Below are 144,179 nucleotides of genomic sequence, written 5' to 3'. Positions count from 1 at the left end.
TAGAATGTGCTTTCTTGTTTGTGTAGTCTGCTGTTGTGATATGGTATTTACAAATCCTCACCCAAAAGGACATTTGCCCGTTGTGTTAGTTGCCTATTTAAGAGGAAATGCAAATTGGTCACACAAAGATGGCCAGTAGACCCGGAAGTTAAAGAGAGACTATTAGAAAAGGCTGACAAATACAAGATTACAAATACAAAATATGACCTCAAACAGGTTGACACAGTGTAGCTCCTACTGGACACTTGATCTGCATGCAAGTGTGGTGTTGTGATGTGGAGACCACTCGCAACAGAGGAAGGCATTATGAAATCTTTTTTGAGAGTATAGGGTTAGGATGGCAGCACCCCTGGGTGTGTCCAGAATTTCAACAGACCTTCAATAACAGGAAACATGTAGGGTGTCCTCTGAAAGTCTGCAAGGTTTCAATGTGCCTTACCTAGTAAATGATGGAAACCATCAAAAAAAAACATCAGCTAGGTGCTTTGGTCACTCTACAATATGGAGCACAAATATATTTGGTGTTTCTGAACTGTATTCACACCATCATTGAAGTTCCAGGTCAGTGACAGTCTACTGCTTGTCTTGAGAAAGGTGCAACAATTTTGAAAAAACTGACATGGATACATCTGACAAGGTGTTAGGCTTCACCTTTTGCCTATAATGTACAAATGTATGCCAGTGAAATGCCATTCATTATTCTGCTTTGAAAAACATGAATTCAGTCGTTTCAAGATGTGAGTGGAACCATCAGAAGCAGGTTGCCTGAAATCAACAGTTGGTACTTCAAATGATGTTGCCACAGTGTGTTATGTGTATTGGTACCATCTCTCAGTCTCCTCTTTAACATCTACAATCTTAAGTTAATAGTTTTTCATAAAACAGTTGTTAAACAGTAAAACAGAGCAGTGCTAAATAAAATATTATAAGGGCCCATAAATTGGCAGAGTGTGGAAATATTAATTTGGCCTGTTGTAGAATGTAAATTTTACACATGTCCAAAGAAGACAAAACAAATCAAAAAGATAAAATGTGATGAGTACACATTGCAAATCAATCCATTCCTTAAATCTCCTTCATCACGCTTCAGCATACACCAACTTGACACTACCCTTCATTATAGACTGTTTTATGCTGCTGTTTATCTATGATTTATCATTTCTGGTTTCACATTCAAAGGAATAGCTTTTCCATCTTTGTAGGGCTTTTACAACTCAGTCATGCTGTGTTTCAGAGCCGTTATGCTCTAACATTAAAAGGTGTGTGGCAAATTACAGCATATAAAGTCAGTATCAGCTATAAGATTGACAGGGTGTTTTGAGTGTATGTCAACAATATAAGCCCTTGTGGTGTACCTGGAATAACTATGAAGATGAGCAAGTTAGCACCAGTGGGACATACTTAAAATGATCTCTCACTTGGTCTTTGTAACTGGATATTCAGGTTCATTCTGGTATCTAAGACAAAAAAATTCAGACATGAGTGTCAGCAGGCTTTGCGCCCTAGGAACCACGTTACCCAAACTATTCTATAACATTTTAGTAATTACCGCTCTGATGCTGATCTTTCTGATCATAAAATAGTAATTGATGAGAAGAATTTAAATAATTAATTGCCGAATCAGGGTACTTAAGGGTACCTCTAGAGTGCCACTGGCACAATTTGGCTCAAAAACTTATCAGCACATTGTCATCTCAGAACATGCTTAAGTTTCGAGTTTGATATATTTCCGTCCAGCCGTTTTAGCTGTAGACTGTCCTCAAGAAACTGTTGCACACAGAGACACACACATATAGCCATCAAGATATCAATGTTTTCAGTATCAGGGGACCCTAAAACTTCAAGATCCATCAAAAACCTGAGATAGAAATTTTTGATGATCCTAAAGCTTTCACTACTCAATAGATGATAGGTTATGGTGGTGGAGGCTGCAAAGTAAAAAGGAATTGAATGATGTTTTGTTTATATACTGAATTTTTGTAAACCAGTTGATTGTAACTTGGGAGAATCCTACAAAGTTAAGAACACAATTATAAGGAGAAACTGCAAATTAATCAGTGTAATGATAATGTTTAATTTTTCATGGCTTATTCTTTCTTCTGCACTTTGGACATATCAGTATTCGAGTTTATGGATATTTATTTACAAATCTACTTGATTTCAAATATGTCCCTCAGTTAGAGAACTTTGTATTTAATTTTTCTTTTAATATACAGTATATTATGTTGTTTTTATATGCCTTTGTAATTATATGCAATTGTAATGTTTTGGTTTCCATTGCAGCAGGGTGGTGACATAAACTGTACATTTTCAATTCATTTTTGTCTAGCAGTCTTCACAGGTGTCGAGCACTTGTACAAACTATAATGTTAAATTGCTAAACCTTACATTATCATGAAAGAAACACATACTAAATGCACATTGGATGCTAGCCACAATACTTGGGTTCTCAGCTTCTAGCAGGAGGTGAAATAATGGTATTATGAATTACTGAAAATGTCCTGAAAGGCCCAACACTCAGTGCCCGTCATATGAAGTTTAATAAGCTACGTGAGAATAAAAAGTCATGGCTGCATACATTTTTACAACCCTTAAGTCAATTTCTGGTTGAAGTCCCAAAATCCAGGGCTGTACAGTTGCTTTCTTCTGTTCTTGCTGGAATAGCTCAAGAGTTAAGGGGTTACAGGGCATTGTTTGTAGTCAATAGTCACCAAATCTGTTTGTTTTTTTTTTCTTTTAGATTCAGGTCTACATTTTCCTGAGACCTCTCAAACTTGACACTGACTTTGTTTTTGCTGATCCATTCTGTTGGTACTTTTTAATTTATGATTAGACTCGTTGTCTTACTAAAAAGTCAACTGAGTCTCCAGTAGCATTTATTTCACGGACTGGAACTGTCATGATCACAGTTTCTCCTTGGTCACATTTTGAATAGTGTTAAAAAGTAAATATGTTCTCCCACTGCACCATTTTATTTTTGTTATAGGAACTGCCCGTAGTTTAGGACATGTTCACAAGTTCCCGGGCAGAGTCTCCTGGAAGTTGCGCTGATTTAGATCAACAGTGCAACAACTGTAAGCTGGCTGCATGGAGCGATCATAGTCCAAGTTTCTGGATACAGCCTGATACCTCCTGTAGTGCTTTAGTTTGAGTAGTGATAAGATTTTCTGCCCCACGACTGAGATTTAACATTTTGGCTTAGTTTTTATTCAGTACTTTTGTTTCCTGGCATTCTTGCTATGATTCTTTACTTATAAGTTTTGTCTCACATCCTGGGCTTTATTTCCTAAATGTTGTCATTCTAGCTTTGCCCTTGGCTAGGAATTTTATACAATCCATCTTCTATTCTAAATGACTGCTCTTCTATGCATTCAGTACAGGAACTGCTTTTCCTCCCAAGTTTGTTTGCACTCTCAAGGCTTTTTCTCATTGTTCACAAGCCTTCCATCTGTTACTGCCAAAAACTACTGCTGTCACCATGATATTTTACTGTATGTGCGCCGTTAACAGAACAAAACCAGAAAGTCCACCTTGACCATAAAACCATTTCATCTTATGTAAGCAAATTATGTGACCCATCATATAAAATTTTCTTGCAACATGTCTACAAAGACTGCAAATAAATCTTTCAAAAGTCAACTGTTTTTTTTTTTTTTTGGTTTTTTTTTTTTAAGAGATATTTCTGCTGTTCCTTGCGGTGACCTGAATTCAACATTATCTATTTGAGGAAAACAACCTGGTAAGGTGTTGCTAAAATGTTTAACATTGAGGGCCACAACAATCAAATGTATACTTAACAATACCTATTAATGTACCTTTGCAAGACTATGCATTATTATTTCAAACAGATTCGACTGTACAACATTTTGAAACTTCAGAATCTTCCATTAAAAAGCACTGGTGAATCTGCAATCTTGCTTCTTTTAAAATGAGAGAAATATTCTCTGTGACTTCAACTATGAATTAGTTTACCATCTCAAATTTACCTTACCCTAATTTTGTATATTTTTCTCTTCCGACAACTGCTCAGGTGGGCAATTAATATATACAAAAAGTAGCATCTCTGGAAATGAATGGAAGAGGATGGCAACTCTGTAAGCATATAAAAGACTGAATTGACAGAACAAATATTATCTTCAGAATATTATTGTAAAGAACTGACATTATCAATGTGCAGTTAATGCTGTTTGAATGAAGTAATTATAGGAGAAAGGTTAAGCTCCCCTAAGTGACACAAAGACACCTCAGTTTACAAAGGGTACTGGAGTTGGTATGCAGGCAGATGATTGGTGTAGCTGGGACCGCACTGTGCTATGCAGTTTCAAGGGCCCACAAAAACACAGATTGTGCCATAGATAGCAATGGCAGGATAATATTACAGTTTGCGCATGCTCAAGTAGTTACTTAGTGATATACAACAGACTGCACTGATAGTTACAATTTATCCGTGCCCGATGAGCCACTTTTGCTTCCATGATATCTTCAGACTGGAATTAAAATCTTTAAGAGAAGTGTCACCTCTGGTATTCATGTTATACAAAAAATCAGTTACCTTGCAATTTCTTAGTTACATTTAAAATGTTAATTATAAAATTTAAATTAATATTAATAACTAGATGGGGAGCTTATTTCAGTTAGTTTTCTTCTTTCACAGGGTACTTTTCATTTTATGCTATTATTGGCCATTTTGTATTCATAGTTATTTTTCATTAGCTAATTATTGCATACTGCTCTGTTGGGTATGTTTTTAAAAAAAAAAAAAAGAGATCAATTAACAATTAGTCACAGACCCTCCACCACCAACACATCAATCAATGTCATTTTTATATTAATTGATCTGGAATCTGTTGTGTATGAAAGCTGTTGAGCAGCCACAAGCTAATTTAAGCTACATGTGTACTACAAGGTATTGTAAAGAAGTGTTAAAAAGCATCTATTTAATGTAGTCTACTAACACATTTAATTGCATTCTAACAGTGCTGTTATTATGTGACTCACTGTTACAATAATATTTAATGAACAAAAATGTGATAACTGACTCTTGGATGAAGTAACTAAAAAATGTGAAATGCTCATACATTCATATCAGTTACCTTAGTTGCTGGACACACCTGAATGTTATTCCAGTTATGTCTAACTTGTTTAACTTGTGGTCTTCAACTTTACTGATATCAATAACAATGGCTCCACGTTTTTAAAAGGAAATTACTCAATTCCAGAACTGAGTCTGGGCAAATACTGCCATAGACTGCTTTTCCATTACAAGTGAGAAATAACAGATGGCACACACCAATGCAGATAATTATGTATCCTACTTAAAACAAAAAATCGTAAGCAGTGCTGACTCAATGATCCACCATCCTGAGCTCTGTTCATTCTCAGTGTGCTCATTTCCTTGTGTCTGCATTGAGTTTTTGGTCATATTATTTTGAACACTAAAGGTTTATTCTATTTTATTAATTTCTCATTTAGAAGCTATTTGACTTTTACCGATGTTATCATTATTTTAATGACGTCACATTGCCATCATAAAGTTTTCCCAAATGGTTGTTGGTTACCGTGGCCATTGCAAGTTAAGAAATTGTTGACATGGTGACCCATGAGGTCACCGTGTCATCACTCTAAAAGATGGGGACACATTAAAACAATAATTTAAACTTTGGCTTTTCCAAAATTAAAACATGAATTTTAGAGCGTTATATTCAAAAAGGACTTTGGTTTTGGCTTCATGCTGTTTGACATTTTCATGTCTCCTTCATATTTGCCCTCTGATGACTTGTTTTGCCATGGAATCACACCACAATCTATCCCAAGCCATACATTTGCACTGTGGTAACTGCTGGTGGCCATCAGAAGCTCTTTATAAGCTGTAAGCAATGGGAAAACTGTCAGCTGATCTCCCTCGATCAGCTCCCATGTTTATTTGCACAGCACCTCTGCTATACTACAAGACACAAATCTTTAGATGTTTCCCTTAAAAAATCTTGTAATCTATTCTTTTAATAAAAGAAACATTTTCAGTCCTTTACACTTGTTACATGGTTAATTTCCATTTCTTTTTGGCATTTTATTGAAACTTATTTTAAAATGAGTTCAATGAGAACATGGGGACACAGTTGAAAACCTTTTAAGGGTTAATTTCACACAAACACTAGGCAGTTTTTCTTTACACAGAAAACTACTGCCTCATTGAAAAAGTTAACAAGTAATGTGATAGACAATAGGACTTTGGGGACATTCAAAGCTAGGCTTGTTTTTTGGAGAAATTGATTGGATATGACTTGCAAGCTCATTGAGCTGAATGGCGTGTTCTCATCTAAGTTTTCTAATGTTCTTACAACATTCTCAAAGACGTGTGTATTGGCGGAGGATGAGTGTGCGTGTGAAAGTTAAGGCCCTGTGATTGCCATGCTTTCAAGGGATGATTTCTGTCTTTCACCTAATACTGTTGGAACAAACCCCCATTTGACAAAATATAATAAGTAATTAGTCCTAAGAATGTTATTTTAGGCCAGTTAGGTAATCTTATTTATTGTTGTGTTTTTTTTGTCAACCAAATGGGTACTGTTGTGATAGAAGCCCGAGGTTCCAATTATACCTTGCAGCCTTAGTCCCATCATGCCTACATCTATACTGCTTCCCAAAATGTGATCCTTCTAAATCACAGCCTAATACAGGAGAAGGTTCTGAAAGCTAGAGTTTCTGGCCTGTCCAGTGAGTATCATAGTCCCATTTGTGCTACAAGTGAGAATATTAAAGTGGTTTATGCATGTTTCAGATTATCTTTGAACAAATGCCGGATGGCTGGTCAACAATTAGAAAGTGAGGAGAGCATAGCACATGCAAGTTTCTAGCAATGTCTCTCCACAAGGTTGTTGTGTTAGGTTACTTGATTGTTAGTGGAATTTTGAAGTTAGATCACAGTTTGGAGTGGATGTATCTCCTAAAGGATAAATTGAAGGAAAAAAAAAACATTAAACAGCTACACCACAATGAAGGTCTGGCTACTTAATGAAGTTCTTCTGTACTCTGTGGCTTAAGACAACCTCCTCTTGCTCACTGAAATTAAGTCCTCCTTGTTAAAGGCCATCTTTCTATTTGTGATCCTCTCCCATGCTGGTATAAATTGCTAAGAGATTCCCCAGCAGGGTTCTCTTCATGGGTGCTGGTTTACCAGCAATAAGAACAGAACTTTAGGTACAGTCAACAACATTACCTGTAGAAATTCTCTATGATGCTTCAGTGTCCATATTCTGCACCCATTATGAACCATCTACAATATATATTCAATACAAAAGAATGAAGCTGGTAAATAATTTGTGAGCTGGCTGGGTGGCTGACTATCAGACAGATGTGTAGTTTTAAAGTGCTGACTCACCAGTGCAGCAGATTTGAGAAACAGGTGCAGCCAATGAGGGTCTGTAGAACTGAGGTAGCTAGCAGCAGTGTCATTGAAGGGGGCTGATCAAAAGGGACAAATGGTTTGCACTGGGTGGGCTGGCTGGACAGTCAGCTATGTTAGCAGTAATGTCAACTGACTTTTTAAGGAAAAGTCAATACTAGCAAGCAACAGGTTTGGCAGGTCAAATGCAAGACAACACATGGACAGCACTGGCAGGCAAGTAAATGAAGTAAACTTAAAGTCCTACTCTCCAGCACACTACTTTTATTTACTCCATGTGTCTCTGATTCTTTGTGTGATGAAAAATTTTCTAACAATTCTATGAAGTCTGCCTTTAACAAGTTACTAACCCTCTCCCCATGTTCTTGAATTATGTATTTTAAACTAACAGTTGGATTCCACTGTACTAATTCCTGTCATAGTTTTAAACACTTCAATCACTTCTCCTCATATTCTCCATATGCTTAAACTGAACCCCTTCAATGTTTCCTCATAACTTGTACCTCAGTTCTAGAATCCGCTTAGCAACTCTTCATTGGACTTTCTTTAGTGCTGCTACATCTTTTTTGTAATGCAAAAGTTAAGGCTAAGGGTTAGTGTGAACACCAGCACGAGCTCAGGACGGTTTTAGGACATAATATCAATACACTTTTAGGATGAATGTGAAGGTTAAGGGTTGGTGTGAATGGTATCCACATTCTCCATTATATAAACTGTACACCTAATGTGACATAAGTTCAGTTCAGTGCATATGTATCTTAACATTTTAGTATTGTATTTTTTTCAAACTACATATATAGCCTTCTGCCATAGCCTCGCCATTCGATTTTTGCTTTTCTATTCACATTTATAAAAGTTTAATCCACCCTAAAACTGCACTGGCATCATGGTGTTGCAGTTCTGCAAATAAATGCTTCTCAACAAAGTGGATTTAGTGCTGTACAAAGGGTATTCTGACACAGAAAGGTACTAAAGGTTTAAAATAAGCTTCTTGGACATGAGTGTGTATATTCTACCACAGAGGACAAAGCTGAAAAAGGAAAATTAACAACAGCACTTTGGTGAAGTGAAGTACAAGTGCAGTACAAGTAAAAGCAGTCAAAAATCCAGTCAGTTACTTCACAAAAAAAAGGAGTTCTGAAGTTTGGCTGAGAGGATTGTTTTTCACTCCCTGCGTCGAGAACAAGACTCAGGTTGGCATCTGGGAAGGTGAGGGGTTTTCTGACCAAGTGTGTCAGTAGTGTTTGGCATACTCCATTGCACTTGGTTTCCTGGCAATTTAAAGTTGAGCCCTTGCAGCTGAACTTTGATGAACTTCTCTTGCCACTGACCTCAGTGAGACTTTCTTAGTATGGAAGGAAGCAATGCTACGTGTTGTCTGTTCCCTGGCAGAGCAGCATCTCTTCAGTTTTACAGGGCCCTAAATCAGAAATTACTGCTTTAAAAATGGTCTTCTTTTTGGTTTCAACTGTACTCATCTCCTACAGCTGAAAATAATAGTCACATCTCAGTGCAATGTGTTACCCAAACTCTCATTGTTTTGCTCTCTCAGCAGGTTTTTTTTTCTTATTTTTTTTTTTCCAGACAACTTTATTGGTCATTCAGAATCTGTTTTATATGGCCAGTTTTTAAAATTTAATCATTGAACTCAGTGTGTTTTTGTTAATAGTCCTAGTGCCATTTTTTTTGCAGCAACTTTACCAGTAATTCTGTTGTTAACTGGATAGGGGGAAGCAGGGCACACCCACAAAACTTGGGCTAATTTAGGGTCGTAAATAAACATAACAAACACTTGTGGTCTGGTAGGAAAACTCAGATAAAAACCTGCAGACACAGGAAAAGCATGCAGTGTTCTCAAAGTTCTGGACCAGGCCAGTCTCCTAGGACTCCGAGGCAGCAGTCTTAAAACAAAGAACCATCATAGCATTAGGATTTGCTTTAGCATCATGACAGCATTACAAAATGTAATTTTTCAGAATGATCAATGAACATCCAGGTGTTACAGAAGGGAAATTTTCCATGTTATCTTTAGGAAAAGCTAAAATATGTCATCAGTCACCAAAAAGTTTTGTCTAGCAGACTGAACTAGAACTATTTAATATAATTATTATTATATTATTATTATTATTATAACTAATATTACAGTACTGATATTGTGGAAATATCAATGTAGGAAATGCACTAAAAGTATTATGTTCATATGAGATTCAAGTGCTGCTTTTTACAATAAAAAATCTAGTATATTGTATCAGATTCATATTTATGTTCTTTCGGTTCTGACATTGTGTCTTGGCAGCATGCAGTCTGGAGTAGTTTGCATTTAATATGATATTTTACTTTCATCAAGGCATGGTGAACTCAGAGCTGAAGTGTTCTTAACCAACCCTGGTAACTATAAAAAGATTGGGGTCATCTGCCAGCGACAGTCAATCTTAAATCAGTGAAACTGTGCCAGACAGGTTAGAAAAGAAAGGAGTTATTTAAATTGTTATATTTTGCTTTTGCTTGATTTCTCAATGTTGTCATTCTAGCCCTTAAAGAAATTTGTTTTATTTTGATTTTGTATAATGCCTTTTTTCCAAATCGGCAGTTCCCACCCTGCAAAAAATAAAATAGAAAAAGAAAGCACCTTCAGAGACAATTGTTTAAAAACTTTAAACAAACCTTTTATCAGCATTTCAATATGACCTGCCTAGCATGTTATTGAGTGGCTTGTGTCTTACATAATAAATTGTCTACAGCAGGTTCAAAATATGATAAGACTGCCCCTGCTTTTGTGCTGTATGATACAGACATCCATAATCCTGTGATCAATAATAATGTACCTACAATTTTAAAACTATATACATACAAGTCTAAAAGGTTTGTTTTTGAGGCATTTCAGTCCATTCTGTTGATGCTCTAAAATGAAATCAACTTGAAGTAACAAATATTACTTACAAATATCATAGTATAATTACTTATAAAAAACTTTAAAACTTCTGATTTACCAAGCCTTTTACCTCCATGGCCTCAGATTCTGTACTTACAATGGTGCTTAGTAAGTTTGGAATTATCTGTTGGCAGATATGAGAAAAACCTATTTGTCTAGCATTTATAACATGGAATGAAGATGCATTATTTGAGACAAAGTTATTGGGGTGCTACTCAATACAAGTTTTGTTCTCTTTGACAACATATGAACCATGTGAATTCAACCCCACCTTCAGACCCCCCCATTTTTTTTTTTAGAATGTCTGAGCAAATAATACAGGTAGGTGTACCCATGAGTGTGTGCTTTGGTAAAACACCAGTGATCAATGATCAGTCCCAAGAGGCAATAAATAAAGGCTACTCAACACACGGCCCCCTAAAGTATTTTATGTGGCTCCCAGGTAGTGAGAAATGCATTTAAGTCTATGAAATCATTTTCAGAATTTGAATCCTTGCTCAAAACAAGCACATTCAGTTTTTTCTCAAAAGAATGTGAACTGATGTTTTACATGTCTTTTCAATTCAAGCAATGTTTCTTTCTGTATCACAACACAAATTAGACAAAATGTTTAGAGAGCTGCTGGTGAAAATGACAAGAAAATGGTGAAACACAACATTTCAGAGCATAGGACATTTAACACATTGTGGGAAGAAAATTTTGCATTCACTGAAATAAACAATAAACCACTATGTCTGCTTTGTCAGAGAAATATACTGGTACCAAAACGTGCAAATACCCAGCATCAGCATGAAAACTGTCAAACTGATTTTAGAAAATTATATCCCCCTCAGAGCAATTTAAGAAAAGATACAGTGCAGTCACTAGACAGCCTAAATGGCCAGCAAATTATACTGCAATGCAAAATAAGAGTGATTCCATCACAGAAGCATCAAAATAGCATGGAATGTTGTAAAGTGCCACAGGCCTTTTAAAAAAGGTGAGCTTATTAGGAAATGTTTCTTGGAATGCAGTGAAGCTCTTTTCATTGATTTAAGAAACAAAGACGATACCACTGGTCAGATATCAAAATTGCAACTATCAGATTCTATACTAGCCCAAACAGTAGAAACAATTTCCAATAATAAAGACCTAAGTGACCCTGAACATTTTAGTCTGGCCATCGACAAGTTCACTGATATATCAGACATGGCGCAGGTCATGGTGTGGATGAGCATTTTTCCACTTAAAGGCCAAACAAAAGGAGAGGATATTTGTTTGGTTCTGTTGGCCTTTTTTTTAAGGGACCAGGAAATAAAACAACTGAATAAGCTGATGTCAGTTACCACTGACAGTGCTCCATCAAAGGTTGGGAAGGAGAACGTTTTTTGCATATCACAGTATTCTCCATCAAGAACGGTTATGAGGCAAACTGAAAAAAGGAAATCTGAATGTGATAGTGGAAAAGGTAGTTAGAATTGTAAATTATATCCTAGGACAATCACCAAAGCACCGAAAGTTTCTGTCTGTAGTAGAATTTGAAATGCACAATCACAATATCCTGCTACACGCCAAAGTTCGATGGTTAAGCCGAGGAAGCTTTTTATTAAGGTTTATTGATTTTGCTCCCTATAATTCAACAGTTTATTCAGCAGTGGGAGCACACTGATCTGGCTTATGTCAATGACGAAAAATTCATACTGGATGTTGCTTTCCTCACTGACATCACAGGGCATTTTAATGCACTAAATCTGAAGTTACAGGGAAAAGCAGTTCTCCCTGTTCTTGTTAGCAATGTTTTGGTTTTTCAGGAAAAGGTACTTCTCTGTCAAGAACAGCTTCAAGAAGGCCATTTTACTTATTTTCCATTCCCAAATGCTTGAGCAGATCAGCTGCATACTGCTTTCCACCCAGCAGAGTTCACAGATTATCTTGTAGAACTTTCAAGTGAATTTAACAGTCATTTTAATGACCTAAAATCACTCATCCCAATGATTTGTCCAGTTGAAAATCCCATTAGTATTGAAATAAAATCATCTTCGGAGCTCACAGAGATGTTTGGTGTTTCAAAAGACAGATTTGAAAATGAGCTTATTGATTTGCAGAATAACTGCATTTAACAACAGAAAGTATAAAGAGAAATCAATTGTAAACCTTTGGATACTTTCAGTCGGAGAGTATGGTGCCGTCCTAATCTGCACACCCAAAAAAAAAAAAAATTGAGCAGTTTTGCGCATGGTAATCTCCATTGCTGAAAATGTACTTTCACAAGTGCAAATGGCTGAATTCCCTCACTGACAAGCATGTCACAGACTGTCAGTTTCCTAAGAAAAGTCAACAAAATGCAAACCCCGTCTTCACATTAGACAAGTTTACAGTATGTGTTTTGTATTTTGTACTGCATATAGTATTAAATATATTTTAATGTACATATGAGTTATCATTGAAAGTAACTGCAAAGCATATTTTTCACAAAAAAAACAGACACTGTGTACAGTATATAATTTTTTATTTTACTTTTATTTAACATGTAGTTTTTGGATTTACAGTTGTATAAAGAAATTGTTTAAGGCAGATAACAGGGAATGGCAATAAGCATCCTGATTGTATTAGTTTGTATTTATGGTGGGGCATGACAATCAAATGTAAATTACATATTTTCCTTATATGAAGGCATTTAAAGGAGCAAAAGTAGACTGGATAATAAAATGTTAATAGATTTAAATTACAGTAAAGTTTCAAATAGCTTTCATAATATTTTAAGATACAATTTTACTCCTATTTTCAGATGTTATTTAATAAAATTGTTATCTAGTGATATGTTATGATTATAACATGAGAAGTCTTGTGTTAACTCAACTTTAAATAAAGTACAAATTGCTACATTCATTATTCTTTTGAATTTTGGATTGTTTATTAAACTTAAGCACAAATGCAAAGAAAATGTGTTAGGTAGATTTGCTAGTTTTAAAACATTGTAACTTAAATTTTTAGTAAACAACTATTGGCAAAAATGTCAGAAAATGTTAACTTGTTTTGCATTGCGGCCCTTCAGTCAGCATTTGGCCCCTTAGGTACATGAAGTTGAGCAGCACTGCTGTAAACAAATACAATATACACTTCCCAAATAATAACTGCTAACAAGATTGTGCCAAGTTTTCCATCTGATCTGTTCCACCTGTTGGTAAAATTATGATACACATTTTTGTTTGCAAGTCATATTATGCAGCTTTAATAAAGGATGTCCAAATAGAAATAAACACAACCAAATGTAATATGAATAGTTGCAGAGAGCAGACGACACTATTAGAAACAGAAGTGGACAGGATATGAAGAAATTACTAATGTACAGTAAGTCTCATCAAAGCATTGGGGCATCCAATGTTTACTTTTGCCTTCATTTATTGAATATTTCCATAAATTATAAGGCTAAATTGGTTGTAATAATTTGTATTGCAATACTAAAGCAGCATACAACAACCTTATTAAAGAAATATTTTGTTTATGTTCATATATATCCATCCATCCATCCATTTTCCAACCCGCTGAATCCAAACACAGGGTCACGGGGGTCTGCTGGAGCCAATCCCAGCCAACACAGGGCACAAGGCAGGAAACAATCCTGGGCAGGGTGCCAACCCACCGCAGGACACACACAAACACACCCACACACCAAGCACACACTAGGGCCAATTTAGAATCGCCAATCCACCTAACCTGCATGTCTTTGGACTGTGGGAGGAAACCCACGCAGACACGGGGAGAACATGCAAACTCCACGCAGGGAGGACCCGGGAAGCGAACCCGGGTCCCCAGGTCTCCCAACTGCGAGGCAGCAGCGCTACCCACTGCGCCACCGTGCCGCCCGTTCATATATATATATAAATACATTATATTTCATTTTTAATAATTTCAATATTTCTAAAAATCCTATTTTTGCTTTGTCAATCTAGGATATTGACTGTTTGCTTTATCTGGGGTTAAAATGAATTTAAATGATTTTAGCACAAGGCTGCAACATAACAAAATGTGAAAAAAGTGAGGGGGTATGAGTACTTTCTAAATCCATTGTATATATATGTGTATATACACTACCAAGCAAAAGTTATACAACACCACTATTTTTCCAGTTTTTATTGAAATTTAAGCAGTTCTTGTGTACTGAAGAACCTAAAATGGTACAAAGGTAAGTGGTAAATTTTCAGAGGTTAAAAAAAAGTATAGGTTACCAAAACTGAAAGCTAATGTCATTTTTAATTTTATACAAAAGACCTTTTCAGGGAAAAATAATGGGTTAATAACTTAAAGCTTTCCTGCAGCAATAAAAGTTAATTAAGCCCCGAAAGTTGAAGCAAACAATTCCTACAGGTGCCCCTACTTTTATCGATTACATAAATACCCTTTGGCTGTATAAAAGCAGTGTGGGAACACACCGAGGGTGCATATTCTACAATTAACTGGAAATGACTGGGTGAACTACAGCAGGGCCATCAAGAGTGTGATAGAGGTGGTAGAACATTCCTCTTGAGGGCTGTGGATCAGGAGTGAACAACAGAGTGCGAGTGCTGCAGGGACATCGGCCTGGGCAAGGTTGTGTGATGTCGGAATCCCCGAAAGTCCCAATAACCCTATCACTGATAATGTGTCCAAGTGTATCAGAAGGTGTAGATTTTAACAAATGCATAGTGTGTATATACAGTAATATAGTGGTACCAGCTCAGCTAATTGACTTTCACTTACTGGCAGCTGCTGTTATTCACAAGAATTAAGGGTAAAGTTAAAGCAGGACTTAAGTGAGTCTAACTAGACTCGCAGCATGACATTCCCTCTTATATGACTCTGTATATAAACTATATGCAAGTTTGCTTTTGTTGCACATGTTGCTTGTTCTTTTCTTTCATGCAAGTTTTCCCCTTTTTCTGTAACTGTTGTCTGTGCATATACTGGTCTGTATTAACTCATGTCTCTCCTAGTTCTAATCTCTTTCGGCCTGAAAAGACATTTCCTGAGTCACACTGCTACAAAAACATTCAATAGACTATCTGAGCCAATGGTGTTTGAAGCCAGTGCCAGTCTCTGATTGGTTGATATCAGTTATCTCCTTCCAGTTGGCCATTACTGTTAAATATGTTTGCTTTTGTCTGCACAGTCATTTTTATTGTGGGTTATCTGGCCCAGATAGCATCCTGTACCTGCATAATTTTCAAAAAGCTGAGAAATATCCAGTTTTATAGTCTGGCACCTGCCCATCCACAAAGGTACATGTTATCACAACTTCACTGTACTGAGTCTTTTGCTGGAAAATATATTTTGACTGAACATAATTTTAAAGATCAACTTCCTAAGGCAATCAACAATTGTTTTCTGTCAATACCAATTACAGTATAGACAGTGAGATGCTAGCCATCTACTTTCAGCTTTACGTGAATACATTTTTTTTTCTTTTAAAAAGAGATGATGATCAAAAACTATGTCAATAAACATCAGAGGTACGTATGTTCTATTATCTAAATTGACAAATATAAAATCCATATTACTAACCGAGAATGCTAAACCGGATGGACGCAGGGACATCCGGCCATGGGCCGTAGCCGCAAAAAGACGTACTGTGCAGGCGTACTAACCGAGAATGCTAAACCGGATGGACGCAGGGACATCCGGCCATGGGCCGTAGCCGCAAAAAGACGTACTGCGCAGGCGCACCAAGAAATGAGGCGCCGCGAGAGGCGGACAAGACCACAGAAAAAAGGAGTGAGCACAGAAAAAAGGAGTCAAACGCAGGCGACGCACACAGTGCCGCACGAGCAAAACACAAACCCCCCCCCCCCCACACACACACTCACACAAGCAATGGACGGGACACACACAAAGAGGACGATTCAACAAGCCCCTGGCACACAAAAAAAAAAAGCCCGCAAACCAACCCGAACCCCCCCCAAACACACACACACACAAGCAACGGACAGGACACACACAAAGAGGAGGATTTAATCCCATTGCACACGAAACGGGACGCACACAAAGAGGAGGATTCAACAAGCCACAAGCACACAAAAAAAAAAGAAGCCGCGAGCACCACACGAAGCCCATTGGACACGAAACGGGATAGTCTACGGACATAGCACACGAAACGTACACAAAAACGACGATTCAGACCCACGACCACAGTAACATAATAAACAAATGACACACAAAGCCCCATTTCTAAATGAACCGTCCGTATTAAACATACATCATCTCAACACATTCACAATATGCAGCATAGGTAGATCTCATTACAATGAGGCACCATTAACCGTTCAACCGCAGAAAAGGCTCCATATTAACAGTGAGTGCGATCCTCCTTATTACTTATCCATATTTCTCACGCTCAAGAACAAACAAGTCATGAATTCACGATCACAGGTACAAAACGATACCGCTCGGATAACGGGACCAAACACAATTCACACTATGCAGCATAGGTGGATCTCATTACAATAAGGCACTATTAACCGTTCAACCGCAGAAAAGGCTCCATATTAACAGTGAGTGCAATACTCCTTATTACTTATCCATATTTCTAGAAGAAAAAATGTCTCGGCTCCAAAAACGCAAAGCTCAACTAAAGCTTCTAACTAACGATGTACCTAAAAGTAAAAACTTTATGAACTGCATTAGATCCTACAATAGTTCATTTGCTTTTGCATCTACCGGAGTAAATATCAGGCCACCAAAAGGCAATGGCCCATACTGCTTTCACATATGTGCACAAATACTGCATCGCATTGGAACAGTGCACCCTGAAACAAATCAACAACGCAAATATGCACAAATCTACATCCTAGATCCACATTACGCAAACTATCAATCAAAGTGCTGCATCACAACAGGCACGGATTCAAAACGAAACACCTCCCGTCTCAGACATACGTTAACGGCAAGGAAGGCTACAACGGGCTTCTCACACAGCACAGGCAAATCGATTACAGCTCCAAAACAACACGTCCCAAATACTACACATGCAACAACGCGCCTCTCAAACGGCACAAGCAAAACATACACCAGGAAAATTCATTCGGATTAATGAATGTCATTTGCAATCATTGTCATTCAGTTCACTTCCCTGAAGAAACAACTGGCAATACAAGTAATACATTTACACGTTGTTGTCAAAAGGGTCAAATTAGACTGCCTCCTTTACATTCATATCCTGAATATCTACAAAAGCTTCTAACTAACGATGTACCTGAAAGTGAAATCTTTATCAACTGCATCAGATCCTACAAATCGGTATCCACTATAAACATTAACGGTGGCACTGCACGTGACATCCGTCTTGCAAAAATGTTAATTATTGATGAATGTACAATGGCATCCAGTCACTTACTCAACACCATTCATAAACTTCTACAAACGTTTATGAATAATGATATTCGCTTTGGAGGAAAGGTACTTTTATTAGGAGGAGATTTTAGACAGTGCTTAGCTATTCTTCCACATGCCATGCGCTCAGCTATTGTTCAGTGCACCTTAAAATACGCAGACAATTGGCATTGCTTTCAAAAGATACAGTTAGTAAAAAAGATACGATGTCCAGAACCAGATCATAACAATTGCTTATTACAACTGGGAGATGGTACACTCACCAATACAGATGGACTTCACCCACATATTATTACAATTCCTCAAGCCTTTATCTGCGACGACTTAGTTACAGACAGATTTGGAACAGCAATCTCATTAGACCAAATGCCCCTTTTAACACAACGCACTATATTATGTCCAAAAAATATTAATGTGGAAAACATAAATACCCAAGTCATTCCATTACTTCCTGGAGAGACACAACTCTTTCTAAGCTCTGACAAAGTTGACTCTGATCACAACAATAACCATCTTCATTGACATTACAAGTTCTGACCTGGAATTACCTTTTACACTTAAACGGCGTGTACAAAGAAATTTTCCAATAAACCTTTACACTGTGCCACACACTTTATTGTTTGCTTTCTATTTGCATCATCTACACCTTCACACTATTCTATATCTCATTCATACATCACGCTCTTTGTCATTCCCAACACCAGGGGTTGGCGAGCGAAGCGAGCAGGGGGCGGAGCCCCCTAGTAAATATCTAATCCACCTGACTGGCTAGCCATTTGCGAATGCAGTGGCTCTACAGAACATGAAATGAAAAATACAAAGTTAGTAATATTGTTTAAAAACATATATTTGGATTGAAAAATGGAGCAGGTGATGTCAAAGTCAAAAACATGTAAAGACACAACATATGAGTAATGGGTTTCCGAGCAAAGGTTGTAGTTATTCACAAAGATTAAAAAGGTGTACAAACTTCAGAAGAAATGAAAAACGAGTTTAAGAATGCCAAAACATTTTGAGAAGAATAAAGAGAATGCTTAATAATAAGGCTAACTGAACTTAAAAAAGTCACAAATCAAAGCTGAGGAACATGGTAAAAGTAAAAGCAGGCCTTGCTGGGTTTGATTCCGTTTAGCCAGATGAAGAAGGATTGAAAATAAATGGTGGAAAAGTAAAAATACAGTACTTTGCAGAATCAACATTAACCCCACTTAAACGTTTCAGATGATTTTACAGATGTTTTCTGCATATTGTAAAATTTTAACCTATGCTGTATGTAGCAATATTTTCTCAGTCAGCATAGTCATATCAAAGATGTGTGTCACTTTTTTTTTTTCTTATTATTATTATTATCTTTTTCTAATGGTATTCTGTACTCCCCAGGCTCCTTTAGATATGTATGCTGGGATGAGGTCAGTTGTTGCTATACTGGTCTAAGCCATGCAGCTACTTCTGATCAGCAGATGCGTTTATCAAAGCCTATACTGCAAGTCTGTTCAAGTCTGGAGATTCAGACATGTTACAGTTAAATTCTAGTACTGTGGTGCTTAGGGAGTATCCTTTGAGACTAACAGATCGCTCTTCTAAGCATTCTGTTGTCTGGTATAGCAATCAGCACAGAATAATATTCATTAGTGTTCTGTCAATGTTCATTGACATACTACAGCAGTGAAACTTCTGCATTAACACATTATTAAGCAGTTCATCGGATATACCGCATGTTAACTCACCTTAGGCTTTGTTCATATTTGGATTTCAAAAAGGTTAAGAAATACATTTGCCACAATGCACATATAGTAGAATGCATTGAAAAGTGTACAGTGGACTGGTGCTGTCCAACCTACATTAAGAAAGCAGTGAAAACCTCTTTCACCCATGTTAGAAATATGGTGTGAACATCAAAATGTTTAAGGAAGTGTAGACTCTGTACACACTGACGTGTTTCATTTTTCAGAAATAGCCCTCCAATGCACAGAAAGCCATTCCCGGGGCTGGACAACCATGTTTTGCTTAAGGCAAAGAATCATCATGGATGTTGAAGGTAGATTCACATCTGGGAATTGACCAGCAAGGGTGTTCATTACACAAGCAAAAGCAGAAATTAGCATACACAAAAACTGACACTTTGACCATCTTAATTATTGTAAAGTTCCAGTCTTAAAGTTCTGTACATGGCTACTGTGCTGTGGATACATTCTACACCTTACTTTTTCCTACTTTTGTTCCCAAAGGCTATCAGTATACTGTAAGATGCAGTTGTTATGACTGTTTTCAAATAGACAACCCCACCAAACAAGGAAAAACAGACGTTTTTCCTGAAAATGACAGTTCAAAAATTAACAGGAAGTGACCAGAAAGCTTCCCAAAAAGATAGCTAAAAGAATTCCCCCCCCCACCCCCCCCCCCCCCCACACACACACATCCATCCATTATCCAACCCGCTATATCCTAACTACAGGGGTCACGGGGGTCTGCTGGAGCCAATCCCAGTCGACATAGGACGCAAGGCAGGGAACAAATCCTGGGCAGGGCGCCAGACCACCACACACACAAATCAAGCTCCTAAAACTTAATATCTGTGTTGTCTGCAAAATGAAAAAAAAAAATCAAGTAGCAAAACAAAGAAAAAGAAATAAGAATAGCAAACATATTATTTTTATGCAATACTTGGGTGTTGTTTGGTGCACACTGCCATCTCTTATGGCCACATTTGTGACATCATAGAGTATGTAGTGTTATGTGGATAAGATGACTCTAACCGTTGTGGCAACTGAAAACAATATGATGGTACCAATGAAAATCCAAGATGTAATTGCATTAAAATTAAAATTATTAATTTCGGCAAAAAAAAAACAACACAATACCCAGTCCTGGAAAATCACTGCCCCCTTTCAACCCTTAATTGGACTAAACAAATCTGGTAATTATGGTTGTTTTAGACATGTAAAAAAAAAAGTAAACAACTCTTGTAAAGCATTTGATTTAACTGACATTAACAGACCAGAGTGGCTGGATAATGCTTTAGTGTGCCAATAGGTAATTCCTGGATAATAATTCTCAAATCCTCTGCCAGGACGGCAATGAATATGCCTTTTCGAAGTTTTTAGACAGTTTAGAAAGAAACACAGAAGTATGTCCAGTTAAGCAGAATTCTAAATTTGTTTTGGCAGTAATTTTATTTAAAGAGCAAATCATAATTATCTGTCTTTTAACAGTGAAAAGTGAAAACTATTATATCAGAGCATGGAAAAAAATCAAGGTGTGAAATGGTGCAGCCATTTCTGTATAAATTGTCAGAAAAGAAGTGGTCAAGTGATGTCACTGGTATAGTATTGTGCTGGTTGAAGAGCTCAAAAACTCAATGTTGAGGTTCGGGTGTTTTGGCTAGCTAAGCATGGCTTAGCCCAAGTTACTGCATTAATTCTTGGGATTTGAGTTCTTTTCCTCAGCTCATTACTAGACCAGTAAAGGTTTCAGTAATTCTGAAAAGTTAAGTAAGCTGCTCCTGAATTGATAATTAGGTAAAGTGCAGTCATGTGCCTTTTTCTAAATATAATGCTATTTAGGTGTCATTTTGGTTGTATTACAGTATTAGTATTCTTTGTGTAGTTAACAATATAATAATAATAGCTTTATTGCAGAAAGATTACCTTCAGTGACAAAGCCAATCCACCAAACAAATAACTGTTAGTGCATGTGACAGCCACACCGCACCCCATGCACTTCCTAGCTAGCTTTAGCAAGTTAGCACAAAGCTTTAATTAGCACATCCTTGAAACTCTCACCCTTCATGTGAGACTGAGACTGCTAGAAAGTGCACTGCAAATTAAATTGTAAAAAAAATCTGGAGAATGTCTGGAATGCCCAGAAATGGGATCTCAATATTATTTGATAATGAAACATGCACCAGATCACTTGTAGCTCTTTGTAGCCAATATGCCTGCGAAGTGAACTTTAACTGTTTTCTACACTCAGCGATTTTAAACAGACAAAATTTCCTTGCAGAGTGAACTGCCTGTTAAGAGTTTTCCTTTCAAAACTGAAGGTTGAAGCAAAACTCAATCTGAAGTGCCTGAAGCACTAAAGAACCCACAACACTCATGTTAAACAATTTAAATGACTCGTTAATCATTCATTAAAAGAGACAATGATATTGACTAGAAAGCAATGGGGATAGAGACCTGATATTGTGACTGTGTTATAGGCTTGCAATACAGACATTAATGTGTATCTTTTAAATAATATTTAAAAAGTAAGTTATGGGGAAGTATTACAGTCATAGGGTACTGTAATTAACCAAATATTCGCTGGTCTACCCTTACAAATACTAAACCACAAAAGCATTCTAGACGTAATCAGTGATTGTTTTTAAACACAACATGTTAAAACAGCAATGACAGGGAAAGACTTTCTAGATTTTCTATTTTGTAATTATCAGGATAGAATTCAGGGGATAGATGTTATTGAACCATTAGGATTCAATAGCCCTTATGTAATAAATTTTACGGTGTTTTGGCAGAGCGTACAATCAAAAACCTCAGAAGGGTAAATTTTGAGCAGATGCAACACAATTTAAATAAGATAAGTATGGAGTAGGCATAGTAAGAAATTATCTAGGGATAAACAGGGAGCAAAATAAAAAGGAGCTGCAAAGGAAGAAGTAGCTGTATAAAGGCGTATAAGACAAATAACTCCAGTGCTAACCATTGGGTGTGTAAGAGTAATGATTATAAAAGATATTAGGAAAGCTAAAAGGCAATTGAAGAGAAATACTACAGAAAAGGCAAAAGATGACCTAAAAAATTATTTCAGAGTAAAAGTAGTAAATAGTCAGGAGTAGATAAAGTATATCAAGAACACTAAGGGAAAATTCAACTGTACAGATGGTAAACTAGTGCATGCTGTAAATGTGCATTTTTCTGGAGTGTACACTTGCAAAGAAATAGATAACCGTCCAGAAGTAACTGGGAATATGAAGAAGGTGCTGAATGAGTTGGGAATTGCAGACTTAGAAGTACTGCTTACATAAAAAGGCAGAAATCAAAAATCATGTAAATCACCAGGACCAGATAGCATCTATGCTTGAGTGTTTAAGGAGTTCAGTATGTGAATTTATAAACTACTAACACCTGTTTTTTAAAAATCATTGCACAGGGTATAGATGGGTGCAAAACTCAAACTGATATTATTTCGAAGTAATATTTAGGTGGATGGAATTGACAATCTTTCTTGAGCTGAATGGTCTGCTCTCATTAAAAGTGTTCTAATGTTCCAACTTATATCTAAAACTGCCATCCTACAACTAGATCGATAGCTAGAACTTTATTTGTCCCCAGGAGGAAATATGGCTTTTTACAGAGGCACTTTAAATAAATACATAAATAGATAGTATGTATGCATGTGTATATATATTTAATTATCTATGGTCTGAACACACAACACAATGATTAAAAAGGAAGAAAATTTAAAAATAAAGAAAACTTCTGACTTGACGATCAGGGTCACAGTGAGATATTACGCAGGTGTGTAATTCATTGGCTGAAAGTACTCGGTGTTAGTGTGTCAGAGAGAGGATGTGCAACATTGTTCATAATGGCACGCAGTTTTGCTTTAATTTTCTCCTGCGCTACTATCACCAGGATGTCCAGAGTGTGTCCTATAACTAAGCCTGCCCTTTTACATAGTTTCTTGATTCGGTGAGCCTCTCTTGAAGTGATGCTACCTGTCTAGCACACCACAACACAAAAAAATCATACTGGTCATTGCAGAGTTGTAGAAGATGTAAAAGATGCCACTACCCATATTAAAGGAATGCAGTCTCCTAAGAAAAATGAGCCTACTCTGCCCTTTCTTATATAGTTCATTTGTATTACAAGACCAGTCCAACCTGTCATTAATATGGACCCCCAAGTACTTGTTGGAGTGCACCACCTCTACATCCACTCCCAGAAAATTAATCTAACATTGTGGTGTTGCGACCATGCAAACAGACAATATTCAGTTTGTTAGCCGTCCTGCCAGTGATGATATTAGTGGACATACTGACATATGGCCATTTAAGTATACAGCAGGTTGGATGATGGATGGATGGATTGAAACATTACCTAAGGTTTGTGCATAGTGAGTTTTTTGCTAACTAGTACAGTGGATGACTATTTGACCACAAGACTTATGCATCATAAAGCAAACTCACATATACTGGGACAATTTTAACTTGCTAGATAGCTTAATGTTCGGCATATAGGAGGAAAACAAGAATACCTGGAGAAAATTCCACACAGACAGTCCATGGGCCAGGCTCTGAATCCAGGACTCTGGAGTTGTCTGGTAGCAGCATTAACTGCTATGCCTACCAAACAGGAAAACCTTACCTTCTATACTGAAAGTCACTGCTATGTTTTGTTTGGGTTTTCTTCCTCATCTGAAGCACTTAGATAAGACAGGCAAGATGATTACTTTTTCTAAACAAATACTGTGAGTAGCTTTGATGCATAGATTTTTAAGAGAATTAAAAAGGTTAGGGCCATTGCTGGCTGCCCTGGGCATTTTGACTACAGAAAAATACATGTGTTCAAATGCATAGCCACAAATGCTGCAGACCAGACTCTTAACAGTTTTGCAAGATAGGCACTAGACTGTGAAGTGTATTACGTTCTCAATTGTCCTCAAATTCCAAGGCATTCTCTTGGCAGTAGTTGCTTCGAACCATCACAATCTATGAGTGTTGAGTGCTTAAGCACATGAACTTCAAACTAAATAACCCATCCTAAACCAGTACGAAAACATGAACATACCACCTATGTAGGAGTCTTTCTGACAAAATAAGTAAATAACAATGAAATTACATGTGAGCATACAATAAATAAATGTTTTATAACATTTTTTGCTGCTTATTTCTTTATGTACTTATTTAATTATTTATTTGTCTCTGTGATACCACATGTAGCATATAATATGCAGTGTAATGAAAACTCATATTCACCCATCTAAGCTAAGAGGGGAGGCCTTACCAAGTAATCGTTTTTTGATTGGTGAATTAACATTGCTCAAAGTTGTAACTGTGCATGTTGGTAACAAATGAGTGCAAGAAAAATCTGCCCAGAAGTATTGCATGAAGAAGTTCTGAAATCATCATCAGGAGTCTGCATCTTAAGTATCTGCTGTAAATTCGGTTCTTGATGGCCAAAGATGTACATGCATTCTATTAACAAATTATTAATTAAAACACAACACTCCCTGGAGCCCGCTCTCTCAACTGTGATAGGGGAAAATGAGTTTTCACTTCATGGCATACTGTATTTCTTGTTGCAGGCAGTGTCACTGAAATAAACAGATTAATAAAGAAATAAGCAACAAAAAATGTCATGATACATTTAATTATTCATGCTTAGGTATCATTGTATTTAATGTATTGTCACATTTCTTATTACATTTATTTATTTGCATATTGTGCTCTGTTGGGGGTGTCTCAGAGTCACAAACCCTAGAAACAACATAAACAACTGTCTTAGATTCAAGTTTGTATTTTTTTCAGCAGTTACTTTCTCACAGGCTCCCTCTGCCAATACAACACTATTTTTCTTTCACACCTTCAAAAAAAATAGTTGTTCTTCTCTCCCAACTCCAACTCACTTGGGTGACATAGAGCGACTGCTTTTATGCCAGACATGGGAATACTTGTGGTGCAAGAGAACTGCACCTATGAAACACTTCTTGGTCAGGTGGAACAGACATGAAACAAGGCAGTCATCACCTGATAGCCTGCTCAGGAGCCCAACCGGTCTGTCCTCCTAAATTACATGGTTCCCACGAACTGCTGTGGGAGCCCAAACCGAAGGCATGCGAGAGGAGCACTGCCATCTAGCACACTGGGGGACTATTTATCCCTGCGTGGCAGCCTATCAATGTATATCCACTATTCCTGCTTTGCACCTGAGACATGGACCAGCATCAATCCTGGCCAGGATACCCATCCATCCCATGTATCCCACCATAATGCTGGCTTCTAGGCTGGGTAAGACAAAACCTTCTATTCCAGCAGAGGGACCACTCCATCTGTGTCAGTCAAAATATGTATTTAACTAAATTTTACCCAAAATATTCCTCCATAACCACCAAGAAGGAAAAGGTAACACTGGTATCTATTAAATATGGGGGGGGGTTGGTTATTGTAAAAATTGGTTAATATTGGTCACTGCAGCCTTGCAATAATTGGTTATAATCCTGGTCTTGTCACTGTCCTGTAGAGTTTGATTGTTCTTCCTAATGTTATTCACATTTTTTCCAGTTTTCCTTTAAAATTTCACATGCATGTTCGGTTAATTGGCAACTCTAATTCAAGTAACTGGATATGCCATCTGAAGGACAGGTGATGTATTGCCTACCCTGTCTTCATAATTCTCCGAAGCCATCAGTGATGTTGATATCCTGTTAAAACTGTGAATTATATACTCAAGAACAGGTACAAATTAAGGGGAAACCAGGGCTTCTCGAAATCAACAACAAACTATTGACTTATATACCTGAATTTGAAAACCTTGACTTATTAAAAAGTGTCTCTGAGTGGGATACTGGGTCAACTTAAAGCTCCAGGGAGTAAAGTGCCCTCTCTTATTTGTTAAATACGAATTCTTACCTTCTTGTATCCAATGCTCAAAGGATACGCTTATTTTCTGTGACTTTAAAATTAATTAGCCAGAATCAAATATGGTTGGATGCTGCTTGGAGTTTGCGTGTGTTAATCGGTATCTCTGTATTGTGCAATATGAGTTTGTATACATATGAGAATGCAACCTATAATAATTTGGAGTCCTGAGCAGGACCAATGCCAAACGTTACTGGCATAGACACTAGGGATAAACGGTGATTATAATACATCAACAGTTATATACACACTGGGTTAAACCAAGCGTAGGGAACGGTGTTTGTCTTTCAGAGATAAATATTGTAAAAAAAAAAATAGGAAAGGCAAGGAAAAATAACACTGGCAGTTTGTATGAAAAAAGACAATTCTTCCAAAAGCGGCCTATACTTACAAGTTATTGTGAGCAATACCGTTAGCAGTCTCTTGACTGTAGTTTCACTGAGTTTTCACTTTACAGGTCGAGTTCAGCAGGAGTTGGCACCTACTAAACAGTTGTAATGGATAACAGATAAGCGTTAGTCTAAATAAGATAATACACACGTGCCGCTGCCCACAGAACAACAATCTCAAAATTCACTTTCAAGCGCTTTCCAGAATTTCGTCTACCTCGATGAACGCGAGCCAATCGCTTCAAAGTATTTATGAGTCAGAAAGCCTGCATACCTTTCTCTCTTCACTGCCAATTATTGGTCAACGTCAGTCGTTCGGGAACTGGGATTGGCCAATTGAGACGCCACTCAGAAATAGAAGGCCTGGCGGGCGAGGGCGGTATTTCCGCTGTCAAAATAGCGATTTAACTAGCAACCGCAGAAACACGGAGTTTGCATCTGTGTCACTTATCTCAATTGAGAGCTGATATATATATATATATATATTTTTTTTTTTAACAAAGCGCATTTGTACCAGAAAGTTGCAACTCTTTGCCGCGGAAGTTACTGTGTTTTCCTGATACATTTTCTGAATTATAAAAGACATTATCGCCCGTAACAGAGTAAGTAGATAACTTTTAAAATTAAAACTGATACACGGTTTAGCAACTTTCCGAGTTTTGCGTTGCTTCGCTGCCTTTTCGGTGCTTTCCCTACCGTTATCCGCTTTGCTAGTGTCAGTGGAACTGTTAGTCTGCCCTAGTAAGTCGGGAGTGAACTTTACCTGTGGTAGTGTACAGTGTATTATTAGATAAAATCAACGCATCGGGTTTATGTTTAGTGTGGAGCAAGCAAACACCGTTGCGTGTGTCGTGAGACGGTTCATTTCGGACCGCGACAGTTTGAGGCATGTAGGTGTGCTGGAAACCCCGGTAGTGACTAGTGACAGGTCCATGTGTACTGTTAAAGAAACCAGATTATTGTACAGCAATATGTGTGCCATAAGATCGCCATGGGGCAGGGGGAGATTTTTGGGTCTGTGACAGTTTGCGCTGTGGAGCAGGCGGTCGGATTCCGCAGTTAGTCCGACTGTTCGTGCTGCACACCCACGGAGCTCTAATGTTTAGGAGATCCTAGCAGGTCTCCTCAGAAACGCGCCGAGGGACCAGGTGGGGGTGCTTGTGGTGAGAAGTTGCTCTTTAGTGTGAAAGTGTTGTCGCGGTCAGCTGAACAACTCTCAGTTCAGCGTAGCGGAACAACTATATAAAACCGTATGATGCGGCTTCTCGGTATTTTGTTGCCTTTCTTGTGTCAGTCGCTACGCCCCCCAACCCCGTACCATACTAAAGGAAAACGTTCCCTAGCCGCAATACACGTTTCTTTAGAGCAAAATCTTAGCGCAGCAACACTTGTTTTTGTGTCTTTATTTTAAGCGTTAGAAGGAGTCAAAAATGATACCCTGGGAGGCGCTCTTTGAAAGTTCAAATTAGAGAAGGCTGTACAAATGTGCAAAAGCGCACATCGGAAATACCACACTCCCTTCAGAGGCAGGTTGTGACAGATTTGGTATGTCTTGCTAAACAAGAAGCTTTTCATTGGTTTTGAACTTTTTTAAAGAAAAGTTGCTTCAGACAAAAGAGATTTTTATTTCTTAACATGATTATGTATGAATTTAATCTCCCAAATAAAAATCTGTCATGACGACGAGCTCGTTTGTAATCTACACAGTTAAACCAAGTGTGATTTGTGGTTGCAGTTTTTAAAAGTAACACAATATTTTTCACACGTTTTATAACATTTATAATATGTAATTGTTTAGATTTTGATCGCCATCACAAAACCCTAATTGCAGCATAAGGCATAATGTTGAAAGAAGAGCCAACAGTTTAATATATTTCAACAGTAAAAGTGAAAATCTGTATTTATTGAACGATTAGTGTAATCGTAACAACGTAAGTAACAGTCATTTAGTCAATCAATTGGCTAACTAAAAAGATTACAGTAAGGAGCCCGAGTTGCCTCGAAGCTTGCATATTGTAATCATTTTAGTTAGCCAATAAAAGGTGTCATTTTGCTTGACTTCTCAACACATTCATAATGGCTAACACGGTACAACACCGTAGTGTTACTCAATGAAAAAAAATCTGACAGCAATGTTTAGCGGTGTGAGAGTAAAATTAATTTATAATGTTAATTTCACATACGATCTGCATTGTTCACTTTTTGTTAGTTTTCTATAACATTTTTGCTTGACACAGATGTATTGCTGCAGGCAACACATCGTTTTTTCAAAAGTTTTTTTTATTTTCTCTTACTGTCAGTTTTTCAGATACGGTAAAAAATCTATCTTGGACATTAGTGTGTTTGGTTTCTCAGCTTTAGAACGTTTCATTACCTCATTCTTCCTGTGTGACTGTCATTGCAACATGACTGACATCTGTTGCTCACAGTGGATGTCCTAATTGATCTTTGTTGAGACTTTTAAACAAACTTTTATGCCGGAGGAGACGGTTCTTCTAAATTTAGAGACGGTGGAGAAAAAAACGGCATTTAATTTCTTCTGAAAAGATGCAGAAGTTTGAATGCTGCTTTGTGGCAATATCTTTTTTTTTTTTTTTTTTTTTTTTAACTATTTCAGTGCATAATTACAAAGAGTGTATTAATAACAATTTTTTTTTTACTAATACAGAAGTTAGATTAAAAAACTTCTCAAACAGTAACAGATTTTATTATTATAATGAATTGTCACCATGTGTTTACATGTTTTTTTTCTTTAACACAATATTATACCTAAAAGACCACGTTCATGATGACTTTTTAAAATGCCCTTTTCAAAACAGGCATTATGTTTACATGCAGGTTCAGGAAGTTCAGACATGTTGCATCTCAACTGAAACAGCCTGTAACTTTTTCCACCATTTGAATTTGCTTTAGAAACTTAACAGATTTTTGGGTCAATTGATAAAAAAGATTACTAATTTGTGTTTGTTTTAATGCCACATTTTTGCACTGGGGTGACTAGTAAATTTAGTATTTTTTTTAGGTGGTCATCTCAGTTTTTTAAAGAAAAAAATAGCCATTTCAGAAAAAAATAATTTTCCAAAAATAGGTGAAAGTTGCAGTAGAGGTGTTAAAGAAACATACCTGTTCCTTTTCTCATTATGAACTGCATATTGTTAATAGTATTATTAAACCCTAATAACTAAATTCCTTTAAAGTAAACAAAGGCAGCATTGCACATTAATGCAGTGTTTAGAGCTGTTGGCTCACATCTTCAGAAATCTCAGTTCTGTGTGGAGTTTGAAGTTTGTTTTTTTCTTCAGGTACCCTGGGTTTCCTTGCAACTCTCAAAGATGTGTGGGTTATGGTAATGGTCAGCTCTCAATTAGTATAAGTAAGTGATTGTGTGTGTGTGTGCACACGTGTGCGTGTGATGTGTCCTGTTGCCTCATCCAGGACCAGTACTTATATTTAATCTAATTCTTCTGGATAAGCTATAGCCACTACAGTCATGAACTGAATTAGGTAGGTTTGAAAAAGATGAAGGAATACTTACAGAAAGTTAATTCAGCCAATGTTACCAGATTTTGTTATAATTTTAAAGTCCTGTTTGGTCTGTACATATTTGGATAGTGTTTTAATTTTGTTAAATAGATTAACTTCAAAATTTGTTTTATTTCAGTGGGACTCACTGGTAAATGAGCAGTAATAGCTTAAAAGCATTAAATGGATGTTCCAAATAAAGGATTAACTGTACAATAGTTACAGCGTCACACTGAGATGGATTAGAGATGGACCTATACCAGAAGAAATGCTAATTACAGTATATATACTAGATTGCTCTTCTAAGCATTGTAAACTAGCATGAAGTTTTTTTTTATGGTAATGCAATATACATTCTTCAAATTGCTGATTTATTTAACACTTGTAATTTCTGCTTCATCGTTTTATAAGTCAAATGTGGCATTTAAAGGTTGTTTTTCATTTCATTCATTTAATTTTTGTTTTGTCTGGTATTAGCAATTCTCCCCATTAGAGGATTCATCCGATTCTTGCCATATTACTGACATTTGTGTAAGCTGGTTACTGCATTTTGAAGAGCTGCATGGCAGCCTACATGGGAGGACAGTGGATTTTGTAAATGGTTGAATGGCAGACACATTAACATGGCTTGCTTAGGCACAGGAAACTTTAATGTACACAAACTTACAAATATGGAGGTTAATTAGCTGAATCATCAATGTTTGCTGTTTGTGTGGTAATTGCAGAGCCGTAAGATATCAGACCTGTTGTCTGTGTCATATCTAACTATTTACTCTGGTTTACAGATAAAATTGGGCACTCTGTTGGATTAGAATTACATGCTTTTATAATGCCGCTGACAGATAACAAGACTTACTGTAATATCTGTAAGTTTTCATCCATTTTACATCCTCCTTTATCTAGTTCAGTATTGGGAGGAGATGAAGCCAATGTTTATGGAAAACTATTGGCTTTTCAATCTTGTATTTAAAAACAATATCTGATTTTATTATATATTTGTATATGTGTGATTGTATAGCATATGCCTAGATATATACAAATATAATACTTTAATAAATCATTGATAGTTTTCTGTAATTACAAAGTAACAAAATTTTAAAAGCATTTTTAATGATGTATATGCCTCGGATCTTATAATAAACTGGCTTGTTTTAGTTAGCATCAGCATGACAGAAAATTTCACAGATTCCTTCCAAGATTTTGGGATTTCCCTTGTGACAAATGGCTGTCAAAGTTGTGGCAGCCAGGAATGTGTGCATCACCACAGATGTTGCTTTAAGGGTGAAACTAGTGTCTTATTCTCTGGCAGGGAGGTCTGTCACGTGTTATTTCCAACTATATAAAACATGAATCTCTTTACTGCTTGTCATCTGCACGTTTATCATATAATCCATCACAAGACTGTACACTTTGTTATTCTCTTGGCAAATGCTAACTGTGCAGCACATTAAGTCTTAATATTCTAATAATGGCTAAAAACAAATTTCCTCCTTTCCATTAATTGCCTTTAGTGCATTTAATTTTTGACACTGTCTTTTGGTATTCTGTTCTATCAAATTTAGTTTTTTGTTGTAAAACACAACAAATGTTATTTTTTCTTTGCCGTTTTTATGTTTCAATTGGTGCATAATGTTTAAATGGTAATCACAGTAAATGCACTATTTAAAGTAAACTGTGATATTGCTCTTGGTATAAATTTGTGTAAGTCACGTATGCTTTACAACACATTGGCTCCTTTTGTAAAGAAAATAGTGTAGTATTAAGCCTTTTTTGGCATATTTATTTCTTATTATGCAGCTACTGAAATACCAAAGCAAATTTGGTAGACAGTTTTACAATTGTTAGCAGTTCTACAGTTTTTAACAATTAGCTGTCAGAATGTAAAGCAGTGTGTAATATTTCTTTGGTCTAACTACTTTTCAAATTTGTTTCCTTTACAGTAATTCTTGATTTAAAGTTGTTAGGGCTGTGTCATGAGTAATCAAGCTACTTGAGTATCCCCATTTTGAAGAGTCCTCAACCATTATTTATATCCTTGATTAATTGGTAATGGGACAGAAGGCAAAGAAAGCATGAATAAGTGTGTTAACTAAAAGCGTCATTGGTTTGGAGGGTTGTCACTTTAGTGCAGTTATTTACTGACACGTGTAAGTGGCCTGGATTACCGTCACAGCACAAAGAAAAGTTTGCAGACAGGTTAGGAAAGCTGACTCAGTTTCTTTTAGCAAATTATCTAAAATACATTTAGTAACAGAAATGTCTTGATAAAAATATATACCTGTGGTATGTTCAGACTTATGGTTTGTCCAGGACATTAAAAATATCAGAAAGCTGTCTATTATGTTGAACATATGTCAAAGATTTGATAGTAATTGTTTGTTTGCCTTTTAGCAAACATATTTTAATCTTACAAAAATTATACAGGGAGGAGGTGTATGCATTCAGCTTGATAGAGCTTTAGCTAGGTCCTTGCCATCCTTGCTCAAAAAGGAAAATTAACCGATAAAACACATATTATAGAGTTGCATCACATTCTAATTTGTGTAGCATGTTATAGTATAGCAATGATGCATATGCCCTCTCAGACACACTAACATTCAGCCAACAAGTTATTCGGCAGAAGTGTGCCAAGAAATGCTATTAGAACTCCTTTATACCAATAAATCTTTTCAACTTTAGGCAAGTCAGAATTTTTTTTTTTTAATTGTTTTTTTTCTTTTTAGCGATTCTGTTATGTATTTGAAAGGAGGTTGGTTTGTTTGTCCTTCAGCATGGGAAAGGCACTATATAAATAAAATGAATTGTAATAATGCAGTATTGATGTATTTATTTATTTAGCATCTGTGAAAACTTCCACTTGGGACCAGTAGAACTTTATCTATCATATTCCTTAAATATAAAATATAAAAAGATAAAATATAAATATTGTAATTACTTCTGTATTAGTGACTTTAGTTTTAGCTTCATTTTCGATTTATGAGATAGCATTCTAATCCTCTTCTGCATCGCTAGTATCTTTTTTGCCATGTCTTTAATAGTAATTGTGATGTGACTTAAGTAACAATTGTATTATACTACTGTATTCTTTTCATCAGATACGCCTTATATCAATCTTCATTTGTACATCATGTTACCTTTGTTTATTAGACATTTTGCTGTTGGTGTGTTTCACTTTTTCCTTCTTAAGACTGTTTCTTGGCATAAAACACAATTTTGAATTTTACTGCTTTGATATAACATCACATAGGACAACATTTCAGAGTGGTATTTTGTTGTTCAGTGAAATTAGAGAATTGGAACTTCAGTACGTTGAGAGAAATTTTAAAACTTATGCTAGGCACTATGTATGTGTAATGTAGGTGTGGGATATCAATCTCTTAGATCATGAATGTAGCAGAAGAGGTTATGTTGCAACCTAATGTAGTATCGGTATACTGAAAAGTAGAGTGACCAAGACAGTTGTGTCAATCTATAATAATAAATATCAACCACACTTATTTTTTTATCAAAGAGATACTAAAAGATTAATATGTCGCTTACCTGTATAGTATGTGGTACATTTGTACTTTATTCATTCCAGTGCACAGTACAGTAACAGTAAATTTTTATTTGCATATTTCGCTAACATACAACACAGTGCTACTGCCTGATGCCATAATTACATGTGGACCGTATCTGTATGTATTCATCCTGGAAGATGTAGATCTTCTTTAATGCTATGTAACCTATATGTGATTGCTCAGGTGTTTATCTAGGTGAAAAAAGAAATTAATGTGTCTTTCATTTCTTAATCATAGTCTGTGATACCTTTCTGTGAAAGTTTTGGTAGATTTTTACTATAGGAAAACTTACAGGAAATGCTGAAATTTAGGAAACCGAAAAAAACAGAGAGAGACACTAATAAAGTACTATCAGGGCAGAGGTTGCTTAAGGTGTTAAATTCTGTCATTGATACTGGACTAGACTTTATTCTTTTATTCTAATTACAGTATTGGTATCCAAATATTGGTAGGTAGATGTTGGAAAATATGAACTGGCACAAGTCAAACAGGACTTCTGGATGTTACCATCAGACCACAAATGTTAAAATGGATTTCTATACATGTCCCCAGTTTCAGCTTTAAAAATGTTATTCCACTTCAAGAACTTCTCAAAACTTTATTGAATGACTGTTTTATATTTTCTAAGCTCTGCAGCAATATATGTGATTCTACCTACAAAATAGAACTCTTGTTCTTCTTGGTATTTGTCTCATACAGATTTTTCATACTTCTAGTACTTCACGCTATGAAACATTTTGTGTTAAATTCTGGTCCTGCTTCACTAGCATTTAATGCAGGCAAAGGTGCAAGCAAGAATTTTGTTTGTAAATCAGAAACTGATATTGGCAGAATGCAGAAATTCGCTGTAATTTTGTTTATACAATTGTTTATACAATTTTTGGCGATTTTCAGTTTGAAGTAGAACTTGTCCTGGAGAAAAGCTTGAGTCTGAGTAAAAGTGCATCTCCATATGCCTTAATACTTTTTTGCACGTTTCCATTGCAAGTTTATGTAGGTTTATTTAAAATTTTATGCTTAGTCGTGCTCAATATTGTTGTGTTGCATTTGTGATAGTCAACAGGCAAACCACTATGCCTTCATAATTCTTTCAGCTTCCCATTTAGTAGCTCTTGGAAGATGACTTGCTGTATGAGTTGTATTTCTACCAGCTGCTAAATAACCAATAATATGTGTTTTTTAAGAATGAGTCTTAATCATGCTCCCAACAGATATGTGTAGCGCTGAAATAAACAGAAGTAACCAGGTTACAAAATCTAAAATTAGTGACATGTTTATATCACATACTGTTCAGGTAATTGTATCTATTTTTACCAAGCATTGTTTTTTTTATAAATACATTGACGTTTTCAGGAAGGCAAAGTGAATATGTCATTTATAGTAGCAGTTTCTTCATAGATAATATGTGTTCTCAAGAAGCTTTTAGCTTACACCATGCCATTGTGGCATGAGTAGCTTTGCAGCTGTTATAGTAGCTGATTCTGCATGTCCCATTAATTACCTTGACCACTGTCATAAACGGGGGTAGGGTGCCTTATAACTGCATATAATTTCATCTTATTAAAAAGTATTGTCTGACTGTTTCAGATTACTGGAGGATAAACCTAGTTAGTTACATTCGTTTTATAAGACAGAACTTTTGCCCAGGAAGAAAACTAAATATATATTCTGCATATTTGTTCCTAATATTTACTTCTTTCAGTTTACTTCTTTCGTAACAAAACAGTCTTTTTAAAAAGACAAAAAAGGTGTCATTTTTAAAGGATAGTACAATTTTTACGTTTTTCTTTAATAGTCATTTGAGGCAGTTCTTCACTTACCTTAGCTGCAGAGTGCTGGTTGCTAAGTTGAGCCATTTGTGCTGTAGATAACAAAAAGTAAATATTACCTAATAAAGATATTTATAGTTCATAGTAATTGATTAATTCTAATTCAGTTTTATTGAATACAGTACAAAAATTGTTTTCATTAGTTTCTGTCACATTTTTAGAATTGGCATTTATATTAATGTGATAGTTTGTCAAATGATATTATTACAATGTATTATTAAAGGCTAGATTGGAGACCTGTGTACGGTATATTATCATGGCTTATAAATTTCAGGCGAGCAAAAATTTTTTCCCATTCTTTTTAAGTGTTTCATATTAAAATATTCAAATTTAATGCATTTAAGGTTAAACATGCCAGAGCCTATTCTAGCAAGATTTGGCAAAAGGTAGGTGCTCTGCAATTGGTTTACATTCACTTATTAAATAATCTCACTAAGTTCATGCTAGAAAAAATTTTGAGGAAGGATAAAAGACTGCTGTAGAGACTGGATTTTCTGGTATGCTGTCAAGAGTATAGGCAGTTAAATACACACACAACCAATAATGGTGCCAGTATTCAAACACTGTAGTCACTATTTGGGAATTTTATGTGCTTATTACATGCAGTGCAAGAAGTCAGAGAGAAGATACATAGTTTGTCAAAAGAGAATAGTCAGAATATTCCCATGAAGCCCTGTTCACATCAAACCTAAGGTTTCATTTTAATAATAATAATAATAATAATAATGCATTTTATTTATAGGGGCACTTTACATTAGCAGTAAATCTCAAAGTGCAACATAAGTTTAAACAAAGGCAAGGCAAGATAAAAACAGAGATAAAACAACAATAATTATAGCATTCTTGTTAATAAGCTTTCCTAAATAGAAAAGTCTTTAGCTGTTTTTTAAAACAGCCCACAATCTGCTGTGTTCTTAGGCTCTCTGGTAGGGCATTCCAGAGCCGTGGAACAGCTACTGCAAAGGCGCGGTCTCCCATTGTATGAAGTTTGGTCACGGGGGGCGAAGGTGGTAGATATTTGTAAAACGGATGTTTCTTGTAGTGGATTGTAATAAAAGGAGTTCTTTAAGATATTGTGGAGCATTTCCATGGATACGCTGGTGAGTAAACAAACAGTTTGTATTCGATATGGAGATGGATAGGGAGCCAATGAAGTGAGCGAAGGATTTGTGAAATGTGTTCATATTTCCGCACCCTCATCAGGATTCTTGCAGCACTATTTTGAATTTGTTGTAGCTTTTGAAGGTTCTTTTTGGGTATCCCGATGAGGAGTGCATTACATTAGTCCAGTCTGGATGAGACAAAGGCATGAACCAGCTTTTCAGCATCACAGAGGGAGAGGTAGGGACAGAGTTAGGCTATGTTTCAGAGATGAAGGAATGCAATTTTACAAAGGTGATGGATATGTATATCAAATGACACCCAGATTTGTAACAGAAGGGGAGAGGATAATGGTATGGTCAGAAAAGGAAATACAATTTACAGAGCAACGAAGTTGATTGGGGGTGCAACTTATAAGAGCTTCAGTTTTGGTGCTGTTCAGCTTGAGGAAGTTCTTGGACATCCAGGCCTCAATCACATCCAAGCAAGAGGAAAAAGTTGATGGAGGTGTAAGAGAAGTCGAATCCAGTCTCACATAGAGCTGCGTATCATTGGCATAGCAATGGAATGAAACTCCATGCTTGCGGATGATGTGACCCAGGGGTAGTATATAAATATTAAAGAGGGTCGGCCCAAGGACTGATCCTTGTGGGACCCCACAGGTGATAGTGTGGGTATGAGATTTAGCATCCCCCAAGGCCACATACTCAGTCCTGTCTGTAAGATAGGACTCGAACCACTCCAAAGCAATGCCAGAAAGTCCAATTGTATAGTGAAGATGATGGAGAATATTATGGTCTACCGTATCAAATGCAGCTGTAAGGTCCAGGAAGATCAGGAGTGATGGAGAGCCATGGTCAGCAGCCATCAGGAGGTCATTGGTGACTCTGACCAGGGCTGTCTCTGTGCTGTGAGAAGTTCAGAAACCAGACTGAAATTTTTCAAACAGATTGAATTTTTTGAGGTGATCCTGAAGGTGAACCAAAACAACCTTTTCCAAAACCTTAGACAAAAATGGAAGGTTGGAGATTGGACGATAGTTTGCTATCACTTCAGGATCCAAAGAGGATTTTTGCGGTTTTCAAGGCCAGTGGAACTAAGCCGTTCTGGAGAGAGTGATTAATGATATCGGCAATAAGAGGGCTTATATCTGATACATTAGCTTCTACCAGAGGAGTAGGAAAAGTGCCCAATGAACACGTTGAAGGTCTCATCCTCTGTATGATGTCCTCAACTTCTTTAACTGTGGTACAGAGGAATTGGGGATGGCAGCCCATTGGCTTTGATGTAGAAACATCCAGCGATGGAGGGTTGGAGACCGACTATGATTTTGTGATCTCTGTAAAGCCTTCACTTTTCCCCAAATACACTTTTGATTGAAAAGGGAAAGTTGGAGGGGTCCAGGCTGGGGTGGATTTAGAGAAAAGCTAACATTTACTTCCGGTACCAAAAATCTTGAAATACTGGTACCGTACCACTTTAAAATTTTGTGCTTTTTGGTTCTTTGCCACAGCTTATCCAGAACTGGTATACAGCACAGCCCTAGTGTAGTATCTATAATGCCAAACATTTTAATACAACAGTTCATCCAGTTCAGTTGTGAATCATCTAAGTCTTAAGCATATTGCAAAACCTGTCAACCGCAACACAGAAGAAAATACACAAATTATTGGTAACTAAGTTTACAATCCCAACTTGAAAGTGTGATTCAGTCCAAGCAAAAAAAAAAAAAAAAAAATATATATATATATATATATATATATATATATATATATATATATATATATATATATATATATATATATATATACATACAGGTACTTGTCGACTTACGACCGCGATTTAGTTCCGACTGACTGGTTGTAAGTCGATTTGGACGTAAGTCGGCCTATGTTAATTTAAGGTAAGAATATTAGACTGGGTAATAATATTGTAATCATCTTAAAGTAATATTTTATCAACATTTTCTTACTTTCTAAGACAAACACAGCATACTACAGTACAATTTGTTTAATATGTGGAAAATGTACAAAACAAGAAATACTGTACTGTACATTTAATTCCTGGCACCACTGGTGCTTGGCTGCGGATTGTCGATATCGCCTTCATCAGATCAGGCGAGGCTGCGGACGGGGTGATGGGAGGAGTTGCTCTTTTCATAAACATAGTGAGCTTCGTCTGAATTGTTTGTTTTTTTTTTTCTCTTCATAAATTTCGCAATAAGGACGAAATGTGTTGCGTGCCATCCGTTCAATCCTCGCAAATCGTTCAATATTTGGGTCCATTTTTTCAAAATGAGTGAGGAGTTTATTCAGTAGATAAATCTTCTGACAATCCCTTTGTGGTGAACATTCTTTGTGGCACCTCCTCCTCTTCGTCTTACTCCAATTCTCTTGTTTCTTCTTCCGCCACTCTTTCTTCTTCCAATTCTATCAGCTCTTCATTCATAAGTTCACCTGATTCCCGGTCTAGCAACTCCTCGACATCTTCCATTTCACATTCCAATGAAAGGTCTTTTGACAGTTTCACTATTTCTTCACGAATCTCATCAAGTTCTTGTTCACTGTTAAATCCAGCAAAAGTATTTACATAACGCTTAACACACTTCTTCCATACGCCATTCATACACTGTGAGTCGACATTTCTTGCGGGGAGGGCTTCTGTTTTCTCTGATCTGAGTTCACCTCTGTTATAGCGCGTCTTTATTTGAAAAGAGCAGTGTCAGATCTGGGCGAGCGTGAACGCTAACTTTGACAAGCACTATAAATTTACAATGGTTGTTACAGACGTAAATCAAATGTATGTTTTTATTGTATAATATTAACAATAACAGCAGCTCTCTACTCAAAGCGGTAAACCCGAGAAGCTGCTAGCATCGAACCCAGAAGCTCTTGATTGGGAGTCAGCAGTTGTGTGTGGGAACTGTTAACATTTGAATGTGATGATTGTATATAAAACTTGCGCACGAACGAGACTGGGATAACTGTGGATGTGAGTGGTGTGTGTGACTGAGAATGACTGGTGTGAAGCCTGAAGTCCAAATATCAAATAAACACTTTCACAAGTACAAGTATAACAGAACAAGTGCGCTTTTATTCAAGAAGAAAAAAGAAAGCAGGTTGCGGTAAGCAGTTGATGCGACTGCTTGCGTAGTGCAATCCTAAGAACTGCCCAATCAAGAGCTTCTGGGTTTGATGCTGGCAGCTTCTCAAGTTTGCCGTTTTGAGTAGAAAGCTGCTATTAGTGTTAATATTATAGGGTTATATGTTAGGGTTATATTATTATCGAAAATTGCCAAAACAACAAGACATAAACACACGTGGGGCAACACTGCTGCGTATATTTTTACTGCTGCATAGCGAGACTTGAGAGTGCGGGAAACTGGCGCTGCCAACAGCTGGCGGGGGAAACAGTCAAACGCGTCGTAAAGTCGAACAGTCGTAACTTGCATAGGTCGTATGTCGACGAGTACCTGTGTGTATGTATATATATATATATATATATATATATATATATATATATATATATATATATATATATATATATATATATATATATGTGTATATATATATGTGTATATATGTATATATATATATATATATATATATATATATATATATATGTGTATATATATATATATATATATAAATTAATAAAATTTATAAATGCTTCTCCATTTAATTTTGCAAGTATACACTCATGCATCATCGCTTCTTTCAAGTGATCGGGATTTTACTCAATAAGCCCAGCATGCTTCTGCAGGAATATGTACAAGATTGTTTATGAATTTTGTGTCATGCAGTTCATAATAAAAATAAGTTCCTAAACTACATGGATCATATACAAAGCAACTTATTGTTGTTCCAATAAAATGGCAGTTTATACATGATTTTTTTTTTTTTTTTTTTTATATTTAATAAAATACTTTGGTTTAGGTACGTGATAAATTTGCATTTTATCAATTTTGTAAATTTAACTCATTTTACAGATAATATATCTAAACCCAAGAAGAAATGTAGACCATATAATATTGAATATTTCCAATATTGCTTTAGTCATCTACAAATGAAACATTACCAATGTGTCTGATTTGCCAAAATGTTTTTTTCAAATGAATCTATGAAGCCTTCAAGACCAGCTCATGTTGAGAACAACGATTTATCATATTTTGAGGCACTCAAACAAGTTGTTGATGGGTTGTATGCCTCTTGCAACATTTCCTTACTTATTGCTAAATCGAGAAAACTGCATAGTATTGGTGAAGAACTAATCCTACCAGATGTTAGTTAGGTCATATGCACTATACTAGTATCTGAAGCCAGCGTCTGATATTGTGAAGAAAATTCCTTTGAGCAATAACAGTGTAATGGAGAATTGATGAAATGGCCCAGGATGTTGAACACTCATTATGTACTTATTTAAAAACAACCCAGTGTTCCATACAACTTGATGAGTCTACTTAACCAGGAAATGAAGCCTTAGTTTTAGCATATGTATGATATTTAAAAGACAATAAAACTTGCCCAGAATTATTATTTGGTTAAAAAAAAAAAAATACTGATACTAAAGGAGAACTGATATTTCATGCATTGGAAGAGTTTTTTTTTTTTATTATTTTTTTTTTTTTTTTTAAGAAAAAGAAGTCCCACTGAATAATATCTTGTCAGTCAGTTGCTACCAATGGTGCTCCAGCAATGGTAGGGCGCCATCACGACTTTATTGTATAATTTAGAAAAGATGGTGGCACATGTATTTGCTGTACATTGTTTGATTCATCGCCAACATTTAGTTGCCAAAAACCTGAGTGATTGCCTACATAAGTAATTTCATTATGCAATTACAGCAGTCAATAAAATCTGAAGTCATTCTTTGAATGATAGATTGTTTGGACAACTTATTGTATTGAAAAAGATGAAAAATTCGATCGATTGCTGATCCTTCCTGAAGTTTGTTGGTTATCAAAGGGTGCCTGTTTGAATAGATTTTATAAGTTCTTTGAGGGAGAAGAGAGGATTCTTTATAAGCCAACCTGATTAATTTCAGAAATTAGACAGCTTATTTAACTGATTTGTTTAACACATTTAATGAAACAAATCTACAAGCAAATCTTAGGACGAGAGTAATTCTTCCTGTTTCCAAATCCACTATTGTAAGCACTTTGGAGATTCTCCATTGTAATTTCAACCAACAATTTGAAGATATTCTTAAAATTAACATACCTGACTGGGTTTTGGGCCCATTTTCATGTATAAACACAGAAGAATGTTTACAATTACCAGAGGAAGTGATAGAAGTAACAACAATTGAGGAATTGAAATTCAGGGTGTAGAAAGTAGTTTTCCAGGGAGGCGCTGAATTATTTATTTATTTATTTTTTTAAAAGGGGATGGTAAACCAGAGAAGTTTAGGAACCCATGAGCTAGAGGAAGATTTGCAAAGCAGGGGGCTTAAAGATATTCGTAATTAACTAACACTGTTCTGAATCCCACAAATCTGTCACATCTGTATTATTGTTGTAGCAATTGTCAGGAAAATGTGTTCACAAAAGTGCAAAAATGAAGTCATAGAAATTTTCTTAGATGCTATGGAAAAGTTTTAGAATTTTGCCAATATAAAGAGTGGGAATCCTGTGTTGAGCTGAGGAGCAGAAACAGTCAGAATGCTTGAGGGGTACAGAGGGTACTGTTAGAGGTGGAAAGACAATTGAGCCAGGCTTAGTGTGTCTCAGTGCGCACCATCGGAACGTGGTTGGGATAGGAGCCACTTTAATAACATATTTGCCGGTTGCACAATCGTGCCAAGCATGCGTGTTGGGTGAATGGGGTATGACAGGTGTGAGACAGAGCACTGGAGAAAGAAAGGGAAGGAAATGATTCTGTCCAATTTTACCCTCTGATTTTAACTATTTATTGCATTTATCTGTTGATTTTCTTTAAAAACAGTGCAGTATAGATAAGTTAAAGATTATTTATTGAAGACAATTTTTTTTGCACTGTACTGTTGGTTTTTAATAAAAACGCTATGCACTTTTGCAGTTAGCTGTTGTAGTGTGCCCTCATTCACTCTAGTTCGCTTGGTTGACTGTCAGTGTACCAGGGCATTACACTCTCCTAAGCCATATCAACCCCCACCCCACCAAGCACAGCATGCTTTAAAGAGAAAACAAGATTTCAGGATAGCTATATGCTGAATCTTTTTAATGAGGTCAGGATAAGTTTCTCAGTTTGGAATTTCAGCATAGACAAAACGATCTACATCATCGGCATTTAATAATTTTTTTGTACAAAGTTACAAAGTAAGTAAAGTTCTGCATTGGACTCCTGTCTGTAAAGTCGTGCTATTTTCCTCTCACAGTTCCAAAAGTAAATGGGGTTACCAAGGTGATACCCCAGCTTTTGTCTAGGTTTTTGTACAAGGGCTAGACAGAACGTTTTTGACTCCTGGGGTAAATTTAGGTTTTTAAATAAGCAGACAGATAAATATATATACACTAACAAAGTAACCAATAAATGCATGTGCGGTAAACTCCGTTTTTGAAATTCTCAAGATTCTTTATTTGTCACATGCATAGTTATACAGGACAACACGCAGTGAAATGCATCCTGATCCGCTTATCAAAAACTGTGCAAAGTTAGAAGAGTATCAGTTAGATTAACAAAAAGTCATAGATCGAAAGATAACAGTAGAGTAGAACATAATAAATAAGTAAAATTATGTGAATAAAGTAGAATTAAGTGTTAAGGTGCAATAGTGTAGTAATTATTGTGCAAAACCAAAGCTAGACTGGTGCATAGTTAAATGAGGCAGTTTGTTTGTTTGCGCTACTGCGATCTTTACTTTTTTATGTTTTCTAATTTTCCTACTTTCATATCCTTTAACTTTCTCCACATGTGTATAGCGCCAAGGTTTTTTTTTTGTTTGTTTTTTTTTTTTTTTGAGCCTTTCTAATTTCCCTGGTTTCATAGTCTCTAACCAGCTCTGCATGTGTTTAGCGCCAACGTTTGTAAACATCTCTATGAAGTTTTACTTTGTCATTTTACTCACTGTCATTTAATTAAGAGCCGGATTGGACGTGCTTTTTTTTCCAATTCCACTTGTTCCGGGCTGATAATTTCTTTCCTTATTTTCTGAATTTGCACCTCGATTATTCTTTTTTGCTCTTTTTTCTGTCCAACGCATTTGAGTCTCTTTTCTCATCGCTTTTCTTTCTTCTTCGTTTAATCGACGTTTCATTTCTACCCTATTCATTTCATTTCTACCGTATTGACCTTATACACTTTATATGCACTGAGAGCCCTGGAGCTGTGTGCGCTGCATGACTGCCTTTACACTACTGATTTGGTTTTTTTTTTGTTTTTGATATTGCTTGTAAGTAGGGTGTGTCTTGCAAGACTCTCGTTCTATGTTCCCGTGAGACGCACCGTGGCAGGTCTCTTTCGTCTCACGGGTCTTTAAATTATCTTCCGAGAAAGATCACATATCGTAGACTATCAGGACAGGGGGACAGGATTTCTTTTTGTAATAGATAGATGGGTTGTAGACTCCTTCCTCCTCCATCCTCCTCATTTAATACATTCTGATATCACACACAGTGAGAACTCCTCTGATGCTCCTGTATTGGCACCTTCTATAATACTGCATGAAAGCAATAGTGATATTGTAATAAATCAGTGAGCAAACAAACTAAAGAGAGAGTGTACTTTAGTGAGACTGAGATGCTGGAGTGGGAAGTATGGACACATGAAGAAGTGTCAGAACTCTTTGATTCAGGACAAAATATGGCAAGTCCAATACAGTAATGTGTTTAGCATCTATAACAGATTTTGGTGAGCTTGCTGTTTTTACATTTATTAGCATTGATTGTGTTTCAGATGCTGCCTGGCTGCTTTGTCTGCTTTCAGGCACATTAGTATGCTTTTAATCTTTTCTCTCTCTGTGTTTCTCTCGGAATGTTGAAATGATCGTCATTTTCCAACTGTCTGCATCTAGAAGCCCATTGGTGCTTTTTGTGTTGTTTTAGTACTTTAGTTTACATTTATATAGTAATTTCAAATGTACACTTTTATGTTCAAGTGACTGAATGAGACTGTTGAGAATGAAATGCTCTGCATTTTTTTTCATGCTTGTGATGCACTCCTCTTCATATCACACTTTAGAACAATATTGATGAGAAAGAGATGTTTCTGCTATGTGGCAGGGGCATCGCTATTTAAGAAAAGCATGTTGAGTGAGTGAGAGTGAGAACAAGAAAGGGATCCTGATAGCAAACAAGGGAATACATGATGCTCATTTGAAACCTCACTCCTAACGTTTAAGCATAAAATATGGAAGAAATTGAGGAGTCTTCCTGTCATGCTATCAGATAATTTAGATGGTCAAAATTGGTCTATTACTTCACAGTGGTAAATAGAATATGCCAAAAATAACCTGAATATTAAATCTGCCAATTTTTTACCTGTTGTTGTTTGACATTAAGTTCAGAAGTCTGTGTAAACGTTTACTCGTTTCTTATTCTTTGTACAAAACTTTTACCAAATTTCTTAGATTGATTATTGACAGTCACTTGGCATTACACTCAATGGAAAAAGAAAGCTTTGGGATTAATATATTGTTATACACTGCATAAAATCCAGCTGATCATCTCACACCAGTAACTAAAGTGATAGTATCTGATAATGCCATTAATATGGTTCACAGTACATTTAGTATAAAAACTACATTATTTATTTGCTTTTTTCAGATGTTTAAACATGTATGCCAACTTTAATTGCAGTGGGAAAATTAACTTTCAGTTTTTCGGCCCAAAGTATCAAAATGCTGCATGTCTTAATACTATGATAGAGAAGTTTTGTGTTTTGAGAGTTTATGCAGTGAAGATCTGGTACATTGATAAAATATTACATTAGACTTCAGGGCTTTTTTAGTTGATCCCAAAATGTGCTTTTCAATATTCATTAACAATATGGGTTTATGTATATGTACTACTTGATACAATACACTTTGAACAGAGAAGTGTTTTTACCTTATTGTATCTGCTAATTATTATCAACAGCATCAATGAGCCTTATACAGACTGTGTCTAAACCTTTACCGAGGAGAAGTGTAGCCAAACTGTCATTTATTTGTAAATTTTTTTGCTTGCAACTACTCTGCAAGCAGCAATATTGATCTGCAATTCAAGCAGCATAAAGTTGAGAGGGGGTATGTACAAAATACAAAAAGTGTCAGCATTAATAGGTGGTGCTTACAAAATATGGGCTGGGTTGCATTAAGTCTCTCCCCAGGGAAATGCATACAGTTTTCAAAATCCATGTTATATTGATCGATTGTTTTTTTTTTTTTGTTTTTTTTTTAATACTGTTTCTCATAATAAAAGTCAAAGTGATTTGAAACAGAAACTACTTAATGCATTACAATTCTTGTTCTATTTTAATTTTATTTTAATTTCAAAGTATACTAACCTGTATATAACAGGTTATTGTGGCTTGAAATTCATTTTTGACAGAGGTGGAATTTCCCACAATGTAATTACAAATAAGTGGTATTCTGTGACCTTAAGGGGAATTTCATTGTGGGCTTTATAAAGAATGATCATCAACTACCAGATTTATCTTTCCATATACAAAATTTAGTCAGTTATTAAATAAATCCGGCCTTAATACTAACAAAATTCTCATGTCATTTTTCTAATCCACTTAATCCAGACCTGGGTGGGGGGCCTATCTTAGCTAGTAAAGGATGCAAGGGCAGGAATAAACCATGGACGAGGTGCCAGTCCATCGCATGGTGAACACACTTACATGCACTTTGTAAGATTAATCAGGTAGTCCATGACGATCATACCTTATTTTATAAAAACCCAAACTGTACCAACTCCTTGTCAAACTTTTTTAACCTTTTGTAAAATAAACAGCATAATTTAGCACATGGCCGTATCAAATATACTGGGTACATGATCATTATAGTATTGTTATCAGATATAATTCTCAATAAAAAAAAAAAAAACTGTCATTTCAAGCAAAAATAATGGCCATAATATATTTCCAGATAAGCACACTTTAATGAAATATTATAATGCTAGTTGTTAGTGTAATTTATATAAACTGAAACTCACTCATTGAATAAAAGTAGGATTTTGGTCTTTAAGATCATAGCCAGGTTTGATGTGCTACAGACCATTTTTTTTAGAATCAACATCAGCACGTCTGCCTCGAAAGCAAAGTGTTTTTCGAGACATGATTTCTGCTCATGAACCACAAATGGCAAAGCAAATCTGGGAGAAGCACCAACTACTTTGTACTTCACAACAGTGCCCCCACTCATCTTAAACAGCAAAATGTGTAACTTCAACGCTGAGTTTGTTTCCTTATAGTATACTCAATCATAATTCAAGGTATTGTGGTATTTTATAACATTCTTATCTGAAGCCATATAGAAAAATATCAGTTTCAATTGCATTAATATTATAAAGTTAACTGATGAAATAAAAATACTCTGCAAACAGGATGCTTTTGATATCCTCGCTCCATAATGTGGTGGTTGTGAAAATTTACAACACGCAAACAACTCAACCAAAAAGAAAAAAAGAGTTGGACAGCAGAGTCGGCACTAGAACTAATTTAGCAAGCAAGTAATAGATTATAAAGAGGAACAGGTGCGTGATCACAATACATATAAATTCCACATTATGTTAGATTCACAACAGATATGCCTGAGAGTGCTCAAGTACCAAACGAAAGCAAACAAAACTTCATCCTGCAGGATCGCACTGTAACGAGACGGGCAGGTTGTATCGATCAAACACATATAAGGTGGCACCAATACTTTTTGCTTTTCATTTGCTTTTTTATAATTTGTTGCAGGTAAATTTGTAAAGTTATTGGCTTTATTGTGTGAGTTTGTAACAGGCACAACCAGTACCAGTACTTTCTTGCTTTGCAATTTGATTTACCTTCCTGTCCGTATTTTTGATATTGGACGAAGCTTAACTGTAGACATTGTGATACAGAGGAGATTGTTGTGGTGAGAAATATATTCTGGGTTCACACTGGCATGGTACTGATTGCTGATGTTTCTTGGGAAAACTATGGATTCTGAGATGCTACACCTGCTGTGTCCTCCAGAACTGGCTCTGTGTTACCATCATCTTTTCCCCCATCTGAAAGGCTAGCCATTGCGTGATGTGTAATTTCAGGAATGAAGATGTCAAGTCAAGTATACCCTTGTTTGCCCTAGCAAGATGGAACAATTTGAGTGGCAAAGAAGTGTTTGCGCAGATTACAACAGTTATATTAGAATTCACACATTTTATATTAAAACTAAAACTTGTTTGGTTCTACTAGTGTTTCTGTTTAACAGATCAGGCTCAAAACTTTTTTATCCTAAGTTGTTTTTAAGGATTACATTTTAATAAATTTATTTTTTTTTTTTTTTAGCTCGTTTGTATAAAACTTGAAATATTTGTGTTTGTATATTTTCTTTCTGTATTACAGTTGCATCAAGTCTTGGTATTTTTGTTCAGTTAACTGAAGTGTTAGATTGTATTGTTCACTGTTAGATTCAGTAGTAACTCCTTACACAAGCATTTCTTTCACAGTGTCTCCATGTAGAATTAAATACCACAGGTGTAAATTTGTATTTGTATTCAAGACTGCATTAGTCTTTTCTCTTGCTATTTGGGTACATCTCTCTTCTCTTTGCTAACTACATTTTCATTTGCAGCTTTCTTTTCATCATTCTATATTTCCATTGTATGCTGGCTTTTTATTTATTGCCATTCATTTAAAATGAACATGCGTAGAACATAGGACTGGGCGATATGGCCACAATTGTTATTTTTTGATATATTTTAATATTGCTGATTATTATATTAATTTCCTGATGTTCAATTTTAAGTATTAGTTTTAAACTAGAAGAAAGGAAAATGCTTATTATATTGTAATATACATTTCAATTCTGATAGTTGATTATTTTGTATATTGGTGAACATAAATCAAATAACAAATACAAATTTAAACATTTAAAAAGTTACAGCATATTAGCTTCTTCAAATAACAAGGCTATTTTTTATTTACAAGTTTTTTACCTAGAAATTCTGGTCTGTCAATTGCGTCTATCTTTGGAAGCTCTTTGGCAGAATACTATGTTGTCAGCTGCTCTGAACACATCTGAGATGGCAGTAAAGATACAGTACACATGCACCATTTGCCCAGCAGAGTCATTTTTGGATAGGTTGATTTGTGGATAATTTTCTAGAATGGAAGAAATAGATTTAAAAAAATAGTTTACATGAGTAACAAAAATGCTTTTGCACAATAATGATGTTTCATTACAATGCTGTCCAAGACAATACACAGAGAATTAAAACAATCCAGCAAGGCTTGTGTTTTATTTTAAGAAAGTGAAACTAATAAAAAAATGAATGCATGTGATATTCATTTGCTTACATATTTAGCTTACTTAGCTTTATTTAACGTAACATTTCCTGTAGAGAGCATGAATGCAATGTGGTGAAACACACTAGTAGGGTGCCAAAAAATATATATTTTTTAATGTTGTACTTTCTCAACACTCCACTCTTCTGTCTGCCTCATTGTGCTAGAATTTCAAAATGTAAATTGGTTTGCCTTGTAATTATTAAATATACTAGAGCACTATACTCCTGCTCTGTTGCTAGATAGTTAGTAGACAGTCATATACAATATTTAAGTCCTTCACTTCCTTAGCCGCAGGTGTTTGTTTGCCAAACACCAAAACTGACAAAAATTACTGTCTGCTACCTGTGGCTGTATACATATGTGCATGTGGACTGAAGCAGAGATCAGCATTCTCATAAAACCTTACTTCGTTCTTTGCAGCGAGGATTTAGGGGCTTGGTGTGGGGGCACTAGGTTTTTAAACATATAAATTAATACAAATGCCCTGGAGAATCCAAGAGGGAATGACTTCCTCTCCTTGTATTGATCTTTAAAGTATGGTAAGGCAGGAAGGTGCATGGTTGTGTGGCAGAGCAGGGAGGCTGCTGTGCTGTGCGGTTAGCTGTGATGAGGGTAAGAAGTTATTCTGCTCTTTGCTTTGGTATCATTTTGGTATAGGTATTGAGGTCTGATAGCTGGTGTCGAGAACCAAAGTAAACATTTTAGTGCTCCTCCAACACTTTGACATTTAGAGGCTTATATTCTGCTAGACATCCTGTGGATCTTGCAGAACCCAAATTAATACTTCAAGGAGAAAGGTGTAATTTTGGTTCTGTAGTTGCCGGTGCAGTTTATTGCTCTAGACTGAAAAGAGACTCGGGGGGGGGGGGGGGGGGGGGACACCTACCTCATTATTATTGTTTTTGGGGAGTTTAAACTATTTAGTAATTATCTATATTGTGTTATTGCCCAGTTCTAGTAGAACCTGTATTAGCTTCATCTGCCCTTGCATTATAGCTCGTTTATTTATAGCTTTAATCTTTCTTCAGCAGTGGCAGGGCCTGGCCATTGAGGTTGATTCTCATCCAACATATCCAAAAAAGACTGATAGTTCCTTCTTTGGACATCTGTCTTTTGTAGACTTCATTTATATTTAAATGTGGTTTTCTTCAGATTTTACAATATGTTACTTTTTTTTTTGTTCATTGCCAAAGAAAGCACAGGCAATGCCAATAGTGATTACTACCTGGTTCTTCTCTATTTTGACTGTTTTACTTTCAAATGGTACACCACCTCATACTCTGGTGTGCTCCACATTGATTGACTGCCAAAATGTGTTGACCTTGCAGTAGTTTGATTTTGCAGTATTAAATTTTATGTAATCTGTCATACCCTTAGATATCTAGTCGTATAATATGATAATCCTGAAAGTAATGAGATCTAACAAGTACAGTTGTTAAATGTGACATGCTACCCACATGTAGTGTGACATTAGCCTTATGGATTTTCTTTCACCTTGACATTTAAATAACTGTGCATGGCACTATTTTATGGATCATTGTATTCTAGACCTACTAGAATATTTTGTTAAATTCATTATTCATCCTGTGTGTGAGCAGAAAACAATTGTTTGAAATGTAATGAGTACTATAATACTCCGTCCCCTGATTTGTTTGAGTGGCTATCTTAATAAATATTTTGCTGTATTCAGAGTTGGGCTTTCACAAAAAGATAAACTTTTAAGTATTTGGTTTTATAATCTGCAAGATATGTCAAAAAGAGATGTAACCTGATTTTATTCACTTTTATGTTTATTTGAAAGTGTATACATTTTAGGAACAAAACAAAGACTTGGTCAAGTATTAGATTTCCAATCTCTTGTAAAGTTTATGGCATACTGGTCATTCTGCTGTACTGCACTAAGGCATATTTGCCTGTCTACATGAAATAAGAATCAAGACTGTGCAGCCGGGATATTGCAGCATTCTTTACAATTGTGATTGAAAGTTTGTGAACCCTTTAGAATTTTCTATATTTCTGCATAAATACGACCTAAAACAACATCAGATTTTCACTCAAGTCCTAAAAGTAGATAAAGATAAACCAGTTAAACAAATGAGACAAAAATATTATACTTGGTCATTTATTTATTAAGGAAAATGATCGAATATTACATTTTTGTGAGTGGCAAAAGTATGTGAACCTTTGCTTTCAGTATCTGGTGTGACCCCCCCCTTTGCAGCAATAACTGCAACTAAACGTTTCCGGTAACTGTTGATCACTCCTGCACACTGGCTTGGAGGAATTTTAGCCCATTCCTCCGTACAGAACAGCTTCAACTCTGGGATGTTGGTGGGTTTCCTCACATTAACTGCTTGCTTCAGGTCCTTCCACAATATTTCGATTGGGTTAAGGTCAGGACTTTGACTTGGCCATTCCAAAACATTAACTTTATTCTTCTTTAACCATTCTTTGGTAGAACGACTTGTGTGCTTGGGGTCGTTGTCTTGCTGCATGACCCACCTTCTCTTGAGATTCAGTTCATGGACAGATGTCCTGACATTTTCCTTTTGAATTCTGAATTATATATCAGAGAATTCTTTGTTTCATCAATGAAGGCAAGCCGTCCTGGCCCAGATGCAGCAAAACAAGCCCAAACCATGATACTACCACCACCATATTTCACAGATGGGATAAGGTTCTTATGCTGGAATTCAGTGTTTTCCTTTCTCTAAACACAACGCTTTTCATTTAAACCAAAAAGTTCTATTTTGGTCTCATCTGTCCACAAAACATTCTTCCAATAGCCTTCTGGTTTGTCCACATGATCTTGAGCAAACTGCAGACGAGCAGCAATGGTTTTTTTTGGAGAGCAGTGGCTTTCTCCTTGCAACCCTGTCATGTACACCATTGTTGTTCAGTGTTCTCCTGATGGTGGACTCATGAACATGAACATTAGCCAATGTGAGAGAGGCCTTCAGTTGTTTAGAAGTTACCCTGGGGTCCTTTGTGACCTCGCCGACTATTACACGCCTTGCTCTTGGAGTGATCTTTGTTGGTCGACCACTCCTGGGGAGGGTAACAATGGTCTTGAATTTCCTCCATTTGTACACAATCTGTCTGACTGTGGATTGGTGGAGTCCAAACTCTTTTGAGATGGTTTTGTAACCTTTTCCAGCCTGATGAGCATCAACAACTTTTTCTGAGGTCCTCAGAAATCTCCTTTGTTCGTGCCATGATACACTTCCACAAACGTGTTGTGAAGAGCAGACTTTGATAGATCCCTGTTCTTTAAATAACACAAGGTACCCACTCACACCTGATTGTCATCCCATTGATTGAAAGCACCTGACTTGCTTTTTAACTTCAAACTAACTGCTAATCCTAGAGGTTCACATACTTTTGCCACTCACAAATATGTAATATTCGATCATTTTCCTTAATAAATAAATGACCAAGTATAATATTTTTGTCTCATTTGTTGAACTGGTTTCTCTTTATCTACTTTTAGGACTTGAGTGAAAATCTGATGTTTTAGGTCATATTTATGCAGAAATATAGAAAATTCTAAACAGTTCACAAACTTTCAAGCATAACATATGTCGCTGTTAGGTTCAATCACTTAACATGCAAATCCTTTTTTTTAAGTGACCAAAGAGTAAAAGTCCCTGGGTGTGACCCAGGACAAGGTATCATAATAACTTGTGGTTTTTACTTTGGTGATTCTGTAGCATGACAGCTGGTCTATGCACCCTTATTATGTTACCCTTGGCATGAGGCATCCTGCCATTGTTAAACTGACATATACAGCAGCCTGTGTCCATGTTGGCCCTCTGACAGTCTAAAGCATAACCATATTATTAATACATTACAGGGGCCTCTGATGTACCCAGGGACCCAGTCTGGACTCAACAGTCAACCTAACATGCATCTTTTTTTTGATGTGTGTATTTAAAATAGATTGACATTGTTTCTCATCATAAGGCCCTAGTTTTTGGAATACAGTAATCCCTCACTTATCGTGGGAGATAGGTTCCAAGGCCGACCGCGATAACTGAATTTCCGAGAAGTAGGGACACCATATTTTTTTAATTATTTAACGTGTATTTGGACGTTTTTAAACCCTCCCTGTATTGTTTACAACCCACCCTTTACTCTATTAATAACAGGGACAACTGCTAAGCAATATGAAATCGGTAGATAAGTTTACACTTACTGTATAGCGAAGTACACGTAGCAGCTTGTAGGCGGTCATGACGTCGTCGACCTTGTTGCAAAGATTCCTAAGTAGCAGCTTGTAGGCGGTCATGACGTCGTCGACCTTGTTGCAAAGATTCCTAAAGCAGATTCCATCCAGACTACTGCCTTATCACATCCACTTGCAACACATTTTGCGCCCTGGTTAAAGGACACTGCGGCCATAGATCTTATATGCTTTTCCTCCTTTTTAAATAAAAATAATCGTGGACTCATTGATGCTGTCATGGGGTCCTGCAGCGGTGTAGCTGTTCCCTTCCTTCAACATATCCAAAACTTTTACCTTTTCTGCAATCATTTGCATCTTCTGTTGGCGCTTGGACACGGCCCCTGAAGCAGTAGCACGTTAATGCTGAATGAGTGAGATGAGACTTCCTGGTTAATGCATCACTCCGTCGCTGAGCCAATCAGCAGCACACAGGAACTTAACTGCGTGCTTTGATTGGGTAGCTTCTCAGCCATCTGCCAATAGCATCTCTTGTATGAAATCAACTGGGCAAACCAACTGAGGAAGCAAGTACCAGAAGTAAAAAGACCCATTGTCCGCAGAAACCCGCGAAGCAGCGAAAAATCCGCGTTATATATTTAGATATGCTTACATATAAAATCCTCGAAGTCGTGAATCCGCGAAAAGTGAACCGCGAAGTAGCGAGGGATTACTGTATATACCAGCATTTCCCAAACTATGGGTCGCGAGCGAATATTGAGTGGGCCCTGAAACATAAGACGATATTCCGACCGATCGGGCTAACAGCCGGACGTCTTTTGTTTTTGTGACATTCTTTATCGCCTTGTGTTGTGTTCGTTAGCGTACGCCCTTATAATCTTTTTAAAAACAATTATCAACGTTTGAATATAATAATGGAAAAGTGGTTGAAACGGATAGCAAAAACTACATCGCCGCCGCCGGTTGATTGTGATGAAAAGACAGAAGATGTTCTTATAAATGACAAAAGTGGCACTGAGGCTGACTTCCAAGCTCCCTCAACGAGTTCGCATGAATCGAAACGACGGAAAGTTGTAAGAAAATATGACCCTGAATATCTAAAACTAGGATTCACTTGGAATCATGATACGATAGATCCGCGTCCTCAATGTGTGATTTGCTACGAAATATTAGTGAACGAAAGTATGCGCCCAAGTAAGTTGACGCGTCATATAGAAACGAAGCATTCCCATTTTACGAATAAGCCAGTAGATTTTTTTCAAAGAAAATTGTTGGATATGAAATCTTCAAAAAATATTGTTTCGATTAAAGATGCTGTTGGAGCGATGTTTGGAGAAAAAGAAGTAAAGGAAATCGAGCACATACCACTGTCCAATAATACTGTTGCACGACGAATCGACGAAATGGCTGAATGGGCAGAGGACGAATTAATCCGGAGGGTAGTTTGTAGTAAATATTATACGCTACAAGTAGTAGATGAGTCTACTGACGTGCAAGGCCTATCTCAACTACTTGTTTTTGTGCGTTATATATGGCAAAACGACGCGCATGAAGATATCTTGTTCTGCAAGCCAATTAGTCGTGGAACGGCCGAGGAAATTTTCAATGTAATTGATTCCTATATAGAAGAGAAAGGTTTACAGTGGAAGAACTGTTTCGGTATATGCACTGACGGTGCGCGGGCTATGTGCGGGAAAAATAGCAGTGTCGTTACAAGAGTTCTTAAACAAAGCCCCTGTGCTTTGTGGACACACTGTAGCCTTCACAGAGAAGCACTGGTTTCAAAAGCATTACCTAATGATTTCAAAACAGTACTAAATACAGCTGTGAAAATTGTAAATTATATTAAAACAAAACCCTTACAAGCACGTTTATTTCAAAAGCTGTGTGAAGAAATGGGTAGTCTTCATACATCTCTTCTTCTGCATACGGAGGTACGTTGGTTATCCAGGGGGAAAGTACTGACACGATTAGTGGATTTACGCAATGAAGTTACAATTTACTTGGAAGGAAAAACTGAATATATTGAATCTCTACTGGACAAAGAATTCATTCTCAAGCTCACATACTTGGCGGATATTTTTTCGAAATTAAAAGAACTCAATTTGTATTTGCAAGGTTCAAACGAATCAGACATTTTTGCAGTCCACGATAGAATTCGGGCGTTTATGAAAAAGCTTATGTTGTGGAGAAGTTGTATTGAGGATGGCAAGTATGATTGTTTTGAAACTCTTGAAACTTTTATTATAGAAAACCAAGTGCAGCCAAAGACGAACGTACTATCTGCAATTTCCATTCATTTATCATTGTTAAAAAATAACTTTGATGCCTATTTCGGGGAAGAGATGAAAAAGCTCGACTCGTTGAATTGGATTTGTAACCCATTTCAAGACCGCCTACCAAGTTGTATGTTAACAAAAGCAAGTGAAGAACTCTGATTTATCAGAAGATACGTCACTGAAAAATAGTTTCAATCGCAAGCAGTTAACGAAATTCTGGCTCTCAGTTGCTGGGAACTATCCTTGCCTGTTGGATGAAGCTATAAAAGTCCTCCTCCCCTTCAGTACCTCATATCTATGTGAGGCCGGATTTTCGGCTATGATCAGCATTAAAACTAAATACCGAAATAAATTGGACGTATCAAACTCACTGCGATTAAAAGTAACTAAAATTGAAGTTGATGCTAAAGCTGTAATGACAAAAAATAGGAAACAAATACACCCTTCTCATTGAAATAACAGTCCTTGTAGGTATTTAAGTAATAAAAAATTGTAACTTAAAGTTGTTTTTTTTTTCTTATTTGAAAAGTCCTTCATTCATATTGGTGACGCTTAAATTTCCATAGTGACTGTTTGTGAACTAAAGTACAATATATGTTGTCTGTGATGATAACAAATTAATGTCAAATGAAAAAGATACTTTAAACAAAATAAACAGCCCGAACAAATAAGACACCATTAAGTAGTTCCGCGACTCGCTACTAGGGAATCTGAGCGTTACCAATATTTTATGCCCCCTTTTTAAGACGGCTAAGAGGTGGGTCCCGAATTTGGCAGTTTTTGTTAGGTGGGTCGGAGCCCAGTCAACTTTGGGAACCACTGGTATATACTGTTTATAGTTGAGGTCAGTAAATGAAAATTAGTGGCCAAAGTGGTAACAGTGGGGGGAGTTGCCTATGTGGGTTGAGTGGGTGAAATAACAATAAAATTTATTTTTTTAAAATACCTTCCTTTTATAATTCTTGTGAATTGAATATTAATAAATGCATTTTAATGTGTGGTATGTTTTTTTTCCAGTCTTCTTTGTAATTACTGTATTGTCTTATTCACCCACAGACCTAAGTATCTTTTGCTACTATAGTAGCCATGATAATTTGCATAATGCTGTTATACAGTACTATACTGTAGGTGATTTGAATATGACTGATTGATACATGATAAGCATTCTGAAAAGACACACTCTTGTTTCAGTTTCTTATTTTTCTTAGTAATATTAAGTAGGTTTTTTTTACTGTCTAAACTATTCATTTCTGTATCTGTAGTTTATTAAGAAGCTCAATCGTTACTCTTTGTTTTTTGTCACTCTCCATGTTTTGGGTGATATTAATTATCATAGTAAATACTTGATTTAGAAGAATACTGCAATATTTTGCAATATTCAGTAAATAATGCTTTAGATACACTAGAAAAATGATTTTAACTGAAGTCCAATACAAGAGAATGTGCAGAGAATGAAAAGGTTTCACTAAGGATTTAATTGTATTTAAACAACTAAAATAGAAATATCACAGCACTGCTGTTTTCTTTCTCATTTCTTTACAGTATTTAACTTGATGTTTCCTATAAATGGACTGTTGGCGTTGTATTGAAATGTGATTTATGAAGTGCCACTTTATATCTCTGTATAATATATGTAATAACACGAATGTATACTGTATATGTGTTTGTGTGTATATAATGTACACTTACAAATACATATACAAGTACAGGTATATGTGTGTTGCCACTTGTACTCCTAATCTCTCAGTTGATCTGCATGAAGTGGCACAAGAATGAAGATGACAAGCCTGGTCTGCACTATTGCCTGGTTTCATCCAAAGGTCCATAGTCTCAATCTGTAACACAAGCACTGTGCATGATGGTGCATGGGGGAGTAGCTTGTACCCCTGCTGTGCTCTCTTAAACTCACACTTCAACACAAGAAACAGTAAGGTTCTTTCCTGTTCGCTCTCTTATCTAGTTAAACACGACATATTTTTGCTTTGTCTTGTTCACCACATGTATCTTTTTATGTAGTTATTATGTGGCTGTGGTTTCATGCTCTGATTCCTGCAGTAGGACTCCGCTTTTGCCAAAAAAAAAATCTGTCTTTAGTTGAAGAAGAATAGAATTAGAATATGAAGTAGAATATGATGATGACAAACTTCTCGAATTTTTATATATCCCTTATATATATTTCTCTTCTGGTTCGTCCTGCTTCCACTTCAAAATCGGTCCCGCCCACACGCAGCTGACACAGCATTTCTCAATTCCTATTCGTCCTCTTCCATGTCATGCACTATACTGGCCTGCTGAGCGTAATACATCCAACAAGTACTCGAGGTGCTGCCACGACGGTAAAGTAGCTTTACCACCTTTGCGTGAGCCACCTGTGTCTTTACAACAGCTTCTTACACTGCAAACATCAGAAGCTAAAAATTATTATGAACACATTTGAGAATACAACTCTTCTCTGGCGTTTACTTCCATGGGTGCACAGATAACTCAACCTTCTGGCCATGGATCATACTGTTTTAAAATACACGGTCAAATTTATCACCAAATCTCTCCACTATACGCTAACACTTCTACCTCTCCAGGATATGGACAGTTGTATGTTTTTGACACAGCGCAAGCTACTGAAGTATGCTTATAAAATAAAGCAATCTGTGTATGCAGCGAAAATGTACTTCTCTAGCTAGATTCCATGCTCAGAACCATTTACCCCTTTCGCTAAATCATACAAACACATGCATGAAATCGCTCAGTCCAATCCAATAGCATCTGTACGAATGGTTTTCAAGGAAAACCCTAGGCAGGATTTACGACGATATAATGCCCCAACATGTCACATCAATGTTGCAGCGATTTTCGTCGGAGAAGATGGCGAACAGCCGTCCGAAAGGGACATTTGCATCTATCCCATAGGCAACTCCTGTAAACAGATTTCCACGCTCAATGTGAATTGCGATCCTATGGTTTACCCGCTTTTACTCCCTTACGGAAACATTGGCTGGCACAAAGATTTACATGTTCCCGATAAAAGAACTGCCAAGCGAATCAGGCTTACTCAATGCCAATTTTACACGTACAAATTAGCAATGAGGAATACATTCAGTATTTTGTACTCCAGTGGCAAACTATTCCAACAGTATGTCGTAGATGTGTATGTTTAAACCAGGGGTTCTCAACGTCAGTCCTGGGGATCCCCTGTGGCTGCGTGTTTTTGTTTCAACCCGCTTCAGTTTCTAATTGGAATCTGGGGCTAGTTAAGTGAACTGTTATTGCCCAGATTCTGTGTTTTGGGAACAATATGGAATTTAGAAAACTAAGTTTGGTAAAAAAAAAAAAAAAATGTATATATATTAAAATGTACTAAGCAGTTATATGGGAATAGTGTATTTTTTTTTTCTTTTTAACAATATTTTCATCTTGATGTTCAAATTGTTTAATCCATTGTTTTCTAATTAGTTGGTCTAACGCTAAAGTAGTTGCAGCCTTTCATGATTCAGTGTCCTTTTCCAGGTTGTCTGTTCTGCTAATTTTTAATTGTCATTAATAAGATACAGCAAAGGGGGAAAACTACACAGAGAAAAGGCAAAATTATAAAGAAAGCAACAAAAGTGAGTTAAGCATTTAAATCTATAGCAAAAATGGAAATATTTCTAAATGTCTTATGATAAATGTAAAAATCATGCCTCTGTGCTTTCTTAATATAGAATAAGACGAGAAAAAACAGCTAATTGAGATCAGTGTTAGCAGTTGCTCACCGATTATGAATCTGGTTGCAGCAAAAACCTGAAGCGACAGTGGGCCCCCAGGACCGACATTGAGAACCACTGGAGGGCGCTCGTCTCAACTATCTCAGATTACATCAACAAGATCTGCGCGTGGAACAATACAAAGGACTTTCAGACGCACTGCAAGCAGACGCTGAAAATAACAACGTTTGTGTAGGCAAAATGATCATATTACCATCCACATTTCCAGGAAGTCCAAGACACATGCAACAAAACTATCAGGATGCTATGGCCATAGTACGTAAATTCGGAAAGCCTGATTTATTTATCACTTTCACATGTTATCCTGCTTGGCTGGAAATTCTACATGCACACTTCGTCTTTCAAGAAGTATTTATTTCTTCTTGATTTCTGAATTTCTTTCTCACCATTGCTACGGCGGGCGTCGGCTAGTATAATATATTTAAAAGGGTATTTGCTCTGTCCTTCAAACTTTGAAACCCTATGCGTATTCGCAAATATTTGGTTTGCAATTTATTAACTGGTTTTGTGCTGGTTTATTTAACATAGTTTGGACCTTGCTTTACACTTGTAGTTTAGTATTCTGGAGCGGTAAATGTTGTAGATTATTTTGAGTTTTCTCAGTTATTTGAAGAAAAAAATGTCAGCTGAGAAAATATTTCTGCCTAATTCTGTAATGAAATTATATATGTGCAGAGCTTATTAAGAAATATCCATGTTTTTAAGAAGCTCTGTAGATACAGTGCTTAATCTCTGAATTTGTAATACCTTTCGGATGGTACTGATTTACAGGTAATTTATTTGCTTTGAAATAGCTGTGATGTGTTAAAATGGCCACGAGGTGGCAGCTGCAGCTTTGGCAGCAGTTCTGTTGTGATGGCTTGAAGTCCGTGTGTGTCCTTTATTTGAATGTTTACTTATTTGTATATTACTATGATATGGTTTTGACGGCTATACTACAGTATACACATTAGATTAGGAGTTTGATAAGGTGAAAGATTAAGCATGAGAAATTGAAAGTATATTTACTATTTAATGGACATATCAAAACACTTTTGAGTGGGATTTAAAATGGGGTTTTGAATATTAGAATGAATAAAGGGCTAATTTTGTTTAAACTTTTTTATATGTTCCATATTTGGTGAAAAGGAATGGTGATGATTTATGCATATTGCCATTTCAACTAAAAGATTAAGAGCTGTATTCAAACCTCTATAGATGGGGAAGAAGAAAAAGGTTTACTGTATGAAGTACTTTTTTACTATGTGGTGTTTAAAGATATTTGATGAGGAACAAAAATGGGGAAACAAGTGTACTTTATATAGTATGTGTTGAAAGAAATTGTTGCATGGCATTATGACAAAGAGCAGTATTTTTAATTATGTATACCTATATAAGGATATTTTTATTTGATTTACTTTAGAAGAAGTTGTTTTATTATTAATTTGAAGATTGTTTTTTCAAGCTAAGAGTTTAAAATTACCTGCGTGGAATTGTAAAGAAGGCACACACCCACAATTGTGATATTTTCTCAGTGCCCTTCTTTCATTTTTGTATCTTCCTCAGCTGATTCTTGAATAAGGTAAATAAATATTCAAAATTCAGAATGTTTTCTTGTTCTAGGTCAGGTTTCAAATGACAGGATGCATCCTGGACTGAGCTAAAGTTTGAAGGTGTTACACTTTAAGAGGATTATCTGTATTATAAAGAAACACAATAACCAAAATAAAACTCCTATACTGTTTGCCAAAAACTGCCTTATATCCATCAGTACACAGAAAGTAAATAAAGAGATCACTTTTTAATTTTTTCTGTGATCTACATAGAAGGTGTAGCTATGGTATCCTTCATTTATTGATATAGACAAATGTGTTTGTTATAGGGTTGGAAATTGCCAGGGATGGCATAATATGATAGGATCATGATACTTTAGTTACAATATGGTAATATTTCAGTGTATTTTTTTGCATTTTATTCCAAAGTGGCAATCATGAAAATTTTAATCCTAAAGATGGGACAGAAACCATATTTGGTACATTCTTCAGAGTCTCTTTGTGCAGAGGAGATTCAGCCCTCATGTTCCAAACCACAAGGAGTGGTTGCAGGGAAATGATAAGGGTGGGTTTACTGTGTGTGGTGTGTTTTTTTTTTTTTTTTTTTTTTTTTGTGGACAATACTGTTTCTTTTCTGCAATTGTGCTAAAAATATGCAATATGTGACTTAAAAAAAATTGCTGTAGTCCTCCATGATGATATGCATAACTGCTTTGTTGCAGAATATCAGTGTTACATGGCTGATGAAAAAGTGCAGGGAAATGCTGACATGTGAAGGAGGTCATATTGTTTTAAAGGCTTATGTGATTAGTGATGAGTGGAAATATTTCACCAGAGGTGAGGGAAGTAAAGATAATGGCTATTTTACTAACAACAATGGGTTCTTGTTATTCTGGGATTGTATAGGTCAACAGTTTTAAGGAAATTAACAGAACCACCTTGGACATTTACAAAGTAATTGGTCTAATGGTTCCCAAAGTCTAGCTTTTACTTATTTATTGAACTATTGCAGTGGCCAGTTACACAGATTAACATTTTTCGCAACACATCACTTTAGTAATTTACTGTTTATGATCTTTTTTTCTTTCCATGCAAATTAATGTTTTGCGTGTTTGTTTCAGATTGTTTGCCGTGTTTCAGCTGTTAGAACTCACATCTTTATATTCTTTTGTTTTGACTATTCTTTTGGTAAATTTTTCATTTTTCTGCTGAAAAAATGACCAAAGATGAAAATAAAGAAAGGCTTGCTAACCTGTGAAAGGAATCTAAAGCGGTAGCCCTAAGGACATGTTTGCAAGAACTTGCTTTGCTTAACCAAAATGAGCCCCTACCCTAACTAAGGTCTGCATTTGCAGTAGTTGTAATAAAGATATTTTCCATGTTATTCCAAAAGATAAGAAAAAGCTGTTGGCATAACTCTATCCTTCCTGCTGTTATTTTGTAATGATTGCTAAAAGATTAGTAATTAGCAAGCGTATGTTAGACAAAATTTGGGTGTACGATGTTTGGTTCTTGGCAGTGATTGCACAGCAGTGACACACCAGCCATATCTAACTGCCTGAGACAACTGCAGGAATGCATCTGTCAGAAGCACAAAGGCAGAACATAGAGAAACTGGCAATGAAACTTATCGTGTGAATATATGTACTGCATGTAAGTATGTTGGTTATTCTCTTATACCTGTGTCTTTTTTGACTGCACAAAAAAGTGTAGGTGGTCAGATGCCTCCCTGGATTGATACAGTTTTGTTCCTGTGATGAGTGGGAGTCCATGTGCATGGAAGGTATGAATTGGCCCTAGTGTTTTTATAGTATCAGTAGTACTGAGTGAATGTATGTACTGTACTCCTGTTTGAATAAGAGTGGGCCAATTACTTTGGAAGCCATAATACAATGTGAGAAAAATATGAGTAACAAGTACTGTAAAAATACAAGGTGACAATGGAAAAAAAATGGGTTCCATCTGGGCACCCCAGTTGATGTCCTGATGAAAATAAATAAGAGTAACTGTGGCAATATGCATATTGTGATGCTCCTGAGGTCACAATGAGAATTTAGTTTAGGTGGGAGCTGCAACCTTCTCTAAAGAAGATCTTTGAATGAATGATAATTTTTGGTTTTGGAGCTGATTATATATCCTGACGACCAGGAGAGGCAAGGCTTGTGACAATGGTACCAGAAGCAATGTCAGTCATTCTCTGGTGGCTGCTCTTACATTCTAGAGGAAATAGAAACTGCATTAGTCCTGGTGCATCACTTTTTTCCTTCCCCCGTAAAACAATGCAAACTTTTACCCGTGAGATACTCCCCATGCTCATATATCTGTCACTACATATAAAAATGGCACACGATGGCAACAATGTAGCCGCTCATGAACACATGTCAAGAAGAAAAATGGCAGAAGTAATGTTTAGAAGTGCTTTGTTTTCGAGGCAGTAGAATTTCAGTGTGCGATTTCAGGAACTGTACTTAAAGAAATACACACAGGGTTTTGCTATTGTCACTTTTATCACATTCTGTTGTTAGTTCATAAATAGATTGGTTCATGCATTGAAAGAACAGTGATGTGACTGACCACTTGTGAGTTGTAATTGTTTACAAATTTGTGACACTACAAATTAATGTGTCCTACATACTCCTAACAAAGGAAAGATGGCTTCACATTCATTCCTTGATTACAAATGAACATTCATTCATTTTTACCTGGCAATACAATTCAGGGTAGTGGAAACCTCGCATACCATCTACAACTATGCATATAAGACTGTGGGATGTGGGAGGAAACTGCGCACTGGCAGTGCTAACAACTATTGTAGCAAATAAAAATCAAGGAAAGTTTAAATTGAAGTGGCTGTTTGCCTTGTCAGCACTGGCAATGAAATGAGTAGCCCTATTTGTGAATACCGAAATAAAATGAATTCAGTGTTTCAATGCTTCGAAGCACAAAACTCCTATCCCTTTTAAAAAATAAATGTTCATTATTAACAAACTCATTATAGGTGAGGCAGTCAAAACTTTATTACTGAATATGAATATTCAGACTGTAATTTTTTGTCATTTGTTTGTTTCTGGAAGCAAACTAGTGTTCATGAGTATAACCCCTAAAATGTGACGACCATAGTAAAAACACACACTGTATACATTGAAATTGTTAGGATTAATAAAGTACAAGTAATGTCAGTCCAGTTAATTTTCTGATTCTGGATTTGTACATCGACTAAGCAGTACCAAATTTTGATCACCCATACAAGATACTCTGAAAACTGAATAAAAACTGTTTTACAAGGGTCCTGTAATAATGGATTAATGTAAAACTAACAAGATTGATTTCACACAAGAACAACAACATTTATTTATATAGCACATTTTCATACAGACAATGTAGCTCAAAGTGCTTTACATGACGAAGAAAGAGAAAAAAGACAAAATAAATTATAATTAGGGAACACTGATTAATTAACATAGCATAAAAGTAAGGTCCGATGGTCAGGGAGGACAGAAAAAACAAAACAAAAAAAAAAAACTCCAGACAACTGGAGAAAAAAAATAAAATCTGCAGGGGTTCCAGGCCACGAGACCGCCCAGCCCCCTCTAGGCGTTCTACCTAACATAAGTGACCTCAATCAGTCCTCATTGTATTCAGGGTCCTCATGAAAGAATTTGATGATGATGGTCATGTGTTAATCCATAAATGTAAGGACATCACAGTGCTTTGATTAGGTGGTGGTGGCGCAGATCGCCACCACAGAAAACCGGAAAAAGAACAGAAGATTTAAAGTTTGGATAAATTTAAAAAAGGAGGAACAAATTTGGACAACTAAAGAACCAGGGGCCGCATGTATAACACCTTGTGTAGAATTCATAAAAATTCTCTCAGAATTTTGCCTTTTTGAATATGCAAATCAATATAAATAGCCTAGCCCCTTCCATTTAGTGTTTTGTTAAAAGACAATGGCAGAAGCACATGTAAAACAGAATTTCAGTAAAGGCAAAATGGAGCTCCTGCTCAGTGAAGTGGAGACAAGGAAGAACGTACTGTTTGGAGGCTTAAGCAGTGGTATAAACAACAAAAGGGAATTGGTGGAGTAGCACTGCGTGGCAGAGGCACTCAAAAGTTCAAAAAGTTGCGCAGTGCCTGAAATAAAAAAGTAGAGGTCAGGTATCAAAGTCGATGTGTAAAGATGAGTTGCAGCCCACCATCTGAGTGTTAATATTACTGGAGGAGGTAGTGGAATTCCAGGGCTCACATCATTTGAGCAGCGAACTGCTGCAATTATTGGCAAAACACTTGCATACCTCGCCACAACATTGATGAGATGCATTTTTGCATCACAGGTAATTTTCACATTGATAGAGTGGAAATGCTTTATTTACATAAGCAAATTCATTCTTTGAAGGTGCCTTTATAGCAATGTGCATGCAGTTGATCATTCGGATTACATTTGGAAAACCAGACGTGCTGCAAATTGCGCTTTGTTTGCCAGTTCAACTACAGTGTGAGGAAATCTTAGATATCTGGATGACAAGCAGATAATACCATCCCATACAGCTGGCATTGCGGGACTCTGATCGGTCAGCCTGTTCACATTGCAAAGCTCCTGTGGGTAAAAACCCAAGGGTGGACAGAACTTGCAAAGGAGCAGGTAGAGCTCAATTCTTCAAAGTCTGCCTTTTTAAAGCCAGTGCCAGCTCAGCACACAGCTTCAAGAGGATGGCTAAATTGACTTAGAAGCCAGTCATCATCATGGGATAAAAAATTGGTATGATCACTAAATACACTCTCTTCTAATTCTTCCATTTGCAAAGTCTTCTGACAATGCTAAAGCAGCCATGGTAGCTGCAATAGTTTGGCCATTCCGTGCACCATTATATTGTTACAGATTGATTACAAACAAGTACTTTAAATTTGTAAATGGTATGCAGTTAAGTGTATTTGATAAAGCTTGTGTCATGGATGCAAATTAAAAAACAAAAAAAAAAAAGGAAACCACACAGAAATAGTGATGCTGAGTGCTGCCTGTTTACAAAACAATCCATACACATGGTCTGAGGCTGCTTTGAAAATGTGTGTGTCATTATGCCAAGTTTAGTTTTTATACATCCCAATGTGAATGTGGAAATGGGCGTACTCCTGTCGCCAATGGGTGATGCAAGGAATATTATGAATGCAGGAAACCGTATAACTTGGCTACTGACCTGGCCCCAACTGTGCCCATTTTGCGGTGTCTGTGTATAGGAGAGCGGTAGCTCCTGCTACAATAAATAAGCGTGCTGTTCTTGTTTCAAGTTGAATAAAGCTGGTTTTACTAAAGTATTGAGACTCTGCCTTGTGTTTTGGGGTGCAAGACAGTGACTCACGCGTCACAATATACTTGTCAAGTTGTCGCAGACAGTTTCCCAAAATGTCTCAAGTCATCCAAGCTCGCTGGTTTGCTTTATACTCGCAGGGAAGGAATGTAATGCACTTAAAACACCGAGGATTGGTCGACTTGCCAGTGACGAGAGGAATAACTTTGTGGCTGCCAGTTGAATTGTAGCAATGTAGAGCTGTCAACCTTTATTTAATTTTTTTTTTCCTCCTCGGCACGGATCACCTTTGAGTGCTAAAGTGCAATGTGGCAGCAGTTGGTAGAAGATTCCAGTCTCATCGGCATTGTAGATGTCTTCAGGCTCATAAGCTGAAATGATTTTCCTGATTTCACCTGCACGCCATTCGTTTGCTTCTTCCATTGGAACTATGGATTCTTCTCCACAGATTGCTTTGGCTGCAATTCCAAAATGATCCCGAAAGTGAATTAGCCCACCCCAGCTGGCAGTATAATCTTGACAGTGACTTTGCTTTTTCTTGAACGAGTGGCCCATTGATAGGAATGTTTCTTGAATGAGCATCACTGAACCACATAAAAACTTCTTTTTCAACGTCATCAAATGCAGCAGTTCGCATACGTTTGCGCTGAGGTTCATAGATATTTCTTCTAATCTTGCTCTGACTTTCACAAATGTTGATAGTGTCAATGGCGAAATTATGAGTTCAATGCCAAGGTCTTTTTTTCTTTTTGTCAGTGTTGACAGCCACAAAAATGTCTTTTTTTTTTTAATGTAAACTACTGTTGTTTTTTCGTGTCTGCCATTTCTATAGGAGAGTGACAATGAGTTAAATTTCAATGGATGTTTTTCAAATGTTGACAAACAATAAGCAAAATGTATCACTGAAAAATAACAGAAAACAAACAGCAAAAAAAAAACAGTATGGAGAAAGTTTGAAGAAAGAAACATTTACAATGTTCGGGAATTGTTGTGCACAACTGAGCTGCGATCACAGGACTAACTGCTCTGTGAATGATTCATTCAGGCATTTCAAGGTCTTTTGGGCACTTCATTGAAATGAAAGTAACTGCCGAATGTATTTTGTAGTAGCAAGATTTTGGGACCATAAATACTTTGTTGTAATGAAACGTTTGTTGAAAAGACGTTGGCAGAAAAACCAACTTTAAAAAGTTGGTTCGAGTGAAAGTATCCTGAATTATCTTGGAATTCATTATAATAAATGAATTTTTATTTTTAGTATTGATTTCAAACAGTTACTGCAGAGTAAATGTCAAAGACTAAATTTAGAATGCGCACATAATAAATCGGGTAGTTTATATTTAGATTTTTGTATAAACCCAAACCCTGGAATTTCCCCCAAGATATTGACCACCCCCTAGTTTGTTGTTATACTGCAAGAAATCCCATAGCTATTGGACTTTAACCCCTTATGCACTAAGGGTTTTTTGGTAGTATTGTGCCTAAATTACATATCCAGAAATTAACGACTGATTTATTGCAATAAAGGAGCTGCAAATGGCCGAAGAGCAGCAAGTACAACACTCAAAATTTTTAAAAGAAAATATTTATATTTGTGACACCTTTGTTTACACCAATATCAACCAAATAAAATACAAAGACAAAATTGGTGCTTTCAGGATTTCTCTCCAAAAAGCTGGATTTTACAGTGCATAACAAAGACATTTTATGATTCATAACCCTAGAATCAATTTTCTTTTGTGCTCCAATCTGTCAGCTATCATTGTGTCAAGTTTAGATATGGTGTCCCCCTGTTTGGAAAAATAGTGTCCCTTTAGGAAACATTTTGTCTCGTTCACTTAAAAATCTCTCTGAACAAGTTGCAGTTAGATTTTTGTAAACAATTTATATCACTATGACACAACAAGTAAGTAATTGTAACTATTGTAACAATTGTAAATCATCCAAACCTGTACTTTCAGAATTATTTTTCATGCCAGACAATGGAACAATTTCTGTTTACCACTAGACACAGAGGAAACTTACATTTTTTTTATACTAGATTGGGGTTTTTGTGCAATTCATCCATCTTCTCCTGCCTTCTGTTGCAGTTGCCCTATATGTTCAGTGTTTTATGTTTATTTCTTGTTGTTGTTTTTTTTTTTTTCCTTTTCCTTGCATTTCACGTCCTGAATAAACCAAGTCCCTGCAAAGATCACGGCATCAGCAGCAAAGTGAAAATCAGTGAATCTTTCTTCACCAACAGATTCCCCACAGCCACTACCCGACACCCAGTCCATGCAAGCATTGAAGAGAGTAGAAGCAAGAACACACTCCTGATGAACATCAGAATCAACTGGGGAAAAATGCAGAGGTTCTGCACAGCACTCGCATTACCAATGTAGAGATCGGCCATGATATCCAGCAACCTTGGTGGGGATCCCGCAAAGTCTCAGGATGTCCCACAGGGCAACTCAATCAACTAAGTCAGTGCAGTGAGGCAAATGTTCTAAAGGAAAATTTAATTAAGTGTATAAGCAATGTGATTGTTTGGTTTACACCCTTAACATAGGTTTACTAGAGTAAAGGCCAAGCCTTTAACAATGCTTACAACTAATAGAAAAATAACTAGATTTTAAGTGCAGTTCCCACCAACTAACTAACTTGCTGATTTATGCCTGTATTTAAAATTTAAGTATAACTTAAAACCACAAAGCTGACACTTTTTGGGATTTAAAATAACATGATAATTCCTATAATGCAGAAGATATGATTGGTTTATTAAATTTGAAATCTTAAAAAGTAAATAGAGAATTATTGTGCATGCTAATTAGGGCTGAGGTGATGGTTGATAATACTGTCCATCAGAAATTGGCTGCCACATCGTGGATAAAAATAAAAATCAATGATTGGCTCCAAACGTTTGCAGAAATTTCCTCAAAGTGCTGCCGTCCTCTCAGGAGGTATGAAAGGTTCCTATGTATATTCCTAGTTCATAGTAGCGCAAATAATGGAGGGCAGCATTTTTTTTTTTTTTTCTCTCCGGAGTTGATGGAGAAGCAGTGGAGCTCAAGATTAATATAGTGGGAGTTGGCCAAATTTACTTTCACACAGAAGCCAGGTTCTTGAGGGCACTGTGGACCACTAGCTCTGCAGCACAGCTCAGCCAGTACACCTGATTAAACCTGACTTTTCTCTTTCCTAATGAGTCATTATATTTTGCTTGTAAGCATATGTAAAAGGGCTCAGAAAAGTAGTTACTTGTCCTAATGTAGATTCTTCATTGGTTGAAGAGCATGCTTCATAGTAAGAAAGACAACATATTTTGGAAAAATAAACTAGTAATTTATTAACATGTTAAATGGAACAAAATGTCCAAAGTAAATATATATACAGTGCATCCGGAAAGTATTCACAGCGCATCACTTTTTCCACATTTTGTTATGTTACAGCCTTATTCCAAAATGGATTAAATTCCTTTTTTTTCCTCAGAATTCTACACACAACACCCCATAATGGCAACGTGAAAAAAAGTTTACTTGAGCTTTTTGCAAATTTATTAATAATAAAAAAAATTGAGAAATCACATGTACATAAGTGTGCATTGTATGTGTGTGTGTGTGTGTGTATATATGTGTGTGTGTGTAATATATAAATAATATATACATTGTGGCAGACAACCAGGGATCTTGCCCCACTGGGACACCTGGATCAAGGAAGCCCTAGGAGAAGGGCAATATCTCCTCTGGACGCAAGAGGGCAGCCCCCCTGATTTTCCATCAAGGGCCACAGATATGGAGCTTGGAAGCTCAACCCTGTGGGGTCTGTGGCCCAACCAAGGGGCTGCCTTAATGGTTCCTGAGCCCTAGAGGACAGCACTTCCGCCAAACCAGGAAGTGCTGCCGGAAGACCATCATCAAGCACCTGGAGCACATCCGGGGCATGATAAAAGGGGCCGCCTCACTCCATTTGAGGAGTCTGGAGGAGGAAGGCGGAGGTGACCGAGGAGAGGTAAAAGGACTGAGTAACTGTGTGAGTTGGCGGAACCACTGTAAATAGTTCTGTTTTGGACTGTTTTGTGCACATCAGTGCTGTTTACATTTTTACAACTTTGCAGCCTGTGGTCTTTAACTGTGATGTCCCAACCTTGTAATTCATTTATAAAAATCCCCTGACAGTGAAATAGTTATATCGTACATTAATGTAACCTTAAATAACTGTAGCTTGAACACAGTCACAGCACTCACTTGATACTGCTACTTGTGAAGTGTGTCACACCCAGTAACCCAGTCATGGTCCATGTTCTGCTGTATTGAGCGGCTTGGCGGGTGCAATAATTTTTCATTGTGGGCAAAAAATTTACATCACCCTGTCAGTGCTAGTTACCAATGTGCTGTATAATTACAAATTTATATGTAAAAAATATTTATGCATTACAGAATGCATTTAAAATGTCTTTATTGAAGTGGCATGTTTATTTAAACTAATGAAGTATAAACTATTTGTTAATTAATTCATGAGACTGTACAGAAATGCTGTATGTTGCCTGTGAACTGAAGTATGAAAAAAAAAAAAATACACTGGGGACTTCACTATCTACCTTTATTAAATGGCATATCGCATGCAGCAGATTATTCAAAAAAAGAATATAAAAGCAAATTTAAAATCGCTACAGATCACAGCTCTGTATTGGCATTACAGCTGAAGAGAAACAGAGTTTAGGCTATTCCTGTGCATTGTTCATTTACTGTCTGCTCTTCTTCATGTACTCAAATATAGTTTCACGCTGCAGATGTAAGAATTTGGATCCCACACACCCAATTTATTGTCCACTTATTGTGTGCTTTAACTAACTTCTGCAGTTGGCCTTAGGAAATGTCACTGTTTTTCTAAGATAAGTCTCACTGTCGGCCTCAAGAGGTGCCCAATAAAGACTGGCATTTTTTTTTTAGGGGAATTGCTGACTTTGTAATCTGTCCAAGCCACACCTGGTGTCGACCTTTTCTTTTCTAGAGTGTCTTGCTATTTAGCTGTATGTTTTCTGCTACTCCAGCATGTGTGGTTCTCTGTGGTTCAGCATGTTTAGTGGATGAAAGGAAAGAAGGAAAATGAGTGTTGTGGACTGTACAAACAGAGAAGAGGCTTGTCAAATCTTAGAGCAATTACAGATGGCATGGCAGTTTGATGTTTTCTTTTTCATTCCAGCTACTAAAATGCAGCAAGATTACAGTACTTCCACATTCACAATAAATGTTTTGTAACCACAAGAAAAACATCTGAGGGTATCGTAATTAGTCGCCCAGTGTGATTGCTAGTTCTGCAATTTGACACCCTCAGAAGCAATGAGATTCTGCCCTTGCAGTCATTAAATCTGCTATTCTGTATGACTAGAAGTTGTCTTAAGTTCTGTAGTATCATGCCAGATTAGGCTATGCAGGGAACTTTGATTTCTTCACACATTTCTTTCCAGCTGTACTCATCTTAAGAATATACCACAAAGTCTAGAATGAAAGAAAAGCCAACCTGGCATTTTTCAAGGCTGAGATTTAGTTGAAGTCCCATGAATTTCCTGTGTTGGTGTAGATATGAACAAAAACAAAAAATTACCACTATATCACACAAAATTTCCTAGCATCCTGGTGTATATAGTATATTGATCCATCCTCTTCCGCTTATCCGAGGTCGGGTCGCGAGGGCAGCGGCTTGAGCAGAGATGCCCAGACTTCCCTCTCCCCGGCCACTTCTTCTAGCTCTCCCGGGATAATCCCAAGGCGTTCCCAGGCCAGCCGAGAGACGTAGTCCCTCCAGCGTGTCCTGGGTCTTCCCCGGGGCCTCCTCCCGGTTGAACGTGCCCGGAACACCTCACCAGGGAGGCGTCCAGGAGGCATCCTGATCAGATGCCCGAGCCACCTCATCTGACTCCTCTCTACTCTGAGCCCCTCCCGGATGACTGAGCTTCTCACCCTATCTTTAAGGGAAAGAAGCCCAGACACCCTGCGGAGGAAACTCATTTCAGCCGCTTGTATTCGCGATCTCGTTCTTTCGGTCACTACCCATAGCTCATGACCATAGGTGAGGGTAGGAACATAGATCGACTGGTAAATTGAGAGCTTCGCCTTGCGGCTCAGCTCCTTTTACACCACGACAGACCGATGCAGAGCCCGCAATACTGCGGACGCCGTACCAATCTCACGCTCCATTCTTCCCTCACTCGTGAACAAGATCCCAAGATACTTGAACTCCTCCACTTGGGGCAGGATCTCGCTACCAACCCTGAGAGGCCACTCCACCCTTTTCCGGCTGAGGACCATGGTCTCGGATTTGGAGGTGCTGATTCCCATCCCAGCCGCTTCACACTCTGCTGCGAACTGATCCAGAGAGAGCTGAAGATCACGGCCTGATGAAGCAAGCAGGACAACATCGTCTGCAAAAAGCAGTGACCCAATCCTGAGTCCACCAAACCGGACCACCTCAACGCCCTGGCTGCGCCTAGAAATTCTGTCCATAAGTTATGAACAGAATCGGTGACAAAGGGCAGCCCTGGCGGAGTCCAACTCTCACTGGAAACGGGTTCGACTTACTGCCGGCAATGCGGACCAAGCTCTGGCACCGATCGTACAGGGACCGAACAGCCCTTATCAGGGGGTCCGGTACCCCATACTCTCGGAGTACCCCCCACAGGATTCCCCGAGGGACACGGTCGAATGCCTTTTCCAAGTCCACAAAACACATGTAGACTGGTTGGGCAAACTCCCATGCACCTTCCAGGATTCTGCTAAGGGTGTAGAGCTGGTCCACTGTTCCGCGTCCAGGACGAAAACCACACTGTTCCTCCTGAATCCGAGGTTCAACTATCCGACGGACCCTCCTCTCCAGGCCCCCCGAATAGACTTTTCCAGGGAGGCTGAGGAGTGTGATCCCTCTGTAGTTGGAACACACCATCCGGTCCCCTTTCTTAAAGAGGGGGACCACCACCCCGGTCTGCCAATCCAGAGGCACTGTCCCTGATGTCCATGCGATGTTGCAGTGGTGTGTCAACCATGACAGTCCTACAACATCCAGAGCCTTGAGGAACTCCGGGCGTATCTCATCCACCCCTGGGGCCCTGCCACCAAGGAGTTTTTTGACCACCTCATGTGACCTCAGTCCCAGAGATGGGGGAGCCCACCTCCGAGTCCCCAAGCTCTGCTTCCTCATTAGAAGGCACGTTAGTGGGATTGAGGAGGTCTTCGAAGTACTCCCCCCACCAACCCACAACATCCCGAGTCGAGGTCGGCAGCATACCAACACCGCCATATACAGTGTTGACACTGCACTGCTTCCCCCTCCTGAGACGCCGGATGGTGGACCAGAATCTCCTCAAAGCCGTCCGAAAGTCGTTCTCCATGGCCTCCCCAAACTCCTTCCACGCCCGAGTTTTTGCCTCCGCAACCACCAAAGCTGCATTCCGCTTGGCCTGCCGGTACCGATCAGCTGCCTCCAGAGTCTCACAGGACAAAAGGGTCCTGTAGGACTCCTTCTTCAGCTTGACGGCATCTCTCACCACCGGTGTCCACCAACAGGTTTGGGGATTGCCGCCACTACAGGCACCGACCACCTTACGGCCACAGCTCCGGTCAGCTGCCTCAACAATAGAGGCACGGAACATGGCCCATTCGGACTCAGTGTCCCCCAACTCACTCGGGATGTGGTCGAAGTTCTGCCGGAGGTGGGAGTTGAAGCTACTTCTGACAGGGGGCTCTGCCAGACTTTCCCAGCAGACCCTCACAACACGTTTGGGCCCACCAGGCCTGACCGGCATCCTCCCCCACCATCGAAGCCAACTCACCACCAGGTGGTGATCAGTTGACAGCTCCACCCCTCTCTTCACCCGAGTGTCCAAGACATGTGGCCGCAAGTCCGACGACACTACCACAAAGTCGATTATTGAGCTGAGGCCTTGGGTATCCTGGTGCCAAGTGCAAATATGAACACACCTATGCTTGAACATGGTGTTCGTTATGGACAATCCATGATGAGCACAGAAGTCCAATAACAAAACTCCGCTTGGGTTCAGATCGGGGGGGCCATTCCTCCCAATCACGCCCTTCCAGGTCTCACGGTCATTGCCCACGTGAGCATTGAAGTCTCCCAGCAGAACGAGGGAGTCCCCAGAAGATATGCCCTCTAGCACCCCCTCCAGGGACTCCAAAAAGGGTGGGTACTCCGAACTGCTGTTCGGTGCATACACACAAACAACAGTTAGGACCCGTCCCCCCACCCAAAGGCGGAGGGAGGCTACCCTCTCGTCTACCGGGGTAAACCCCAATGAACAGGCTCCAAGTCGGGGGGCAATAAGTATACCCACACCCGCTCTGCGCCTCTCACCGGGGGCAACTCCAGAGTGGTAGAGAGTCCAGCCCCTCTCAAGGAGATTGGTTCCAGAGTCCAAGCTGTGCGTCGAGGTGAGTCCAACTATATCTAGCCGGAACCTCTCAACCTCGCGCACTAGCTCAGGCTCCTTCCCCTTCAGAGAGATGATATTCCACGTCCCAAGAGCCAGCTTCTGTAGCCAAGGATCGGACCGCCAAGGTCCCCACCTTCGGCCATCACCCAACTCACACTGCACCCGACCTCCTTGACCCCTCTCATAGGTGGTGAGCCCATGGGATGGGGGACCCACGTTGCCTCTTCGGGCATGGGTGCAGGCCCGGCTACCAGGCGCTCACCATCGAGCCCCATCTCCAGGCCTGGCTCCAGAGGGGGGCCCCGGTGACCCGCGTCCGGGCAAGGTAAAACGCCGTCAAAATTTTCATTCATCATAGAAGGTTTGAACCGCTCTTTGTCTCATCCCTCACCTAGGACCAGTTTGCCTTGGGTGGCCCTACCAGGGGCATAAAGCCCCGGACAACAGAGCTCCTAGGATCATTGGGACACGCAAACCCCTCCACCACGATAAGGTGGTGGTTAAAGGAGGGGATTTTTTATTAAAGTGAACAAGTCAAAAGAGACTTGAGACACAATCTTTGTTATTTCTTGGGAATGTAACATTATTTAATAAGGTAAACTGCTTAGAAACTGTAGAAGTAATGGACTTTTTGAATATGGGAGCTGCTCTCTAAGCAAGATGATAGGAAAACTGTTGAGCTCTGTTACTACAGAAATGTAGCAGTGAGTTCCCTGCTTTGCATTATCTTTTTATCCCTCCCGTCAGGGTATGGATGCACCCTACTTGCAGGGTAACATATGTGATGATTTGAAGAGAACATCTGGTGGAAATGAAGGACTTTATAAATTTCCAAAACAACAAATAAGCAGCTGCATATGTGCTTGATTACTTGATACTTCATATTTGAAGCTGCTGTTTTTAAATTTCCTAATCAAGGGCTTTCAACATTATCAACCCACGAATTGTGAAGTTACCCTGAAATGTGTGAAAGAGGTAACCCTAGCAGATTTTCATGATGATTATCCTAGGAATTTCTTTGGTCCCGTGTGTGAAAAGGGCTGTTGAGAGAGTGCATTGGCATAATAGGGGAGAAAAGAATCTGAGAATGCCACCACAACAGATAGACATGGAAAGAATTGACACCAATAGATTTTGTTTTTCAATTGTGTACTCATTTAGTGCTTTGTGTTTGCCTTTTTATTTTTCTTTCCCAGTGGTTTTGCCTAATCGGTGACACATTGAGAACCCTGGACTCTTGGATATTAGTCCAGATTGGGGCAATGCCTCTGGGATAATCACCTGTTACGTTGCTTAGAAATCATATGAGCACAAAGAATATTTGTATAATTTATAATGCTCTTTTTCCTCTTCAAGTTGCACAGTTTATTAGTATCTGCATGTCTACATTCTTTAAATAGCAGTATGCTCTGCATGCAACATGCTTACTAACAGAATAATCATTTACAGCTGTTGGGAAGAGCAGGTGCACCAAATGAAGTGACCATTCACTGTACATCATATTTAGTGTTTCATCAGGTGTAACAGAATACAATTTGAAATATCAAGCATGTGAAGCTGCCTCCACTTTAATTCAGAAGGGAGAAACCCAAGATTCAGTTGTAGCCAGTTTTGTCAGCTACCACAAGGCTGTCATCCACTGTCCCGTTTCTACAGTGGTTGACATTACATGCAAAATATTTATTAAAAATACATTTATACATCAACACATAATAGTTTTAGTAACACAAACACTGTAAAGCCTAATGAAAATTGCAAGGTTTACTGCAAATAAAACATTCATTTGTTTGTGCAATCTTCATTTTTAGAAGTCTTTTTATATGTAATGTTTGTTTTGTTTTGGATTAAATATGTCCTAATATCTCATCCAAAGCCTGAAGAATAGCAACATTTAGTTGTTTACTCCACAGAAATCCATATCTAACTAAAATATCTCTGCTTTTTGTCTCATAGTAGAATCTTTGTTACTTAGTCAAATATTTTGTATATACAGCATTTGATGTCATTGACCAAGACAAACAGGATTTCTTAGTTGTTGTTTTCATTGCTGTGCGTATATTTAAAGTAGTGATTTATTTAAAACATAGTTAACCCATTTTCTGAGAGATCCTTCAAACTTCATCATACTTTAGAAATGATCAATTTTGGCTGCATCTACCTCTTAAATAATAATTTTGTTGACTCTTCTAAAACAGTTTTTTGCTCAACATGGGATGGGCATCTTCAGCTGAATAAAAATGTTTCAGTTTTTCCCTATCTCAATGAAGGTAGGGCATAATTATAAAAACACCTTGATGATAGCATAGCATGTTTAAATAACAAACAGCAGTGTTGTGTGAAAACAAGATTTGTTTTCCTTAATATTTACAAAGCTGTATATTTGCCAGAGTTTTTATATACTGTAAACAAATCAGGTTGATGTAAGGTAAGAGTATCTGTTCTGTTGAGTTGCCATGCTCTTTTTTGAAGTTTGCATTGATTTCCCTCTCTTATTTCTGATGTTTATTATTTTGATTAATGACTCTCAACTTGTGAATAGATGAACCCTTCGAAAGAATGGTGTCTAATTTGGGGAATTTTTTGTTTGTGTGTTTTGCCCATTTCTGCCATAAGATGTAGTTCCTTGTGCCTCTTTAGTTCAGAAAATGAAAATAGTGGGCTGATGGATGTTCCACGGCTGTTTTTCGGAATGTATATTTTAGAAATCCCCAACCTCATATATAGTGCTCATGGTCAAGAATTTTCTGCAGACAAAACACAGTATTATATACCTCACTAATTAAAACTAACTAAATTTTGCAATTGTTCATTGACCATTTATGCTCTACAGATGAAAGTAATGTTATCCTGGAAAATATGAATAACATTGGAATAGACTCACTTGAACACAATAACTTAGTTGCCTTATTTTTATTTAGAATTTATCTGTAAGAGAGCTGGCGCAGCTAAAACATAACGAGAAAATGTACCAAGAGCATGACAGAGTTACCAGAACCCTTCAATACAGGAAATAATTTTGTAGACCTGTAGACTTTTTAGTTCTGTGCACTACTTGTGTTCTCTTCACTATTTCATGCTAAAGTTAGCTTTTAGGTGGATTGTAGCTAAACCATACTATTCTTCTCTCTCCCTGAAGGTCTTTTCATACTGTTTTATATTTAAACATCCTGCTTATGATCTATGTCAAAATTTATAATTAAATGATCCAGAGTTGCGTTTTGTGTTTGGGTTTTTCTAATTATTATATATCTCAACACAAAGTACAAATGTAAATAGTTATGGAAGATGTAAATAGTTATGGAAGATTATATATAAAAATAAAACAATGTACGTAAAAATATTATTTTTGGGTGGAGCACTCCTTTAATCTGTTTGATATAGTAAGCATTACTTTGTCTTTGCAGCTTTAACCTTGTTTGGCTGTCATAAGGTTGAAATACAAGGTAGTTAAGAGATGCATTGCTCTGCCATTATTTGCTTTCTTCTTCCATTTTTATGGCTGTAGTCTTTAATCCTGTTGATTTCAGTTCAGTTCTCAGCATGCCTAAGGAAAATTTATCTTTATATGGCTGCAGATAAAGTTTGTTTGTGAAAATAAATAAGCTTAATTATTCAAAATGTTGAGTTTCAAAGAGGAACAAATTCCTCAATCATTGCCAAGTACTGGCATTATCTATGAGCAACAAAAAATAAAAACTAATTCTACCACTTTATACAATACACAACAAGAAGCTGCACGGATTTCTTTGTTCATTACTCTGTAGCTGGAGACTGTTAGCCCTTACTTGAAAGTAAAACAAACTTGAGACGTAGATATTTGTGAACCAAAGTTTCAAGACTTACTGTACTGGAAATTGAGCTATAATAAATATTTAAAGAGCAGTAGATAAAAGAGACTGATAGAAATTTGTAAGCTTTAGAATTGTAGTTTGCTTCTGAAAATATTCACAATTTACAGTTATCAAAACTACATGAAAAATTGTATTCTTTTTTTTTTTTTGCAGGATGGTCTTTCATTGAGGTATAAAAATATTTTGTTTAATTTCCTCCTAGCTTGTGTATTGTCATGTTTATATAGTTTCCTATTTTTGTGTACTTATGTTGAAATTTACAAAAACTTAAAGAAAATTCTAAAGACAGCAAATTAAAAGAAAATTTTAATTAGTTGGGAGCATATGATAGGTGAGCCCAGACTGTCATTAAAATAATGTACAATGCAGTACATATGGTACTATTAAAACATTACTGGCAATGTCTTTACTCATCTGTTTAACAATACAAAATATAAAGATAAAATACCTTGTTTTAAAAATACAAATTAGATGAAAAATCAGAAGAGTATAGCATACATTTTTGAGAATAGGATTTCTAAAAACAAACTGTAGAGCAGGGCTACTTTTGCTTTCCTTGCATAGTAAACTTGCTTGCTTTTTGTGTGCAACAGTTTAGCTACGGGGCCATGTAAAGCAAGTGCTGTGTACTTTTTTTTTGTTTTTTTTTTTATAAATTGTGCTTACAGTAAGTGGTAGTTATGGCACATGAAGGCCTTGTGTGAGATGCATATATTGAGACACACCTACAGTGTTCCAGTATTTAATAGTGCTAAAATTTCATCACCTGATTTTTCTATAAATGATGTCTGAAGTATACTGTGTGACTTGAATTTATTATATATCCATTTCAAGCCTATGTCTTTTGGAGACCTTTTAGACTATTGTCACACCATGTGTGTTCATTTTGATTTCTGGATTTTTGCAAAATAGAGGTAATCAAGATAAAGTATACCTACCATAATATGTCTGTTAAGGGCATTATTGAATTTTTACTACTCACACTTAATGTTTTGTTAAATTCATGAGAAAGCTAGTGAGATAGGCAGGCCATTTGAAAGCTTTTATATGACATACAGTACATCCCTGAGCCCTTAGTACCTGCAAAACATTTGGCTTCCATTTATTTAGGACAAAGTGGGGGGAGTGTTGGCAGAACTGCATTTAAAGGATGAGGTTCAGTGTTGGGAAATGCACTGTGAAAAGGTACATTAATTAAAATTCTAGTACGTCCTCAAAGCCAAAACAGCTGCAAAATAACAGCAAAAACAAGAAATTATACAAATCCACAGTCAATCTCTGAGTGGATGGAGATTAATACAGCATTTAACTGAGAGGCTCTCAAGTGCTCTGGTTGTTATCCTTCCCAGATGTTGTCACAGACTACAGAAGTTTGGAGGATGGACAGTTACAGTGGACTGCAATTCGGACGTCCAGAGGGTTGAGCAGGTCACCAGTTGTGGACCTCCAAAGAGTTCGGGGATCAGCAGTTGTGGGATTCTCAATTGACAGGGTGGTAGTACTTTTTTGACTTTGGTTTGTTGTAGAAAAACAATATTAAGTGTTTGACTAGGGAAAATGGAGAACTTTCTTGTTTTTTTCCTCCTGGCAGAGAGCAAGATATACATTTCTCACAGACTGGTAAAGCATAAATATATTCGTAAGCAGTTTATATGATTGCAAAATTTATTGAATACATAGACTGCAATGACTACTTGCATGTCTACCTGCAGCATCTGTCCATGTTTACCATTTTCTGCGTACTGCAATGAAATAATTGGAAAAGTTAAATTCTATAAGTCTACTGTAGTCTACACAACATTTTGCTAATCTTTCAAAAATGCATAAAATATTTCTGTACCAATTTCTGGCATGGCTTTCATGAACTCTAAATTTTGCCATCATATTAGCATAGCATGTTTCACTAACAGCAAGATCTGACTTGTTAGTAAGACAGCCTCCTTGTTTTTTACATGTATAAAAACCAAACTCCCCCCTGACTCTTGAAGCTATATTCACATAACTTAATTGATTTCCTGTTATAATGTGTTATAAAATAATCCTGTAAAATAAATCGACTAAGTGGCATGACTTGCCAGTTGTAACCATCACAATGTGTCATGCCAGCTAATGCATTTTATATGTCATGCCCCTGCTGTTCATTTTCCCAACTTACTGCTATGACTCATTTTCATGCAGTCTTAATTAAATTACTATCTAGTCTATCAAAAAGTTGTCAAAAAAATGAAAAACTGTACAAAAATGCCATCCAAAAGCAAATAATCATTAGAGTTTATACAGTGGGGCGAAAAAGCATTTAGTCAGCCACCAATTGTGCAAGTTCTCCCACTTAAAAAGATGAGAGAGGCCTGTAATTTTCATCATAGGTATACCTCAACTATGAGAGACAAAATGAGAAAAAAAAATCCAGAAAATCACATTGTCTGATTTTAAAGAATTTATTTGCAAATTATGGTGGAAAATAAGTATTTGGTCACCTACAAACAAGCAAGATTTCTGGATCTCACAGACCCGTAACTTCTTCTGTAAGAGGCTTCCCAGTCCTCCACTCGTTACCTGTATTAATGACACCTGTTTGAACTCATTATCAATATAAAAGACACCTGTCCACAACCTCAAACAGTCACACTCCAAACTCCACTATGGCCAAGACCAAACAGCTGTCAAAGGACACCAGAAACAAAATTGTAGACCTGCACCAGGCTGGGAAGACTGAATCTGCAATAGGTAAGCAGCTTGGTGTGAAGAAATCAACTGTGGGAGCAATTATTAGAAAATGGAAGACATACAAGACCACTGATAATCTCCCTCGAGCTGGGGCTCCACGCAAGATCTCAGCCCATGAGGTCAAAATGATCACAAGAACGGTGAGCAAAAATCCCAGAACCACACGGGGGGGACCTAGTGAATGACCTGCAGAGAGCTGGGACCAAAGTAACAAAGGCTACCATCAGTAACACACTACGCCGCCAGGGACTCAAATCCTGCAGTGCCAGACGTGTACATGTGCCAGTACATGTGCAGGCCCGTCTGAAGTTTGCTAGAGAGCATTTGGATGGTCCAGAAGAGGATTGGGAGAATGTCATATGGTCAGATGAAACCAAAAAAGAACTTTTTGGTAAAAACTACTCATCGTGAATTGCATCCAAAGAACACCATACCTACTGTAAAGCATGGGAGTGGAAACATCATGCTTTGGGGCTGTTTTTCTGTAAAGAGACCAGGACGACTGATCTGTGTAAAGGAAAGAATGAATGGTGCCATGTATCGTTAGATTTTGAGTGAAAACCTCCTTCCATCAGCAAGGGCATTGAAGATGAAACGTGGCTGGGTCTTTCAGCATGACAATGATACCAAACACACTGCCCGGGTAACGAAGGAGTGGCTTCGTAAGAAGCATTTCAAGGTCCTGGAGTGGCCTAGCCAGTCTCCAGATCTCAACCCCATAGAAAATCTTTGGAGGGAGTTGAAAGTCCGTGTTGCCCAGTGACAGCCCCAAAACATCACTGGGCCAAAATACCAGCAACAGTGTGTGAAAACCTTGTGAAGACTTACAGAAAACGTTTGACCTCTGTCATTGCCAACAAAGGGTATATAACAAAGTATTGAGATGAACTTTTGTTATTGACCAAATACTTTTTTTCCACCATAATTTGCAAATAAATTCTTCAAAAATCAGACAATGTGATTTTCTGGATTTTTTTTCTCATTTTGTCTCTCATATTTGAGGTATACCTATGATGAAAATTACAGGCCTCTCTCATCTTTTTAAGTGGGAGAACTTGCACAATTGGTGGCTGACTAAATACTTTTTTGCCCCACTGTATGTTACAATTAACATCATTGCAAAGTTAAACAAAACATGTACATATGCACCATATATTTTATGTGGATTTCCTTTTGTTTTTATAGTCAATCTGCCTGTTGATTGGAGAATTGGTACGTCAGAGTACACTCTGCACAGATGGTGCCCTGAATCTACAGCTTTGGGTCAGAAGGTCTAAGCCCTGTGCCTCCCTGTATTTCTAATAAATTATTATATTTTTGTGTTTTCTAGGTACAGTAGCTCTTCAGGTACCTCAGCTTCCACCAATATATTAAAGATGCACATTTCAGGTTAATTGTTGACTCAATTTGGTCTGAAATTCTTTCACTGCTCTGAAAAATGTTTTTGTGAATATGCTTTGTAATGTACTGCTCTCCCATCCAGGGTTTATTTCTTCTTTGTGCTTTATAATGCTGCAAGGGTCTCTCGTTAATCTAATGATGAAAAGAGCCAGTTCAGAAAATTGCTGATTAGACGATACCTGCTTTTCCGTTCAGAACATTGAAGTCAGGGCTGTTTTTCAAAGAGATTTTTCAGATTTCTAAAATTGTTGTTGTTTGGTCTTCTAGAAATGACTTGTGAATTTTCATGTATAGTTGAATTAATATCCTAGGTTATTTTAATTCAGCACTCCTCTTGTGTTCTTTTTTGTATTTTTTTTTTCTAACTGTATATCATTTTAAGAGGCTTTGTTAATGTAATTAGTTTTATCTTTGTGCTTATGAAGTGGGCAGATTTTTATGGTACACTTCTGCAGTGAGTAACAGCTCAAGGCACTTTTTCCAAGTACAGAAAAATAGTTTTATTTTTTTAACAGCTGGAACAGTGGCAGGTTAAATGACATGCTTAATGTCATGATATTTGTCATTGCCAGAGGTTTAACATTCCACTTTATTATTTAAAGACCAGTGGTTTAAACCTCAAATATACCTGATCTACAACTAAATGTTGTGAAGTTACTTGACTTATCCTCCATGACCTAGATCAAAACTAAACATGAACCAGCCTTTGTACTTCAAAGAAGAGAACTGTGTAGCATTTCTGATGAATCACTTGGGACAAAGAAACCAGCATATTTTCTCCCATTCTGCTGTTATTCAAGTCACACTTTGAGGTCATAAGGCAAAGACTGCTTTTGGCAAGAGAAGTGTGTCTGGCTTCATTATTTTTTGCATTTGGAGTTTGATCAGTGCATGTTCAGAAGCCTGAATAGGTAATGTCTTTATTACATTTAGTTTGTGTTTTAAATTTCCTGTGAACATTACCAATGGCTGAATAATTGTACTATGTATATTTCGGTATTCTTTTAAAAAAATGTTTTCATATAAATTATTTTTGTAAAGGCCCTTTTGTGATCCAATGGTTGGAAAAAAGTCATGACTATAAGTAGTTCTGTCCTTTGGGAACTGCCTAGGAATTTCTAGTTTTAATATTTTAATGTGCTGTTTTCAACAGACTATTTGTACGTTTTCACATGTTCCTGGTATTAGCAAGCTTGCTATCCATCATCACAGCTGAGTCAGGCCTCTTGTTTTATGGTATTAATCACAGTAAATGTTAGTATTAGAAAAAGGTAACCTCTCAAAACAGACCTAAGTAAGGTATTTATTATGATTATTTGGTATGCAGATTGTGTAAATTGTCAGGTGTTTTTAGTGTTCAATGTGCAATTGGAATAGATGTTTTTGGTCTTAGATTTACCATGCTTTTTTTTTTTTTTTTTTTTTAAACTACAACCAGAAAAAAGTGAGACAGCCAAGTTATTCTAATTTCACATCCACCTAATTCTGGGGGGGTTTTTTTTGTTTTTTTTTCCCTCACTAAAACCAGGAACTGGAGAAAGCGTTAGCACTATTTTACATTGGACATGATGCTTGTTGATGCATATTGTTTTCAGTCCAGACTGGAGTAAGAGTATATACTGGAGTGAAGTTTTAAGTATACTTGCGAATGTGTATTGTTCTAAACAAAACCATTTCAGGCAATTTCAGCACGTTTGAAAACCACAATGACTCCAACGCCTTGAGTACAGTCTTGCAATTTCATGCCAAAATACGTTATCATCCATGGTGCCACCATCACTTTTTCGAAAGAGTGGATTCAGTGTAGGAATCTAGTGTGCTAGCAAGTTTTATAGCTGCTTCCACAAACATTCTGTTGGATAAAAAAAAAAAAGTATGTATAGAAATAAAAATGAAAATCTGGTCCTACCTGTTTTTTGTTGGAAACTTAAAAGAATCCTCATGTCTTGACAATACGTAGAGTAGGAACTAGACCCATGCTAGTAATGGCTACCCTGAACTCAAGAATAACAAATGCTTAGGAAGACTCAGTAAAACCTATATGTCTAATTATACTGGCTCGAGTAGAAATGCTGGCTTGATCACTGTCTGCCAAGGGTAGCTGTGTCATGGTAAAAGTGTATTTTACAAGTTGGTATTTTTCAAGTTAATGGCCATAAATTTGTAACTTCCTGGTATTATGTAAATCTAAATGTAAAGATGTTTGAAACTTTTACATGGAAATAGCTATAAAATACTCTTGACCATGTCTGTCAGTTGATTTTTATCGTAGTGATTATAGTTAAGACACATACTGTACAAATACCTGACATATATATATCAAATACATTAATGCAGCACAATTTTATTCCGTTTAATGCTTTGCCCCCTCCACCACCGTAACTTATCGTCTGTGGGGAAGGAGTGAAAGCTTTAGATTCGTCAAAAATTTCGATCTCCAGTTTTCGATGACTATCAGCTTTTTAGGGTCCCCTGATACCGAAAGCATTGATATCTTGATGATGAGTGTCTGTGTGTCACAGTTTCTTGAGGATGATTTAGAGCTAAAACAGGTGGATGGAAAAATATCAAACTTGAAACTTAAGCCTATTATGAAATGACGATGTGCTAATTAGTTTTTGAGCCAAATTGTACAAGAGAAAGGGGCACTGTACAGGAACCCTCAAATACCATAATTCTGCAATTAATTATGAATTCTTCTTGTCAGTAACTATCGTAATAACCTATTTTATAATCAGAAAGATCAGCATCACAGCAGTAAATAATTACTGAAAATGTCATAGAATACTTTGGGTAACTTGGTGCCTAGGGTACAAAGCCTATGTATGCTCACGTCCAAAACTTTTTGTAATGGTATCATGCTGCATAACTTCATCGCACTACTAGAGCTGCAATTTCAAGTTCTTTTTTGAACTCAGTGCTGTACAGTATATAAATTTGTAATCACTGTTTATACAATGAGGAGGGCACGGTGGCAAAATGTATCTGGCTTTTGATAAAAGAAGTGACAGTTACTTAAGCAACAACGCCTTTAAGATTTCCAAGCTTTATTTTAGTAATACTAGTTCCAGAGTATGTTATGGCACTGGCTTCAGAAATTCTGTTACTCAAGACAAATAGGGATAGCAGGATATGATTGAATTTATTTATTTTACAATGCATAGGAATATCAGTCAGAATGGGGAACATAAGATATCTGGCATTTGTTAACCCTTCATACTGTGGCTATACTTTGCAGCATAGATCTCTTTCATTAAAGAATGAATGCTGTTTGAAGGTTCTGTATTGACAGAGTAACTTAATGTTTTTTGTAGGTTGTATTTGCTTTCTCTTTGAAGTTAGTTGACCTAATGTAATTTTGTTTAGTTGTACTATTTACCTCTAAAATATTGTTACTCTTCTAAATTGTTCCGCCTCTCTCTCGTATGGTACAGAAACCCCAAAAGACAGAAGGACTTGTTATATTAGGAGACTTCACATTTGCCCTCTATTTGTGTTTCACGGTATTGTTTTGGGACACATGTTGTTTAACATTTTTTTCCCTTTAGGTTGACTAATTAATCGCCATGGAATCAGCATCCACTGCTATGTCAACAAAACACAGTGCCTGTTCTTAGTACAGATACGAAAGGTGATTAATCTCCTTTAGTAGTGGAAATTGCTCGTGCAGTATATTGTTCATAAAGTTCCTGACATTTTGTACCTTTAGAGTAACCTCCATATTTGAACTATTGCCTGGCCTTTTGAGTATTTAATCAATATACCAGTGCCCATGGGAGAAGTTATGAAGGCCGACTTTTGTACGCATCATATTTACGTGTGTGTGTTTCTACAGTCTAGTAGTAAAACGAGTAAATGACTGGCACAATAAGAGTTCTTTTTAAATGATTCGTACTAATTTTAATAATATAAAAATGAATCAGATTGGGCCTGAAGGAAATGTTGTATGTGTTAGTGTTCCCTGTGGTGGAATGGTTTCCTGCCCAGGTTAACTTCCTGTATTATGTTTTAATGCTGTCATGATCTGTATTAATTAATGCTGAATAGATCTACAAAATATTTTTAAAAATTGCCATTTTGACTAGCAAGTTAACAGATCCAATTCAGTACTTTTAAAATTGTAGTGCTTGTATGGTCCACAATATATTTTTCTTCAGGTTGCTAGTCCATTGGAACAAATGCCAAAAGTTAATCACAAATTTTTATTTGAACTATGCCATATTGTGCTAGTTTTATTAAAAAAAAAACATCCAGAATTGGTTAATACAACAGAATAGGTTTGCATTGGTTTGTTGTTGCACTGTAATGCTACTTAAAATTATTATAAACAGAACGGTGAACCACTCCACTGTATCTCAGTGCTTAACAGATAGTTTGTAATATTTATATTGTTTGTCATCTCAGTGCTTAACAGATAGTTTGTAATATTTATATTGTTTGTCATTAATGACTTGGAGTGTTTGGTTTTAAAATTGACTCTGAAATAAGTCAAAGAGCTGTCTTTTTTTTTCTTCTAGAAGAATTTCACTTTTCTTCTTAACCTGTATTGAATATGCTAATTGTCATGTAATACAGAAGTTCAGAAAAGACCATGGGGAAGGCTAACACAGTAGAGTAGATTGGAAATTAGACAAAATGATTGGAACCATCAAAGTTAAAAAGTCATATTGGGAAATGGAACATGAACTACAGATCAGTCAGAAAAATACAGAATCACTTCACTCTGCTCACATGCTCAGATCCTTGTTGAACAGTATATAGTACAGGGCAATGTGTAAGTACAATATTTTTAACGATCAATCATATCTTTAGATGTAAGAACTAAAGTATACATGTATAGTTAAGGTGCTTAACAGTGCAGGCTTTTCATTGTGATATTCATTATTTTATGAACAAGTAATTTTTTCAGACATTGATGTTCATAAAACTGTTTTTTGAAATGCTATACTTGCAGATACATTGTGCTCGGTTTACATGATAATTCAGTACAATGTTTATATTATTTATATGTTGCCAAGTTTTATTGCAGGGAATATAATATTAGAATTAAGATGTTTGAACATGGATGGAATATTCTTACAGTCTATTACAAATGAAGCTACAGTATTTTCCTAGCTTTAAATGCCAGGTTTAGTGCTTTTAGTGTTTCTAGTCCCTTTGGTAATGGTAAAGAAGTTTATGACATGACCAAAAGAAATGTGGTCACTGGTTATATAGCTTGTTTTTGTGCAAGGAATTTATTTTACCAGTTATATAGAATATCTCCTAACAAGGGGAAGGGTGGAAACTAACAGTTTTTAAGACCACATACTACCTGACAAAGAAAAATTATTGTAAATTCTGATTAAGATCTTGTTTTATTTCAGTGAAATTAAGTGCAGCAGGTTCACTGTTTTCACAAGTAATAAATCAACTGGATCTTGTCTAGCTAGCAGCACAGTTAAGGCAATTTTCTGTTTTAGTTAATTGTGGTTGTTTCTGCTTTTAATGATGAAATAATGAAAATCTCAAGTGACTTTTTATTTTGTTTTTCTTTATAAATTAGTCACTGGTGAACTGATGAAACCAATAAAAAAAAACACTGGCTGTATTGCTCACATCTGTCCAGCTTCTTACCTAATACCAACATTTTTTGTTGTTTTTTTGTGTTTACAGCACAAAGACAAGTAAGCAGGGACTGAAGTAAAAAAAAAAAAACTGAAATTGTGCTCTGGAAGCAGAGCTGAAAATCAAGTATATACAGTGAAACTGAACTGCATTAAGCACAGTTCTCTTTAAAGGCTTTTCTGAAATAATAAAATAAAGATGATTTGGTAATGGTAAATAATAGTAAACAATGGTAATTCTAGCAGTTTTATGGTTTTTCTTGTGTCATCGCACTCTTTACATTTGGAGCAATTCAGTAAAACAGAAGAACATCTTTAAGTTGTTTTTTGAATCTTGTGTTAACTTAGGATATGGTAACAACATAAACATTAAAATAATTTACATATGTCAAACTTATTGAAAGCTATTAAATGTGATATTACTGCATTTTTGTATAAAGTTAAAACTGTAAAACTGCCGGATCTTCTAAATTTAGTTAGGGAGTTGTGATTTAACGTTTGAACAAAGACATTATTGTACATAGATTGTGTGCTGACAGTAGGCATGCAAGTATAGTATGTCTGAGTTTTCTCCATTAAAAGTATTCTACTGATCTCTTGTAAACTATTTTCAGTCGTTATAATATTGGTGGTGTATATATTCTTTATTTTGCAACTTTGACTGGGAACCATCTGCAAACTTTCTGATCCTACCTTCTCCATTTCATAATTAGGGGGAGCGGGAGTCCGTTCCTGCAATATTAAGTGCAAATAAGGCCATGGCACTTATTTTAGAATTGATAAACCTTACGTTTTAAGCTGTTGGAATGCAAGAAGAAATGTATACCTTGAGAGGACGTAATTTTAGCCATCTATTTTTACCCTTTTCTCCATCTTTAGTGGCCTCTAGTGCATAATTTATTAAAGCCTATAGCATTCTCAAGCTTGTTTAATTCAGTTCAGGATTGTAGGGGAGCCAGAACTGATTGCAAAAGAACTAGGTTTACCAGGTCATTACTGCTTCATGTACAGAGTACAATGAAATTATTACTTTCATATGCTGATGAACATGTAAAATGTAGAGAATCGCAAGTGAATGTCTTGGAGAGTGTGTCTAGATGGGAGTGCTAGCTCCTCACATAGACCAGATTCATTTCTGGGAATTTCAGTTTCTAAAGGTTGTCTGCCTATAAATTTGCTTATTCTGCGACAGTGGCAACAAAATAAGTAAAATACTACACATTAATCACAATACAAATAATTAATGTATACTTTGTATTTCATCCTACAGATCCACAGTCTCTTTCAGGAGACCCAGACAACAGAGATGAATGTAGCAGTCAGATATGGTACTGTTCATCATTCTTTAAATGATGTAAGAGTGAGCAGGAGTTTGGTGGTAGATTGTTATGGAAAGCACCAATTGAAAGGTCCCAGGGTTGAGCAGCTGTGGTACTCTAGCATGTCCAGGGTCCAGCTGTTGTGTGATCAGCATGTCAGGGTGTGGATACACGTTTGGTAGCACAATATTGTTGAATAATTTGGTAGAATAATATTGTTTTAATATAGAAAACCAACTCAAGAAATGCTTTCTCATGGGTTTAGACAGAACAAGAAAGAACACAAAGGCAAGCAATGCATAACAAAAAGGAAATATTGGCACTGTGACATGGTTATAATAATAGTAATAATAATCCTAAATAAAAATAATAAACAGGATCTTTACAGTATACGAGTTCAAATCTTGCTAAAAATACAGACCACAGTGACCCACAAAATATCATTCATCTTCACTGCTGCTTACAGTGACGGTAACAACGTACCTCAAAATTCTGCTTCAGGACCTGATTTCCCAGTCAATTCTCATTCCCATTAGAGGGTAGTCAAGTGTAAAATCCTTTTTGTTTGACAAAGTCTGTTTCAGGCTTTAGCAACAGAAAAATGAACCACATTGGATTCAGAAGAAATTCAGACTCCTTCACTTTTTTCTCTCTATTGTGTTGAAGACTGAATTTTAAATGTATAAATTTGCCATTTTTGCCCATCAATCTATACTCAATAACCAAGAATTACATTGTGAAAACATGTTTTCAGAAAGAAATGAGAGAACTGATATCTCTCTCATTTATTTAGGTATTCAAAAACTTTTGCTGTGGCACTGTATATTGTGGTTAGGTGCATCCTACTTGTTTTAATTATTGTGTCTAGATAATGTATCTAGAACTTGACTGGAAATTGAGTGGTTTTGGGACATGTCTCTTACTGTCCTTGAGTGACCCATCCCATAGAATGTTGTGGAGTGACATGAAGATGACAGTTTACAAATGCTTCCCATTCAATGTAATGGATCTTGAGAGGATCTGCCAGAAAGAATGGAATTAATTGCCCAAATCCAGGTGTGCAAAGCTTGTAGAGACTTACCCAACATGACTCAAAGCTTTTAATTTTTTCAGCTAAGTAGAGAATTTAGGATCTAAGTACTTGTATGAATGCGAGATTTGAGTTTTTAAAAAAATCTATGAAAAACATGTTTTCATTTTGTCATTATGGGTTATTGAGTAAAGGTTGATAGATACATTTATATTTTTGCCCATTTAAAATTAAATGGGCAACACAGTCTAGTGTCAAAAAAGAAATGGGGTCTGAATACTTTCTGAATCCACTGAGTGTCACGTTACCTGCATTGGTAAGCAATGTTTGAGATGTGCAAGTTAGTGTGCGATTTGGAAAGTTAGAAAACTACTGGTGGCTTCTCCAGCAGAACTCAAGTAGGCTCACTGTCTTCTAAAAAGATGCATTATCTCTTATTATTATAAAGTATTTTTTTTTTCTTAAAAATATGTCATGGTCTAATAGAGTACTATGTAAGTATTTATGTTTTTATACTTTTTCCAGAAAGGGAATCTGTAAGAATTATAATGCTTTTGATACTTAATGTGTGAAATTAAACTCGGCTAAAAGTAAAGGCTGTAGTTCTCCAACTTCATAAATGTAGGTGTTTACAGTGCTTCAAATTAATATAATCTAGAATAATACACAAATGAGGTAATGAGTGTAAGAAAGAAAATTTCACCTTGTAGCCAAAACACCTCAAGAGCATTCTTGATAGATTGCCTTCAGTGGCAATATGCCTGTACAGTAGCTGGTGCTTTACTGTATTGGGATTAATAAAGTATCTATCTATCTATCTATCTATCTATCTATCTATCTATCTATCTATCTATCTATCTATCTATTGTATTAGCCATCAGTGTTCATGGCTTCTGCTTCTTGCCATCGTTGTGATTCTGAAAGTGCAACTTAAGTAAAACCATGTAATTCATTTTCATGAAAGACGAGGAGAAAAGCATCCTTTCTGACATCAGCATAAAAAGTAAATTAAAGTGTAAAATACGAGGCCTGCCGAGCTGCCTTGTTGGTGCTGCCTCATACATTGCTTTCATTTTGATGACTTAACTTAAGGGGGAGGGGAGAAGTGCCGACAAACTAACTCCACCCTGTGCAGGAGCTCAAGTGGCAGGAGGATAAAGAAAGCACTATCTGTAGTTGATTACTTGTGGAGCAGCTTGCCTCACAGCTACATCAGGGAATTTGGACTACAGAATACTTATTGCACTGTTGTTTTCTCATTTACTTCATTGGAAGGTCAAGATTTAGTTAATTTTTCTACCAGGTTTACTTCCACTTATTTCGTGACTTCTTTCAGCAATGGGCTCAGAAACGGAGGAATCGAAAGAAGGTATGTGTACCATATAATATTACAAAGTAGCAGCTGGTAATCTACTCTTTAAGGAAAAAAACATTCATTTTCATTTGAAAAATGGCATATCATTTATAGATTTTCTGACAGCTGTACAGAGGACCTACATTTTAGTTCTCATTCTTTGAAACTTTAAAACTAATCTAGCTCTGTAGATATTTTTTAGAAGTGAATCAGCTTGATTATTAGTAAAACAATGTGTTATTAAACTATGGATATGTGAGGGGAAAAAAATCAAAGAATAGGTCTGAAACGCTCATTTAGGCCAGTAAACAAAAATAATTTGTGAGAAAGTAATGCTTTAAGAATCCATTTCTCTGAGCTTGGGCTTCTTTTAGAAATATGATTTTTACACTCAAATATAATACTTTTAAAGTCACATTTTTGTTTTTATGCACAACATGTAGTTTTTAATTTGTAAAAAGGCACATTTGAATGCATGTGCATTTGTATTTCTTTGCATATCTACTGTCTGTCTATCAATAGTTTGTGATGTACAGTACATGCACATTAGAACAGTTATGTACAGTATTTTTCATTAAAAAATCCACAGCACACTCGCACACACACCCCTGCTGCTCATTCATACTGGGTCAGAATTACCCAGTATAACATGTACAATATGAGGAAGGTAATTGAATTCAACTTCTTGGAACTGTAAGGTAGTAATGCCAGCCACAAGGATGGGACATCCCCTCAGTAAGCAGCAGCCCTTGCAGATTCATATGATTTCACGAGTACTTAACTTCTTTCCAACCTTCACACTGGTTCAGACTCGCAATATACAGTTCTTGGTGGGAACATTAGTTCTAAGGCTCCTACTCTCTGGACTTGTCTCTCCTAATTTCTGTTGCAACTGAAGATTCCGCTTTTTTTCTCTACAATATATGACTAGTTCCTCTTATTTGCTGAGGTTCAGTGATTTAAATACAGAAGGACTGTCAGAGTTTAACTTTTGTTTCAAGTGATTTCACAGTGCATTGTGCTCTATTCTTGATATCTGGTTTTCAAGTGTCTTTAATCTGCATATTTTGCTTTATGTTTTTTCATATATAATTTTACTCTGGGCACAAATTTCAGTAAAATACTCAATTGCAGTTTTGTTTCTTTTTTTAAAGCTCCTCATCATGGTCTGTGTTGTAAGATATTTTATTGATCCCAAGAGGAAACTGCAATGTTCCAGCTGCCAAAACGCAAAAACCACAGAGAATACTCTAAAGTTGAAATTGTAACATGAATAAATACATGAATTCAACTAAATACTATGTCTTATTAAACTGAATGTCTTAAATGGCAGACGAGTACACTGTAGTCAGATTATTTTGAATCCTTTAATGTTTGGCAAAAATAATGAAAAAAATGACCTCCAATAGCACCTGGAATCAAATGATTCAATTAGCCTTTTGCTAAGGGTGCTCTACAGGTTGATAATGTTGTTAGACAAAGAGTGAGAAGCATTGGTTATGATAGCTATCAGTTTAGCCAACATCCTTGTCTCTGCTGTTCCCTTTAGAGATTCCAGGGTTGCCCCCAAGAATAGAGCCTACCTTTCTGATTAACTTAAGAATAATTCTGGTGGCATCTTGTTACTATGTCAATCCCAATATATTGCTATGTTAAAGAGCACACTTGAAACCACAAAGTGATAAAAATGTAATTGTCTTAACCAATATATATAGCAATAAGACTTAATAAAAATGATAATGTAGGTCCATACCAAAATGTATAATCAAAAGTCTGTGCAGTATAGAGAATTAATCGGACCTTTATCCAGTTCCAAGGATCAACAGTTACTGTTGTGAACTTCTAATCCTAAAACGAGACAACATTCTGTTGTAAGGCACAAATAATGAAGTGGATTAACAAGGAAGAATTTGGGGGCAACTTAACACTACCAGTCAGCCCAACTACAGGTCTCCCAGCATAACAGTAAACTGTACATTCCACAAGATGCACATGCTATAGTGGAGTTTAATCTTTGTGTCTTGGATTCATTGTTTAATCTGCTGTAGTGTAATGTTAAAGTGAGGAAAGTGTTTTTCTTTTTAGTAGTAGTCTTTAAAAAATATTGGGTTGGATCTCTCCTTATTGGTTTTAACTACTTAGCATATTTTATTTCAGGTTTAAATACTATGAGTATTGCTTTCTCTGAGAAGTCCTGGCAAGTGGGTCACAGATGTTAAAACAATAACAAAATAAAATAAGCAAGGTTGTGGTAAATGGGGCAGAGTACAGTTCTTGCATAATAAAATTCATATATAAAGGTATTTCTTGTCTGCTTGAAAGCATTTGTATTAAATGAGCATCTAAAATACATAGTGCAACCATGAGCATCACTTTAAACCAAGTTGCTGTTTAAAAATATAAGGTAAATTTTGACAAGAATCAAAATTCAAGCATTTAAACAAACTTCTTTTTCCATTTGCTACTCCTTCACAGCTTTAAATGTTAAGTCATCTGCTTATGCTGAAATGTACATACCAGTTAGCATACTTTTTTTTTTTTTTTTTTTTTAGTAGTAGTTATTCTCCCCCACACATAAATTTTAAATATTTTTCAGCAACTATCCACTGACTTGGAATTTATTCTGTTCCAAATTGTGATGCCTGCAGTGCATATGCATGCATTGATCCAAACCTTTATGGATCTGTTTCATAAATTGCTCCATTATACCACATTATCTCCAAGTCTTTAGATTTCTTAGTAAATTGTAGTTTCTTCCCACATGTATACAAGGCAAAAAATGCCAAAATGGAAGATTCTGAGCATAAGCTTAGTGACTCAAATCAATTCTGAATGCTTTTTTATTTCTTGTTTGATTCACTGAATAATAAGAGGACAGCACTATATAAATGTAATGAATTATTATTATTATTATAATGAACTGTCACTGAATAATAACGAGGACATACACTAACTGTCAAAAGTTTTAGAACACCTATGTTTTTCTAGTTTTTCTTCAAATTTAATCAGTTGAAATGCAGTGAATGACTTAAAATGGTGAAAAGGTAAGCAATACACTGTCGGAGGTTTAAATTTCAAGTTTAAGTTAGCAAAAACGGAAAAAAGGAAGTAATCAGAATATTACAAATGGGCCTTCTTCAGGGAACAACTAATAGGTTATAACCTATAGATGTTCTGCAGCAATTAAAGTAAATTAGGCCTTGCAAGTTGGAGCAAACAGTTTACACAGGTGGCCCAGCATCTGTTGATCACTTAAAAACCCTCTGCCTGTCTTAAAGCAGGGTTGGAATAAACTGTGTTACAACACCCTCTGAAGTACTACTTGGACAATATTGCATATGGCAAGAAAGGGGCAATGAGACAAGCCTTAGAAGTGTAGGCCTTTCATTTAGAGAAACTGCAAAAACAAATCAAAATGTCAGTGAATATAGTGTCCCCTACACAATTCAAAGGTGATTAGAAAGTGAAAGAAAGACATCTGGCAGACCCAAAGTCACAACCCAATCAGAAGGCAAGTTTCTGAGGGGTTACTAAGATAAAAGAAGCTGACATTCCAAAACTCTGTAGTTAGTGTAGTTCAACTTTACAATGTTTACAGTTCTTTAAAGTTTTCACATCTGCATCAGGAATTATATTTACAGTGAAGTGTTTGTAGGGACCCTGATACCTTACAGATACTTGTGACTGAAACTATATTGCATGCTGAACTAGTAGTTACCGAAATGATGACCTGCATAAAGCTCAGTGGTAAACTTGATTACTTCCAGCTAGTGGCTAATTTGGAGATAAAAGAACCCATATAAAAGTTCACACATTACCAGTCTTATACCAATGGCTCTTGACATTTCCTAAACAATTTTACATTCTGTTTGCTTAAGGCACACTAAGTTTGTGAAAATGCAGTTGAATTAAATGTTTTCCTAAAATAAGCTAAACTTAAATCTTTACATTTTATCGTATTTTTATACTTCGGTACACTAACTTACTTTGGCATAATAAGTCATTTCAGCAAGCTGTTTGATCAGTATTGGCCTGGTATGGGTCAGTAAGTAATTTTTTATGTAGAAATGTTAATTTGAAATCTTTACTTCTACTTAAAAAATAAACTGGAATATTTTTAAGTAGATACTGATTAAAAAAAATCATATTTTTATATATACTGTATTAGCTTTGAGGGTGTCTTAGAAGCTAACGTTTGAGGATTGCCTATTTTGATTACAACCAAGAGCATACTTTAAGAATTTTTGTTTTTGAGTGTCTTAGGCTTCTTTTATTTCAGTCCTTAGACTATACATTTATTAACAACTTAAACTAAATTTCATTCATAGTATAACTGTTAAAATGCTAAATCAGTTGCATCTATTCATTGTGAAATCGGTTTTGGTCCAGTTCAGGACTTCAGGAGCCAAAGTTGGTCACAGCAGCTTCAGACTCAAAGCAGGACCCAAAACTGGATGGGCATCAGCTCACCATGAGGGGCATAAAAGAAGTATGTATATGTTAGTATGTAGTGAAGCTGCAGTTTCTGGGGTTTAGGTGAATATAAAAGGTGTGGAGGGAGCATGCAAGCTTTAAGAACAATGCTTGTGACTCATGACATAGGTGCTATCAGGAAGCAGCAGTACTCACTGCACCACTATGCCACACAGGATTAATTCAGTGCCCTTGTATTGTTCTGCTGCCATCATTTTGCTAAGAACATTCATAGCTGGCTTTGAAACATTAATTGAAACAGAACTGAAAATGGAAGTGTTGATAGATTGTTTTAAAATAGTGGACGTTTTACAAAGGATGCAGATGAAAATATCTATTTGCTAATCCTGTTTTGCACATTTAGTCATTACTGTAAACCAGTGTATTTAACAAGGTATAAGTGAACAGCCTTTTGACATCAGCGAGTGCAGTATTGTGTGTAAAAACAGATAAAGATGTTTCTGATACATACTGTATATTGCTAAAAGAAAAAAAGAAAAACGCCTGGGAGGATGTGCATTAAAAGACATGAAATAATCTCTTTTGAGCAAAGCCAACAGCTGCTGTTGTCCAGGGGGATTGTTGAGCCAACAGTTAATGCATATCAAGTCATGCCTTCTGTATGTTCTGTTATGTAACTGATAATATGTAGACAGCAGTGGTATTGGACGCCTGTTAATATCTCACCCCACCCTTTTCCTTAAGGCTATTTGTCAAGTAAAGTTGATCTGAAAATGTTTTTTTGCACATACTGTTTACCTCAGTGCTTTGTTTATTCTTATTTATCAGTTCATTGAGCCATCAGACAGAATAATTGCTGTCTGAATTCAATTGATTGGTTGAGTTTGTGTTGGATTCCCCTCATCAGCACTAATGTTTTTCTGTTTTCATTTTGACAAAGTATGCGAATCTCTGTTCCCCTTTGCCTTGTGCAGCAGGGTGGTGATTGCAGAAGGTGTTTACTCATGTAACACATTAGAAGATTTATTGGAAACTTGTTTTACAAACACATCACAAAACAATGTGTGCGTGTGTGTGTTTGTTTTTTACTTGTTTTAAAGTTGCATTTTCCATTTTGATGTTTATATAGTTATTTACACATTACTGTTGTCAACTCAGCTGACAGAAATGCCTCAGGCAGCCAACTGGTGTCAATGATGTATATTCATCTGCAGTAACCTCATTGTTATCCGGTTAGTTCAATTTTTCAAACAGCATCACTTACACTTAAAGCGTTTTTACTGTTACCTTCATCAATAAATTAGAAGACATCTTTAAATAATATTAAGTATCATAAAATTTATGCGCAAAAATTTAGAAATTATTCATACACGTTTATTGTTTGTTTATTTTTACAAATCTAATATGTGAACATTACAATATGTGATGCATTCCCCCTTATTATTTTGTCTGTGTATAATCACAAGGTGGCCACTGATATAAGTGGCACCCATTTTATGCTGATGATTAATTAGTTGAGAGAAAATTAATGTGATTATTGTATTATTGTTTTTAAGCTTTTGCAGAGTAAATTAATTAACACACAAATGATGATATGAAATAAGATATAATTGATTTGGTGTTCATTTACATAATATATAGAGTGTTTGTAAGCAAAGATCATGAACAAGCATTCTTTATGGAATGCCTTACTATGATAAACGTAACATCCATGTTAAATTTTGAGGATGAGCAGGTTCAAGTAGCTTGCTTAGGTTCACCTAGTGCACTACAGGGGCAGGTAGTCTACTTAAGAAGGTTAGGGTTTAAATTCCAAGTTAACCAATTATACATATTATATAGAGCAATTATATTGAAACAAAATATCTTTGCCTTTATTAAGCAAGCCTAATATGTACGTACCATTAGTGTATATTTGAAAGCTAAATGACAAATCACATATGCAAGGACATCAGTGAAAATTAAGGGGAAGTGCATTTAAGACTGAAGACAGGAATCTGGAAAAAACTGAGTCAGGTAGTTAATGCAGAAACCTTGACAACCTTAAAGTATCTAGATGAAATGAGCTTGATGGAATAAATAGTCTGCTATCGTTTATCATATTCCTTATGTTTTTAGTTTTGGTCAGTCATAGCAACTGAGACCATCCCATTGTTGGGCAAGAATACTTGGGGGAAAATATTTTGTATTTAAAAACAGTGACTATAGAGTAGAAATTCAAGATACAAAAAGTGGAAACCAATGGACCACAATACTACCACATTATTAGTCTTAAATAAACAAAATTTGCAAAAAAAAACTGCATTTGTAACTATTTTATACTTTTTTTATATATATATAGCTATCAGCACTGACCCTCATAATGATTGATTAATGGATAAATTACTTTCCTTTCTAGTACAAATGTAGTCCTTTTTGTTGTTCACAAAACATCAATACATTGGAAGTCTCATTCAGGCAAGGACAGTATTTGTTGAACAGAAATGATTTCTTGGGTGCCATACTCTTGAATTAAGGCATTAGCCAACTTGTGCTTGTCACTTGTTCGGCCATCATTTCATACAGTCTCTTTCAAGGTGGACATAATTATCATTTTGCAAAAATGATTTTACAGATACAGTAGAATCCTGATTAGTGAAAGTCCAGTTTAACTGTAGGCTATCTTCATCATACTAGCTTTTATTTAAAGTTTAATTGCTTTCCCCCAATTGGAAAGTTGTTTTTGCGATTCCTTACCAATGCGAGAAAGTGCATTCAGTTTTTCTTTCATCAACACTGTTAACACTTATTCTTTTTGTTGCTATCGTGTTAACCCAAACCACAGAAAATGAAATAAATAAAAACACAAGTAAAAACAAAACCATACAGCAGATAAAGAACTGAGGTAAGGTGGACAATGCTAGCGATAATTTTCAACTGAATACAGTAGCAGAGTGACTGATTGGTGGTGGTGTAGAGAAGGAGTGGGGCTAGTTAGTGAGTCATTTACATGAATGCATAATTCATTCCCCTCCCATTCACTGATTTACATGCTACAGTGCACCAGCACATTCACTCTGATCCAGTGTATCAGGCAGTTATCACTTAGTGTACAAGGACTAGATGTAGTCCCTTTATCCCTGCTCTTCTTGGTTTTTTTTCTTTTGTTTTTTTTTTTTAATGTAACGTCATTAATGTAAACTTAGCTAGTCAAGCTTATGCTGGTAAATATATTGTACTATTTGCAGAAAACCACTCATAAATCATTTATTTTCATAATCCCTTCCATATATTTTTTTTTCTATAGTTTTTTTCCCATGATGGAGAATCTGCTCCAGAATAATCGAAAATCCAGATCATTGGGGTCCGAATTAATAGGGTTCTAATACAGTATATACAAAATACTACAATACCACAGGGAGGATCCTCAGACTCTCACAAAGAGTCAGAATTTTAATTGTCATTGTCCTATTGTGCATTACATCCTTGCATGTCAAGTAAATTTTATTTATATAGTACATTTAAAATAGCAGTTAACCAAAATGCTGTACAGTTTCTATAAATACTCCAATAAACATATAAAATTAAATAGATAAAACAAATGACCTTACTCTTTTATGCTAGTTTAAAAGGCCAAGGACAACAGATGGGTTTTCTACCTAGATTTAAATGTGACCAAAGCTGGTGCAGACCTACTGTAATACAAAGGGGTAAGCTGTTCAAAGTTTATGAGCAACTACTGTAACGGCACAGTCCCCAACACCTCGCCACAACTAGCAACAAATGATCAGAGGATCTAAATGGTGAATAAGGGTGTAAAAGGTCATTAAAATAAGAGGGGGCTAAACCATTCAGAGACTTTAAAACAAACACATTTTTAAAATCAGTCTTGTAGTGAACAGAAAGCCAGTGAAGAGAAGTTGACATATGTGTTGTGATTATGTTTTCGTGTGCCTATTAGGAGCCTGGTGCAGCATTCTGGATTACTTGTAGACAGGCTTGGGGTGACTGGTTGACTCCAGTGTATGACATGTTGCAGTAGTCAATGCAACAAGAGACAAAGGCATGAAGGTTTTTCAAAATCAGCTGAAGATGGAAAAGGCTTGACTAATACCCTGAGCAGATAGAAATTTGTTTGTTGAATTTGAGAACACTATTGGAAATCACACTAGGGTTGTTTGCAATAGGTTCACAGTAGGTTGTCGGAGAACCAAGGTTACTTTCAGGAACACAGTTAAGGTTAGAAAGTCCAAAACACACAATCTTGGTTCTGGTTTTTTTCGTTCAGATTGAGAAAGTTCATTGACATTGCAAGAGTGTGTCGGATCTTTGGATCAACATTAGTAAGCCAAAGTTTTAGAAACGTGTTGTAATTTGTGGAAGGTTTTAAGATTTTGTACTGTGAATTAAGGGCCTAAGTGCTATATGAAAGATACGCTTCATGTGCCATAACTGGGTTGATCTTGCTTTAGTGAAGTTTTAGAAATTGGCAAAAATACAGCATTTAACTTAAGCTGTTTTGAAGTAAAAGGTGGTTTAGGGTTTAACAAGGTATTCAGTGGGCTAGTAATGTAACTTTAGAATTTTTAATGAGAATGCATGATCCATTTGGGATAATGCCAAAGAGGGAAATGAGTGGGTGGTGGTTTACCAAATGAAAGCAATTTTAAGCATGAACATCCATAAACTGAAGCACAGAGACTAGTTCATGGATAAAGCCATCAAATGTGGCTAAGTCAAAGTACTGTATGGTAGTATCTCTCTGTTGGGTGTAAAGCAATTCTGGATAGATATTAGTATGTTAGACCATGGAGAGGTATGTTTGCTGTAGAATATATATTGTATTAATCCATTTCTAACAAAGTTTGAAGAGGAACCTTTTCTTTTGAAGCTGGCTTTCCACTCCTTGCCTGTGTGTGTGAGGTAAGGATGTTCATCCCAACCTTTTTTTTTTTTTTTTTTTTTTTTTAGGATTTTAGTTTGAAATTATTCCATTAGCTACAGGGCTCTTTTTGTAGAAGTATGTCCATAGTAGCTGTAGTGGTAGTTTAAGAAAATTAAGGCTCAAATTGACTAGATTAAGCTAGTTTAGAAATCAGATGCACGTTTACAAAAATGGTCTGACCCTCATAATCATATCAAGGACAAAGCCTATGTCTTTGGATCATGTGAACATATATATATAACAAAAGTAAAATATAATGAAATTGTGACACTGTTTTTGTACAATACATTGAAACAGTTGCACACTAAGATCTATACATTGGTTAAAAGAAAAGATTTTTGGTAGTTGTAGTGGCTGTTTTTAAAATAAGGTGAATCATCTTGCCATGAATATAGCTGCAAATAAACTGGTGCTTCAGATGTAGAAATTACAAATAAATGAGACGTGAAAAAGACAAATTATATAAAAAGTAATAATCCCACTTGTTAATAAACATGCAGATGTTTTATTTTTTGTAACATACAAATGAGGAACTTTGTGTTGAGCCATTTTCCTCCTGTTGTTAAAAATAACATTGAAAAGGAGAAGCAACAACTGGAGTTTTGGATTACTTTTTCTAAGACTGGCATTGTACAGTGCCCAGTGTACCATGGAGCACAAAATAAGTCTGCTTCTGTAGTCATTTTAAAAAAACACATTTAACAAGAGCCTAATACTCGCCGTCCACCCCTAGGGTAGTCAGACTTAAACTTATAAACCTGAGGTGAACTTTGAAGCAGGGCTGTCAAACTCTGATCCAAGAGAGGTGCAGTGCCTGCAGATGTTCATTCCAGCCACTTTCTTAATTAGTAATCAAATACAGCTGTCAATGGGACATATTTCTTTTGCCTTAATTATTCTTGATTTTCTTTTAAAGATTTAAACCCTTAATTATTACTTTTTTCTTAGCTAGAAGCAAAACAGTGAGATAGAAGGTGAGGCAACAGATGATCAGCAAACTTGCCATTCTAATACTCAGTTGCTGAAGGGGTCACTATTTTCACCCCAACCAGTTTCTAAACTGTATACCAATTCTTGCTCTTAATGAATCACTTTATTTCTGTGTCTTATTGATTCTTTCATTCTGCCATTCCTGCCATTTCCAGCACTGTTGCTTTTCTTTTCCTGAAAGAACAATCTAAATGTGAAAAGATTAATATTTCTCAGACGTTCACATTTTTTCTTTTTAAATATTTTACTGAGATATTGTACAGTGAGTTGATACATGTAGCCAAGTTAACTGGTAATCTGTTGGCTCACTTTGTATCTCATTGCTTGGCAGCTGGTTAAGAAAAAAAGAAATAAAGGTTTTGAATTTTAATTAACATTAGTTTATTTTTGGCATGGCAATTATGGTGGGTCCACGCATTTTAAATTTACATGTATTAATTTAGCAGATACTGTTCTCTGAAGCAACTTAAGAATGAGATTAACTTAAATGAGTCAGTATCATTTAGGGGTCTGTTTTTGAAATAAGACAAGTGATTAAAGTACGAGGTGAGACACAAAAATAACTGGACCGGGCTTGGGGTTTTTCTGGAAAACCGCCTGGAGGTCAGCTGAATGTGAATCCTAGAATTATATCTCCTCCTACCCACCCTCTCAAACCACCGACCAGTTAGGTATATCCCGTGAATAGCCCAGTCAGTATTTGCACAATAAGCGCTATACGAGTTGCCGCTATAGAGCGGTTAGGAGCATGCACTGATACAGCGCATTGCTGCACCCACCACATGACAAATCAACTCATTCAGTTTAAGCATTGCATGTATGTGTTTAGTGTAACTTGTGAAATGAGGATTCTTAAAGGATAAGTTCAGTATTTTGTTTTTAAGCTTTTATTTTCTGGTGATGCTCTGTGCCCCATAGCTTCCACTAGAAAATGCCAGGAATGACGACAAACTTGAATTCATTTGAGATGCTCAAAGTCCAATATGTGGATGGTGGAATATTTGATTGTAAATAGTACACAATGCGACCACTACATATTAATTCACTAAACAAGTAAACTTCCACAGTTGTTGTTTAGTCACTTATAGAGCTTCCAGTTTTTTGACCAAAGATATTAACCAATGTGTAGCATGTTAATCACCATTTTATGCAAAAAAATACAACTCAAAAATCCTATTGAAGCTTTGCTGTTTGCTGGAAACTTCAAATATACATGGCTTCCACAACAAGAAGCTTGGGTGCCCTTGAGTCCTGATTTCACATAAACAGGGCCCTCTGTAAAAATAAAAAATAAAAAAGTTATAACTGTCTTGTGTTAAATGAATTAATACAAAGGCCTTAGCTGAACAAATGATCGCATCACTTTAGCATGAAATTTGTAGTACAGGCACTTCTGAGACTGAGAGGACAAGATCTTTTAAGTGTCACATAAAATAAGAGACTGTATTGAGTTTTTACAACATAGGAGTACATCTGTTTGTACTTGTATGTAAAACGGAGTATCGGCACACAGAGAAGACTGTGCAAGGACTCTAAGATATTCGAAATCCAGCAGAGATTTTGTTTTATTTATCTTATGAGGCATACAGATAGGTTAAGTGACTTGCTTAGGGTCACACAATACGTCAGAGTTGTGAATTGGGCTGGTGCCCTTGTGACTTAAAGTCCAGTTCCTAAGGCATTAAACTTCACTGCCAGCTTGCTTGAGAATTATGTATCACTAGTAACAACGCACTGCACGATAACATGCAGTAAATACACTTGACTTGAGCATTCATAGTTTTCCTACTCTTTCTCTGTACGTTTAGCATTCGTTTGCTCAGAGGTTGATGTGCTTGCTGCTTCCTGAGCAGCTCTTCTTTTCTCCACCCTAGTGGCCCGCTTCTTCTCTTCTTTTGTCAGCATCTTTTCACGTTTAAACTGATTAAGTCAGTGTTTGTGTTGCAATTACTTCATGTTTTCTTTAATTTTTCACTTAAGCTGGCAATTAAGTCTTCAATCTGCCTCAAGAATGATTTAAGATATGAAGAGGTAGGGGAAGTGACAGTGAAGGTGGTAGGGATGAGAACTGCACCTGTACACATGCATCGCATGGCCGCCCTGCTGGCCACTGCCGAGAGTTGATTCTACAATAAAATAAAAATAAAAAGAGGAATAACCTTGGAGGTCAATCACCACTCCGAAAGTGGATAGTAGACGCCAAGTAGTACATGTGAACCAAATTTCAGGTCCATATGTTTGTGAGCTACAGGTGATTTAAAATCCTGGACAGACAAACGGACAGCCATGGTAGCGTATTATATAAGAAGATTGTCAGCTGCACGGTTTTCCAGTTACCCCCCAATACCTTTGATAAAGCTTAATATCCAAATTCAGTTCCATTTACTCATTTTGTGTTTTTGACTGTATTCTAATTTAGATTTTATTCTATTATAAACAAACAAATAATGTAGAGATGAGCTGTGCTTCTTCAATATCATTAAGCTGTAAAAGTTAATTTGTAGGTGATAGGTAAAATCAAACATGCTACAGTTTAGATTTTTTTTTTCTTTTTGCATAGATGTTCTATGTGTTTGCATTGAGACAAACATGTCTAAACTGGCTTTATCCATCCATCGTCCAACCCTTTATATCCTAACTACAGGGTCACGGGGGTCTGCTGGAGCCAATCCCAGCCAATACGGCGCAAGGCAGGAAAGAAACCCTGGGCAGGGCACCAGCCCACTGCAGGGTATACACACACACACACACATACACATCAGGGAGAATTTAAGATCGCCAATGCACCTAACCAGACCTTTGGACTGGGGAAGAAACCGGAGTACCCAGAGGAAACCCACACAGACATGGGGAGAAAATGCAAACTCCACGCAGGGAGGACCCGGGAAGCGAACCCAGGTCTCCTAACTGCGAGGCAGCAGCGCTACCCATTGTGCCACCGTGCTGCCCTAATTTGGCTTTATGTGAGCTTCAAATTTTAAGGAATGAATTTGTTGTTTTTTCTCTAGTACTTTAATCGAGTCATTTTGTTAATGCCACATCAAGGATACAAAATACAAACAAAGCTTAAGAGCCAAGTCAATTGTTACAGACCATAAAGCAATGCAAGTTTTGGAATTGGAGTGTAATTATATATAGTTACAGGTATGGAAAATTTAAAAATGTATCATTCATTTAGTATTACATATTACCTAAATGGTGTGAGATTATGATTCAGTAAATTTTGAATTTCTAGATTGTATCAAAAACTGTTCTGTAAAACCACTGTAATTATGTTTCGTTAGTTCTCTAAGCAAAGTTCAAAATATTTTGACTACATGCAGCCCCCAATGCAAGTTTGGAGATTTGGTCTTTGTCCAGAAATATTTGATCATCCAGCTTCTGAAAACTTCTTTACATTTATTCCTGATCATAGTTTACATCCCACTAAACTCCTTATTAGCAGTGTGTATTGTTCAGTTTTGGTTGTAATAATTAGATTCTTGCTTTTGTTAAAAATGTTTACACTGGTGTATGAGAAATATTTTTCAATTCTGTGGAGAAAGCAAAGTTTCTAAAGTTTAAAAAAAAAAAAACTTAACTGGATTGATCTCCTCACTTGTAATAAAAACCTCAGCCTCAGAGCATTAAAATGATGCCAGTTAGCTTGTTAAAATAATAATAATAATAGTATACCACAGAATTCCTTAAGTGCTGTTTAAATAAAAAATGGGGATAAAAAATAGCAAATGATTTTCTTCCTAACTTTTTAAATATACTAATATCAGTGTACCAGTATGTAGGTTTGCTCTAGCATTCATTCAATTTCTGTAACCCTGTCTTATCTCATTTTAAAGTTTACATCGATATAAGGCTTGACCATCCTCTAGTTATTTCTGAAGCACACAGAGTTCAGTACAGGATTGCTGTGTAATACAAGCCTCTAGTTTCACTCTTTCTAGGACATTCATTTTTATCCATGTTTCAGTTAGTGCAGCAGGATAACAGGCTGCACTTCTTGTGTATTTAGTTAGATAGATAGATAGATAGATAGATAGATAGATACTTTATTAATCCCCAAGGGGTAATTCACATACTCCAGCAGCAGCATACTGATAAAAACAATATTAATTAAAGAGTGATAAAAACACTGTGCAAGGTGGAGCATGCGAGGCAGGTATAACAGCCAATAACTTTGTATAATGTTAACATTCACCCCCCCAAGTGGAATTGAAGACTCACATAGTGTGGGGGAGGAACGATCTCATCAGTCTGTCAGTGGAGCAGGACAGTGACAGCAGTCTGTTGCTGAAGCTGCTCCTCTGTCTGGAGATGATACTGTTCAGTGGATGCAGTGGATTCTCCATGATTGAAAGGAGCCTGCTGAGCGCCTGTCGTTCTGCTATGGATGTCAAACTGTCCAGCTCCGTGCCTACAACAGAGCCTGCCTTCCTCACCAGTTTGTCCAGGCGTGAGGCGTCCCTCTTCTTTATGCTGCCTCCCCAGCACACCACCACGTAGAAGAGGACACTCGCCACAACCGTTTGATGGAACATCTGCAGCATCCTATTGCAGGTGTTGAAGGACGCCAGCCTTCTAAGGAAGTATAGCTGGCTCTGTCCTCTCTTGCACAGAGCATCAGTATTGGCAGACCAGTCCAATTTATCATCCAGCTGCACTCCCAGGTATTTATAGGTCTGCACCATCTGCACACAGTCACTTCTGATAATCATGGAGTCCATGAGGGGCCAGGGCCTCCTAAAATCCACCACCAGCTCTTTGGTTTTGCTGCTGTTCAGGTGTAAGTGGTTTGAGTCGCACCATTTAACAAAGTCCTTGATTAGGTTCCTATACTCCACCTCCTGATGCAGCCCACAATAGCAGTGTCGTCAGCGAACTTTTGCACATGGCAGGACTCCAAGTTGTATTGGACGTCCGATGTATATAGGCTGAACAGGACTGGAGAAAGTACTGTACAGTCCCCTGAGGCTCATTTGATACAGGTATCCTTGAAAGCCATTAGTAACTAATGCAACACTTCAGCATATTACACCCAAACCAGGAGATACAAGTTATTTCCATCTTCTTCTTCTTCTTTTTTTTTTTTTTAAAGTACATTTGCCAATAACAGGATAGAGGCAACTTAACAATAAGAATGGAAAAGAAGAATCATAAAATTGTGGGGGGTCATAAAATACCAGCTTATGGTTCAGATGTGCTTGGGAAGCGTAAGCCTTATCACAAAAATGTACAATTTTTGTCTGGTAAAATCCATGGAAATTGAAAAGAAACGTTTATCGTGGAAAAGAGATTATTAATAATAATAATAATTCATTACATTTATATAGCGCTTTTCTCAGTACTCAAAGTGCTATCCACACGGAGGAACCGGGAAGCGAACCCACAATCTTGTTTGCTTTGCTACTACGATTGAGATTTAGACATAAGGTCATGAGTTGGAAACGTGAACAAAAAGTAGATTTTCTTTTGCCTTTAAAAAATTCAAAAACAGTGGTAACTTGCACTTCTTTATGCAGCACTGTGCATTTGGCTCTGGGAAGCAATTTTTTCCATGGGTACTTTTCTGTAACACAAGTTCTGTCATTGTTCTCATACATGGTCACAGGAGAGTCTGCAATAAGCCTTTTATAGTTTTAGCTTGAGTTATAAACTAGAACACATTTTCTGAAAGAAATGTGTAAATAAATAGGCCAGATGTCCAGCAGTCCACCACCTGGCTGTTTTAATGGCAGTAGTGCAATATGGTCCATCTTATGTATGTGTCTGAAGGAGACCTGCATGAAGAAGCTTATTTTGTTTATATGTTCTCTGAAAGGGCAGTAGAAAATTATGCTGATCAGAAATGCACATATAAGATGCGTAATGAATGATACTCCCATAATCCCAGAGCTATATGCTAATCACCCTGTCAACCCACACACTACAATGTGTGTGTTTGTGCAAAGGGAGGAGAAGCACAGTCTGTACTCCGTCTTCTCAGCATAGCAACACCAAAGATATTTAATGAAAGCAGGAGATGATAAATTTAAAATGGTAAATTGTTTCTCAAGACAATGCAGAGAACGTTTTCCTGGCTTATTCATAATCAAAACTTTTCAGCTGTGCTAGTAACATTTTACTACAAGAGCAAGAGTTAGTGAAGGGCAGCCTCGCTGTGTAACTGCAAAAGGGAAAAAAAGAAAGGCCATTAGATCAGTGGTAGTAAAAGGCAATGTTTTGAGCGCATAGCCTTTTTGTATTCGACATTTTCAAAAGTGAAGTTAGTTCGCTTATATACAAGGTGTTTAAAAACTTTAATTTATGTGGGTCTCAATCTTCTGCCTCATTTCTAAGCAAATATTTGCTTGCAATACTATTTCATGTCAATATGGCTATTATGAAAAAGGCCCATTAGTGATATGAAACCATGTGATGCCACCTCTAAGTAATGATAGCTCAGCAAGGCCAAATTTTCTGAAGATGTTCATGACATTATAAGATAGCTTTACTAAAAAAAATTGGAACAATTTTAAAATATAGGTTTTTTCACTGTTCAACTTTTAATACTTTAATCACACATAACATGGTAATTTTTCATTATGGGGATGGCATAGTATTTACGCAAAACATAAAGTTGGAAAAGAGCTCCCTTTTGGCCCCGACATTCTATTACTAGTGTGTGTGTGTGTGTGTGTGTGTATGTATGTATGTATGTGTGTGTATATATAATATATATATATAATAATATACACACACACAGTATATATATAATATACAGTGGAACCTCGGGTCACGACCGTAATTCATTCCAAAACTCTGGTCGCAATCCAATTTGGTCATGACCCGAAGTAATTTCCCCCATAGGATTGTATGTAAATACAATTAATCCGTTCCAGACTGTATGAAATTATGTATTTTTTTAAAGATTTTTAAGCACAAAAATAGTTAATTATACCATAGAATGCACAGCGTAATAGTAAATTAAATGTTTACTTACTACTGTAATGTTTACTTCTTCTGCTTGGGCTCTCTCGCTCACGCTGTCTACTTTTTGGTCGTAACCCAATTTGTACGTGGTCCAAGACGTTCTTGACCTGAGGTTCCACTGTGTGTGTGTATATGTAATATATAATTTTATATACTGTATATATATATGTATATGTGTATAATGTGTGTGTGTGCAGACATTTTATGTAAAGCACAGGTACGTTTTCAGCCATTGGATCCGGCCGTGCCACTAATAGCGCAGACTGGAGAGACTGGAAGTAAAAGTGGACACATCCGGACTGTGCGCACCACTTTCAGTTTTATTTCCTCAAGAAGATTGAAGTATATGGCAGCTGTTGTATAAGAATAGTGATAATTTTTCGTTTTTTCTTTTTTGAGATTCCTAGACACCCCAAAGGTAGAATATCTCACAAAACAAAATAAGTTTTCCCATAAAAACAGAAAATCCAGGGCCGAAAGGGTTAAAACAATATGGGAACCATTTCTTTGCCACTTATATTTTGGGAGATATGGTTTGGGTTATGACTTTGACTGGCTATAAGTTGAAAGTATATTAGCTAAAATCTCTGTTAATATTGGTCCAAGACACATGCAATTTCAGTTCCATGGGTTACTCATAAGACCAAATCAGCATGCCAAGTTTCATTAAAATCTGTGACAATGAGGTCCAAAAGTGTGATGATTTGACATGGAATTACCAAATTGTTTTTTCATAAATAAGAAATAAATTTATAATCCTTCAAGCCATATCAAGCATGCTCAACTCTCAATGTTTTAAGATGAGTTTCAAGTTTGATTCTGTGCTGTTACCCTTCTCCCACTGAGCTTTGATCCCAAAACACCAGCAGTCCTACACTATAACATTGTGACTCTATCCAGTATTGAAGCCCATTTTTAATGTTGTGCTGCACCATCCTCCATTGTTAACCATCCATCCATCCATTTTCCAACCTGCTGAATCCGAACACAGGGTCACGGGGGTCTGCTGGAGCCAATCCCAGCCAACACAGGGCACAAGGCAGGAACCAATCCCGGGCAGGGTGCCAACCCACCGCAGGACACACACAAACACACCCACACACCAAGCACACACTAGGGCCAATTTAGAATCGCCAATCCACCTAACCTGCATGTCTTTGGACTGTGGGAGGAAACCGGAGCGCCCGGAGGAAACCCACGCAGACACGGGGAGAACATGCAAACTCCACGCAGGGAGGACCCGGGAAGCGAACCCGGGTCCCCAGGTCTCCCAACTGCGAGGCAGCAGCGCTACCCACTGCGCCACCGTGCCGCCCCCATTGTTAACCTAACTTAATAAATGTGTTTACTTCTCTGCTCCAAAACTTGACCACAACTGCTGAGTGTCCACTTTATAGAGCGGGACACTCGAGGGCAGATGTGATTTGGCATCCTGTTTGATTCTTATATACCGTATATACTCACGGATAAGTCAGGGCTTGATTTTACTGTATAATTTCCGGTATTTTATTATGTTGGTCATATAAGTCAAATGTGGTAAACTCACGCTATAGGTCCAAGAGATTGATATGCTAACACCCACCTGAGGGAGTAACCACGGACCACACTGCCTTTGTGACCACACGGTAATACCCAAACTATTCTGAAGCGGCGTGTGCACAGTTTTGTGTTTTTTGTATGTCACACCCTCATACACTTATCGAAAGAGCTTTCCTTATCAACAATGGGGCGTTCAAGCAGAAGAAAATATGAAGCTTGTTTAAAATTAAGTTGTTGTAGTGCCAAAAGAAATTGGTAACTACGCTGTTGTAACAAAATTTGATGTGAGATTGAAGGAAGCAAGAAGATGTAAAAAAAAAAAAAAAAGTGTCGCAGTTTTGAACGGGCATATAAGTCGGGGTCTGATTTTATGATCAATTTTCCAGGTTTCAGGACCCGACTTGTACACGAGTATATACAGTTTGTATCCAACTTACTCACTGTGCAAGACTAAGTATGGTGTAGCTTCACCTTTATAATTCTCAATTTATCTGCAGTACAACATAGCTTAACAGTATATTTCCCAAAAACAGAAGTCTGGAAAAAAGTTGTAAATGTTTACATTTGCCGTGACCTATGCCAACATTTGCTTTGGTGGTGTGAAGTTAGGTATTTATCTAATAACTGGAATGTAGTGATCAGCATGGGTGCCTCACTGCTCCAGCAAACATGGTTCAATTTTTGACTTGTCACTGCCTGTGTGGAGTTTTTACTTTCACTTGAGTCTTCCCAAAATGTGCACATTGGCTTAATGACAAAAATAAATAAGTATGTGTGGCCAGCAACAGGCAGGCATCCCATCCTGTACTGGTTCCTGTCTTGAGACTGAATCCTGTCTGGGGCAGGCTCCATCTTCCATCAGCTACATAAAGGACTAATCTGAACAATGATATTAGGCCAACCAATAATCTTTATCATGGTCATTTTTATTTTATTATATCAGATTTCTGAATAAACCTTACAGATAATCAGTCCAGTTTATATATTAAAAAAAACAAAAGGCACTATAATACAAAGTAATCTATCCTGAATAATGTAAATGCTATAGCACTCATTTTCATGGTTTAAGTAGACTGTCTTTAACTGGTTGTTGTCCATTCTCTCCTGCTGTAACAAGATTGTCTGTCTGTGTGTTTGTTTTTCTGGTCCCTACAATGTATTTTTTTTTTCCTGTGTTCAACCACCGTCGCTGTCAAATGTCAATTGTTCCTGAATACCTAGCAGTACGTGGAGATAAGATCATTAAAATAGTAAGAGAAGCACCTTTTTTGCATTTAGCACATGCTGTAAAACATAATGAAAGAATAGTTTGTACACAAGTCAGAACATAAAATACAGTTCAAGTAATGTTTAATATTATTATGACAAAACAAAAAAATGATTGGCTTGCTGGTAGACTCTTGATCCCTCTATTAGGTGTTTATGGATGGAAACTGGCATTTGTAGTCAATGTGTGTAGTGGATGTACGAGTGTGCTCTATATATACTGACTTTGTTTTTCCACAGCAGCAGAAAATCACCCATTTTAATAATGCTGAGTGGAGCAACCATTCTGCACAAATTTTAATTACCCCACAAAAAAAAAAAAACCATAAGATCGTGGCAATGCCAGATTATGTTAAGGTTACTTTGCTTTAAATGATATCACACAACATTGTCCACTCAGACCCAGAACTTATTCTGGCAGCTTCGGGAGCAAGGTGGGACTTGGGGGGGATCAGTCCATCACAGTACCCACTCACAATCTGTCCCACCGTCAGATGGGGCCAGTTTAGAACTGCTGGTTAACCTAACATGTCTTTACAATGAAACTTTGCTTTTCCTCAAACCCATTTCACTGAGCACTAAACACCATGGTGTCCTTGTGGAAATTGGTTTCATAAGTGGAGCAGAGCTCTGCTGGTATTGAGCTGGAGGACCAACATTTATTAGCTGCTGTCAATGAAAGGAGACAAATTAGCATATGTATCACTTCAGATCGTAACTAAACTGATATGCAGTATTTGACAATCTTCTGTTGCTGTCTCTTACACATTTAAATGGGTCCATTTTGGTATAAGACGTAAGCGGAGTTATGAAGCACAGTTTAGAATGGATGACCCCAGTTAAAAGTTTCCAGCCTGGAATATTCAGTAGCATTGAGGATGGAGCTAAGATTGTTTGTGTGTCAGCTGTGTAACAAAAAGATTGGATTTCAGTTACTTTTCCCCATTGGTACCTGATTGTTGGTATTCTCATCAAAGTATCAAATGGCAAAAATCGTACTATGAACTCAGACGAAGTGGATGGTCTGGGTATACAGTATGTGCATACAGCATCTCCTCACATCTTCCCAAACTGCTTTTCCTAGTGAGGGTTGTGACTATTTGCATATATAAAATATGCAAAGTAAAACATAATGCTGTTTGTCTGCCTTCACTCAGGAAAAGCCTGTGAAAAAAAACTGCTTAAAGACAGTTTAATAAAAGCAGACAGATTGTGAGATGCTTTATCTGTCAGTCTACAAATCTGCTTTGCACTTGAGAACCCAAATAGAAGTGCTGGTTAAGCAGAGATGTCTGACCAGTTAGGGACTGAGGCGCAAATCATTGATTAGTGTCTAGTGAGTCCTCAAGGCACCTTCAGGAATGATTGCTGGGCTTGTTTTCCTCACGTGATGATGTCCAGCCACAGTTAGGAAGATGGTGTTAATCAAGCACTGCTGTGGACTCTTAAATTTATTTATTATGTATTTATTTATTTATAAAGCACTTTAAAAACAATATCAAGGCTGACCAAAGTGCTGTACAATAAAAGCCAACATATCAGACACACAATAACCAAAGGGTAAAAAACAGAAACACATAAGAGCTGAAGAAATTCATAATAAAAAGTACACGGATAGCCAACATATCATACTGGGTTAAAGGCCACGGAGTAAAAGTGTGTTTTTAAAGACAGCAAGTGAAGGAGCCAGCCTAATCTGCAATGGCAATTCATTTCAGAGTTTTGGAGCTGCAACTGAAAAAGCCCAATCACCTCTGAGTTTGCATCTTGTCTTAGGAACACGTAAAAGCATCTGGTCTGCTGACCTGAGAGAGCGAGACGGTACATACGACAAATAAAACGGGGCACAACCATCCATCCATCCATTTTCCAACCCGCTGAATCCGAACACAGGGTCACGGGGGTCTGCTGGAGCCAATCCCAGCCAACACAGGGCACAAGGCAGGAACCAATCCCGGGCAGGGTGCCAACCCACCGCAGGGCACAACCATTAAAGGATTTATAAACAAATACAAGGATCTTAAAATGGATTCAAAAACGAACTGGAAGCCAGTGAAGGGAAGCCAAAATTGGGGTAACGTGCTCATGCTTGCTTGAAATAGCTAGAAATATCCTGTCAAAACTGTGTAAAGTATGAAGGAATACAAAAAGACTCTCACTATTGTGTGTGTGTGTGTGTGTGTGTGTGTGTGTGTGTGTGTGTGTGTGTGTGTGTGTGTGTGTGTGTGTGTGTGTGTATTAAATGTGACATAAGGACCAGCTATGCAAGTACATACTCTGCATGCTGCTGGATTTTCAGCTGTCTTCTCCATCCACTTACTGGGTAATCGAGGGAAGCCTTTTATGTGCAGACCTGTAGGCACAGTAGAGCCAGGCCTGAGTTTGTTTATCCTGGTTTTAGGAGGAAGTGCTTTCCTGTTAGGGCGTGGGGCACAGGTTTGACCTGTTTTTGGATTAAGGCTTCTCCCACTATTGTCTGTGAGACTAACCTCCATATATTTTTCAAACACATTCAAATATTAAAATGCAGATGTGTTTTATTGGATGCTGCTGAGCTAGGACAATTGGAACAGTATCAGTGCTTACAGGAGGCCTGCACACTGCTTCTTGTAACCGAAAGCCCCATAAAGGGAACAAATATGCAGACCTCCATCAAATTATCTAATCAACTCTTATCAGTGTGACTTTAGTCAACCAACCAATCCAGTGCAATTGTTGTGCATTGAATTATAAATGTACCCCCTAGAAAATTAAATTGAGTGAATTTGAAATGCTCTACTGGTAGTTTTATATTTATATACATATATATATATTATAATATTCATGGATTTCGTAGTCTGAATCACAATCTGATTGTATGGGTGGTTACCTACCAGGTAACGCTTGTGGTTGGTCAGCAAGTCGGCTAATTTCCACCACAGTGCCCTCTTTCAGTTGCGAGAAGCAGATCATAGAATGGTTGAAAATAGTTTTACTGTCAAATAATGCAAAGAGTGCGCGACACGTGTTTCGCCCTAATTCTGGGCTCATCAGGCGTTCACACTCACTGCACCCCCTCTCGGGGAATTGAACCTCGGACATCCGCGCCAGAGGTGAAGCCCCTAATGTTGCGCCACGAGGTGGGTGCAGTGAGTGTGTACGCCTGATGAGCCCAGAATTAGGGCGAAACACATGTCGTGTACTCTTTGCGCCCCAGAGTCTGTAGGTGGTGCCCAAGAAACACAACACAACCTATAAACTAAACTTCAGGTCACAATACAACCGCCGCCCGAATGCGCACACTACAGCATATACAACCTTCGTTTAGTAATGTTTGTATATATGCAAGGATTGCAGAGGCCAGAAGCAAGCCGTGCATGATACAACCGCCGCCCGAACGCGCACAACTTTTTGCGTCAGTTACAACTGGGGTAGCGACTAATTTGTTGATAAATGGTCTGACATGTCACTCTTTATTCAAGCTTCCAGTTTCAATCACGGAAACATCAGTTTCAACTATGAAAATGCAAAGTGACAGTGCAAATGAGATCCGTTTGGCAAAACTATTGATTTTAGACGAATGTACAATGCCATACAGTCATTTACTCAATACCATTGATAAACTTCTCAGAGTGTTAATGGACAATAATATTCTTTTTGGAGGAAAAGTACTTTTTATTAGCAGGAGATTTTTGACAGTGCTTGGCCGTTGTTTCGCACGGCATGCATTCAGCTATTGTTCACTCCAGTTTGAAAAATGCAGAAAATTAGCATTATTTTGAGAAACTAAGCTTGGTACAGATCCAAAATATACCAATTGGCTGTTGTAACTAAGAAATGGAAACCTTACCAATTTGTTTAAACTTCACCCAGATATTATTCAAATCCCTCAAGCCTTTATTTGTGACGACTTGGTAACAGAGGTTTTTGGTGAAGCAATATCATTAGACCAGATACCACTTTTGACGCACTGGGCTATATTATGTCCAAAGAATATTGACGTTGACCAGATAAATAACCAAGTGATTGCATTGCTTCCTGGAGAAAGCCGCTTCTTTCTAAGTACTGACAGTGTTGATTCAGAAGACGAAACTGACCATCTTAATTTCCCATTAGAATATTTAAACACTACTAACCCAGCCGAATTACCACAACACAATCTTAACCTTAAAGTATGGACAATAGCCATGCTATTAAGAAACCTTAATACTAAACAAGGTTTATGCAACGGTACACGGTTGGTCGTGAACAGCATGAGAGAAAATGTTATTGACGCACAAGTGCTTACGGGATCCCATACTAGCAGTACTATTTTGATTCCCAAAATTGACCTTACAAGTTCTGACCTGGAATTACCTTTTAAACGTAAATGACGGCAATTTCCCATTAACGCTACATTTGCCATGACGATCAGCAAATCCCAAGGACAAACCATGGACAAAGTAGGCATTTACCTGTCTGAGCCTGTATTTGGACATGGACAACTTTATGTTGCCTTTTCAAGAGTTCGGCGTGCATGTGATGTTAAAATGAAAGTTTTAACTACTTCATACCAGGGAGAGCTAATTCAACGACAGGAAACCATCTTTACCAAAAATGTTGTTTATAAAGAAATTTGTGATGAACTATTTTGAATTTACCATTTTATGAATTTTTTGTTTCCAGTTTACTTCATTTAAACCTTTGCACTCCGATATTTTTTTTACTTATAAGTGCAGCAACTCAAAGACATTTTGGACTTAAATGATATAACAATTAATTTTCAATTTTACTTTTAATAAATTGGTTAATTTTAGTACAAAAATATTAAATTAAGTGAAAACTTTCCCAGGACCCTCCCACCCTCCATTTTTCATCCCTCCAAATATCGGAGGGAACAGAAAGTGATAGCCATTCTTGGATTTGCGATTCTTTAGAGAATCGGGGGTTTATTGGTGTGTGTGTGTGTGTATATGTGTGTATGTATATATATATATATATAAAATGCACAAGTTTTTTAGTGATTTACTTTTTCTTTTTTTTTTTTTTTTGCAGTGGCCTTAGATGCTTTCAATTCCAAAAACCTAGCAGTCCAGGCACAGAAGAAGATCCTGGGAAAAATGGCATCCAAATCAATTGCCACCATCCTGATAGATGACACCAGCAGTGACGTGTTGGATGAACTCTACAAAATTACCAGAGAGTACACACAAAATAAAAAGGAGGCAGAAAAAATTATTAAAAATCTCATAAAAATCGTCATTAAATTGGCAGTCCTATACAGAAACAACCAGTTCAACTCTGAAGAGATTGCCTTGATGGAAACGTTTAAGAAGAAAGTTCACACGCTGGCAATGACGGTCATTAGTTTTTACCAGGTGGAGTTCACATTTGACAGAAATGTGTTGTCAAAACTGCTACAGGACTGTAAAGAATTACTTCACCAAGTTATTAACAGGCACCTAACGCCCAAATCTCACGGACGTGTCAATAAAGTCTTTGATCATTTTTCAGATTGCGAGTTCCTCGCTGCTTTGTACAATCCGTTTGGACCTTACAAAGCTCATCTGCAAAAAATCTGTGTTGGCGTGAACAAAATGCTGGATGATGGGAACATTTGAGCAAGTTGTCCCCTTCACATCTGATTTTTGCTTTGCATAGCGATATCTAAAATATGGAGGATACCTCTGTAAAAAGAGGGGAAAAATGTGTACAGTTAACATGTCCCAGCATGCCACATTTTGGGGTTGCTTTTGTATCTGGAGGTTTCCGTCGTGCGGCGTGCTCGGCTCCATGGGTTATTCGTTCTGCTTTGTTTTGGCAGGCCATTGCACAGCAGAAGGGTAGAGTCTCGTTGGGCTGGGAGGTGACAGTAACCTCTGTCTCTTTAAATACAAGCAAATGCCAAATACATATGCTCATGTAGAAATTCTTATTATTATTATTATTTACTGTTTTATAGGGGCAATACACTTCTATAATATAAATAATGCTCTATGTAAAAATGTATTTTGTTGAAAAAAGCCTTTGAATCTGTTTTATTATTACAAAAAACTTTAAATATTTATATAAAAAAGAGATACAGAAATGTTTTATGTACTTCAAGGTTATGGAGTTAGGAAATACTTTAAGATTCTAAACCTTTTAAAAGTATTTACTGTGATGAGGTGAGTGCTTTGCTACAGCATGAATGTTCGACATCCTTTAAATGTGATCAAATGAGGTTAAGCCTGTTGTGTTCATAGGGCCCAGGAAAGTTAACGGCACACACTGCTACGTTATTCCTGTTTGTTTTGTGTTTCTTCTACCTGAAAAGTCCAGTTTTAGTTTGTTTGTGGACGTGGTGATTGTACAGGCAGCTCGGTATGTTTGCCTTCACGTGCGGTACCGTTTCGGTAATGGTGAATTTGTAAATATTGCAATGTAATAACGTTTTCATGTCATTCTTTAGGTCTCTTGTGACTGTAAACATTCTAAATATTAATACAAAGAAATGGATTTCTCCAAACATCTGATATCCATTTGGAAGAGAAATGTGCAAGTGCAGAGGGTGATTCTCCCTGGAGCCGTTGTCATTACTTATTCTCTGTTTAAGTTCAGTTTAAAGGTAAATGATCCTCCTGGGGTACACATTTGAAGAGACCCCCCTGTAATCATTGACATGTTGCATTCCGGTCCATATTCTGATTACAAATACTGCAATGTGCCCATCAGGGTGGTACGAAATCTGTCCTGGCATCTCTACGTTGTGAAATTTCCGGTTTGCATATCATTTTTGTTTTCTTCTCTTCCTCACTTGTCTTAGATACTCGTTTTTACTTTTGTTGGTTTAAGCGACATTTCAGCACACACACACATAAAAAGGAACTGTTCCATTGCTTATTGTAATGTAACCCAAAAAAACTTGAAAGGTACTTAGTTTAAGTGGACAGTGACTTCGGGTCTTTCATATTTTTGTTTTTATGGTTTCTGTTTTTTTCTGAAGATTATTGAAGAATCACTTTGAATTTTCTGAAGTCTTAATCTTTCGGTGAGCTGTAGTGGTCTTTGAATATTCTGAACTATACTTCTGGAAAATCCCGCACCTTTCTTCTGATCTGCAGTAATTTCCTTTCTGAGAATCCCCTTCCTTTTCTTAAATAAAATATTTTTGTTTTACACGCATGTGTTATGTTTTCTGTTTTTTCATTTCAAGAACTATGCCTGGTCAAGACGCTTTACGCACCCCACCTGCTCTCACCCGTCCACAGTCAGCCTGTTCAGTTTACTGCGAAAGCTAAGATGCACATCTTTGGGCTCCGGTGCCCGTCAGGCCTGGGATGAAACCGCTGCGTGTGGCTTTGTCAAGCAGCACAGATGATGAATTTCAAATGTAGCCATCGACTTCTCTCACCTGCTTATGTTGGTTTTTTTTTTTTTTTTTTTTTTTGAGCCACAGGAGGACCAAAACCTATTCCCCACCCTTCAGTGGATTCCCAAAAACAGTAACGTATACTGTGTACTGCTATTTGAAGCAGTGATTTCAGATTTTTTTTTTCTAGGACCTAAAGTTTGCAGCCATAACTGTTTTAATCACTACTGCTGTAGAATTTGAGGATTTATTCTGTTCTGTGTATTGTATTGTATTGTATTGACCCCCTTCTTTTTGACACCCACTGCACGCCCAACCTACCTGGAAAGGGGTCTCTTTGTTTTTTTGTTTTTTTTTTTGTTTTTTTTTTTTTGTTTTTTTTTGGGAGTTTTTCCTTGTCGTCTTAGACCAGGGGTCCTCAGTCACAGTCCTGGAGGGCCACAGAGGCTGCAGGTTTTTGTTCTAACCTGGTTGCTTAATTAGAAAGCAATTCTTGCCAATAATTTAATTTCATGGCTTATTTGTGCTTTAACTCTGCTATGTCAGGTAATTCTTATATCCTGGATTTTCTTTCCCTTTCTAAGGATATCACCCAAATGATTTGAAGGCTAAAATGGATGAGGAATTCTCAGTCCTTCACTTTTTCCTCTTCAGTTTCCTTCCAAGTATTTAATTTAACCCAATAGTGCACGATAAATAGACACAGGAGTAAATGGTAACAAGCTAAATGGAGAAATGCTGGTCTCCTTTGTCATTTGCATGTTACTGCTAATAAGGAGCAATTAAAAACCAGGAATACAGCTGTTTAAGACTAAAATAAGCAATAAGGGTTCAAAATCTTAATGAGCGAGACAACTAAAGTGAAACAGAAGTGTTACTTGAGCAATAAGGGCTTCTTATTAAGCAATTGGGTTGGAGCAAAAACCTGCAGCCACTGCGGCCCTCCAGGACTGTGATTGAGGACCCCTGGCTTAGAGAGTCAAGGCTGGGGGGCTGTCAAGAGGCAAAGCCTGTTAAAGCCCACTGCGGCACTTCTTGTGTGATTTTGGGCTATACAAAAATAAATTGTATTGTATTATAATTGAATGCTATTATGCAGGAAATGTACCTAAAATCTGCAGAAAGTGCTTTACTCGGGCAGTTCCCAGATTTTGCTTTGAAAGCAGCACAAGTTTATCAGGCTGTTGTAGTCCCAAAGACATGCGGATTAGGCTGACTGGCATCACATCCCAATGATGTCAAGAAACGTTTTGGCAGGATGAAACTAAACCTAGAATAAGGAGGTATGGAAAATAATAATAAATAATGCTGATTATCAGTAACAAGTACAATCTGTAATGATAACAAACATACAGACAGTATGAGGGTGCAGTGCTCGGAGCCGCTTTGAGCTTTAAACCTGAACAAGATATTGTGTGGTGTTGACAATGTGCTGTACGTGGCCGAGCGTTCGCTCCTGTTGGGTGAAGTACATGTTCTAGTGTTTGTGGTTTGTAATGCGTGTTTCCTCTTTCACTGCCACTTTCAAAACCATAAAAAGAAGTAATTATGCTGTAGGAAAGTAAGGGGTTGTAATGAGAAAAAGAATTGATTGATGTTAATCAATTGATTATTAGTTTTTCCTTTTGGTGATGCCAGTAATTAAATAATTTGGTAAGGCTCCCGCTTTATTTTCTTTAATGTGCTGTGTAGGGGGAGATTCTGGCAGTTACTTATATGAAGGTAACTAAAGCACACTCGTTTTAAGAAACAGAATAACAGTTTATTGATAAGCACAAGTATTATAGAAATATGATAACTGCATAAACATAACCTAGAAAACAGGACACCGACAGACAGACAGACCTACAACACAGATGATACTGGCTGTTTAGAGTTCTAATTTATCTTGGCACAGATAAACAGTTTTACAGTACCAAGCCTTCATGTGTAGAGCTTCATGTCTTATGCCCGGCATATACTGTATGATTTTTAGAAATCATGTTCAAGAATCTACACGCACTGCACAATGGAGTAGCCAGTTGTATATATGCTCAAACTGTACAAGCATGTTTAGTGTCCCGGAGTGGCAGATCTTTCAAAATTTTTAAAACCTTTTAAAATCTTCAATTTCAAATTGTAGATCCTTGTTTGTTTGAGAAAAAAAAAGAACTTTACAGAGGGAAGAAGAAGAAAAAAGAGCAACAACAAAAAGGATGTGCGAAGAGGGCAAAGGTGACATCAGAAAAAGAAACGTGACCGTTTCATCTAAACATCGCAGGATGTAACTCACGTATTTCGTCAATTACTGAATCAAAAGCCACCCCAGGCCAACTTCCAAATCTTGACATTCTTCATAAGCTTTTTCTAAAGACTATATGTGTGTAATATATTGCTGTCTATATTTTCTTTTATACTTTCTCCTACTGGTATTATTATTCTTAATGAGCACCACGTTGCTTTTAAATTTCTACCCTTTGTCTTTATAGCTAGAGTGACTGAAGTAATACAGTAAATATTAGGAACAACCGGAGCAGGAGAAAGTTGCCATACGCTCCGATCTACGGAGTTTGTCAGGCTGGGGTGGGGAGTTCCATCCAACAGAAGGAATAGTACGGTGAAAGTCTGACATCATTGGTTGAGCCTTTGTATGGTTAAAGATATTCTTGGAGACCAAATATTTAGGTCTGAAATATATGTAGGACATGTTTGTGCAAATGATAAGTCAGTAAAGTCTTAGGGAGTGCATGCGGCGTTTATCCAGCACTTATGTGGTTAAAGTGGTAGGGAGTGACTTGTGACTTAAGTGGTTTCTGTGTGTATATTTATGTATGTGTCTGGTCTACTGTCGCACCTTAAGATTAACAATCCGGTAACGAACTTGGTGAGTTCACTTAACCCTGGAAAACGCATCTACACCCTACAAGGAAAGCAAGTAAGGATAAATCGAGGGTAACATCGCGGTAGTACAGCAGGTTTGATACGATTGACATGCCATGATATTTGTGTTCAGACTGTATGTGAACAAGGCCCAGACAGACATTTTTACCCATTGATGTTTTGCAATAAAGCTTTACCTCTTAAAAAAAATAATAATACAGCCTGCATTGTTATTAAACTTGAAAATGATTGAAAAGGCAAAGACAATACTGTCTTCTCTATTTAACACATAGAATTGGAGGCACGTAATCTACGCCAGTTACCATAGTGATTGCTTATTGCATGGTTCTTTCAGAGACTTTTCCTAAGATACTTTTAATTAATAAATGTTGAATGCTTGATCGCTTTTAAATAAGCTGGGTGAAATTTTACATCTCATAGCAAGTTACCCTGAGTTCTGGTACCTTGTCATTTGTGTACTGCAGAGAACCAGCCTAAACATCTTCTGCTGATGCTGTTTTAATGCTGGATGGGTTTTATCTAATAGAATCAGATGGAGTGGAAAAAATGGAATGACGTCTGGAGATGTGTATCGGTGAGTAATGGTAACAAAGCAAGCACAATATAATTGTTTTATTCAGACATTGAAATACTGACTGAATCCATCCATTGTACTACCCAGGGAGATCATTTACATCATCCTGATTATATTTTACTAACTCAGCAACAGAAATGATTCATCATTAGAGTGTTGCTAACAGAGTGAATCATTGTGACTTAAGGTTACTTCAACCAGGGCACCATTGAAAGAAACAAACTTCTACCAGCATGATTCCGTTTCCAGACACAGGCTGGACTCCGTCTATCCAAATGTAAACCTGTGGCACAACTGGGCAGATGTGACCATGTCTTAACTGCCACCTACAAGCCTGTTATCAGACGGCACCAGTTCTTTTCCAAGCCAGATGTTCTTATGTGTATTTGAGAGGCTTGTTGTTTCTTATTATAGAGCTTCTGTAAGTACCATATATGCTCACATATAAGTCGGGTCTTGAAACCTGAAAAATCGATCATAAAATCAGAGCCTGACTGACACGCCTGCTCAAAAATGAGACAATTAAATTTTTTTATTTATTTATTTATTTATTACATCTTCTTGTCTCCTCCAATCTCACATCAGTTTCTCAGATGCATTGAATTTTATTGCAGCAGCGCAGTTACCAATTTCTTTCGGTACTTAACCCATTAACTGCCACGATCCTCATTTGGGGATGATGTACTTTAAACCGGGAGGAAATCCTTCTCCAAACCAGCCAAGAGTCGTGTTCCTGTTGATATCAGAACCTCTGGAACTGGTCACTACATTGAGCGCACAGAAATGGGCAAACAAAGGAAGTGTGCAGTGTGTAAGACTAATGCAAGAAAACAGTGCTGCAAATGTAATGTTGGACTACATGTTGAGTGTTTTCCAGTATGGCACCAAAACTAGGTAGTATGTGTCATGGTCCCCATTTGGGGATGGCCAACATTTTGAAATGTTGGAAAAAGTACAAATGTTGAGATTGAAAATATATGTTTTCCTTATTAAGCAGATGTTAATCTATAACAATAAAGCGAAAATATTCGGAAAAAAATTTTGGCAGTTAATGGGTTAAATAACATTTAATTTAAAACCAGCTTCATATTTTCTTCTGATTGAACGCTCCATCGTAAATAAAGGATGCTCTTATGATAATTGTGTTGCTTGTATCTCACACCCTCATACACCAAGTGCAAACGTCGCTTCGGAAGAGTTTGGGTATTACTGTATGGTCATGTTGGCACACTACAAAGAAAAAAAAAAGGCAGTGTGCTCCGTGGTTACTCTCTCAGGTGGGTGTTAGCATATCATAATCTCTTGGCCCAATAGCGCGAGTTTCCCACTTTCGACTTATACAGCCAACATTATAAAATACCAGAAATTATATTGTAAAATCAAGTCCCAACTTCTCTGCAGGAGAACTTATCCATGAGTATATCTGGTAAGCCTTTCGCTACCCTTTACATTATGTTTTAATTGTGTGATCAAATTTGATTTGGAGCAATTTGTCATTACAACATTCTTGTAATGACATATTCTAAAATGACCAATCAAATGTTGCAGATAAGGTAATCCATGACCATCAGCCACTGCAGCATCAACAAACTGTTCCACGTGACTTTTCTTATTGCAGGATGGCATCTGTAGAGTAGGTGATATCCCAACTGGATGTTAGTCCCGTTTCCAGCTGCTTATCTATGAAGCTGACCAGGATTCCCCATTATAGGATCCAAGGGTTGAGTAATACTGCATCAAGCGTGTTTTAGTTTTAACTCAAACATGGTGACACACAAAATGGTGATGAAACAAAATGCCCAAACTAACCATAAATATGTAAGCAAACTGAAACAAAAACTAATTTGTACAAAACCAAAGAAAAGTAAGCTGTTGTGGTAAGGCTATTTAAGAGCCCGCAAAGGGTTGCTTTGCTCACCCAACCCTACAACTTCATCCTGAAGAGTGCAAACAAAACACTGCAATACTGGAAAAAGGAAAATCCTACAAAAAGAACAAAGAACTGCTGCACCCAAATAATAAACCCCTTAATCCACTGGCGGGTGGTGCTGAGGAAATAGCAACTGAACAAAAGGGAACAACTGAGTATTAGAATTAGGGCAAAAGTCACACTGGCAGAGTCTGGCATTATAATAATGGTCAGAATAGATGACAGCTTTCTCATGTTTGGAGCCTTGGAGTTGTGAACTATAAGAATGGTATGAACACAACAAATAGAAAAAAAATCATTATTATTTGTTTTGGTGAAGACGTCATCCATTTTTCTTGTTCTGTATTTTTATTTTTTTGACCGGGATATCATCTCTTGGCCACTTTGTAGCTTTGATTTGTTGCCTTCTCTGCTATTTTAGCTCTTACTGTTATGTACACTTTAAAGGAGAGTAGACTTAATCTGCAGAATGAATTGGGATTCCAAGACAGAATAAGCAAAATTAAAATTGGGAGTCCGAACACGGAGATCAGAAAGCCAAATAATAAAATCGGGGGGAGTACTAACACACTCACGTTAGCTATCAAAAAGCAGAGAAAGTTGGGTTTGGTGGATACAAAATTAGGATTCCTGCAAGAGTCACTGCTAGTTTACATAATGGCGATGTGATAATCTCACACACAATACTGCTGCCGATCACATGGTAGCAAAGAGCCATTGTTGCTATAATTAAAAACAGGATAGGAACGTTTGAGGTACTTCTAATACAAAATGGCATTGTGATGAGAATAATAAATATGGGCACAAAATAAGCACATAGCGAGATTCCAAGCCCCAACTGTGCCACTTCATCACCTGATTAGGCTGTTTGTATTAATCATGTGATTGTCATGTTAAGTTTGACGTCACGACATGTACAACTAGAAATACAGTGGCGCCTTGGTTTGCGAGCATAATTCGTTTTGGAAATGTGCTTGTAATCCAAAACACTCGTATATCATAGCGAATTTCCCCATAAGAAGTAATGGACACTCAGATGATTCATTCCACAACCCAAAAATATTCACATAAAAATGACTAATACAAAATATAAAGTAAAAATACATAAATTAACCTGCACTTTACCTTTGAAAAGAATCGTTACGCATACATATGTGGTCACAATACTTTAGTATACAGTATACGCTCGTACAGATGTTGACTTGTATGAGTGAGGCACGCTGACTGAGACCGAGCATGGGAGACGATTACCCACAATCCCGCAGCGACAAAGAGAAGATCCATCAGCTCAGTTGTGATCACATAACGCGTGGCAGACAAAGTGTATACTATCAGGTTTTCAAGAGACCAAAACTTCATTTGAATACAGGCAGAAGGAGCAAACACAAGTATCTTTCAGGAGAGATCCAGGCACACTGTCAAAACTGGTCTCCACAGCTCTGCCTCTTGATCAAAAGAACACAAAAATCTTCCTCCTCAAAGGGGCGCAGCGGATTGGGAGCCCCGACCAGAGCAGAGGATGTCTGGGGGGAAGAGAGACAAGGCTGTGAGACACTAGGACAGCCACAGTACGGTCTTTTAAATGTTCGAAACCCCGCGCGAGATGCAGATCATGCGGCATGGCAGCAAGCAGGAGGCGAGCAGCAGATCCCGCAAAGAGGAGATGAAAAGCTGTGTGTGTTTCCCATTGTATCACTGTTTACGAGGAGGTTTCGGAGGAGCGGCCACGTCCCCTTGGGACTGCGTTCACCGTGTTCACAATACATACTACTTGTATTGCAAGACCTCGCTTGTTTATCAAGTTAAAATTTATTAAGAATTTTTGCTCGTCTTGCAAAACACAAGTTACTTGCAATCCAAGGTTTTACTGTAGTCTCTGAGGCCTCGATGTCCAAGCTTTGGATTCTCTTTTCCAAAGGCTCCCTTTCATCAGTTTTGACTCATCTGTTCAGTCAGAGATTTTTTGGTTCAGCTTCCTCCAAGATTTCCAGTCTTCCAACATCTTTTACAACTTCCTTCAGATCTTTCATACTCTTTCCGGTGTCTGTCTTGTTCTGGCATGTTCTTTACCGGCCTCTCTTCCGTGTTCCGCGGACCATACCTCGATTCACTGCCTTTTCCATTGGAAAAAATTGGTGATTAGCAGTCTGGAGAGCTTAGCTTCCAGCAATGTTCCTGGCTTAGTGAGGCTTTTCCAGATCTAGTGTTATCCTTTTAATTTCTGGGCCAGATTCTCCACCGCGGTCGAACTTGGATGCCCAAAAAATTTGGACAAGTTTGATTTCTTTTAACACAACTTCTCCATTTCCATCTATTGTTAGAATTTTTATTAGTGTTAGTGGACAATAAAAGGTGCCTCCACGAGGACATCAGTGCTAGGAGAGCTTTCTTTGTTTCCTTCTAGCAAGTATTCTGCTTCTTGCTTTTCTGGCTTTGATGATCGTTTTTACTGACTGACATCCAGGTATTCCTGATCCACGCCTGTCTCATGATTAAGAACCCAAAGAGAGGAGGAGGAGGAGGAGGAGGAGGAGGAGAGACATTGCGAGCATGCACTGATATCACGCGAGGAACCACCTCAGGATCCCAGCTTAGGACCCTAGCACCACATTAATTTGAATGGAGTGGAACAGTGTGAGGCTTTTTTTGCAGTGCCTAGAGTCCCAATCCTGCCACCAACCCCCAAGTTTTTCCTGAAAGTTGGAGGACTTAACTGTCCCTTTACTGTTTCCATGTCTTGCTCATGTAAGATCTAAATTTACCACCATGCACTCTTATCTTTGTCATAATGTGATCAAAACTGCATGTATTTTAATTCCCTTTTTTCATATTGATTGCCAAGGATTGCCATCCAGTGGTTCAAGTCCTACCTGACTGATAGGCAAGAGTTTGTTAGTCTTGGCAACAGCAGATCCAGCTCAGCACCAGTCACACAAGGAGTCCCTCAAGGCTCTGCCCTCGGTCCTCTACTTTTCTGTATTTACATGCATCCCCTTGGCCATATTATCCGTAGCTATGGACTGGGTTATCATTTTTATGCAGATGATACTCAACTCTAGTTCAATGTTAAAAGTGGAACTTCATCAGAGCTTTCTCAGCTCACAACCTGCCTCAGTGATATTAATACCTGGATGGAGCAGAACTCTTTAAAATTAAATTGCAACAAATCTGAACTCCTGCAAATTGGGACTAAAATGCAACTTAATAAAATGAGCTCCTTCCCAGTCCATCTTGGCGGTGATCTCATCAGACCTGCCTCTACTGTAAAGAATCTTGGTGTCATTTTTGATTCCTCCCTCACTTATTCTGCCCACATAAATCACATTAAGAAACTTTCTTACTTTCACCTCCGTAACATATCCCGTGTTCGCTCCTTCCTCTCCTTTTCTAACGCTGAGAAACTTGTCCATGCTTTTATCACATCCCGCATCGATTATTGTAATTCCCTACTGGCAGGTGCCCCTTCTAATCTTATATCACAGCTCCAGCTTATTCAAAACTCAGCTGCAAGAGTCCTTACTCGAACCAGCAGCAGCGAGCACATCACACCCATCCTGCTCCGTCTCCACTGGCTCCCTGTGTCTTACAGAATCGAATATAAAATCCTACTAATAATCTACAAAGCCTTAAATAACCTCGCACCAAACTACATCAGTGACCTTCTCCATCACTATGTGCCTGTCCGCAGACTAAGGTCCTCTGATTCTAGCAATCTTGTTGTGCCCCACACTAATCTACACTCCATGGGTGACATGGCCTTCAGCTGTATAGTGCCCAGACCCTGGAATGACCTACCAAAATTAATCAGGTCAGCTGACTCCATGAATTCTTTTAAAAAACAACTCAAAACTCATCTGTTCAGGAAGGCTTTTAGCTCTACTTGACTTTATTACCCTTCTCTCAGTTTACTTCTCTGTCAAGATGTTCATGTAACCTGTATGTGTGTGTGCTATGCCATCAATTATGTTGTCTGTTAGGCTTTTTTCTCTGAATTTACTGTCTTAATCTTCTTTATTTATTTATCTGGTTTGTACAATACTATATACTGTATACCCTGCCATTCTTTATTAAATTCTGTGAAGCGCCTTGAGCATGGGAAAGGCGCTATATAAATAAAATGTATTATTATTATTATTATTATGGAACATTTAGACATTGAGAAGATAGAACCACAATGACCTGGGAAAAGCACCTTGACGCAATAAGTGCTTACTCCATTGACCAAAAAAAAAAAAAAAAGAGAAATTCCTTCCATTGTTACCTAATGGGGTGGCACGGTGCTGCCTGGCAGTTAGGAGTCCTGGGTTCTCTTCCCGGGTCCTCCCTGTGTGGAGTTTGCATGTTCTCCCAGTGTCTGCCTAGATTTCCTCCAGAGTCCAAAGACATGCAAGTTAGGTGCATTGGCGATCCTAAATTGTCCATAGTGTGTGCTTGGTGTGTGCCCTGCAGCGGGCTGGCGCCCTGCCCAGGGTCTGTTCCTGCCTTGCGCCCTGTTCTGGCTGGGATTGGCTCCAGCAGACCCCCGTGACCCTGTGTTAGGATATACCTGGTGGCCTCCCAGTGCTCTGTACCTCCGATTCCCCAGTACAGTTCAATGACACAGACTTCCAGGTGTCACGCTGAGCTGCTTGTGCCACTGAGTGTACAACAGGGCACCAGCACCGTGTGTCTGGATTTTCTATCTGAACTCATTAGGGGACAGCATTCTTACGCAAGGTCCCTAGTGCACTTCCCTTTTTCTTGCACCCCTGGTGACTACACTTCCATTGTTCATAATAAACTTAATGAGTTTGCGTCCCTCGGCTCTGCTTTGTCACTTATGCCAGCTTCTGGGGAAAAAAAAAAATCTCATCAAGCCAGTAAAGATCATTTGCAAAAATGTCCGTCGCTCAGATGCATTTGCCTTCAGATACCCCCAAGCTGACTTTTAAGGAAGCAAACCCAGGGAGCCGCAGGCATTCAGTCCACCAGGATCAGAGTCTCTCACGTGCCAGGAACTGAGCAAATGTATACATCTCCCAGGCTGGCTTCATAAATGTGTCGGATTTCACTCCAGGCTACACCTTTTTTTGGCTGACAGGGTTTGTTTTCCTGAAGAGCTCACGAGGCAGACCCTTTCCTCCTCTTCTATTCTAAACTGATGTTCCTTCATTAAGACTCATCTTTGCTGCCTACGCCTCCACCATTTTCCCTGCTCTGTTTCTGTTATTGCTATTAAATGATATTCCTGAGGCGATGCTAAAGTCTTTAATAATCAGATGCACAGATGGCTTGATCTCTGACTGGAATTCAACAAGTTTCTGCTACCGGGCTTTTGGTATTCATTCTTAGTATTTCCCTTCCTTTTCAAATAAATCCGTATTTTATTTTGCAGCTTTTCACATAACAGATACTGTAAAAATCAAAATGAGCATGCAGTTCAAACCAACATAAGATAACAGGGAAGATTATAAGAGTCCTGCTTTACCGGTGACCTGCTCTGAACTTCGCGTTGTAAGAACCTGAAAGTAATCTTAGCTGGCCTTGGTCCAGTCATGGCGGCAAGCTCTTGGGCTGCGGAGATTTCAAAGGAGATCAAACATCGCCTCATGCAAACCTCTTGCATCAGTCGTAGCAGACTGCTGACTGGACGCTCTTTGCTTTTCCTCCAGCACCCCTGACTTGCTCAATAACACTGCTGTCCGGCCCTTCTTCACCGCCACGTTCATTCATCAAGCACTGTATTTAAAGAGTTGGGACAGGATGTAAAATGCAAATAAAAACAGAAAGCAGCAGTTTTTCAATGCTCTTTTATCCTTCATGCACTTGATATGAAAAGTTTAAACTAATCAACTTAATTTATTTTGGTAAAAACACACTCATTCTAAATGTTACTTTACAATACGCTCCAAAAACAATGGGACAGGAGTGTGTTTACCGCTGCCTTACCTCGCCTTTCCTTTTAGTAACCATCAACAATCGTTCAGGAACTGAAAGCACTAATTGTTGTGATGTTGAAAGTGGATTTTATTTTTGATTTGATACACTTTGTTAATCACTGAGGAGAAATTGTCTTTTTGCATGACCTTTGGAGGTCAGAGTGTGATTTTTGTCCCATTCTTGCTTTGCACTGGACGTCAGCTGATCAACAGTCCTGGGTCTCTGTCTCATAATGCACTACATGTTCTGAACAGGAGACAGGCCAGGGTTGTTCCTGCAGTCTCCGACTGTGAAGCCATACTGTTATAATATGTGCTGAATATGACTTGGTGTTGTCTTGCTGAAATAAGTATGGTCAGGTCAGATCTGGTCTGGTCTGGTCAGGTCAGGTTGGAGAGCATGCACTGGTACAGCGAGTTGCTGCACCCACCACATGAGGAAACAGTTGAGATCCTGGATGGCAACCCCCCCAGGCAAACACACGGTTCAGTCCTACCCTCTGGAAATGAACATCTAGCTGCCGCAGCCAGGTTTGGCCTCATCCAGCCACTTGGGTGCTCAAACAATGAGGATCCTGTGAGCTGTATCACCCTCAGGGAATCGCGCCACATGACCGAAGTGCCATAACTGATACTCCCTCACAATGTGCCTCATTCAGAACTCCATGAACAAACTCTAATTCGACACAAAGTCAAACCAGTGGGACCCAAGGATTCTCCGAAGAGACAATAGTACCAAAGAAGTCCAGTCTTCATCTCAAGTCACTGGATAGCGTCCATGTCTCACAACCATATAGCAAGACAGGAAGCACCAGGATTCTAAAGACTTGGACCTTCGTCCTTTTGCATAGATATCGGGAGCACCACACCCCCCTTTCCAGCGACATCATGACCCCCCCATGCTCTCCCAATCCATCTACTGACTTCACAGGAAGAGTCACCAGAGACATGAATTTCACTGCCAAGCTAAGTAAACCTCTCAACAAGGTCGACACTCTCTCTGCAAACAGACACACTGTTGATGGCTGTGCCCAAGAGGTCATTGAAGGCCTGGATCTTGGTTTTTATCCAGGAAACTCGCCAGCCCAGACACTCAGACTCCTCGCTAAAGTCTCTTGAGAGCCCTGATCAGAGCCTCCATTGACTCCGTGAAGACCATAGCATCATCAGCAAAGTCAAGATCTGTGAATCTTTCTTCACCAACAGATGCCCCACAGCCACTGGACCCCAGGACCTTGCCCAACACCCAATCCATGCAAGCACTGAACAGTGTAGGAGCAAAAAAACACCCCTGACGAACCCCAGAATCAAATGGGGAAAAATGCAGAGGTTCTGCCTCTACTCTGCACAGCACTCACAGTACCAGTGTACGGGCCAGCCATAATATCCAGCAACCTTGAGGGGATCCCACAAAGTCTTAGGATGTCCCACACAGCAGCTTGAGTCAAACACTTTACGAAAATCAACAAAGGCTGCAAAGAAATTCTGCCGATATTCACATTTGCGCTCTATGAGAACCCTCAGTGCCAGGATGCAATCGATGCTTGGCTTCTTAGGCAAAAAAACCAGACTGCTTCGGTCGCTGGTAGGTGAGCAAGTGATCATGGATCCTATTGAGGATGACCCTAGCAAGAACCTTACCCAGCATCGAGAGCAGTGTTATCTCCCTGTAGTTTACGCAATCCAGGATAACCCTTCCCTTTCCTGATAGGGACGTCAAGTCAGTTGAGATGATGCTCGTCTCCCAAATGGAAGCAAAGATTGGTGGTAATGCCAGGAGGTCAGCCTTACCACCAGCCTGGAGTAGTTCACCCTGGATACCACAGATCCCTGCAGCCTCCCCTACCCTCTGCTGGTTCGCCACTTGTGCAAACAGCTAATTGGAGGATCAGCCTCAAGAAAAAGATGTCAGCTAGATAAGTGTTTCACAATGCAGTACCACTCTGTAGAATTTTTGCCAATGTGCAGAGTGCTACTGCTCCGTGGAATATTTTTGCCTATCTGTGAAAAATCATGAATTCTCAGCTAATGTTTTTTTTAGGCAATGTGAACATTTTTCAGAATATTTTGTATGGACGCTCAAAACACTAAGGGGGAATAACCAATCTAATTCAATCTAATATTAGTAAATCTGGACACTAGAAATTCAAAGGAGGTCTTGTGCCACCTATCTAATGTTAATAAATCTGGGCAGTAAAATCTCCAGTTTCAGAAATCCTAAATCAGACTTAAAAAGAGAGTACCACCATTTATGTATGTCCACTTCAGACACGGAAACAGAGTAAATAAGTTTATTACATTTCCCACCTCCCTAGTCCGTGAAGATCTTCTTAGTCTTCTGCTGGTCCACAAGTCAAAAATGTTCTGGTCTAGATGGCAGCAGATGTGTATTTACCCTTCAGCATTAATGGTACAGATGTGCAAGGTTCTCATGCCATGGATGCTAACACACCCCCGTACCATGACAGAAGCTGGCATTGGTAACAATTGGGATGATGCTTTTCCTCTTTAGGCTGGAGAACATTATGGTTTTTTTCTTCAAGTTGAAAAGGTGAATTTGTCAGAACACAAAGACATATCGCAGATGGGTTTAGCCCAAAGATGTTTGCTGATACATTGTTTTTGGTTTGTGTAGTATAGTTTTAGCTTGCATCTTTACAAAGGAACAACGGTTCCCCTAAGTATTCCTGAACCCACGTGGCTCATTTCATTTTTTTTTTTTTATGTAATGCCTTCTGAAGACTCAAAGACTGTAGGATTCGATACTTGTTTGTGACCTTGCTCTTTATGTGTACAATTTTTCCATATTCTGTGAATCTTTTAAAGATGTTATGGACTGTAGATGGTGAAATCTCAAAATTCCTTGTAGTCATACGTTGAGAAATGTTATTTCTAAACGGTTCACCTACTCGTTCTGGCAGTTTAGTTCTATGTGGCGAACCATGATGCATCCTTGCTTGTAAATGACAGACCCTTTCATGGATGCCCCAAACACGATTGCATCTCCTGTTAATCACCTACTTACCTGTGGAGAGTTACGAACAGGTTTTTATAATACGTTCCAAAGGTAAATAGGCACTTGCTCCAAGTTTTGTGGAACGTGTTGCATACATCAAAATTGGAATTATTTATGAGGTAAAATGTTAAATATCTTGTCTTTGTACTGTTTTCTAATACATAGGTGTCAAAGAGCAATTACAAATTGCTGCAGGTTTTATTTTGATTTTCATACTTTACATACCTTCCCAACACTTTTGGAAATTGGGTTTGTAAATAATCTGCCCATTCATCCATTCTGCAACCTGCTAAAGTCAGTTCTGGGCTGAGGAATTGGAGTTTATCATTGAGGACATGCCACTGTCCATTTCTTGTCCTCACATGGAGAGGATGGCTGGCTGAGAACCCTGGGACTCCGAGTCAATTGCTAAAGGAAATTTCTCCTCCTGAGCTGAGCAAGCAAGTCTCTTGATTTGTACACCACATCTGGTAGGGTATTATAGTAGACCGTGATGAGAAACAAAGCCATTTCGTGCCGGTGATATTTGGAGACTTGTCTTGGATATCTCTGGAGACCTGTGCCTGTGACAGGAGGTGAGAGCAGAGCAAGGCTGACTCCAACTTCTGTTTAATAAGATCCCTGACCAGACACATTATAGAAGTCAAAAGGCCTGCTTGCTCAGCTGAGCATGGGAAGTTTCTTTTAGTAAGTATTTCCTTCTGCCTTGAGGCCTTGGATTCATGGCCAGCTCCTCCATGTGAGGACATTAGATGGTGAATGGTGAGATCCTGAGCGATCCCTTGCTGGTGACAGTGGAAAACCAGTCCTGGACAAGGAAGCGGCCTTTTGTATAGCACAGACCTACATTGAAAGAAATTATTGTAAACTACAGGAGAACAAAAGAGAAAGATAACCTCCTCCAGTACATAGAAGTAGAAAGGTGGAGAGTTCTTGGGAGTCTACATATCAAAGGATCTCACAACATCTAATACTAACTGCTTAATTGAGAACAACATCTGCATTTTCTCAGGAACTTGGGACAAGCCTGTTTACCTCAACTGTTTTTGAACAACTTTTATCACAGCACTGTTGAAAGAATTCTGGCCTATGGTTCAACTGTGTGGTATGCTAATTGTACAGCTGAAGATTGTAATAATCTACTTTGTGTGCTGAAGGCTGCCCAATGGATCATAATGGGGGGTGTCGCACACACGCACATGGGAGGCAGTCTAAGGGCTTAACTAAGGGTAAGTCAGGGGTTGATGAACTGCACTAATGCTTTTTCTCCCTCTTCCACTGACCACCAAAAGGAAAGACCAACTGGAACTCCACCCACTTCTGTTGCCAGACCACACCCTCCTACAGAACTCACTTCCAGCTAAGAACCCGCCTCTTCCTGCCCTGCACCTATAACACCCGAGCACTTCACTCTCCAGTTCAGTCACTGTTTTGACTCAGTCTTTTATGATTACTCTGTTTCTCTTAATTGAAATACTGCATTGTAGCAATAGATGGGGTCTACACTAAGCAACTGATAGATAGATAGATAGATAGATAGATAGATAGATAGATAGATAGATAGATAGATAGATAGATAGATAGATACTTTATTAATCCCAAGGGGAAATTCACAACGTGATGTAAATAAGGCTAGAACTATCGCTAGACATCCATCTATTTGACCCATTACCATCAGAAAAGCTGCAGTGGGCTGGCGCCCTGCCCAGGGATTTGTTCCTGCCTTGCGCCCTGTGCTGGCTGGGATTTGCTCCAGCAGACCCCCGCGACCCTGTGTTAGGATATAACAGGTTGGATGATGACTGACTGACTGACCATGAGAAAAGCGGTATAGGACAATCGGATCCCAGACTCATTCTTTCAAGAGCCGCATTCTACATCTCCCATTCCCTAACTCAACGCACCCTTCAGTTCCAGCTAGCATGTACACAAACATACAGTAAGTACAGATATGTGTTCACACAATTGAACTTCCAAGGACTGATACACTTTCATTGACAAAGATGCGGCTATTTAAGTAAATACTATTTATTCATTATATTACATCAGGGTATTACCTCATAATCACTGCATGCTCCTTTTTGGTAAATAATGTATAATTGAGTAAATACCTTATTATACATAATGTTACTTACATATTGTAAATATAATATATGTTGTTCTTTTCCACAGCCATTTTATTGCAATCTCTGTTTAACTGTTTGCAATGCTTACAAGTATTTCTATTTCAATGTCGATTTGTATGTCTACTTTTTACATACTTGGCTGTAAAGGCAGAGATGTCAACTACATTGTGTTGTACAGAAGTATAATGACAATAAAGCTTCTCACTCATGCATATGGGGCCGCTTTAGAACCTTCAATCTAACCTGGATGTTTGTAGGATGAGGGAGGAGATCCCAGGCATGCTGAATATGTGCAAAATCCACAAAAACAGTGGCCAGGCCAGGACTGAAACCTACAGCTCAAACCTAGGACTGCAGATCTGTGAGGAGACTGTGCTAACTACAGCATCACCATGATAAATAATGCAATAGGCAATTCCAAATCATTTTCCTAAACCCTCAAATTTCCTAACAATAAGTGACCTATGATAAGCCAGGCAAAACCTGAAGAACTATTGCTTGCGCATAACTGAGCTGCGAAGAAAACGTCACCGTAGATGTGGCCACTTTTTTTTTTATCAAGCTGCAAGCAGCCCAACTCCTTGTCTAAGAGTGGGCAAGTCACACTAATAAGGAAAATTCTGGTGAACATTTTCAGCGAACGTTTAAACAGACACCATGACAAGAAGTATAGGCTGTAACCAGAAAGTGTGGAACTTGATTGTCTGCAAAGGCAGAAAGCTTTGTCAATTTAGACAGTGATGTCAAAAGCATAGTGAGGTTGGCTAAGTTTCTGAAAGAAAAAAATACAATGAAAAAATGTAAAACCACAAAGCATTAGACAAGTGTTAACTGCCACAGATACAGACAAAGGCACAGTTGGTGAGCAACGGATTTGCTTCTTTTCTTTTACTCGCCAGCCCTCACATGTCTAGCAACATGACAAGAAGGAAGGAGTTACAACAGGTCATAAATGATGGCAGCGCCCAGGCCCACTCCTGACATTCTCGGGTTTTAATCACTGCTGAGCATGAGTTTATCTACAATACCAGAAACATGTTCAGTTAGCAAATTTTGAGATAGAAACTTTTATTAGTTTTCTTTTGTCTTTTTATCTGGCAAATACCAAAATAGATATTTCAGAGTTTCTTACAGAGGTTTTGTAATATGGAGGAACAACCGACTCTGCGTCATTCAAAGATGTGTGGCTGTCAGTAAGTTAGCATTTCTAGTTGCCTAATTAGACATTTCAAAAGTTACCCCTCCCCTATAATAAATACAGTGGTGGAAGGGTGAAAAAAAGAATGGAAATACACTGTAGAATGAAGGACAGATGCGGGTTCAAAAGTTGGTGGACCAAGCCAGTACTCCCTCTTTAAAGAAAAAATTAAATAATATAAACCGAAATACTTGGCTACTGTCGTTAACAATTCCATAGCTGCTTCAGTGAAGTCTCTACAGCACTCTCGCTCTCCATCTTGCCTCTATGTTTATCCAAAAGAAAAGACCCTGAGTTCTGTTGGGTGGCTCTTTATACATCACTTGGCCCGGTAAGGGTTGGGCTTGAGAGAATTGCGAGGTATGATCCAGCTTCCTCTGACTGCGGGCCTTTAGAATTGGGGAGGGAAAGACAAGGTGCTTAGTGACTGCTCCCTCTCTCTTCCAATAATGGTATCCCTTACCTTATCTAAGCCATGAAAGTGCCTCCTATGCACATGTGTGACAACAATCACCGAACAAATTATTAGAAACACCTGTACACTTGCTTATCCATACAATTATCTAAACAGCCAGTCATGCCGCAGCAGCACAATGCATAAAATAATGCAGGTACAGGTCAGGAACTTTAGTTAATGTTCACATTAAACACCAGAATGAGGAATAAATGTGATTTCAGTGATTTCAATGGTAGCATAATTGTTGGTACCAAATGGGCTGGTTTGAGTATTTCTGTAACTGTTGCTGTTCTGGGATTTTGAAGCACAACAGTTTCTAGAGTTTATTGAGAATGGTGCAAAAAAAGCCAATAAACATCCAGTGAGTAGCAGTTCTGTGGACAGAAGCGCCTTGTTGATGAGGCAGTTCAGAGGAGATTGGCCAGACTGGTTTGAGCTGAAAGAAAAGCTAGAGTAACTCAGATAACCACTCTGCACTACTGTGGTGAACAGAACAGCATCTCAGAATGCACAACATGTTGAACCTTGAGGTAGATGAGCTAGAACAGCAGAACATCATGTTGGGGTTCCATTCATGTTAGCCAGAATGCTGAGGGTGCAATAGGCACAGGCTCAACAAACTTAGACAGCTGAAGAGTGGAAAGACAGGTGAAGCTCAGACTGATGGTAGGGTAAGAATTCGGCGCAGAAAGCGTGACTTCATTCACCTATCCTGCATTGTCCACAGTCCAGGCTTGTGGTGGTGGTGTAATGGTGCGGGGAATGTTTTCTTGACACACTTTGGGTCAATTAACACCACTCAATCATTGGTTGAATGCCTCATACTATGTGAGTATTGTCGACTGTGTGCATCCCTTCACAGTTACAATTTACCCATCTCCTTATGGCTACTTCCAACTTGATAAGCAAAAGTCACCTCAAACTGGTTTCATGAACATGACATTGACTTCAGTATCTTCAGTGGCCTTTCCAGTCACCAGATCTGAATCCAACAGAATACCTTTGGGGTGTGGCAGAATGGGAGATTCGCAACATGAATATGCAGTTGACAAATCTGCAGAAATTGCATAATATAATGATGTCGACTTGGACCACAATCTCGAGAAATGCTTCAAACATCTTGTGGAATCCATGCTATGGAAAACTAAGGCTGTTTTGAGAGCAAAAGGAGGCCCTACCCAGTATTAGTAGATAGATAGATAGATAGATAGATAGATAGATAGATAGATAGATAGATAGATAGATAGATAGATAGATAGATAGATAGATAGATAGATAGATAGATAGATAGATAGATACTTTATTAATCCCAATGGGAAATTCACATTCTTCAGCAGCAGCATACTGATACAATAAATAATATTAAATTAAAGAATGATAATAATGCAGGAGAAAAACAGACAATAACTATGTATAATGTTAAATGTTAACATTTACCCCCCCCCCCCCCCCCCCCCCCCCCCCCCGGATGGAATTAAAGAGTCACATAGTTTGGGGGAGAAACGATCTCCTCAATCTGTCAGTGGAGCAGGACAGTGACAGCAGTCTGTCCCTGAAGCTGCTCTTCTGTCTGGAGATGACATTATTAAGTGGATGCAGTGGATTCTCCATAATTGATAGGAGCCTGCTGAGCGCCCTTCGCTCTGCCACAGATGTTAAACTGTCCAGCTCCATGCCAACAATAGAGCTTGCCTTCCTCACCAGTTTGTCCAGACGTGAGGCGTCTTTCCTCTTAATGCTGCCTCCCCAGCACACCACTGCGTAGAAGAGGGCGCTCGCCACAACTGTCTGATAGAACATCTGCAGCATCTTATTGCAGATGTTGAAGGACGCCAGCCTTCTAAGGTAGTATAACCGGCTCTGTCCTTTCTTGCACAGCGCATCAGTATTGGCAGTCCAGTCTAATTTATCATCCAGCTGCACTCCCAGCTATTTATAGGTCTGCACCATCTGCACACAGTCACCTTTGATGATCACTGGGTCTATGAGGGGTCTGGGCCTCCTAAAATCCACCACCAGCTCTTTGGTTTTGCTGGTGTTCAGGTGTAGGTGGTTTGAGTTGCACCATTTAACAAAGTCATTGATTAGGTCCCTATACTCCTCCTCCAGCCCATTCCTGATGCAGCCCACGATAGCAGTGTCATCAGCGAACTTTTGCACATGGCAGGACTCCGAGTTGTATTGGAATATATAGTATAGTGGTCCTAAGTATTTGCTCAGTGAGTTTTAAGTGTGAGTCCAGGAAAGCCAGGGATGGCTCCTCAAACGTAGAGAGCAAATGTATGAATTTTATGAAAATACCCTTTTGCCGCCCCTACCTTTCATCCCTCAAACTCAAGTCTCATAGTAGTAGTGTAGCCACATGTGTGGTGTACTCTGAAGATCTATTTACAGTCTAGCAGGGAGACTAAATGTCAGAGAGATGTAGTCAAAGGTTACCCGCTCTGTAGGCTTGTTTTTGGAATATTGACTCTAATATGCTGTGTTTAAATTTATGGTACTCTCAGAACACACAGGCTTGAAACAGAAATAATTATCTTTAATTAGAAGTGTGTCCTCTTTCATTTCTCACCCAAACACTTCAAATTCTCTTCCTCTTCATTTACTTGTAGTCAGTTCCTGAATGAAACCGAGTCATGGGTCTCAGCTGTGGCATGTACTTCCTTTTTTAATGTTTTTGTACACTTCTTCAGCCGTTTTCATATATTTTATAATACTTTGGTCTTGTTAGTGTTGTTCATTGCTAAGTCCATAAACTCCAATGAACTACACAAGTAAAGATGCAAAACATTTCCAGCCTTGGCACATTTGATACTTCATTTTATTTTGGTTCTTAGTGTATTGCTTGGCCTGACTGTAACAAAGCAGCTTATGTTGAAAGAAAAGTTAAACAAATAAAAAAAAAACAAATGCAGAATTGTAAAGGTATGCAAATTTCAGTAACTGTAGATGGATTTGCATACCAACAGCATGCTGCCAAGTGACATATTTTAAGGACAAAGGCACACAAGGCTCATTTTACTGGTGTGTATAACGTCTCCATCCATTTTCTGAGCCTGTTTACTCCAACTGAAAATGTGAAGATTAATTCCATGTAGTCTGGGAAGTCCATATCTTTAACAAGGCCACTGCAACAATGATCGTAGGTATTTCACTAAATCACCGTATGGTTAGCTGGAGTTGGATTAGGGGAGTTAGTGGTCAAGCCTAACAAGAACGCACCACTGGAGCAGAAGCTGTAAAGGTCTAAAGCAGGGTGTCTCCCAAACTACGCCCCTAGACTGTCAATAACTGCAATGTGTGTGGTCCGGCCCGCTGAACATTAAATTGCTAAACATAAGCAGATGTAAAACAAAGTAAATACAATTTGGGCACCTGAAGCCACCATAGAAACATTAAACAAAATACCCACATAACCTCTCGCGATCATTTCACCCGCACTTATTAAGTGAATCCTGAACTAGCTTTGTTAAACAACATCAAAGAAAAGAAAAATCGATTCTGAGTGCAGGATATTTAATCAGCAATGGACCAATGACTATTTTTATGTTCAGTGCGAGGACAAAGCTGTTTGTCTCATATGTCAAGAGTCTACAGTTGTCTTCAAAGAATACAACTTGCGTTGGCACTATATATCTTGAAATAAAGAAAAATACAATTCTCGGACAGGGCACATGAGGTCAGAAAAAAATCTTGAAATTAAAAAATTGATTGACGATTCAACAGAATGCATTTTAAAAACAAAACCAAATAAATATTTTGTCAGTTTGTGCCAGTTTTCAAGTAGCCAAGCTAATAGTGGTAGACTGTTCACCGACAGAGAGCTTGTGGAAGAGTGTCTGGTGTTTGTTGTTAAGGATATGTGTCCGGAGAATGCAGACTTATTCAGTGCAGTGAGTCTCTCCGCATCAACAATTAAACGTAGGGTGGAAAAAATAGGTGACAATTTGCTTATGTATTTGCAAAGGAAATCTAAAGACATGTGCTATTTTTCACTGGCACCTGATGAAAGCAATGAGGTTCACGACACGGTACAGCTTTTGATTTTCATTCGGGAAACTAATGAGCAGTTCGAAATCACAGAAGAGCTCGCTGCCCTGCAGAGCATTTATGGCACAACCAATGGAGAGGACATCTACGAAAAAGTCTGCCAAACTGTTGATAATTTGGAATTCAACTGGTCTAATTTAACCAGCATGACAACTGATGGTGCCCCGAGCATGGTGTGAGAGGAGTGGTTGCAGGCATCAACAGAAAGATGGATGAATGCAGTCACACGTCTCCAGCTGCAATACACTGCTTGATCCACCAGCAAGCGCTGTGCTCCAAATCAGTCAAGTGGGACACTGTCAGGAAAGTTGTGATGTCTTGTGTTAACTTCATTCAAGCAAATGCTCTCAACCACAGACAATTTCAGGATTTTTTTTGTCAGAGATGAATACTGCATACGGAGATGTGTTGGCTAAGCTGGAGGTGAGTTTTGGAATGTTTTTACGTCTTGCTCCCGGAAAGCAATACATTTCAATAGCTGGCAAACAAAGTAGTTTCAGAGTTTAGTGGGTTTAGAATGGAAATGGCACCTTGCTTTTTTAACAGATATAAAAGAGCTACTAAATGGTCTCCATGTGCAGCTTCAAGTGAAGGGGAAACTCATCAGTGACATGTAAAAGCATTTGAAGTAAAACAGAGAGGAAAACTTCTGCCATTTTCAAATACTCAGACATGATCAGCTGACAAATGTATAGAAGCCCTGGAAATGTTGCAAAAAGAGTTCCACAAATGAGCTTTGAGAGCTTCGTGCACATGCAAAAGAGATTTGATTGTTTCAGGACCCTTAGGCCACAGACATTGAGACTGTTGATCCCGTTTACCAGCTGGAACTGCATCCCCTATTACGACTGGCAGTGACAAACATGGAACCTGGCATAGATTTCCATGTTAGTCAAAAACAGGTTCATAGTTCACACTGATTTAATTCAGTATTAAGATTAAGTGCTGTTGAGTTTACAGGCTATATTGTAATTTCATTACATTTCAAAGAACTTGATGAATTTCATGAAAAACAATTAGTCTCTTGAATGTACCTAGATTTATGGCATTACGGCCATATATTTTGTATTTCACCCCACTCCAGCCCCCTCATAGTGTGGAAGACAGTAAGGTAGTCCCTTGATTAAAAAGTTTGAAGACCCTTGTTCTAAAGTGTAAACCACACTATAAGTAATGTGCAAAACCTGCCACCCAAGCCAAAGAACACGTGTAGTGGGTGTGACCAGCTACTGGTAAGAACGTGTTTTAGGAACATAAAATCACGATGTGGTCACCATATACGGTATCTGGCAGGTGGTAGTACTAGTAGTAGTTAGTAGTAGGTTAGTAGTGTTGTCATTTATACAAAATACAGTGAAGTTCTTAACTGCACGTCCAACCAACATGCAACCCATGAACGCACTCAAGGATATGTTAAATACCTAACTTTTATTTTATTTATTAGAAAACAAAATTCTGCTTACCTGATGTACGCCTTACAATTATCCACTCCACTTGTTCCGTGATGCTCCCAGTTCCAAAACCTTTTGGGAAAAAAACTCTGACAATAAAAAAATAATAATAACAGCAATATAAAGGGCTGGAATGCGGTCAACGGGACTGCTAAGAATAAACTGCAATATGGTTTAACATACGCCTAATTGACATTGGGCTACCAAGGGCTGAAGTGCCACTTTTAAGGGCACACGACACATGAAGGGCCTTAGAGAGCAAGGCAGACTCACAAAGTGCACTCTTTGCTAAGTGACACGTCATAAGGCCAAACAAGGTGAATGCTTTTTGCAGCCACCTACTGTACATGCTTTTTAATTTTTTAAATAATGTCCATAGATCAAGTTTCCCATTCACAACCCCTAAACAAAAATACACAGAAAAATGTGGCAAACATATTCAAGTAGAGAGGCAAGCCACAGGCAGGCCTTATCTCGATGGTTAGTAGATCTCAAATAAGGCATGAAGGTGGCAACCTTATTAAGGCGAGTTCATGTAATGGCATTGGGTTCATGGGAGCTTGCAAGGTCCAGTGGGTTGCTTCCTACCATGATCTCCAAACAGCTAGTAGGTTTTGGCTTTACAAGACCCTAGAAAGTGGATTCATTTGGAATCGGAACTGGGCTGCAAAGACTGTTGGCTTCATGGGAGTCTATAAAGGCTGGAAGATAAGCATTAAAGGGAGCCTTTGGCCTCATTACCTGGGGGTCTCATGGCACCCTGCATTTTCCAAGAACTAATTTGTGCCTGTCTTTAATTTGGGTTTTGAGGAGATTAAGGAAAATAAAGAGGTCTAGAAAATAAAGTTTAAATAAAGTTTGCCATGTAAAGGACACATGATGCTGCAGCAGAGCTAGAGTCACAGAGTTTACATGACTTTAATTTTGGCAAAGTTATTGGGTGTTCTTTTTTGTTCACATAATTACTTATGCACCTCTTTGGAAGGAATGGGAAAGGAAAATGTTGACATATTGGAATTAACAAACAAGCACCTTCCTGAAAATGAACAAGGTAATAATTTCTATGTTTTATATGTAAAACAAAAGTCACAAATGGTTATGTTAAGTCATTTATATGCTTCTTATTTTGTACTTTGCCTTTATAGCTCTTACGAAAACGATACTAAACATTGTCACGCACGCGCGATTAGGGAGCCGCGGAACGACCCAAAACGTGACGC

At 37.7% G+C, this 144,179-nt stretch overlaps 1 protein-coding gene across 3 annotated transcripts; it reads left to right on the top strand.

The window, feature by feature from the left end:
• The first annotated feature begins 27,120 nt into the window (after window positions 1–27,120).
• On the top strand, window positions 27,121–119,172 carry LOC114654621 (tumor necrosis factor alpha-induced protein 8). 3 transcript variants are annotated; one of them, XM_028805259.2, is made up of 2 exons: window positions 27,121–27,310; window positions 117,064–119,172. In XM_028805259.2, coding segments are annotated over exons 1-2 (567 nt in total). In that variant the 5' UTR covers window positions 27,121–27,309; the 3' UTR covers window positions 117,630–119,172. The 3 variants fall into 3 exon arrangements, with proteins under 3 accessions (XP_028661092.1, XP_051785945.1, XP_028661091.1); XM_051929985.1 differs by lacking the exon at window positions 27,121–27,310 and adding an exon at window positions 28,157–28,253; XM_028805258.2 differs by lacking the exon at window positions 27,121–27,310 and adding an exon at window positions 91,728–91,946.
• Window positions 119,173–144,179: the final 25,007 nt, after the last annotated feature.

This window comes from Erpetoichthys calabaricus, chromosome 7 (genome assembly GCF_900747795.2).
Source record: "Erpetoichthys calabaricus chromosome 7, fErpCal1.3, whole genome shotgun sequence".
NCBI classification, from domain to species: Eukaryota; Metazoa; Chordata; class Cladistia; order Polypteriformes; family Polypteridae; genus Erpetoichthys; species Erpetoichthys calabaricus.
Note: the sequence above shows the minus strand (reverse complement) of the source record. Positions and strands in the feature narration are given on the sequence as shown.

Excerpts from the sequence above, each read along its gene's own strand:
- LOC114654621 (XM_028805258.2), top strand. The coding sequence starts at position 91,916 with ATGGGCTCAGAAACGGAGGAATCGAAAGAAG. Across the intron at positions 91,947-117,063 it reads AACGGAGGAATCGAAAGAAG|TGGCCTTAGATGCTTTCAAT; the intron begins GTATGTGTACCA and ends TTTTTTTTGCAG.